Here is a 144,179-nt window from a genome sequence, read left to right as displayed (position 1 = left end):
ACAGTAGACAGCAACAGGTTAATGGGTACTTGTTTCCTATCTGGGCGCCCACGATTTTAATCGCGGGCATCGGGGGTAAAATCGGGGCCATCGCGGGCATCGCGGCCGATAAAAAATCGGGTGCGATGTGCCAGACGCGATGCCCGCGATTTTCCCATAGAGAACAATGTTAAATGGCTCAATTTACCCGCGATGATCGCGATTTACCATAGGAAACAATGTTAAATGGATCAATTTCCCCAAATTATCATAGGGAACAATGGGAAATGGGGCAAAAACACCCCTGAACATAAAAATGTCCCCCCAAAAGTAGTTGACGCCACCCCGCCATCAACGTGAACCCGAAGCGTGGCGAGCGCAGCGAGCCCGCGAGGGGCGGCGGTACGCGTCCTCCGACCTTTTCATGCCCTACTATCCACTAGGGCGTGGAGTGAGAATAGAATAGTGTGGCGAGCCCGAAGCGTGGCGAGCGCAGCGAGCCCCGCGAGGGGACGCGGATACCTTCACAGGTAAACGCGTCCCTTCGCGGGCTTCCCAGGTGTCCGCGTCGCCATGGACACCTGGGAAGCCCGCGAGGGGACGCGTATAACTGTGAAGGTATCCGCGTCCCCTCGCGGGGCTCGCTGCGCTCGCCACGCTTCGGGCTCGGTGGCTCGCTGCGCTCGCCACACTATTCTATTCTCAACTCCACGCCGACGTGGATAGTAGGGCATGAAAAGGTCGGAGGACGCGTACCGCCGCCCCTCGCGGGCTCGCTGCGCTCGCCACGCTTCGGGTTGGCGTGGATCGTGGGGTGGCGTTAAAAATTTGGGGGGACATTTAAGGGTTAATTGTGCCTATTTGGGCTCTGTAGCCCATTTAACATTGATTCCTATGGCCACATCGGGTCCATTGAGGCATTTAACAGTAAAATCGCGTCGGTCGGGCCATTTAACATTGATTCCTATGGGAAATCGGGTGCATCGCGTCGCGGGCATCGCGGGTTCATTTATGGCCGGCCGCGACGCGACCAACGCGATTTCCATGTTTAACATGGGTTTCAATGGGAAATCGCGGGCATCGCGTCGGTCGCGTCGCGGCCAGACATAAATGTACCCGCGATCACCACGACGGGCGCCCAGATAGGAAACAAGTACCGGTTAATGTTCTCAGAGACCACTGGTGTCTACCCAGAGTTACATCTAGTTGCCCTGTTGAACGAGAACGTGATGGCTATGTGGTGTTCATCCTATATACTATCATGGAATGCTACGCTCTATAGAATCCATTGTGGGAATAAAAATAACTTCCACTATCTGTATATTGTGTATGTCTATTTATTATCCGTATTAATGACACACTAATTATTTCAGGGTTTAACTTACTATTATTTTTATTGTAATTAATAATATGTGTTATTTATATGGCACCTGAAGGGTTTCACAGCACCTAACAACATACATAAGCATATACCGTACATAAGCATATGATCAAATAAGGAAGTGGCAACTTACAGTACAAGACAATGGCCATCTTTACATTAGGCAGACGCCTAGGGTGCCGGGGGCATGAGTTTGCCTATCACATAATAAAGCATGTGTACAGGAAGTCATGCTTGTACTTAATGCATGTGGGGGCGGCGGAGTTCAAATAGATAACAAATTGGGGTGTAGTGCTCAATGTGATATAGCAACAAAAACGGGCAACAGAATTCTAGCATGTATTACAATTTTATTAGGAGGGTCATTCCACTGAACACATTGGGTGACATTCAATAGGATGAGAGATTCAGAAAGTGAGAGATTTGGTAAGAAATCTCCAGTTTTTTTAAAGCGGCAATCATTTACACGGCAAAACCAGTTTGATTTTGCAGTGTAAATGATTGCCGCTTTAAAAAAAACTGGAGATTTCTTACCAAATCTCTCACTTTCTGAATCTCTCATCCTATTAAATCTCACCCATTAAGTTCTAACTTAACAGAAAAGCAAAGCTGTTGCCAAGAGCAGCCAATGAGATTCTAACAATCAATTCCTAGAATGTAGTTGATAAATGTTTTCTGGAATCTGACTGGCTTCTGTGGGAAACATTTATTTATTTGCAGTTTCTTATATAGCGCAGCAGATTCCGTTGCGCTTTACAATAGTAGACAGTGATAAAACAAACTGGGTAACAGACAGACTTGGAGGTAGGAGGGCCCTGCTGCAAGCTTACAATCTATTAGGTATATAGGAGGGAAACACAAGGACAGGCATCAGTAATAGCATAGCAGTCCCACCAAGTTATCAGTCCAGAAGGGAAGCTATATAATACATAAGTGCCTCAGAGGGTTATGCGTGTAGAACTTAAATATGATAGGCTTGCCTGAAGAGGTGCGTTTTCAGGGAACGCTTGAAAGTTTGGAGGCTAGTGGAGAGTCTTATTGTGCATGGAAGGGCATTCCATAGGATGGGAGCAGCCCGATGAAAGTCCTGTAATAGTGAATGGGAGCTATTTTTGCATCTTAGAATCTTAGAAGTTTAGATGAATATATCCCCATCTATATACTGTATAGTAAAATGGATGTATGTGTATGTATGTGTGTGTGTGTGTGTGTGTGTGTGTGTGTGTGTGTATGTTCCAGCATAACTCTGAAATGCCTGGAATTACACCAAACTTGGTACACATACAGATGGAGCAGCTCTCAGTGGAACTGCTCCTGGCGATAGAAAATCACCAATCACCACCAAGCACCAGCCGACAAAAGGGTGGAGCACGCGCGCCCGTTCCGTCGGAGCCCTCCACCGCCAGTCTTCGGGAGCTCCCCCTGTCTGCCCCCACTCCCTGCCTGTATCTCTGAAGTGGAGCCGCTCCCCGCCTTGCTGACGGGTACACGCTAGCGTATGAGACGCTTGCGCGTCCCCAACAGATGGAGCTCCTGTCTGCCAGCCTGCGCCAGCGGACAGGTGCTCCATCTGTGTGATTTACAATCTGGCAAAAAATACTATGGGAGTAAGACACTCCTAGTGCACCCATAGGGGTCCCGGGGGGCTAAAAAGGAGTCCGGCCACTACACAAAGTGGGTCAGGCAAACAAGATACCCAGCATAACTCTGGAATGCCTGACACCAAACATACTATATGCTTTACAATATGGAAATACTTACTGTAGGGGTAAGCCACCCCTAGCACCCCCATGGGCTCAAATAGGGGTCCACCCACTGCATAAAGTGGATCAGTGAAGCAAGATATGGCAAAGTTGCATAACACTAACACCCGCAATCACGATGCCGCTGGGATCCCGGGGGCCCAAAAGAGGTTCCGGCCAAAACAAAGTGGGCTAGGGCTGCAAGATATGCCAGAGTTGCATAACATAAAGGACATGGGGTTTAAAAAAAAGAAAAAGCTGTGCTCCGATCCGGGAGCAGGCGCCAGACAGGTGTATGCCGGTCACACCATTGGCATGGCGAGCGGTTACCCTTAAAGAAGGAAAAAGTTCAAGTAATGCTAATTGCACAACCAAACCCGACCAAACGTGGCATCTTATAACTAACAGTCCCTATTTAAACCCTGTAAACAATCCAGTAGGCATTGACCTCACACGTGTAACAAGACCTACAGTACAGCCAGAAACGCCGCACCAAGGAGATTCCATCACAGAGCTGTAATCGGCGATACACTGTCTGGAATGTGAAAGCCCCCAACGTGCCTTTTGTCGCTGAAACTTTATTTTCTCTTAAAGTAAGGCCTGGGAACAAAGCCAGATACCTGCCACCTCATTTAAACTGATCAGCCACTCAGCGTTTAAAAAGAAAAATTCCTGTTAAAATAATGCAACACCATGAAAACAAGTTTTACTTCTTTAAAATAAAAAGCCGTTGCTATGACCACTTTTCCATTTCCTTAACGTTTTTACGGTATATTTTATTCTTTCCATTTCGCTGGCTATGCTGGTGCCAATAGTTACAGCACCTCCGCCAAGTATTCATTAAGAGTTTTTTTGTGTTTTTTTTTTTTTTCTTTTTATATATAACAAACTAGATTTATAGCTGACAAAAAAAATTATTGGCCAAACCTGCGAGAAGTTTTAGCCAAAGAAGAAAATCAGATTTCAAGAAGTTTAAACCTTGCAATTAAAAGTGATGTGATCTTATTTGCTGTCAACATTTGGCAACTCGGGGATGTGTTATTGTGACAGAGTTGGAAGAAGAGATGAAGCCGCGGTCTCCCCCCGATCAGCCTTGGCTTAGGTCTTTGTTTAAAACTTAGACTCAACGTTTGAGTCACCACCAAAGCTAATTTTTTTAAATTAAGAAAAGGTATATACGTATACTGTCAGTTTTTTTTTTTCCTGGGCGGACCTAGGGGAAAAACGGCTGAGCCCAAATCCAAATGCTGGATGTCACTTTGTGGGACATTTAATTAATGCCAAGAGAATGTATATTTGGAAATTGGGTAGATTAGATGCACTTCAGTCTCCGTTGCATACAGATTCAGGGCCTTATTCAGGTTGGCTCGCTAAGCAGTGGTTGTTTGCTGCTTAACGAGCATCTTAATGCCGCCGCGCTGAACGCCCCCCCCCCCCCCAAATCCCTTCACTGCCTTTTGAGGGGATGTGCTTGCTGACATATCCCCTTGCATGCGTTCGCTTGCAGAAGAAATCATTCGATCATTGGCTACCATGAATTTTATTACCTCCGCAGATCATCGGCGAAGGGGTGGGTGCTGATATTGTGTGACGTCAGCCGCCCACCCAGAGAGGTACGCCCGCCTATTCCGCCCCTGACCGCCCCCCCTCCTCCCTTCCCTACCTGGAAATGCCTTGGCTACTGTGATATTTGCCAAAGGCATTCGCGCAGGGGGCCTACATATGCGCAAACACGGCCCCCTATATATATATTTATTCTAAATTAACTGATATAAATAAATAGTGGATATTTAGTTCATGAATTGATCAATGCATTTAAGCCTGCAGCCCCCTTCACGGGATCCCACTTTTCTGCAGGTCTTCCTGTGCTGGGTTAGGGTTGCAGTGGATTGGTTAGGCTGTGTAGGGCCCCAGATGAAGAATTAGATTCGGGATAGCACCCAAAAATGTCCTGGAATGCTGGAGTATCAGAGGTCTGACTCAGAAGAAATGATCACGTGACCGTCTGGATCCAGCAGATGCCGCTGGAGCTGGCTGGAGAGGCTAGTTCTCCACTAAGCCACCAGGATGGGATATCAGAATGTTAGAATGATGGTCAACATCAACATTATTTCTTATATAGCGCACACATATTCTGCAGCGCTGTACAGAGAATATTTGAACATTCACATCAGTCCCTGCCCCAGCGGAGCTTACAATCTATATTCCCTACCATATATACACACACATTCATTCTATGGTTAATTTTTTGGTACTTATGTAGTATCTGGGCTGCCGATTTTTTGATTGTATGCCTTAAGTTAAGGCATACAATCAGATGCGATGCGATGCGATATCGCATCGCATACGACCATGCGATGCGATGCGATGCGATGACCCGATTTTTCCATAGGATTCAATGTTAAAATGGACTGAGTCCATTTTAACATGGAATTCAATGGGAAAAAGGGGTCCTTTTCATACCCCTACTATCCAAGTGGGCATGGAGTTGGATATAAACCTGTGGCGAGCGTAGCGAGCCACCGAGCCCGAAGCGTGGCGAGCGAAGCGAGCCCCGCGAGGGGACGGTATTCTGTGTCCCCTCGCGGGGCTCGCTACGCTCGCCACGCTTCGGTTTATATACAGGTTTATATCCAACTCCATGCCCACTTGGATAGTAGGGGTATGAAAAGGACCCCTTTTCCCATTGAATTCTATGTTAAAATGGACAGAGTCCATTTTAACATTGAATCCTATGGAAAAATCGGGTCCATCGCATCGCATCGCATCGCATCGCATGCGATATGGTCGGGTGCGATGCGATGCGATGGACCCGATTTCAAAATCGGCAGCCCAGTTACTACATAAGTACCAATTTTTTTGTTGGGAGCCAATTGACCTACCAGTATATATTTGGATTGAGGAAACCGGAGTACCCGGAGGAAACCCACGCAAGCACGGGGAGAATATACAAACTCCGCACAGTTGGGGCCATGGTGGGAATAGAACCCATGACCTCAGTGCTGTGAGGCAGTAATACTAACCGTTACACCATCCGAACTGCAATATTCTCATGGTGACATGATAACGATCTACATTTCATTCCCAAACCACCTTCAATAAATAGATTGCTGAATTACTAATAAATAGATTAGGTCTCAAATATCGTAATGTCAACTTTAATGACAACAAGAAATAAAACTTAAATCTGCAATGGGGGTTTCTATTGAAGATGGCATGTTTCCCATAGCAACCAGAGCAGATTATATTTCTTATTTATTGAGCACTTTCTAGAAGAGAATAGATATAGGGCGGGATGCACTAACATCCGCTGCCCCTTTTCGCCTGCCTCCGCATTCTTACTAATCGCATATGCACTAATATATGCGATTAGTAACCAGGGCCGGTGCAAGGCACCGGAGCACCCCAGGCAAGTCGGGGTGGGGGCGCCCCGGTGCCGGGGGGAGGGAGGGTGGTACCTGTGTAAAAAAATTGCTGCCCTGGCGTCCCTGCAGTGCTGGGGCGGTCAGGGGTGTCCGTGCCGTAGGGGTACCTGTGGCGCTGTCATGTGTAGAAAGCTGGCTGCGGCCGGCGGGGTCCCGCGCCGCCGCGCGCATAGCGCTAGTTATTTGCTATTCACTACAGGGACCCCGCCGGCCGCAGCCAGCTTTATACACATGACGGCGCTGCAGGTACCCCTACGGCACGGACACCCCTGACCGCCCCAGCACTGCAGGGACACAGTTCGCTGGGGTGAGGGGCGAACTGCCACCCTCCAGGTGTTAGTAACGCAAGGCACAGCTCCTCCGAAAACAGCTATCCCTTGCGATGCGGTCCCATCCCAGGACTTCCGGTCTGGGACCTGGGAGTTTCTCTGCATGCGCAAGTGCAGAGGGACGGCCCACCCGCAGGGAATGCTGAGAGGGATCCGAGACAGATCTCTCACACAGCACCTGCAAAGAGAAGCCCATAGACTTCTACAGGGTACTGCCAGCAAAAGCTGGCGATACCCAACACAATGCTGACCTGAATACGGAAATGCAGTAAAATCCCTGATAAAGGGGTTTTACCGCATTTTCCCGTTAGTGCATCCTGCCCATAATCTGATTGGTTGCTAGGGGCAACAACATCCCATCTTCAATAGAACTCCCATCTTAGTAAATGTATCCCTATGTGTTTAAGTACCACTAGTGGGGGCATTATGTGTAGGTGGCACTAAAATTCCAGCCTGTAATGGACAGTTAGGAGTTGATTGGCTGGCAGTTTATCACTCTCCTTATTTTATCACATTTTGAGGCTTGATACATCTGGCCCTAGAAGCGAAACTCTCCTCATACGGTGATAAAGAAGTCTCCGGAATGATAAGTCGAACACACCCTTAGATCTCCATAACCTCAGGTTACTACAATTATGCGACAGCTGAGGCTTAATCTCTCTCTACATATTTACAGTCTTTATTAGTCATTCCCAGCTATAAAATGTATACTCGACTACACTCCCTACATGTACATTCTGCCCAGGGGCGGATTGGCATTTTAAACCAGCCCGGGAAATTTCTCAAAGCAGCCCTAATGGGGGTGGGATTTGTGAGGGGGCGTGCTCAGCCAAGGGGGCGGGGCTACTCCCGCCTCATATATCACTCCTTTCCATCCCGGCTGACCACACCCCTTCACCAGATTTCCACACCACAGTTAGGGCTATTTCACACGCTCTGGCTCCTGCCGGGCGGCGAAATCCCATACGGAGAGGAAGCTGCACACAGTAGTTTATCATGGATGGGATGGCCACAGCCTGGCAGCCGTCCCTTCCAGTGGCGGGATCCGGCTGCAACCGTGGCCGTCACGTGTGAATGGACACAATAGTGTCCATTCACAAATACTGTGCTTGGCATGGCTTCCTGGCCGTGCGGGATTTCACCGCCCGGCAGGAGCTGGACCGTGTGAAATAGACCTTATGCTGCAGGCCAGGGTGTATGAAAGATTAAGGTTAGACTTTGGGAGGGGAGGGTAAATGGATAGGGTTAGACCAATGGTTCTCAAACTCGGTCCTCAGGACCCCAAACAGTTCACGTTTTACAGGTCACCTGACAGGTGCACTCATTACTGACTGACACATTTTAAAAGATCCATAGGTGGAGCTAATTATTTCACTTGATTCTGTGAGCAGACCTGCAAAACCTGCACTGCGTGGGGTCCTGAGGACTGACTGTGTGTGTATAGATAGGGTAAGACTCATACTTGCTTACCTGACCCTCTCCATGTGGGAGACAATGTTCTGTCCCTGGGCTTCCCTGATAATGTATGATTGCCATCACCTGTGGGGAGCTAGTTAATTGATAAAAAAGGGGTTTCACCACAGGTGATGACAATCCTACATTACCAGGGAAGCCCAGGAGCAGAGCATTGTGTCCTTCATGGAGAGAGTTAGGTAGGAAAGTATGGTTAGGCTATGGGTGTGTGTGTGTATAGATAGGGTTAGGATACCGGTGTGTGTGTCTGTATCTCGATAGGGTTAGTCTACATGTGTGTGTGTGTGTGTGTGTATAGATAGGGTTAGGCTAGGTGTGTGTGTGTATAGATAGGGTTAGGATACCTGTGTGTATGTGTGTATAGATAGGGTTAGTCTACGTGTGTGTGTGTGTGTGTGTGTGTGTGCATAGATAGGGTTAGGCTATGGGTGTGTGTGTGTGTATAGATAGGGTTAGGATACCGGTGTGTGTGTCTGTATCTCGATAGGGTTAGTCTACATGTGTGTGTGTGTGTGTGTGTGTGTGTATAGATAGGGTTAGGCTAGGTGTGTGTGTGTGTATAGATAGGGTTAGTCTACGTGTGTGTGTGTGTGTGCATAGATAGGGTTAGGCTATGGGTGTGTGTGTGTATAGATAGGGTTAGGATACCTGTGTGTGTGTGTGTGTGTGTGTGTGTATAGATAGGGTTAGTCTACGTGTGTGTGTGTGTGTGTGTGTGTGTGCATAGATAGGGTTAGGCTATGGGTGTGTGTGTGTGTGTGTGTGTGTGTGTATAGATAGGGTTAGGATACCGGTGTGTGTGTCTGTATCTCGATAGGGTTAGTCTACGTGTGTGTGTGTGTGTATAGATAGGGTTAGGCTAGGTGTGTGTGTGTGTGTATAGATAGGGTTAGGATACCTGTGTGTGTGTGTGTGTGTGTGTGTGTGTGTGTATAGATAGGGTTAGTCTACGTGTGTGTGTGTGTGTGTGTGTGTGTGCATAGATAGGGTTAGGCTAGGTGTGTGTGTGTGTATAGATAGGGTTAGGATACCTGTGTGTGTGTGTCGATAGGGTTAGGCTACGTGTGTGTGTGTATAGATAGAGTTACGCTATTGGTGTGTTTATATGGATAAGGTTCGGCTTCATGGTGGTGTGTACTAGCTACTAACCTGGCCTTCTTGTGGATGAAAGGAGCGTTCTTGTTAGGGAGATGCACTGGACCGGATTTACCTCATGTCATCGCACTCTGGCTCTGGATGCCTCCAGAGGTACACACTCTGATACTGTAGGGCAAATAAGCTGTCATTACCTCATGCACAGTGCTTGCCACCTGTATGTAGCTGGGCTGGTAAGTTCTGCTGCTTTAGAACAGGGTTGCCGACTTTGTTATTCTCCTCTCCGGGAGAAGCCCGGAGAGGAGAGATTCAGTAGCCGCTCAGGGGGCGGGGCTTAATCGTGACATCACTAAGCCCCGCCCCCATGCTGTAAAACCAAGGAATTCAGTGATCTCCATGGAGGGGGCGGGGCTAAAATGACGCGATTGTGTCATTTTAGCCCCGCCCCCTCCTCTGAGACCCGGGGATTGCGGCATTTTAATGCCGCAATCCGGGGGACAGCGGGGGTCCCCCCTGAATCCGGGAGGGTTGCCCACCCTTCCGGGGGGCCGGGAGGGAGCCCCGATTTTCGGGAGACTCCCGGAAATTTCGGGAGGGTCGGCAACCCTGCTTTAGAAGCACAGTGTAAACTGACAGTAGTAGCATCATACCACCCCATTAGTCAGTCATACAGCATATGAGAGGCCAGGCAAGCGGGACAGAGCCCCTGGTGAGCACTGCACAGTGCAGCGCAGTAAGTGGAGCAGTTGGTTACTTTCTATCTCCCTGCCCATTTGCTGGGCCCACAAGCAGCAGTGAGTAGAAGTTGCAGAACGCATTGCCCAGCATACAGCACATTCTCACAGTGGCAGAGCTCCCCCTGCATCTCCTGGTACTCACTGGGCTCCCCACTCTGCGGCGTGTAGTGATGATCAGAGCGGGGCGCTGCTAGGGCCATGGTAAGAGCAGCAGCAGCTGTCACGGGGCGGAGGCTGTGCTCAACACGTGATGTGCTGCAGTAACACCCACTCAGGAGAGAGCAAGTAAAAACTTGCTACTACATTACATCATAACTACATTACACAGCAGGGCTACACACATACATTCTGCAGATGATGTACATTCTATGAAAAGGAGGTCTGGCTTGTGAAAAAGGATCCATTCGGATCCCTTTGCTGGAATTTAAAATCTTCATCCGTAGTTTGCGCATGTGCCTAACAGATTAAGCAGTGTTCGTTATCATTGCTACAAACGTAGTGGTGTTAGGGAATGCAGGGACTGATGATTTTTAGATCAGCTGAGCTCTGCGTTGGAGCAATGTTGAATTGCTCCAGTGTTTTAGTTTCTACCATTGTTACTCAGTGCAAGTTAGATACTAAGGGGCCGATTCTGGATCACTCACAGTGATCCATATTAGGGCCCCTGCCCCAATGGCCCCAACTCTGACACTGTGAACGGCCGCCGCTAGTTACATAGACTTGCCGACCAACGAATGATTTCACCCACAGCGGAGATATGCGAGGATATGTGTCTTCGTTACACATCCCCTCGGCAGATTAGAATCAGGCTCTAAAATAGCACTGCTGAGCAACAATGCTTTTTTGAATAGACCAATAGATAAATAGGATTTAAATACCATACAAATAGCACTCCATACTTTAAGTCTACTGATGTTTTACCTTACGTTTAGTTACAAATGTCTGTCACCACTGACATAACCAGTACTTTGTGGGCCCTATACCAAATGTTGAAGGGACCCATGCCCCTTTGCTTCTTCAGAGACCTCTCCACAGAAGTTTAAACACAACTGTACCCCCAATTAAAATGACTGCACTCAGTAGCACAATATTATTCACGTTAAACCAAATAGTATCCCCCTTATTCCCATTACGTCACACAGTATTCAGACACAATGGACCCAATTCAGACCTAATTTTCGTGTGTTCAAACTGAAATCTAAATGGCAGTGTAAAAATAAATTGGCCAGTATGTACCCTGCACAAAAACAAAATAACTCACCCAAATCTAACTCTCTGCACATGTTCCATCTGCCCCACCAGCAGTGCACAAGGTTTTGCCCATTTCAAGAACAAATATGTCCAGCGATCTATACTGTATTAGGCCCAATGCCCACAGTATTAGTGTCACTTATGCATACACAATACTCGCTGTACTAGGCTCACTAAAGCACACGATGCCTACTGTACCAAGGTCGCTTACACACAATACCCGCAGTACTAGTATCGCTCACACACACAATACCCTCAGTACTAGTGTCGCTCACACACACACACAATACCCCCAGTACTAGTGTCGTTTACACACACAATATTCGCAGTACTAGTGTCACTTACACACACAATACCCACAGTACTAGGGTCACTAAAGCACACAATACCCTCAGTACTAATGTCCCTTACACACACAATACCCGCAGTACTAGTGTCACTTACACACAATACCCGCAGTACTAGTGTTGCTAAACCACACAATGCCTGACTAATGTTGCTTAAGCACACAATGCCCACAGCAGTAGTGTGACTTACGCACACAATGCCGCAGTCGCTTACCCACACAATGCCGCAGTCGCTTACCCACACAATGGTACTAGGGTCACTAAAGCACACAATACACACAGTACTAATGTTGCTTAGACTAACAATGCCCGCAGTACTAGGGTCACTTACGCCAACAATGCCTGCAGTATGAGGCATGCTTACAGCCATAATGCACACAGTATGAGGGTCACATACACACACACAATGGTGGAAGTAGTAGTGTTGGTTTCTCACACAATGCCCACAGTATGAAGGTCACTTACAACCACAGTGCCTGCAGTACTAGTAACGCCTGTGCCCACAATGCCCGCAGTACTAGTATTAATTACGCACAAAATTCCCGCAGTACTAGTGTTAATAATGCACACAGTGGTTGGGTCACTTACCAACAAAATGCCCCCAGTGCCAATGTTGCTTACGCACACAATGAACATAGTACTTAGATCACTTACGCCCACAATGCCCACAGTAAGAGTGTCGCTTACCCACACAATGGCTGCAGTACTTGGGCCACTTATGCCAATAATGCCTGCAGTACTAGTGGCACTTACGCATACAGTGTCTGCAGTAATAGTGGCGCTTACCTACACAATGCCCATAGTAGTAGTAGCATCGCTTACCCACACAATGCCCACAATACATAATGCCCACAGTACTAGGGTCGTGTACGCCCACAATGCCCGCAGATCTAGGGTCGCTTACGCCAACAATGCCCGCAGTACCAGTCTCACTTACACCCACATTGCCCACATTACCAGTGTCCATTACACCCACAATGCCCGTAGAACTAGGGTCCCTTACACACACACAATGCCCACATAATAATATACATATAATGCCCACAGACTATAGTACTGCCCCTTAGACACATAATGCCCACAGAAAGAAAGAGACAGGCACAGAAAGAGAGAGAAAGAGATTTTAGAAGGACATAAGCTATTAATTAGAAATGAATGGGAAACTTTCAGCAAAACAAACTTACCCACTCCATGCAGTGGGAGCCACGGACTGGAAGGGGGCGGGGCCTGTTGAGGGGGTGGAGCCTGGCCTTAAGATGTGTGCTGTAGATGTACTTCATGTCTGCACTGCAGCAGTACTACTGGCAGTAGCAGCACCAGGGATCGGCAGGGAGAAGACATGATGATGCTCAGCTGCTGCCTGTCAGTGTGACAGGAGGTTCAGCAGAGCGGATTTGAAGTACGCTGCCTCTGGTGTCTGTTTGGGGGGGGGGGGGAGGGGGAGCGAGATGCTGCTGCTGCCAGCACACACAGTGTGACAGACGCAGGTAGCAGCTGTGGCCAGTAACACTGAGACCAGTAGGAGGCGGAGCTGTGGGCGCACTGGACGGGGATCAGAGGGCGGAGCCGTGAGCCGACACTCACGAGCTCCGCAAAAAGCACCTTGGAAGGAGCTTCGCGCGGCCGGGCTTCCGCAGCAGCCCGACCGACGGCGCCATTTTGGCTTAGGGCAAAATGCTGGAGCCGCGGCCGCTAACTGCTGAGACTGCGGTCCGCGGCCCAGCCAGGGAGGGAGAGTGGCCTGGCCAGCCCAATTCTAATGCTTTATGGTCCGGCCCACCGGGAGATGTCCCGGTTTCCCGGTGGGCCAATCCGCCCCTGAGTAGTTGTCCCCGTTAGCTCTCTGTAACTAGCTGAGCAATGCATTCTGGGCCAAAGAAGCTGTAATCAGCCTTTTCCATTCACCACATGGACTCAGACAGACATACGTCACATGGTCCAGCCTGGTACAGCATTCAATGGTGAGTTTACCATTCAAAACTGTGTCACCATGAACCTACCAGAATGACCGGGAGGCTCCTGCAAATTGTGTCCCCCTCCCGGCCCCACCAGGAAGGTGGGCAAGTCTCCCGCATTGCCCCCGCAGTCCCTGCACCCCCCTACTCCGCAGCATTAAAGTCCTAATTTTGTGTGTCGGGGGTCCAAAAACTATGCAATTGCGCAATTTCAAAATAATGAAACTTCAGATCAATATAGCAATTTCATTTTCATGTCAATGCAACGTCACGCTTATTACATCATCTAATCTGTCATCGCATATATTCGTGATCCCTTTACTGAATAATAAATGCCGTTCTTCAGACATCGTATCAGTATCGATTATTGGAAAGTAAAGGAGGGTTATGCTGTAAGCCTTGAATTTTCCAAGTGCCTTAGCGAGAGACTGAACAACCACACTGCCCATTCCTGGAGAAGGAGGAGGCATGGAAGTAGGTACATACTGTAAGGTTTAAACTCATTGGTAGCTTGCAGAGAAAAATTTAAAGCTATTACTTGCACCTTTTGCTCTGCTTCCAACCTAGGGGTTTATTTATTAAAGTGTGGGTTTAGACATGTAGAGATGTTGCCCCTAACAACCAGATTCTACTAATTTATCTATCACCTTCAGGAAGATAATTCAAATCTCTCCAGTTCTATAAACCCGCATTTTAGTAAATCTACCCATTAGGGTTGGCTCTATAAAGCATCTATTGTATGTATATGTCAGAAATTGCAAATACTGTAAGTTGTGGGTTTAACAATGAGTCCTGGAAGGCAATCCACTTAGTTTTTTACAAATAAAAACTGAAATAGGGAGTTATAAGAAATGTGGGGAAGGGCTTTGCCTGCCAGCACGTGTCTACGCACACTTCTGCAGGGGGCACCTATAGTAAGTAATGCCAAATCTGGCTACAGATTACATACTTTCCCACTGTACTGGAAAATCATAAATTTAAGGTAGAATCTGCTAGTTCATATTAAAATGGGCAAATTCTCTGCATCCCACCAGCTAATCATGAAAGTGGGTGGTAGACAGGTTTCCATTATGTCATTCACTTTGAATCTCCGCACCGAACATTATATAGCTCCACCTCTGTCCCGCCCACACAAAGCCAAGAATACCGGTAAAACATCACAGGAGTTGGGGCCACGATGATGCAACTTACAGCCCTACCAAGCCCACTTGCCTCCTCTCTCTGAACCATAGTTGCCTACCCTCCTGCATTCTGCAGGAGACTCCCTGAAATAACAGCAATCTCCCTCTCTCCCTCATTAGTCTACCAATCTCCCTCATTTCACCTAGTCCACATTACACTGTTACATTTTTGGGGAAAAAAGGAATGAGAGACAGATACATTTACATTGAATCATCAGCAGCATTTCCCAGCACTTTACCAAGTATAGTAACTCTTACTAACTGCTTTGGAGCTCATCTACATTTGGATATAAGTCATTTTAAAAGATTTCGCTCAGATGTAGCAGTACACACCCACAATTCTAGATGCCTCGTTGACAATCTCTTTTCGCAATCTCTCCATATATTGAACTAGACACTCCCTTTGGGTGGAGCATAACACGCCCCCTGTGCAAAATTCTGCTACCAACTATAGTCTCCCTGAAACTCATTTTCAAAAGTAGGCAAGTATGCTCTGAACCTCCCTGATCTAGATTTGACAGAAATAAGATAAATGTCATGCACACATGCATCCTTATGCTTATCTATGTTCCTATAAGAACCTTCAAAACTCAAGAGGTTGCTCAGTTACATTGCTGCAGCTAGCACAAACTTGGGCCTTATTCTGATCAGTGCGGCCGGATCCGATTATGCGGCCAGGACCGTGCGTGCGAAACCCCGCCTTCCATACGGATCGCCAACTCCGTCCGTACGTGGTAAGAAGCTGGCTGAACGGACCGCACGTGTATTTTTTACGGAATACGCCTCCTCCATCTCAGGGAACCTCCCCCATCATTCGATGGTCGCAGACCATCGAATGCAGGACCGAGTGGTCCACCAGCTCCCGCAACCTCAGACCACACAGACATTTTTCCGTGCAAAAGCAGGGATCTGGGCGGGCAGCTGACATCCGGCGATGTCATATGTCCGCCCCCTACACGTGCGTCACGGCCGCATTACCATACGTACGCCCAGCGTTTGCATGGGAACGCCCATAAAACGTGGGGCGTATGCATATGGTAATGAGCCCAAATAGCCCTTCACGCCCCTCTCCACCCCCTGTTCGGAGTGTTCACATATCATGCGGGATTTGGCCGTACGCCCCGCTCGCACATGCGCAGAGACGCCTCTGCACATGCGCAGACACAAAACATCGGCGGGCCGAACGCACGCGGATATATCCGCACCGACCAGAATAAGGGCCTTGGTCACTGCTCTGCAAGAGACCTTAGTGAATTATTTATTTATTTTGTAGTATTGACAGTATTGACTTGTAATGTTTCAGGTGTGCAATGCTAGCATGACTGTGTGGTCTAGAACTCTCTGCACCTGCTTAGCAGTAAAATGTATCTTTGTATATTTATTTACTTGCCTTTATGATAATGCACCTGTTTTCCCTATAAGCTTCTTGTTCAGCTAGTACAGAGAATGCACTTTCTGATTCACATGCATGTCACTTGAATTAAATACTGAAACAATAGTTTTACCTTAAATACAATCCTGTGAAACAAATCCAGATCCTTCATTACAACAGCTGACAGCACCTGTAAAGGATGTACTGAATGGTCCAAAATGGGGTAACTCACTCACAATTGTCTCAGAAGTTCTATTTCTACTGTATAAAATGAGGGTTGAACAAGTTAATGTGACACAGCCTTGGAAAAGTCAGAGAACAAAAGACTAGGCCATAATGATCATCTGAATGCCCCAGAGCCTGGGAGTCCCACTGCGAACAGATTTCTTCACTGAGATCTTTAACCTGGTGGCGTCAGCTGCCTGGCTGAAGATGAGAGGTTCCCCATGGGAAGCTAAGCAACAGCCAGCAAGGAGAAGCAGCTGTACCGAAGAAAAAGAAGCAGAGGTAAAAGTGTGGTGGAAAACTAATAGAAATATATAATGGGTAGATTTGCTTAAAAGGAAAAATTGTGGTGTTGTCTGTAGCACCCAACTATATATTTACATTTTTAAGAAACAACCATCATCTGTACATGCAAGATGACCAAAAACGCTCCCGGGATCAGTGGGTGATCATCGCTAAAGAGGTCTTGCCAGGTACACATCCCCTAGTGCAGAGGTGGCCAACCAATCAGAGACAATGAGCCAAAAGAAGTGTTATGGAAAGACAAAAGAGCCAATAACATGCAAAAAAAGGCATGGCCTTACTCCTACAAGGCTTCACTCCATTTAAATAAGTTGTGGCCTAACTTCTAGCAGCACATTTATGCTATATATATAAACCCATCTTTTGACACCTCAGCATCAAACTAGTAGCACATTTATGCTTTTTATAATTTTTACTTTATACCAGAAGCCCATTTAATGTATTTCTAACACCTTGTGACACATTTATTGTAATCTTAGCAACCAATTTAAGCACTACAAAATGCCAAATGTGACATTAATATATTATTCATGCAGGGCTAAATTGCAGGCTAAGCCTACAGCTAAATTAGACCCATTACTAGAAAGAAGCTGCTCCATTAGGGTGAAGTATTTGAGAGAGCAGCAAAAACACACCCCTGAGGAGCTGAAATAAAGATGGCCACTAAAAGGGTTCTCCCTGGCATCTCCTTTTATAATTTCATACAAGTAAAAGGGCTGGGTTTGACAAGATGTGAAAGTCAAAATCAGCCCTTCTGTCTCACCAGAGAACTCAGCACAATAGAGGGCAGATGGAAGAGCTGACAGCTGCTGTTAACAGAGACCACAGTGATTGTGCACTACTCTGCTGTGTGATGGTTCCCGCACCCACGGCACTGCTGCTTGCTTCCTACAGAGTAGGCAAGCGACTGGAGCCACATCTTATTAAGAAAAGAGCCACATGTGGCTTGAGAGCAACCGGTTGTCCAGTGGAGTAACAATAGCCCCGCAGACCCTGCGGTGGCGGGGAAGCGCTGAGCAAGTGTGGGCGCCGGGGGGGCCTGCGGGTCTATTGTTACCCGCTGCCGTCTGCCGGGACCTGCATCCAGGGGCGTAACAAGAAGGATGTGGGCCCCATAGCAAAATCTTGGAAGGGCCCCCCTCCCCCAATTGTCACTACAATGCCCATTGTGTGTGTGTGTGGGGGGGGGGGAAGAGTGATAGAATAAGAGACAGCGAGTGTTGGGGAGAGAGAAAGGGGGAGAGGGCTTTATGGAGAATGAGAAGGAAAGAGAGAAAGGGAGGAGGCAAGTAGGAGTGAGTGTGTCAGCGCGGAGATGGGGGAGAGACTCCGAGAGAGAATATCAGTGAGAGCAAGAGAGGGGGTCAGCGAGAGACAGAGGGAGAGATAGAGGGTGAAACGGGGCTAAAGATAGGATGGGCGTCAGGGAGAGAGTCTGAGACTGTGCTAGGTAGAGGGGTGGGGTTGGGGGGAGACCATCGGGGAGAGTTAGGGCTATAGAGAGGGTGTGTGGTGGGGGTTTGGGAGCACAGGTAAAGATAGGGGTTGGAGTATGCTAGAGAGAGGGAGAGAGAGGGGGTGCATGGGGAAAGAAGTGGGGAGAAGAGAGGATAAAGTCTATGGGCAGAGAGAGATAAAGAGAGAGATAAAGAGGTGAGACAGAGGGTTGAGAGAAGGAGCAGTGGCAGGGGGAAAGAGAGCAGGGGAGAGAGAGCAGGAGAGCCCCCAGCCCCCCCCCCTATAGATGGTGCGGTGTGCTTCCGTGTACCTCCCCAAATCCCCCCCTTCCCTCCCCCTCCAAGAGGAAAGGTGGCACTGTATACCTCGGCAGCACTGGGTTCCACTCACCAGTGCCAGGATACCACTGGGTCTCTGGACCGCATGGCCGGGTCCCCGCACCTCAGGTCTCCAGACAGAGCACTGCTGGTTTTTCACATCGCTGCGCCGGGTTTTCACTGCACGCACACTGTCGCGCCGGGTCTCCTGTCATCAGCCCCGGGAGCAGGACAGGTCAGACAGCACACTTGTATTTTGCGCTGTCTGGCTTGTCACTAGAGAGTGACGTTGAGCCACAAGAGAGAGGCAGGACCGCCTCCCCAGCGCTACGCTGCATCTGTTACGCTGATTGTCCCTTCATATTCCATTTCTATGTGGAAAGGACGGTAACTGGGGGCACGGGACAACAGCACTATTTTAAAGAATTGACAGGGTGCAGGGGATTGCTACAGTAGCTTGGTCTCGGGCCCCCCAACCCGCCGGGCCCCATAGCAACTGCATCCCCTGCACCCTCTATTGTTACGCCACTGCCTGCATCTGTCTGCGGTCATAGCTTTCCCGGCTCCTGCTGCTAATAAAAAATGTGACCCTCACAAAATGGCTGCCCCATACAGCAGACCGTTTTTGAGGATGCTAGAGGAGGCGGCGGCCTCCTCTAGCATCCCTAAAAGCTGTCTGCTTTATGGGGGCAGCCATTTTGTAAGTGTCACTCCTTTTCACTAGCAGCAGGAGCCAGGAGAGCCAGGACCGCTGACAGACAGGTCCGGCATGATGTAGGGGGGGGGGGGTGTTAACCCTACTTGGGGAGGAGTGTTAACCCTACTTTGGGTGCTGACAAAATTTTTGTTACACCACTGCGGTTGGCCTAGTGCTGGGGTAGCCAACTCCAGTCCTCGAGCGCTACCAACAGTTAATGTTTTGCAGATCTCCTCACAGAATCACAAGTGAAGTAATTAGCTCCACCCGTGGATCTTTAAAAATGTTTCAGCTAGTAATGAGTGCAGCTGTGCAGCAGCTAGGTTGTCTTGGAAATGTGAACTGTTGGTAGCTCTCGAGGACCGTGGTTGGCTACCACCGGCCTAGTGCGTCCCCAGCATAACTCTCATGATGCTGTCCTTTACAGTTACTGTATTTCTCGGAACAATTCTTTCCCAACAATGGCAACATAATTATAGTTTGATTCTGACAAAAATGTACAGTAAATAGTAAAGCACGGCTAGGAGGAAAAGGAAAGTAATTCGTTATTTTTAGTCATAAATACATAGAATAGTCTTTTCCCACAACTTAGCTCAGGGATGCCAAATACTATTTTACCATAGGGACACATTTTGGGAACATAGCCATTGTTGTTACACTGTAGTGCAATCAAGTTCATATTCAGTGGAAGAACATCTGTGGCTAATAAAATTTACCATTTGCATTTAAATAGAAGGGATGATTGTCATTTGCATTTGCAAAGCTGTGTTTTCCCTGTCATTTTCATAGTGACACCTGTTTTATTACTGAGCACTAGAACTGTTTTTGTGCACTAAATTATACATATAGTAACAGTGGCGTAAGTTTGTCCCAGTTGCACAGAGGCAAGATGAATATTGGTCCCCCCAATGGATTTAAACTGGCAGTGGTGGAGAGGTGCCCCCTTGAAAGCAGGAGCCCGGCGGCAGATGACTCCATTGCCTCCCAGAGTTCTGCCTCTGTATAGTAAGCCCCGCACCCTCTAGCCAGCTGGCTCTACCTCCGATATTATTAATGATATCGGCGTTAATCCCGGGCAAACAATATTGGGCCTAATTCAAACCTGATCGCACAGCAGCAAATTTGCAGCAGCCAACAATCAGGCAAATGCTGCCCACTATAATGAAATCCTGCCTTGCGAATGAATAGGCTCGCTGTGCGAATGGAAGTTTATGGCTGCAAATCTATTTGCAACTGAGTGTCCAAAATCATTCTTAAGCCGCTCATCATCTAATGATTTATCCACTGGTCACCACTGATCACAGGCTCTGAGTAGCCCTGGACTTGCTCGGTAGCTGCAATGAAGTCATCCTGATTCACCCGCTCCCTCCCTGCTTCGTGCCTTGTTGAAGACATAGTCAACATTGAGCATGCAGCAGAGATGAAGAAGCAAATCACTTAAGGCCCATATACACTGGGGGATTTTGAGCTGAAAGCTGCTCAAACTTGTTTTTTTGAGTGGCTTTCAGCTCATCGCCGGGAAAGCCGTTCATCTGCTGGTATTATCAGCAAATGAGCAGCTTTGTGGCATTGTAAGCTCCACTGGGGCAGGGACTGATGTGAGTGTTTAAATATTCTCTGTAAAGTGCTGTGGAATATGTGTGCGCTATATAAGAAACTGTTAATAAATAAATAGTGCTGAGGTTTGGAAAGCTGTCCGCCCCCTGCTGACAGCGCGGGGAAGTGGGTAAAGCTTCTCAGTGTGTGCGGCCCGGCGGTGAACGTTGATGCGCACTCCAGCATCATTGCTGGGAAAGCTGTACATCTGCTGGTATTACCAGCAGATGAGCAGCTTTGTGGACGGCTTTCCATAGCGCTGCGCCAGGCAGGGGAGAAAGCTGCTCAGTGTGTGTGCGCTGGGGGTGTGCCAGATGGAAACCATCAGTGGTTTCATTTCAAGAATGTTAACTATTAAATGTTAACCCTCCAATATCCATTTTTCGCCCCCAATTTAAGTTTGGGTGAAGGCTTGTCATGGCGAGAGTCTTCAGAAGAGATGCAGGGGACAGCTATTATACATTGAGCCCTGTTTATTGGACATGCAAGTTCCAGAATTGTGCATACTGTATGCAAGAATCATTTCTCTTGGAGTTGTGAAGACCTTTTTTGCTACAAAAATGTCCAAAGGTCCAGCAGAGCATCAGTCATACGGACAGCAAGCCCGAAAAGTGCTGCACCAAACAATTGCGGATAAATACAGGGCTACTCTTTGTGACACCTTATAAATAGAAGAAATTAAAAATAATAAATGTGAAATACAAACTGAACTGCTCGTTCAACATTTTTGTTTTTGTTTTTGTCTATTTAAAAATTCCCATTGTTTTAATATGTATCAAGCCTTTTGTGCACCTGGCCAAACTCAGTATTTCATGTAAATATTTTGGAGATTAATGATTAAACCGCGGGGAATAGTCCATTATCCAGTGGTTATTTTGGACACTGTAACAATGTTCCTGGATACTTTTCCATCTGGACTGAGCTGGCTCTTGACCAGACTTTTGTACGGAGGATGCATGCAACAAATACTTTACAAATGACAAGGTCATGCAAAGTCCTTTATATGGTGACAGACCTGTCAATATTCCATTTTGTTAAAAATGTACAAAATATTATTTACAGTTTCTTATATAGCGCAGCAGATTCCGTTGTGCTTTACAATTGTAGACAGACATACAGTAGGCGAATCTAGAATTATGGTAATGGATGGTCCCAGATCTAGACATAATAGCAGGGGGACCTTTGTGTGGCGTAGCCGTGCGGCAAAAAGGGGACGTGGCCTCATGGGAAGGAGGTGTGGCATCAAAAAAAGGGGTGTGGTATTACACTTTAGACCATACACAGTAATGCCCATTACACATTTTAGCAAATTCCGTAATACCCATTACACATAAAGCCACACACCGTAATGCCAATTACACATAAGGCCACACACCATAATGCCCATTACACATTGTGCCACACATCATGATGCCCATTACATACTATATAACAAACTGTAATGCCCATTACATATTTGCCACATAAGTGCTGCTTACCTACGTGCTCATTGCTAGGGGGTTCTTGCTTGATGGCACCATAGTACCCATTACACATGATGCCACACACCATAGTACCAATTACACATGATGCCGCACACCATAGTACCCATTACACATGATGCCGCACACCATAGTACCCATTACACATGATGCTGCACACATAATGTCCCTTACACATGATGCTGCACACATAATGCCCCTTACACATGATGCTGCACACATAATGCCCCTTCCACATGATGCTGCACACCGTAATGCCCCTTACACATTAAGCCACACATTATGCGTAATTCCCCCACATACCACCACTTGTAGCGTCCCTTAAGCAATGCCCCCAAAAGTGCCACAAACTGTACATTTTTATATGAGCCTTCACTGCTGCTGCAGGGAGAGATGGAGAGCGGTGCAGCTGCTTCCATGGGGAGAGGAGCAGAGCGCAACGCAGAGCACGCTCCCACTCCCCTCCTGGTGTCCCCTCTAGCCGAGTGGACATTTGAAATATTGTGCGCGCTGTTGTTGTGCGTGACGTCGGGGGAGCACACCGGGCGCCAGCACCACATGATTAAAGGGGGGGGGGGGCGGGCTGAGGTGAAAGCGGGGAGGAGAATTGGAGCGGAAGCTGCAGGGGAGACAGTCATTGACAGCTGGGCAGAGAGCAGGAGGCTGCCCGGCTGTATTCAGAGCACTGCAGGTCACGGCTGTTTGAAATAATGGTACTCTTTACCTAGCACGGCGCCCATCGCGGTCATCGCGGGCATTGAATGCACTAAAAAAATCGGGTGCGACTCGACCGACGCGATGCCCGCGATTTCCCATAGGGACCAATGTTAAATTTCTCAATTGACCCGATTTTTCTGTTCAATGCCTCAATTGACACGATTTTTCCATAGGAATCAATGTTAAATGGCCCACAGAGGCCAAATAGCCACCCTGAAGTGTGAAATGGCCCCCACAATTGTTAACGCCACCCCACAATCAACGTGAACCCGAAGCGTGGCGAGCGCAGCGATCCCGCGAGGGGCGGCGGTACACGTCCTACGACCTTTTCATACCCCCACTATCCACGTCGGCGTGGAGTTGAGAATAGAATAGTGTGGCGAGCCCGAAGCGTGGCGAGCGCAGCGAGCCCCGCGAGGGGACGAGGATACCTGTGAAGCCTGCGAAGGGACGCGTTTACCTGTGAAGGTATCCGCGTGCACTCACCACGCTTCGGGCTCGGTGGCTCGCTGCGCTCGCCACACTATTCTATTCTCAACTCCATGCTGACGTGGATAGTGGGGGTATGAAAAGGTCGTAGGACGCGTACCGCCGCCCCTCGCGGGCTCGCTGCGCTCGCCACGCTTCGGGTTGACGTTGATCGTGGGGTGGCGTTAACAATTGTGGGGGCCATTTCACACTTCAGGGTGCCTATTTGGCCTCTGTGGGCCATTTAACATTGTTTCCTATGGAAAAATCGTGTCAATTGAGGCATTGAACAGTAAAATCGGGTCAATTGAGAAATTTAACATTGGTCCCTATGGGAAATCGCGGGCATCACGTCGGTCGCGTCGCACCCGATTTTTAGTGCATTCAATGGCCGCGATGCCCGCGATTTTTTTACCTGCGATGCCCACGATCAAAATCGTGGGTGCCGTGCTAGGTAAAGAGTACAAAATAATACCCCTTTCACAACAGAAAATGCAGGGATTTACCCGGGAATATGGTCCCAGGATGCATTTTCTGGTGTGAGGGGGAGAGACAATAACTCCCCTCTCCCTACCCCCCCTTTAACCAACCAGCTATATCTTCGGAACCAACTGACCCATTTACATGAGACCAGTATCATATTGAAGATTTTTTGAGTTGGCTTCGAATGATTTTGGTCCCGTGAAACTGGGCTGTTTGGTTTCTGAGAAATCTGCCCTCAAAGAACATAAACAGTCATGAAATTACATTTAAGAAATGAAAAAAAGTTTAACCTCAATATCCCTGGAACCAATTATCCCATATGGATCCAGCCTGGTACCAGATTGAAGGCCCAACGATTTGGATTTAACTGAGATCAACCTCGAGCTTCAGTGATGCCGAAGGGGGAACTGGCAGCCGTTGAACTGGGTGGGGGTCGGAATTAGCGGGTCCCATGTTATCCTATAGGGAAAACGTTCCAGCTTTGCCTGGCAGTATCTCCGGTTCCCAGGGGGCTGTGCACCCCCGGACCACCCCCTAGATTCGCCAAGACAGAGATAAAACAAACTGGGTAACAACAGACAGACTTGGAGGTAGGAAGGCCCTGCTGCAAGCTTACAATCTATAGGGATATAGGAGGGAAACGCAAGGACAGGCACCAGTAATAGCATAGCAGTCCCACCAAGTTACAAGTCCAGAAGGGAAGCTATATAATACATAAGTGCCTCAGAGCATTATGCGTATGGAACTTAAATATGATAGGCTTGCCTGAAGATGTGAGTTTTCAGGGAACGCTTGAAAGTTTGGAGGCTAGTATAGAGTCTTCACTAAATAGTGATATTTTTTTTTTAGTGCGTTCGAATTCGGTCCCATCCCCGGTCGGGGTTTGCTCATGCACATGAGGAGGGAGGGCCGGGGGCGGACAGGGTGAAATTTGTGCTGGAGCAGGGGAAGAACTATGGAATGATTTCTCTCCCCTTTGGCCGCTTGCAAGGGGATGTGGTCACGTACATTTCCTCACATGTTACCAAGGGGATTATGTGGCAGGGGTGTTCAGCCGAGCAGCAGGCAGCATTAACGACCGTTGCTTAGCAAACGGTACTGATTTAGGCCCTTAGAGAGGAGCAGAGACCATGTGCCGTCTTCATCCAAGCTCCCTCCTCTCTAGCAGGCAGAGGCAGTGAGCACCAAAGTGGCATCAGTGATAGTAACTCTAACCCATACTTGCCTACTCTTCCGAAACAGCCGCAAAATTGTGGTACCCTCCCAGGGGAAATCCCTGCACCCCCCCCCCCCATACTGAATGGCACTATGGTGTCCCTGTTGCGCAATGACTGTGATAGCGGCAATGATGCTATAGTGTATGCCACGCCCCCTGTACAGTCTTCTCATGTGGGCCCCACCCCTGCCCTGCCTCCTATTTGTGTCACACCCACCGGCCCCACCCACTGCTTTGAAAATGCTGTGAAATATGTGTTTTCTATATTCAGAACTATTAATAAATTCTATTTTTAATGTTTTCATGTGGCAAATATGTTTTTCTGCATATAGACATAGTGTATTTCCATTGCCCATGCTGATTATTAATGTTATTGTTTATTTTTGAGCGAGGCGACAGGTGGCGCTGCCCTGTTCCCTAAGCTGCAAGTATACGCAGCCTAGCATACAGATCTGAATCAGGCCCATCATTTCAGCAATACCATTTTTCAGCTTAACTTTGACATCACAATCCAATGCAATGCCATGTGCCATACTGCGTTTGTAAATTGTCTGTTCCTGCAATTTATTCTGCTGTGTGGTATCATTGGGGACAGAACTGCGGACAGATCAGGTCAAACTCCATCGGCATATCCTGCAGCATATCACACTCATTGTACTTGTGAATCCATCCTCCGAATATAATGTGTGATGTTTTTGTTATACTAACAGTACATACATGTTATTAAAATAACAACAGCGTACAAATGCCTGATACAAATGCCTGATATTGTCATATAGCCAGTATTATTTTAGCCAGCTCACTGTGCAGCCTAAGTGATTTTTGGGTGTGGACTACATTCTAGTCTCCTTAGCTTATTACGGGTGCACTCACTGCATTTTAGTGCTGTTTAGCTCACACTGTATATGTGAGTGTAGAAGCTGCATCCTCATCATTAAAAGCTAACGCTGCAGTGGAATTCAAGTGCTGTGCACGATAATGGGCATCAGGTGGCACCTGCTTGAGCAATTCAAGTGTTGTTCCATTCAGATGCGCAAGCCACCAGTGCTGTCATGTTGTTCCTTCATTTTGACAGTCCAGTAAGCCATAACCTATTTAAATAGTAAGTGTACGTGGTGGAGCAAGGTGGCCTCCTCCATAGAGACTTCCTGAATTTCAGGAGACTCGGCAGCAGGACATACTTGCCTACTTTTGAAAACGAGTTTCAGGGAGATTATAGTTGGTAGCAGAATTTTGCACAGGGGGCGTGTTATGCTCCACCCAAAGGGCGTGTCTAGTTCAATATATGGAGAGATTGCGAAAAGAGATTGTCAATGAGGCATCTAGAATTGTGGGTGTGCACTGCTACATCTGAGCGAAATCTTTTAAAATTACTTATATCCAAATGTACATGAGCTCCAAAGCAGTCAGTAAGAGATACTATACTTGGTAAAGTGCTGGGAAATGCTGCTGATGATTCAATGTAAATGTATCTATCTCTCATTCCTTTTTTCCCCAAAAATGTAACAGTGTAATGTGGACTAGGTGAAATGAGGGAGATTGGTAGACTAATGAGGGAGAGAGGGAGATTGCTGCTATTTCAGGGAGTCTCCTGCAGAATGCAGGAGGTTAGGCAACTATGCAGCAGGATCGCATGCGATATACTGTACACATGCGATCCTTTTGCATGTAATATATTGTATGCAATCCCAATCACCGCTGCCAGGAGACTGCCCGTGTCAGAGGTCGGATGTGCAAGCAAGTCTGATCTCCGACTCCGATCTGATGCGCAGGGAACCGTGCATTGGACCAGATGTCAGACGCATCCAATTTCGCCACTTTTTACTTAATTTCTCGCCACGATCCATTAGAGGTGTATGGCCATCTTAAGAAATAATTTTTTTAAACTATGTTTTAGATACAACGTAATATATAGTCAAAAGGAAGAATTACTATATAAACTTGTTACAGTACTGAAAAACGATGACAGTTTGGATCCCGTTGAGCATTATCTGCCAATACTGCTATGGTTGGCTGTATTCTAAAATATATGCTACATCCCTTGTGCTTATAAATCCACCAGATAAAAGAGAACGCCTTGTTTTTGTCTTTCTGAATGTTTTAATATGCAGCTATAGGTTATTCAAGGTCATATCCAACCAGTCCCCACCTGGATGATTGTGTCCTATTGTGACCTCAGCGTATGGGAAGCTATGGGAAGTATGTGAGAAGAGAGAGAGAGCTCTACAGCTCCAGATAATAACCTTGTGTTATTTGGCATGTCTTACTACTGTTTGGCCGGCTTTTACACCAACCTTATCAACAGGAGTTGCTCCTGTCCGGTTCTGAATACAGTCAAATGCTCATGGGATGAATTATAAAAACATTGTGCAAAGAAAGGTTCACTGTGTTCCCCTTTATATCTGTTACATCACAAACTAAAGTAAATATGGCCAGATATTTCTCACACAGGATGTTTATAGGTGTTTCCTGTTGTAATCCACCCAGAATATGATATACCCTATGGATATAATAAAACGAAGTATGGAGGATGTGTTTTATTGCCATTTGCTTATTGTTTAGATCATTTAAGCTATGCTATCTTAGTGCATGCTTTAAAAAAACGTAGGAAATTTGAAATGAGCATGTATGGGTGTGACTGTTCTGGAACACTACTGTCGCAGTCAGACGTCATGCACTCAAAGTATTATTGGGATAGTCAAAGTAATACTGGGATATTTTAGAAACTGCTTGTACTTTATTTATATGTTATGTAAAAGCATTATATATATATATATATATATATATATATATATATACACACTGCTGAAAAAAATAAAAGGGAACACTTATACAACACGATGTAACTCCAAGCCAATCCCACTTCTGTGAATTCAAAATGTCCACTTAGGAAGAAAACTGATTGACAATCAATTTTGCATGCTGTTGTCCAAATGGAATAGACAACAGGTGGAAACTATAGGCAATTAGCAAGACACCCCCAATAAAGGAGTTGTACTGCAGGTGGTGACCACAGACCACTTCTCAGCTCCTATGCTTTCTGGCTGATGTTTTGGTCACTTTTGAAAGCTGGCGGTGCTTTCACTCTAGTGGTAGCATGAGACGGAGTCTACAGCCCACACAAGTGGCTCAGGTAGAGCAGCTCATCCAGGATGGCACATCAATGCGAGCTGTGGCAAGAAGGTTTGCTGTGTCTGTCAGCGTAGTGTCCAGAGCATGGAGGCGCTACCAGGAGACAGGCCAGTACATGAAGAGATGTGGAGGAGGCCATAGGAGGGCAACAACCCAGCAGCAGGACCGCTACCTCCACCTTTTGCAAGGTGGAACATGAGGAGCTCTGCAAGAGCCCTGCAAAATGACCTCCAGCAGGCCACAAATGTGCATGTGTCTACTCAAACGGTCAGAAACAGACTCCATGAGGGTGGTATAAGGGCCCAACGTCCACAGGTGGGGGTTGTGCTTACAGCCCAACATCGTTTAGGACGTTTGGCATTTTCCAGAGAACACCAAGATTGGCAAATTCGCCACTGGCGCCCTGTGCTCCTCACAGATGAAAGCAGGTTCACACTGAGCACATGTGACAGATGTGACAGAGTCTGGAGACGCCAAGGAGAACATTCTGCTGCCTGCAATATCCTCCAGCATGACCGGTTTGGAAGTGGGTCAGTAATGGTGTGGGGTGGCATTTCTTTGGGGGGCCGCACAGCCCTCCATGTGCTTGCCAAAGGTAGCCTGACTGCCATAATGACCGAGATGAGATCCTCAGACCCCTTGTGAGACCATATGCTGGTGCGGTTGTCTCTGGGTTCCTCCTAATGCAAGACAATGCTAGACCTCATGTGGCTGGAGTGTGTCAGCAGTTCCTGCAAGACGAAGGCATTGATGTTATGGACTGGCCCACCCGTTCTCCAGACCTGAATCCAATTGAGCACATCTGGGACATTATGTCTCGCTCCATCCACCAACGCCACGCTGCACCACAAACTGTCCAGGAGTTGGCAGATGCTTTAGTCCAGGTCTGGGAGGACATCCCTCAGGAGACCATCTGCCACCTCATCAGGAGCAGGCATTGTAGGGAGGTCATACAGGCACGTGGAGGCCACTCACACTACTGAGCCTCATTTTGACTTGTTTTAAGGACATTACATCAAAGTTGGATCAGCCTGTAGTGTGTTTTTCCACTTTCATTTTGAGTGTGACTCCAAATCCAGACCTCCATGAGTTAATACATTTGATTTCCATTGATCATTTTTGTGTGATTTTGTTGTCAGCACATTAAACTATGTAAAGAACAAAGTATTTAATAACAATATGTCATTCATTCAGATCTAGGATGTGTTATGTTAGTGTTCCCTTTATTTTTTTGAGCAATATATATATATATATATATATATATATATATATATATACATATATATATATATATATATATATATATATATATGGATAATTGAAAGACTGCGCTTAGCTGTTAGTCCCTCAGGGTGCCAGTATAGAAAGTCCCTTATATGTCACGAAGGGATGGGGTACACCAAAGTCCAGTTTTCTAAGGACCTGCAGACTCTTCTTTCTCTGGAGGCACAATGCTCTGGAATCCACAGAGCCAAAAGATATCTAGAAATGGGCAGAAAGAAGGCGCTTCATGGTGTAATATTTCAAAGTATGAAATTTATTAAAAATATATTCCCGGATGTAGGCAAGATAAGACTCGTACCACATATAAAAACACTGTGGACTGGGTACCACAAGGCATGGGTTTTAAAACCAATGGCATAGGCTGCTCACACTGTACCAGGACCAGGACCTTGCTTGGACTCAAACGCCGCAGGGCTGGATTGCAGGGAAGCGCAGAGATTCACAGCACGTCGGGGACACCGGTGACCAGGGCAGCTGGAGCGTCGTAAGCCACGCCCTGACGCGTTTCGTCACTAGTGGACTTCGTCAGAGGGCGTGGCTACGACGTGCGCTCGTACTGTTTATATAGGGATGATCCCGTCATAGAGAGCGGGTAAATTAAAGGTAATGAGAATCAACTGCAAAGAGGCGAGTGGGTGGCATACGCGTGGTGACGTTAGACGCAAGGGGGAGGTATCTACACCACCATCGTACCATACTACAGGACGAGGAGAGTACAGGGCGGCAGCGTCATAGCATGACGCGCAACTGTAGCGTGATAGGCCTATCGGCATCACATGAAAAGAACGGATGCGTCAGCGTCATAGCATGACGCGTAGCTGTTGCGTGATAGGTCGGTAGGCATCACATGATAGAAGGGTAAGCGCCCCATAGGGCAATGCTGCTGACAGCTCGGTGTAAGCATAAGAGGCAATGTACAATTATTAAAGTGGTACGTTGCCATAACTACAATGTAAACAATGGGGAGCGTAACCTGACAGCCGGCATCTAATCCCCGCTGTCCATTGAAATCAAAGTGCACTACGTACATAGTGAGCTATAATATTAAAAATGGCTGTGACTAATGGATATATACATACCCTCCAACATGACCCATTCCATTAGGTACAAAATGCTCTGTTACTGGACTTCCCTGCCAGTGGCAGTTACAGATGTGAGCCTGCAGCACAGTCCAATATTCAAAAAGGGGAGCCACACCAGCTGCCATCCCAAACATCACTGAGAGTTGATGTGACCCCCCCTCTTTGAATATTGGACTGTGCTGTAGGCTCACATCTGTAACTGTCACTGGCAGGGAAGTCCAGTAACAGAGCATTTTGTACCTAATGGAATGGGTCATGTTGGAGGGTATGTATATAAAGAATGTATATATAACACTCATTGTACGGCTTACAGGGCTACAGAGAGCCCTGTTGCCATAGTGACAGCCTGTCCACTGACATGCGTCAAATGCGAGCTATAAACCTATAGGTAGCTTTTAAATGAAAACCTGATAATAATATTATTAAATTGGAAACCAGGCAATACAGGTAGCAAAACCAGCCATGAAAAATATATAAATAAATATAAAAAAATATATATATATATATGTAAAGGAAAAAAGGGGGGGGAGGAAAAAAGATTGTGTATATGAACACATTTAATACGTTAGGGGACAAATAGAGAAAAAAAATTTTTTGTTTACATTGTAGTTATGGCAACGTACCACTTTAATAATTGTACATTGCCTCTTATGCTTACACCGAGCTGTCAGCAGCATTGCCCTATGGGGCGCTTACCCTTCTATCATGTGATGCCTACCGACCTATCACGCAACAGCTACGCGTCATGCTATGACGCTGACGCATCCGTTCTTTTCATGTGATGCCGATAGGCCTATCACGCTACAGTTGCGCGTCATGCTATGACGCTGCCGCCCTGTACTCTCCTCGTCCTGTAGTATGGTACGATGGTGGTGTAGATACCTCCCCCTTGCGTCTAACGTCACCACGCGTATGCCACCCACTCGCCTCTTTGCAGTTGATTCTCATTACCTTTAATTTACCCGCTCTCTATGACGGGATCATCCCTATATAAACAGTACGAGCGCACGTCGTAGCCACGCCCTCTGACGAAGTCCACTAGTGACGAAACGCGTCAGGGCGTGGCTTACGACGCTCCAGCTGCCCTGGTCACCGGTGTCCCCGACGTGCTGTGAATCTCTGCGCTTCCCTGCAATCCAGCCCTGCGGCGTTTGAGTCCAAGCAAGGTCCTGGTACAGTGTGAGCAGCCTATGCCATTGGTTTTAAAACCCATGCCTTGTGGTACCCAGTCCACAGTGTTTTTATATGTGGTACGAGTCTTATCTTGCCTACATCCGGGAATATATTTTTAATAAATTTCATACTTTGAAATATTACACCATGAAGCGCCTTCTTTCTGCCCATTTCTAGATATATATATATATATATATATATATATATATATATATATATATATATATAAAATAACAACAGGTAACCCCGGCACTCTTACAGTCTCTGTTGTTTTGCAAGTGGTGAATTGCTTGGGTGCCTTCCCCAGACCGCATTGTAGAAATAACGGAGACACTCACAAGTCTTGTCAGCAGAGTAATGAAGCTGTCTTTAATCCAACATGTTTCGGGGATAAATCCCCGTCATCAGGGAGCAAAGAACAATTCCAAATGAACAGAATATATAGCAGTGAGGAAAACACAGGACACACCTCCACCAGTCAGTGTGCAATTAGCGTCAGGTGTCAACACCTGTGACTGCACAATTGACACCTGACGCTAATTGCACACTGACTGGTGGAGGTGTGTCCTGTGTTTTCCTCGCTGCTATATATTCTGTTCATTTGGAATTGTTCTTTGCTCCCTGATGACAGGGATTTATCCCCGAAACATGTTGGATTAAAGACAGCTTCATTACTCTGCTGACAACACCCGTGAGTGTCTCCGCTATTTCTACAAATATATATATATATATATATATATATATATATATATATATATATATACACATATATACATATATATATATATATATACACACACACACACACACACGCCTTACATGTTACTGTGACATTTTTATTTCTTACTTTGACCCTTCCAAATAATATTTCTGGAGTTTGTAGATTATTTAGGGCTACTCTCTTGTTACTATTTACAGTGTACCACAATGGACAAATGGGTGTGGTTTGATATAGCCCAATATATAATATAATTAATTAAACAGAATACAGCCTGACAAAGGCACAGGCAGTAGCGCCACATTATAGGAACAAGCGGGACAATTCATAGGTATACTCTATCTTCCTTATTTCAGTTTCTTAATAACCGTCAGCAATTTTTTTATTCTACTATTTTATTGTTTATTGTTAAGCATTACTGATCAAATCTGCTATTTTTAATTAATTGAGCAATTTATACAATAAAACAATGTTTCTATACTAATGTGATACACAATTGATCTGAATTAAGGTTATTTATCTATATTTTTTAGCGCAAAACTGGCCTTGGCATCATAGGGGAGGTAGTGGTTGTTGGGGGGGGGGGGGGGGGTGAGGAGGGGAGAGGGGGTGTAATGCCTGCCCTGCACCTCTAGAAATTTTTTGGAGATTATAGCGGCACAATTGGTCATATTTCATGAATCAGACTGGTTTGCTAGGTTCTGTATACTCGCAGCCTACCAAACAGGTCAGTGCCATCCCACCATTGGGCATAGCACCCCAAAGATCTCATCTATGATCTGTGGGAGGGCATAGTCTGGAGTACACACTGCCAATATATCTCCAGATCAATCAATCTGCAGATATATCTCTAGGTGGATCAGGCAGCATGTTCTGCATACACGCTGGTCAATCAGTCATGACGGATGTCACAACTGGCTGGGTTCATTTACATGTGCCCGCCAGTTGCGCTGTCAGTCCCCATTGGCTTGTGCTGTGGGTAACCGATATATTGTGCAGTGTGTATACAGTTGATCTATCTGCCACGCTATACATCCAAGGCAATATGTATGTGAATGATGTCGTTCACAGATATATTGCTGGTACACACTGGCTGACGGGCCAACCATGTATCATCCAGTAGGTACACAGCATAAGGGATATGCATGATTTCGTTGTTTAAATATGACAAACTGTGCCAACACCATTTAGGTGAGTACCTGGCAGTAATGGTTCTTTATCTTGCAGCAGAAATACTCCGCCTTTACCACACTGACTGTCTGCTTGCTTGTTTGCTGCATAACTCCTATACATTCCATTTTAGCCAATGAAATTATTGTGCAGTTTGCAAATGTCCATGATACACCTGTGTGATGAAACCCTCCAACCACACTTGCCTATTCCTAAATGCAGACTCCCAGGAGACGACCTCATATGCTGGTTCCTACTCACTCCCTCATGACCAATGGGATCATTACGCACCTTCTACTTGAGACTCCTACAGCAGGATCGCCCAGTGATGTAAATCATAGATGTGTGCATGCCACATGAAATGCCATAATCCAAATGGCATGATAAACTATACTCTTCATATCAGCTTACCATCACATTCTCATACATGGTGTTTTTTTTTTTTTTTTTTAAATCTATCTTAAATCCAGTAAGTTTTGTTGCAGGAAGGAAAGTTTCCATAAAAATGTCACAGGTCGCGCAGCTTTCCTTGTGGGAAAACAAGATCTGCAACATCTGGTAGTTTTCCTCTTTCACCAAAGTGCCTTTTCCTGATCCATAAATTAGGGACAATGAGCATCTGTGACATGTAAGAGGCAAATTACAAGTGTTCTACTACATGGAATTCGCAATCCAGTGCCAGGAAACTGGGAACAGGGAACAGGAAAAGGCGGTGGCACCCGGAATATACACACGTGCCGCACAACGGACATCTAGGCGCATAAAAATGATTATACACCATAAAGTATCATTTTTCTTAGATTTAAAGTATATGGCACCACAAAAGGTTTTTCAGCAACATACTTTGGTATAAGACATCCAGCTAAATGCAGAAGTGCCCAGTGGTATAGAGAATAACATATATACATAGAGCAGTACGGACGGTGTAATGTTTAGCATTACTGCATCATGGGTTCGATTCCCACCATTGCTGTAACTGTGCGGAGTTTGTATATTCTCCCTGTACTTGCGTGGGTTTCCTCCGGGTACTCTGGTTTCCTCCCACAATCCAAAAATATACTGGTAGGCTAATTGGCGCCCAACAAATTAACCCTAGAATGTCTGTGTGTGCGTGGACATGTGGTAGGGAATCTAGATTGTAAGCATATATGAATATGTATGCGCTATATAGGAAACTGTTAATAAATAATAAATAGAGACTACAGGTGGCAGAGGGTCTGTCTCATCAGAACTCATAGACAGGATATATAGGGGGTCACTGCGAGGGTGGGAGGAAGACAGCTGGGGTGTGCAGATTACCACAGACGTGCAATTAGTTATAAGGGCATGACCAGTCTCATTGGGCATGGGAGGGGGTTCCTGAGGTCAGTAGCAGCACAGAATTGGCGACGGTGAGAGTGAAAGGAGATAATCAGGGAAGTGTCAGCTTTTGACAGAGCTGAGGGGCAGATTTATTTAATCTTGATAAAGTGTCTGGGTTTTATCACCGGCCAATCAACTCCTACCTGTCATTTTTCAAACCATGCCTGTTACTTCACAGTTAAGAGCTGATTGGCCAGACACTTTATCACTTCACCAAGCTTAAATAAATCTGCCCCTCAGGGCCTTATTATGAGTCCGAGGTAGGGTGTGGGGTGAGAGTGGTTGAACATTAGTTCTGAGTGGGACAGGGAGCCAGTGAAGTGACTGAGGGGTACATTTAGTAAGATGGGACTTCGATTGAAGATTACATGTTACCCATAGCAACCAAGCTACTAATATATAATATACTAGCTGATCCGCCCAGCGTTGCCCGGGAAAACCTTGTTTTTTTTTCATTTCCAAAATTTTGTCTTATGCTCCATTAAAGGCTCAAGATTGTAATTTATTAAAACCTCCACCATAATGTTAGAATGTGTTTGCGTTGATACTCAATGCCAGCAATGAAATCAGGTGTGGTGTTGTTTGAAACACACCACTCCTGACTTGATAGCTGGTGTGTGTTGATGAATTCCACATCCACTCCTGAGATTTAGCACCTATGATGCATTTATTTTTGTGTGTTTGTGTGGGTTGTACTGTTTTTGTGTGTTGTAGTGTATGTGGGTGTGTGGTGTGGTGTGGTGTATGGTATCTGTCCAATGTGTAAGTGTGTGAGGTGCGTTACGTATAAATATGTGTGTGCAATGGTCAAAGTGGCAATTTAAGTGGGGGTATGGGAAATTGAAGGCTGAAGTTATGTGCACACTCCAGAAAAAGAGGGTGCCGCCACTGAAAAGGGTGCATGTCCTTCAGTGTAGTGTACCATGCTGTATGCTCCTTATACACATTATGCAAAACAGTAGTAGACCCCCCCCCTTACACTTGCCCCTTAAATATTATGCGACGCGGAAAGAGCCAAAATTCCCCTTATGCGACACAGAATGAGCAAAAAATGTATGCCACCTGGGTTGAGCCAAAATTCACATTATGCCACATGGTGGGGTGGGACAGAGATGGCGGGGTGACTCAGGGACATGCACCTCTATGTCACAATACATGTCACATTCATCCCACCTGCTACCTGTCTCATTCATCTGACCCGGCTCCTGTTTACATCAATAGGGGAAGCCCAACCTCCGGACCGCAGCATCCTGTGATCAGTATGGAGGTTGGACGGGGATCACACACATCCTCCGCTGCTGTCTGCTGTACTCTGCAGACAGCAGCAGAGTCAGGGAGGAGGTGAATGGATGTCTGTGTGCTGCATCCATTCACCTCGCAGACAGGGGCTGGAGGGGTGCACGGGGGTTGGGCTTGCCCCCAGTGCGATGATCGGCGGTCCTGGCGGGGGTGATCGCAGTCCCAGCGCTTGCAGATGATGTCATCTTCAACCGCCACCTCTGTCTACACTGTAGGTAGGCACCACAGTGTAAAAGGTGCAAATCCCAGATACAACCTGGCTTGGATGCATGTAGGGTTACAAACTCATCCCTTTAATCCGGAACACATATTACACAGGTTCTGTGGCTGATTAAAACCAGGTGAAATGGATCCTTGAAGCCAGCCAGCCTTGAAGTCAGATTCACCTGGTTTTAATCAGCCACAGAACCTGTGTAATTAATATGTGTCCCGGAATAAAGGGATGAGTTGGTAACATTAGATTCATGTTCCAAATGCCATGTCGGATCTGGGATTTTTGGTGTAAAAGAGGTATAAGTGTGTGCGTTTTACTGCTTGTGGGGTGTGTGGGTGTATCTGTCCAATGTGTAAGTGTGTGAGGTGTGCTACATATACATACGTGTGTGTGTGTGTGTGTGTGTGTGTGTGTGTGTGTGCGCGTATATGGTGTACAATGTGTACGTGTGTGATGTGTGGGCTATGTATTTCCCCAATAATTTGCAATTGTTGAAAGCCTTTACCATAATGTTAGAAATGTGTTTGCATTCATTCTCAATGATAGCTTTGTCTTCGGTTCCCAGATCGACCTTTTTTCCCAGATCAATTAATGCAAATTGAACCTTGGTGTTTTTTACATTTCTAATGAAATGACCCAAAAACGGCTTCAAGGTGCCCACCACCAGGTCCAGAGGTACCTTTTTGCCGAATTTGGCGTCTGAGTGCCACGGTGTGCCCGCAATGCAACAGACACGCACACTCTTCAACTTATTATATAGATATATAACACACACACACACACACACACACACACATCTATTGTATCACATTCTTCTTACAATCTGGAATTTCCCGTGCAGACACTTTACACAGTGACGTGTGAATGATGGCTGACACAAAACCCCTCACATAGAATTCTACCAGCTCTGTACCGTTGTGTACCTACAGGTCCCAGCACGCCTCACTTCCCACACAGACAGTACTACATCTCAGCCAGGGGGTGAGGATTTATTTGGGATATACACAGCAGGTTCAGGTTAGGCACACTACTGCTTTCATGCATCATTTTACAGAATTGTGGAGTTCATCTGATTAAGGAATAAAAACACAGAGTCAGAGTAGTGTAGCTGAGCGATGCTCATTGAACTGAGCTGTTTTCCGGTTTCAGCCTAATTGCTTGACTGAAATTCAAGCCTTCACCTTGTCATACATGCGGACACACTTCACGTCTCCCATGGTGCATGTCTGGAATGGAAAGAAGAACTAGGTTAGAAAACAGTCACGGTAGAATGGTTGAGTTCATTGTAAATTTATCAAAAATTCTCAGTCTCCTGCCAAATCCCTGACCATGTGCTATATGAGCAGTGCAATAGCCGGATCCTCCCTTACCATGAGTGTAAGCATTCCCCATGTGCACCATAGTGAGACAGACCTTGATGACCTTTGCACTTGGCCAATGCTCATTTGAGCAGTGCCTCTCTGGGTCTCCATTGTAACTGTAACATACAGTATGGCCAATGTGGCTGCTGTGCCACGATCAAGGTCCTAGTCACATTCCAAAACCTGCCCATTAATCCTCCTCTTTATGCAAACACAAAGGGCCTTATTTTGGTTCACTCCTTCTGGCAAAATTCTTCTTAGATGGACAAAACCCATGTGCAGAGAGGGGGGGGGGGGGGGCAGATGTAAAATGTGAAGAGAATTACAGTTGTGTTTAGAATTTGACGGCAGATAAGAACCATTTGGCCCATCTAGTCTGCCCCTCTTTTTACCATTCAGGTAATCTCAACCCTTTTTAATCCTTATTTCGTTGTAAGGATATTCATATGCCTATCCCCAAGCATGTTTAAACTGTTCTACTGTCTTAGCCTCTACCACCTCTGATGGGACATACACTTTGGTGTGCACAGTAAGGTCTTCATAGACTTCTCATGCAAGCACAGTAGCAAAGAGAAAACCCCTCATATGTGCAAACATCAGGACTGCGGCCACCTCTGAACATAGACCCCATAAGAGGAATACAGTATATAGGGCCATAATAAAAACAGCTAGTAGAGATCCTTGATAACCACAAGCACATTGTAATAACTACGCAAGTGCAGAAAAAAAAAAAAAAAAAGAAGGGAAGTGTCTAGACAAGGTTACACAATACCACCAAACCCTTCTGCACAACTATGATATTTATTTAACCTCATGTTTCAGACAGGAGCTACAGACAAGCCAATCAACTAACTGCATGCTATAGCTGTTCCAATCCATAGCATAGAATGCAATGTAGTCACAGTGCTAGAAACAGGGGCGTATTTAGCATCTTCTGGGCTCCATAGCAAAATCTTTGAAATCAGCCTCCCCAATTGTCACTACATTGCCCCTCAGGGTGGCAGAAAAAAAAAAAAAAAAAAGATGGACTGCATGTACCAGCATGCCTTGCCATAGATTTAGCATTCCCTAATAGCAAAACTGTGGCAGGGCATGATGGGACTTGTAGTTTCACAACAGCTGGAGGACTGCATTCTGGACATAACAGATCTAAGGTTTTGCTCTTTATAAAATAGGTTCCTTAAAAATATAGCACTACAAAAAGCACTCTGACCAGTCACATGCACCAGTATGTGTACAAAGGACTGGGTCAGAGGATGGGGAGATGTTCAGAGCCATTATCAGCTGTCAAAGCTATTTTTTGTAGGTAAAAGTAATGATCACTGCCCAACAATGGCTACAATAGTATTTGTCAACAATACTTTCTCTAGTCCCATTGACACAGTCATGGCTTTTATCCAACATAAATGCCCACCGCTATTGGCAATCTACACCTCAATCAACCCATCACCCGCTCAGAGATGCAGTCTTTATGGGCGTCACAGGAGTGCTACAGTAAGAGCCAAGTGTATATGGGTCCGTCCTAGGTCGGGGCTCCCATCCTCGGCCCCGGAGATGAGTGCGTGGCGTTGGGAGGACGGAGGAAGGAGGGGGACAGAGTGCGCTGAGGATTTCCCTATATACCGGGGATGAGAAGAGCAGCGGACCGGCTGTGGGACCTGACGCGACGGAGCTCCCTCGCGGCGGCGCAGGCATCGGCTGCTCATATCGGAGCAGCCCTGCAGACACAGGACCTGCCTGCTCGCCGGCTGGGGAGGCGCTGAGGAGGGGAAGAATGTGGTGCTCGCTGGAGGAGAAGCTGCCAGAGAGGCCGGGCCGCACTGCAACCACGAAGAGGACGCAGTGACACCCGGCCAGTGGAAGCCAACACTGCAGCCTCCAGCATCACCATCGGCCCAGGGGGACCACTGGAGGAGGAAGATCATCTACAGATCCCCCTCTACATGGATGCGAGTGTCCTGGTGGGCTCGGTGCAGGTCAGGCCGGTGAGGAGGACCCCGAGCACTCTCTTCCCTGCAGGCCCACCCCTGGCCCGCTGCCTCACCTAGGTGGGCCCCTGCCCTGGTAGTCTCACCAGCAGTAGCCACCCTTCCCTGCAGGCTTAGCCTTGGCTCCCTGTCCCATTCTCTGGCCTACTGCAGGCCCAGCCTTGACCCCCCTGTCTCACACCCTGGCCTACTGCTCAGCCGCGGCCCCCCAACAAAGGCCCCCGGACTCATTGGAAAGGGTCAGGCCCCAGCCGCTGACCCCCATCACCAGCAGATGCGGGAGCCCAACTCCAGCCACAGGCCTCACTGTCTCTCCCCAGGCCTCAGTGACTCCCCCCCCCCCTCCCCCTCCCCCACCACCACTGCAAATGGCGCCGCAAATGGCTGCCTAGGATCTGTGCACTCAACCATTTATAACCTTGTGTCCCCTGTGTGATAACTGTACTGTCTAAGCTATCTCTGCCATAACTGCAATGTATTTGCTCATACTGTTACCTACCTGGCTGCTGCAACGACCAGTGGCGCCGCTGATAGCTGCCTAGGCGCTGTGCAGCTTGGCGGGTATTTGTTCCCTATGTGATAACTGTACTGTCCCTGCTTATATTGTTACCTACCGGCTGCTGCAACGACCAGTGGCGCCGCTGATGGCTGCCTAGGCGCTGTGCAGCTCGGCGGGCATGTGTTTCCTGCATATAATGTCTCATTTTAATGTATGTAATGTCCCCCCCCCCCCCTCCCTGGTTGATCCTGCACTGTAAAATCCACAAAAAATTCCTAGTGTGCGCAAGCATACATGGCCAATAAAGTTGATTCTATTCTATTCGTTTCCATAAGCACAGACAGATTACTTTGCATACCTCCCAACTTTCAGGTGTTGTAAGGAGGTACAACGGCGAGCGCCCGAAATTAGACCCCCATTTAGACGCTGTGGGGGCATGGCAGAGAGTGAACTCCCAACTCCCCCCACACCACCACCACTTGACATTGCCGGAGCATCCCCGCATTATTCGGGACAGATTGGAGGTATGCTTTGTAGCTGCAATCATGGCACATGTGACTACTCTTCGCAATGCATGCCTGCCAACTTCTGGGACCTTTCTGCCAGGGGATCCTAACGGGAAGATCAGAGTGGCAAGGACAGATGACATGAGTCTCATGGCAAGGCATAACACTGCAGGGAGTTGGTAAATTGCAATACAATTCACTGCAAAACCAATACCTGGTGAAGTGGGAGGGTTCCCAGTGCACCCTGGAGTCAAAAATAACTCACTGAAGACTGGACTAATAGAAGTAGGTGCCCAAGTCTGCAGAGGGGGACTAGCCAATAAACCCTCCCAGAGGCCTGCAGTACAAACTTCTACGGTCCTTACACATGGGGCAAATTTTGTATTAGACAGTCAATGCTATCCAATTAAAGAAACCACAAATAAAAAAAATAAAAAGTTAGGATATATTTGATTGTGCAGCCTCTTTAATTAAAAAAGTAGCTATATTGAAATAAGACTGTCCACTCTAAATAAAAAAACCATACCCCCCCCCCCCCCCCCCCCAAAAAAATAAAATAAAAAAAATAAAGGAAATAAAGGGTTTCCTTGGATTTGAATTACTCGGTGTCTGAAAAATACACTTGTGCAATTTCAAGCAAATAATTTTCAAGATGGACATTCCCTTATTACTGAGTAAATAAGACTGTGCCACCAGGTCAGGGGAGGCTCCAGAGGGGGGCTGCAGAAGTTCAAAATTCAAATGGAGGAGCCACACCCACCACCATTCCAAAATAACTTGCTGGCAAATGGTGTTTCTCTAGAGCAGGCATTCCCAACCACGGTCCTCAAGGCACACCAACAGTGCAGGTTTTGTAGATATCCAGGCTTGAGCACAAGTGACTTAATTAGTATCTGAGGGATTCTGATTAAACCATCTGTGCTGAAGCCTGGATATCACTATAACCTGCACTGTTGGTGTGTCTTGAGGACCGTGGTTGGGAAAGCCTGCTCTAGAGTGTTTCTCTCCTGCGTGAACTGTGTTACAGACCCACCTCTCTGGAGCAGTCACTGCACCAGATGCTTTTTATTAAATGGGTCACATTGAGGCTTAATACAAAACATTAGTCTTTTAGGTCAGCACCAGAAAGGGGGGGGGGGGGGGGGAGAATGCAGAAAAAAAAAAGTTGTAATGTGACACTAGCTACGCACAAGCTGGAGTTTATTTTTCTTGCATAAGTTGCACTTCAGTTTATGCCCCATCACGGGTATGGTAGAAATGATAGATTGACATCTTTAAGTGGTCAACATACTCAGATAGACCTTTTGCTTGTGTCGACCTTCTTTAAATGTTGGCATGAGTTTCATTTTGTGTGTCTATGTCGACATGGACACCGTTCAAGTGTACTGCGTCCCCTCACTGTGCTCGGCACACTATTCTATTCTCACTCTATGTCCACTTGGATGCTAAAGAATGAACCAAGTCATTCTAAAACACCGGAAAAAAAAAAATATGAAACTAGTGTCAACCATGTCTATGTCAACCTTGAGTATGTCAACCATTAACGGTCGACCTAGAGCCAATTATGAGTCCGGATACACCCCCCCCCCCCCCCATCACAACGTTTTGTGAAACGGTTTTTCTGCCTACACCAGTGGTCAGGGAACTCGGTCCTCATTACCCCACACAGTGCATGTTTTGCTGGTAACCCAGCAGGTGCACAGGAGTACTAATTACACAGACACATTTTATAAGGTCCGCAGGTGGAGTTAATTATTTCACTTGTGATTCTGTGAGGAGACCTGCAAAACATGCATTGCGTGGGGTAATGAGGACAGAGTTCCCTGACCACTGGCCTACACTGTACAACTCCTATTATCTCAAATACGTATATGATAAGCCTACTGACACCATCAGGCACAACAGTCCATTGTAGGATTTGGAATATAACCGGTCCAGTCCCACAATTTTTAATATATGTTGGGGGGGGGGAATCCAAATCCAAAACTTACCACCACCAGCTGCCCATTCTTCAGTTCCCTTTTGATAGTGGTCTCTTTGCCATCCCATTTCTGTACCTGCGTTAGTACTCCATCAGCACACGTTATAATAGTCTGCCAAACAAAAAATTGAAACCACTCAGTTCTTGTATTCTCATTTCTATAAATGAATGATTGAGGAGAGCAAACAAAATGAAAAAAGGAAACCATTCCCAAAGTCGGTCCTTAATGCATCCTTACAGTCCAGATTTGAAGGGTCTCCATACTTTAATCATATTGACTTAAGTAAGAATTAAAACCAGCTGTGCTCATGCATGATATCCTGAAAACCTGGACTGTTAGGGTGCCTTGATGACAGAATTTTGGAGCCACTGGATTTAGGAATCCATGTGCCATATCGGTGATTAAGACTGTAAATTTAAGAGGAAGATCCAGGTTGGTTGCCCTTTTGTTCCATGGGAAGTTTTAGTCATCCATGAACTCTTGACAGGTTCAACTTTCCACCTGACACAGTCTTTGGAGAGGGTCACACGTGGTTGGTGCCTGAGATCTAGAGCAGGAGTTTTGAATCACGGCGCCCTAGAGTATATGAATTCTTTCATGACACCCCTAGGCCAAAAATTTCTTAGAGAAAATTTTGAAAAAAATTTTAAAAATAGATAAAAAGTAAATGGTGCTTAAGTTATACATATGAGGGCACCCCCCCTGCAAGTCTCCGAAGCCACGGCACACAGTTTGGGAACTACTTGTCTAGAGCCAGAAAAGATCCTGTTTAAGACCCCAGGGTACCACTTCTGCCTCTTCAGTGGGGTGTTCTCTAAACACATTCACTTTCCCTTTTAGAAGTTTAAGTAAAACCATTTGTAATCGGATGTAGTTAAAGTGTTGTATCGAAACTGTGGTGCCTATTGGCAGCTAGTAAATTTTTCTGCTGATGGGCACAATAGCCAGAGAAAGGCTGGAGTTTGGGTGCACCAACCAGGACTTTAAAATGGTTTGGCCCTTGTACTTGGCTCAACATTATCTACACGGTGCTGAATTGTTTTTTTAACATTGAAAATAAGATTAGATGGGAATAACGAATGACTGAGCTTGCAAATATACAACTGTATTCCCCTCAGTGTTGGCACCACAGTGCTGATACAGTAGTTATGGAATTGTTAAATTGGCATCAGGCAATAGTATCAGAATTAGGTGGTGGGCAGAACGATTATACCACCTCCAATTATTTTAAGTTAATTATACCAAATTAGATTTTGAAAACTAGACTGGCAGTTATATGTTTAAAATTGTACTGGTCTCTAATGAAGGATATATGGCATTAAGCTCGGGTCACATCTTCACATTGGGCCTTATTCTAGTTCACTCTTAGAGGCAAATTCCTTTTCAAATGGACGAAACCATGTGCACTGCAGGTGGGGCAGATGTAACATGTGCAGAGAATTAGATTGAACTAGAATAAGGCCCATTGTGAACAAGCCAACCCTGGCAAATTGTGGGTCCAAGCTCAATATCCAGGGACACTGCCGCCTATCCCAATACATATTAGGCTATTTAACACACACACTTATAGTAACTCCCTTTCTTGCTTTTTTCAAGCAAATTAACTGGTGCGCATCCTAAATGTGTTTGTGCGCAACACACATTTATAATCCGTTTGAGCCCCAGGACCCTACAAGAATATATATATACATACATACATACATACACACACACACACACACACACACACACATATACACACACACACACACACCCAATTGGTAGGTTACATTCTGCATTGATTACCTAACGCTTACACAGCTTTAATTTCTGGGGGACTGTGGGGTGCCGCTGCACTCTCTGCCTTCGCCAGCCAGCAGGGTTTGACCAACAGGAGATCCCCTATAACTGCACTTTATTTCCCTCATCCCTGACCCATTTTTTCCCCTGCACGCTCCCCACTAGTTCACTGTTTTAGTTAACACAGGTGGACGACTGACTATGCAATTTTCCCTTGAACTCCCCAGAGCCCAAAACCACCGATATCTACACTATCTATACAATACATTGTACAATTTCTAGTCAAATGTGAGCTGCCTGCCCAGCCTATTTGTTTTCTGATACCATAGTAAAAGGGCAGACTCGATGGGCCAAGTGGTTGTTATCTGCCATCAAAATCCATTTCCGTGTTTACTTCCAAAATAAAGTTTAAAAAAAAAATCACAACAGAATTGCATGTGAGTAACTGGTAGCAATGGAATCACCCCCTAGTAATAGTGACTTGATTCATGATGAAGGTATTTGCTCACCATAGTAAAACCAGAAACAATGAAAGTTTATCATGCATACAGGGGGTAAGTTATGTGAGGCCAGCCTGCCCACCTCACCTTTGTTTTCCTGTTATCTGCTGTGGTTTCATCAAATTCCTCTCCAAGTCTGAACTTCATCTCTGTAGTTTTCAAGGTACTTTCTGTTTTTAGGCAAATTTCATCCCCATTTCTAGAAATGATCACATTTGGCTTGGCCATAGCACCAGCCTTCCTTGTGGCAAAGCCAACTCCTGAAAGAGGAGAGAACAGGAACAGACTGGTGAGGAATGCAAAGGGCTGGAGGTGTTAGATACATCCCTGACCACAGTGCCAGGTACAGCGGATGGGATGAGGGAACAGACTGATCTCTCGGGTACACCGCAGAATGCACTCAGAATGGCAAAAAACACACACCACTTAATTTGTCTACCTCACAGAATAAAAAAAAAAAAAAGATATACAGAACAGGTTACATAAAGTGTATTTTAACATAACCCACATTACATTACATTTAGTATACAGTAACTATTCTTCTAGAACATTGTAAAGCACAACAGAATCATCTGGTACTTCACTTGGAAAGGTTTATAGATGAAGTTTAAAGTTGCTTGTATTACAGAAGCTTAATAGGGCATGGAGAACACTTACTACTAGTTTAGGTATGCAGTGGCTCTCCTACTGGTGTGGAACTACAAGCACCAGCATGCACTTAAAGCCAGGTCTGGGGCTGGATGCTTGGGCTTAAGTTTTTCAGGATACAGATTTATCTATATACTGTATAAAGGGGAATTGGTGCTGGGATTTTTTAGCGCTATAATCTCATACACCCATAGACCACAGGTCTCTGTAAAATACACAGGGTAGACTTGAAGGGGTCTTGTTTTTGGGCTTCCCAAAGAACTTTTGTTACATTTCTGTATATAAAGTACATGAGGGTTTCCTTATTTCTTGAAACGTTGTAATATCAAAATGTAACAAAAACTGTTGCTTAGTAAGATTGGTGAGCTAAAATATGTAATTTGGGAAATATTTAAAAAACATTTGTATTATTGAATGGAATGTACAGTATGGACTGGGATGCGCTTTTACGCACAACAGTGAGCGCAGGTGGGGAACAGAACGCAAACTTACCCAGACTCTGCATGTACTCATCGAATCCCTGGCTGTCACACAGCTTCCAGGTGCCGACGAACTGATCCACCATGATGGGTTATATGGGTGTGAGGCGGAATGAAGAGAGTGCTGGAGGCAGCGCAGGGCTCAGGGAGTCCTTATAAAGTGTCCCGAGAGAGCCAGTGTGGAGGGGGCGAGGTCAGTGGGGCAGTCCGTCCCCCCTCCCAAATCACTGTGATTGTAAGCTCAGGACCAGCTCAGCTGTTTCTGCAGAGCCCTGGCTGGGGGCCAGAGATGAGATGGCTCATTTTGGGTACAGAGGGATGCTTCCCGTGTAACACATGGCAGCAATAGTGATTAGCTCAGCCTGGGCAGAGGTGCATCTGATTAGGTGGTCACATTTACCTGGCTGGGACCTGAGGAATGTTCCAGTGCACACTGACAGCACCAGCTCTCTTCCATGCAGCTAATAAGGCACTTCTACAAGTTTCACTGCACAATACTTTATTGTGTTCCCCAAAAGTGCATGATGTCCCACTCTTCTAGAACTGATGTTAGCTATGTTAAAGAATTGCTAGAGTACCTGTATATCATACAGCTGGGGTCAGAGCTTTAACTCAGTTCCCAAAATACACTTCACAATCAGCAGCTCTCAGTGAGTCAGAGTCAGACACTTTAAACCATGTCAAAGTTATATGGTAAAAATGTGTGTGAAAGTACAGGGTGCATACAAGGGATGCAGTCATCATGCTGGGGTGTAGATCATAGGCACAAGGTCAACATAACAAAAGGGCTCCTACCGTGGGGTATGGATCATTGGACAGACAGCAACTTGGTCACTAAGCATTAGGTCGACACCACTAGGTTGACATGACTGAAAGTAGACATGCATTAGGTCGACATGACTGAAGATCGACAGTCAAAATGTCGACATGGGGTTTTTCACTTTTTCCCCGTATGTCGACACAGTCAACATGGACACTGAAACGTAGCCCCGCGGTCCCTCGCATTATTCGCTGTGCACGCCATGCTTTGGGCACCATGCCTCGCTACGCTTGGCACACTATTTTATTCTTCCACCACACCAGGGGCGGATTTAGGGAGGAGGGCGCCCCTAGGCACAACAATAATGTTTACTAAGTAGGACAGTTTATAGGGGCAGTATCTGCATGTCCTATACATTTACACTCTATTTAAGATGGAATATAGTACAGTACAGTGGATATTTTGCAGTTATTGGTACATTTTGGGCTGACAGTACTATCACAGGCATCCAAGTGCCGCCCTCAAACATGTGCCGCCCCTAGGCCGGTGCCTCACGTGCCTAATGGGAAATTCGGCTCTGCACCACACCCTAGTGGATGGCAGGGCATGAAATAACACCTGTCGGCACATGTCGGCTCAAAAAAAAGTGAAAAACCCCCATGTTGACCTTCCCCATGTCGACCCAATGCGACCCTGACGAAGTCCAGCGTGACGAAACGCGTTGAGGGTGTTCCTGTCTTACGTGAACCGGTGGTCTGATCCCGCAGTGAAGCCAAGCAGATATCCACGCTGCCTCACAAGCTTCTGATACCGTCTTTGGGGAATCCGAGTGTACCGAAATCCTTTGGACGCTGGTGACAAATATGCTGTTTTCTTTTAACCTATGTGTACGTGAGCTTTTATGAACTAGTAAAAATTGTCATATTTTATACTCGCGCGCCTCCTCCCATTCCTTTTTTCACACATATATATATATATATATATATATATATATATACATACAGGGGCGTCAACAGCAGTGTAGACCCCTGGGCATAGCAATGTATTGGGGCACCTACCGATCCTCCAGCGGTAGGCGTGGGGGAAGCTTTGATGTCCCCCGGGTTGTAGGGGGTATTATATCAACCGCTCAGCATGTAGGGCCTGGATCAGTAATTTCCACTAATTACCCCTTTACTGAACAGATGGTGGGAGAAGGGGGCATTGGGCTGAATGAAGGGGCCCTGATACATAACTTCCAGGGTGGTAGAGGATGTTTAATATGCAGAGGAGGGGTTTATAGTGGAGTGGGCTTATTATTCATAATTTTCTGGTGGGAGGACAGCTTGCTTGACTGCAGATATCTCCAGTTCCCAGAAATAGATTTCTTAGATTTTAATGGAATTAAAAACTAGTGGATCCCACCTACCAAATGGTACTGGGGTCTAGGGGATCAAAGTTCAGGAGGCAGAGCAATCTGCCAATGAGAATATATAACTACATACCAGGTGTGTGGAGCTGGAGCAGTAACCAGCTGCTGGAAGGCTGATATCTCTGGTTCTGGGAACAGTAGAGACAAGGTACTAGTGTCTGTCAAAGCGGGAGTGTCCCAGCTTTTGAAATATACCGTCAGAAAAATTCTAAGCTAGACAGAACCTAAAATATCTGACTGGGAAGAGCAATTAACAGACCTGGATGGGGCCCACTGCTTTGAAGTCAGATATCTCCGGTTCCCAAGGGCCGATTTCTAAAATTCTTGTACCCATGGAAAGAGGGGACCCTAAGCTTTAAGCCCCCCCTGCGTGCGCTACTGCTTGGGAGTGGTCCTCCAGAGGTTCTGCACTGGCCCCTGATATATTTACCGGAAGAATAAAAGGCTTGCAGGACACAACACGCTACTAATTTAATTGGCCCCATAATGTCGACATTGTTAAAATCTGACAAATGATATGTCTTTCCAATCTGGCTGGTTGCAATGAAAATCTGGAAATTTCTGGGAACAAATTACAATCAACCGTTAGCTCCTAAATGCTGGAAAATGGACATACATTTATTTAACCAATTTGTCTGTAGGCCCAATTTTTGTCTGTTTTCCATGTTTAGGATCAAATGGTCAATTGTCATTTGCTCCCAAAATTTTCTTTCCAACCAGCCAGATTGGAAAAATAATCTTCTAGTGTGTATGGGCCTTTAAGCTGCAGAGGGAGTGTTAGGGATGGCACACTCACTGGAATATATAGTACAGATAATTACTAAGTTATTTTTGTCTCTTAACACCAATCTGACAGAACATTACAGAACATGTTTCACTGGGGTGTAAGGGGTTGGAATCGTTTGGTCTACAGCAACTAGGTCGACAAGCATAGGGTCGACACCACTAGTTCGACAGGCAGCAAAGTCGACATGGATCTAGGTCAAAATGGGACAAGGTCGACATGGGACAAGGTCGACGTGGGTGTAGGTCGACACACGCATTAGGTCGACACAAGCATTAGGTCGACATGGGGTATTTCACAGTTTTTTTACCCGAATGTCAACAATGTCGACATGAACACAGTTTGAAGTGCACTGCATCCCCTCACAATGCTTCGGGCAGGGTTCCTCGATACGCTCAGCACACTATTTTATTCTCCCACCACCCCCTAGTGGATGGTAGGGCATGAAATACCACCTGTCTGCACATGTCAGCTCAAAAAACTGTGAAAATCCCCATGTCGACCTTTTGACTGTCGCCCTAGCCCATGTCGACCTAATGCTTGTGTCAACCTAATGACCTGTCGACCTTGACCATGCCGACCTAAATCCATGTTCACCTTGCTGCCTGTCGACCTAGTGGTGTTGACCCAATGCTTGTCGACCTAGTTACTGTAGACCCAATGACCGTATCCCAGTGCAAGTGCTACCACAAAACCTTATAAATAGAATTTTCCATGCAAAAGCTGTTGAGGCTTATTAATATCTCACTTTATTTCTATCTCAAACAGGGTGTGACACCCATTCACGCCACCAAAAGGTCACACATGGTTTTGCAGACATTAGGCCACGCCCCCTTTCACAATGCTGCACTAGGTGTCACTACACGTAGTGACAGTAACACAAATAATACAGATTCCTGCTCCTGAGGTGTGAGCTGGAACCCATGCTTGCCAGTGCTTCCAGGCAGGGGCGGGTTAAGTGAGGAGGTGGTCTTTGTGTAGCCTCCTCCAGCTGGGCCCTCTCTGCCGGGAGCAGCGCAGTGTGTAGTACGGTCTGAGCACTGGAGCACTCAAACTCCACTGAGCATGTACAAATCCACGGAAAAATGGCCACTGCTCCATTTTTACGGTGATTTTGGCATGCTCCGGAGGATAAATATAAAAATATGGGGCCCTTGTGCACCGCGCACACTGCACCCATATGCATAAATCACTGCTTCCAGGGCAGGCCACAGGCTTAGCATAGCGGGGGCTGGAAAAGTCAGTCAAGGCTGACTTTTCTTAGAGAACAGTGGAGAAATCATTTCACAGTGAGCGACCATTAAATGATTTGGCAGGGCGGTGTCTGAATCACCCCCCAAAACTGTTGTTTCCAATTGTTGTTTTTTTCCAGAATATAAGATGCACATTTTGAGCGATTAAGATGCTCGGCGACCAAATCACCATGGACCAAGCAATTTGATAGGAGCTGTTTGGCACAACTGAAGCCACAGTGTATAGCTATTAAAAATAAAATAAACAAGTATATATCTATATATAGAAAGAGCGCAAGAGACACTGAAAAATATCACCGTATAAAAATACTATTTTATTTAAGCTTCCTTAAACACAGATATTATATTTAATAAAAAAATACATTGTACATTAAACCCACAGATAATTTAATAAACATAAAAATATATAAAAAATGACTGTGTCCCTTTGCCAATTTCTGCCAATATTTATTTTCCAGAGAAAACTGATAATGTGGATTTCAATAGCCAGGTTAATGGTGTTATTTCAGATGATCATATCCACAGAGTTCAAATGTTTTCAATTGATATTGTTTAAATAGCAAGTCCAGATATAACCAGATGTTTTGAGGGTCAATTGGACCGTAATTCTGGCATACACATAGATATCAGTAGTCAGTATTATGGTTGAAATATGGAGGCACCTGTATTATTCTCACTTTTAGCCTTTGGTTTATACACTGTCAGTACAGGTAGTGTGGAGACAGGCAAACACGCACTTTCACAGTTACCTTCCTGGATTTATATGCCGTATAGTTCCTCAACCTGACCACAGCATGGAGACCTGCTCGCTGTGTCAGGGAGCCGACCGCCGGATGACGGACGCTGCAGGGAAATGGATGTTGCGGCAGTTAGAGGGTATAGCTACCTCAGCTTCCAGCAGGTGATTGGCAGCTTGTGCCGTGCTCCGCTTTGTAGCATATGTGTGTCTTGCAGTCTTTTGCAGTCTCTGTCACTTTAAAGAGGGTTCCTTTGGCGCAGTGAGATACAGGCAGGCAAGGACAAGGGCATCACAGGCAGGGAGAGCTCTTGACTAGTTTCTCCGTCGTACTAATCTGACGGTTTCCTCTTCTGAGGAAACCGTCAGATTAGTACGACGGAGAAACTAGTCAAGAGCTCTCCCTGCCTGTGATGCCCTTGTCCTTGCCTGCCTGTATCTCACTGCGCCAAAGGAACCCTCTTTAAAGTGACAGAGACTGCAAAAGACTGCAAGACACACATATGCTACAAAGCGGAGCACGGCACAAGCTGCCAATCACCTGCTGGAAGCTGAGGTAGCTATACCCTCTAACTGCCGCAACATCCATTTCCCTGCAGCGTCCGTCATCCGGCGGTCGGCTCCCTGACACAGCGAGCAGGTCTCCATGCTGTGGTCAGGTTGAGGAACTATACGGCATATAAATCCAGGAAGGTAACTGTGAAAGTGCGTGTTTGCCTGTCTCCACACTACCTGTACTGACAGTGTATAAACCAAAGGCTAAAAGTGAGAATAATACAGGTGCCTCCATATTTCAACCATAATACTGACTACTGATATCTATGTGTATGCCAGAATTACGGTCCAATTGACCCTCAAAACATCTGGTTATATCTGGACTTGCTATTTAAACAATATCAATTGAAAACATTTGAACTCTGTGGATATGATCATCTGAAATAACACCATTAACCTGGCTATTGAAATCCACATTATCAGTTTTCTCTGGAAAATAAATATTGGCAGAAATTGGCAAAGGGACACAGTCATTTTTTATATATTTTTATGTTTATTAAATTATCTGTGGGTTTAATGTACAATGTATTTTTTTATTAAATATAATATCTGTGTTTAAGGAAGCTTAAATAAAATAGTATTTTTATACAGTGATATTTTTCAGTGTCTCTTGCGCTCTTTCTATATATAGATATATACTTGTTTATTTGGTTTAACTTTATTAAGGATTACAGAGAGCCTTAATTGAGAGCAGCAAGTCACACTTCTTGACAAACTACACCAGTTGATTGCTAAATTCAAACTAGCTGTGCGCCCGATCATTTGGCCTCTTTTTCTACCCCCCTCAAGTTTGTTCCTGGTACCGTGTGTCTAAACTTATCACACGTGCCCCAGAGACTTCTGGGGAGGGTGATTAGAGGACCAGAGTTTTGTTGTGATTGTGTTAGCTATTAAAAATGGCAGCTGGCAGCTGGGGGAAGCAGAAAACATTATGTGGTGAGGCACAGATAATATTAACCTATAATAACGTTTATTCATTCCTTTTGTATTAAGACTATGACCGCCTCGCTGTCCTGTCATCTGGCTACTGCGGAGTCCCAGAAGCTAGTATGGGACAATATTGTGGAGAGTCCGGTTGATTGAGGCAAATGGCAATGTCATAATGGCCCTTTTAAGTGCTCTGCACTCTCTCCTCCGACCAGCGACTTCCCCTGCCTCTTCTCCCGGCAGTGTGACATTTTCATCAGCGACCGTCTCTGGTCGCTGATGAAAACGGGACACTGAGCAATATGATTGCTGAGCAATATATGGCCAGCGATCATATTGCTCAGTGTGTACAGCGCCTAAGAATGGGGAGATAATGTTTGAGAGCCTCAACTGCAAAGACAGCCATTATCAGTTGGTGACAGACACACACAACACTAATGGGGTATAATAGCCGGGGCGTCACAAGCCTTGGTGTTGCTGGGTGTGGTTGGAAAACTTCATGCATGTGCCATAGACATGCTCCGCTAAAAATGAGGCAAGGTTTTATGGGTGTGGCTTCATGGGATGTGGCATGGCTTCACGGGCCAGAGTGTGGCCTTGCAGCCTGGCATCCGTTATTGTCTCTCTGGGGTTCCCAGAAATGCTGGCTGCCACTACTCTGTGACAGGAGCCAAGTGCTGCATGTAATGTTTTAGTTCAGCAGCCAGCACCTGCCACTGAAGAGGACTGGCATGTTGGTGACACCCGGGAACAGTCCACACCTTGGTAGTGACACCACTGGATAAGGACACATATATATCCACACATTTTACTTTACAGAGACAAATAAATCTATGAGAAATACTTTCCAGTAAGCAAGAGTTCATGCAGAGAGCAAGTGACCACAGAAAAGAGCCCACCCTCCCAGCAATGACACGCCACTTGTGTTTATTTGGAGTAGATTAAGAAGAAACGCATTCTCCATCAATTTATCGATATGGCCTATGTCTTACAACCCTTGCTAAGGTTTTGATAGCCAGAAAATTGCTAGCCCCTGAGTCACCCTCTATTCATCACTGGAGAGCTTTAGTAAATTAGTCATCCGGACACGAAAAATTTGTATATAAATCCAGAGAATCACTACAAAATTCTTAAAAAATATGGGATAGATGGAACTTGTCACCAATGGGAATGAGAGCATCTAACATAAATGTATAAATTAGAAACGAACAAGGAAACAATAGAGAGCAAGATTTGATACATTTATTTATATATTCACCTACGTATATATATATTTGTTTTATCTTTTTTTTCTATTCTATTCTTTGAAATGCTGCCACGAAATTAAAAAAAACACACACTTAAATGAATTCCACTTTATTTAATTTTTTCCTATTTAGTATACAATAGATACTCACTAAGATACAAGAAAATCACTAAAGTTTTTTATTTTTTATTTCTTCTTTTATAAAAGTTGTAAATTGGATATAAATTATAAAGAAGGTAAATACTCCACAGAGAGGAAGAAAAAAAGGCACTGTATATGCACTTTAGATTAATTTAGAACATCACATGCATAATATTGTACATGAAATAACGTAAGCAATTCATATTTATATTACTATCCAATGGATGTATGTAATGAATGTTATTATTATTATTTATTGTTAAGTGTTAAATGTAATTTTTTCTATGTAAAATCTAAGAAAGAATACACAATTTAAAAAAAAAGTGACCACAGAAAAGATTGCTCATTATATTTTGGTATTTTATTTTTCCTTTTTTATTACCATTTATAATTTTTTTGTACATAGCATAATGTATTTTACACTTATTATGTAAGTAGTTTACTAAAGTTGCTTCTGGATTTCCCACTAGGCCAATGAGGCATGTGCCTATGGGTGGCACCTGATGGGGGCGGCGCAACAGTTACTGTTTTTGCATCTCCGCTGCCTCCCATGGCATCTTATTTGCTCTTCACCTGGTGGGCTGCTTATAAGCTCTTTTGTATGGCCATCCATCCAAGACTTTCAACTCTTTTGCGTGGCTGTTGTCCTGGAGGAGGTGGCGGCCAAACATGCAAAAGAGCTTAAATGTGTCTCCCCTCAGGTGAAGAATAAAGAAGTGGAAGTGCCAGGAGAGGAGGCAGGTCTCCCCATGTCGGGGAGGGGCGGGCAATAATGTTGTGCCTAGGGGTGGCCTGACCCATAAATCCACCACTGGCTTCCAGGCCCCCAAATTAAATAATTGTCCATCCTAGACCTTTATCAAAAAATATTTCATTTTGTATCACGATCTGTTAAGGGGAGACTAAAGGGGCATTCACACGGTGCAATCTGAACTTCCAATTTGAATATAGTCAAAGTCAATGTGTATACAGTTTGTAATGCCGATGCATTGCAAGAAGAAATAGACTGTGTAGGCAAGCCAATTTCAAAGCAAAATGGGGTTTTGCCAGTTGCACTGGATTGGAAAAATAATTAATGTGTGATATGACCCCCTTATCCGTCTAACAATTAACGATATGGTAGTGTGGTAGTGGTGTGCTACCACTTGACAATAAGCATACAGTATTTTGAAGAAGAAAAAGATTGAAGTGTGGTGCACCAGAGAAATGATGGTTCTGGGCTCCAGGGAGTTTAAGGGAAATCATATAGTCAAAATCTCACCGTGAATCGCACCTTAGCCAATCAAATTTTATATATTATCTTCTAAAATGTGCTAGATAAATGATAAGTAGAATCTGATTGGTTGATAAGGGCATCATCTCTACTAAAAATCGTGCACTTTAATAAATATACCCCTAATACTTTCTCTGGCTTATGTTGCAGATCAGGTCAATCCATTCGATCTTGTCTGCATCAGAACACAGGATCACAGGTGGGGCACATGGGTGTGAATGATTTGTGGTGTATGATTGATTTGTGGTAGTTTTTGGCTGAGATGCATCAAACAAATAGTACAGAAGTCTATGGGCTTCATTTCGCGTCCCCCGCCGCACCGAACCTCACCACCCACGCCTTCCTCTCTCACCTGCTCTCCAGACAGCCTCTTGCTGAGCTTCCTGGACCCAGTGACCTCCTCCTCCCTGGCAGCAGAACTTCCCATTCCCGATGCAGGGAGGAGTAGCCCGGAAGTCACTTCAGCCGTCTGCAGCAGGAGGCTCCTTGACGTAGTAGGTGAGAGGGATTCGCAGGGACCCTCTCACCCGATGCCGGAGGCTTCGCAAAGGGCATCTCTTTTCACAAGAGTACTTTTGATACTTATCGCATATGATAGTAAATATGTGATTAGTATCAATCCGATGTGTGGCGGTATGTAACGCAGTTGCTTAAAACATCCTGCCCAATTAGGGTGGCTAATTCCGGGATTGGGATCGGCGGGATCCCTGGATTTGGCCCTAAAAAGTCCGGGATTTCAATCCCAGGATTGGAGTAACCAATCCCGGGATTTCGGGATTAGACTGTGCATGCGCAGTCTAATGCCGGGCAGTGTCTGAGCACTCCTTTAGACGATGTTCGGCTGTTCCTGACCCCAGGGTGTGGCCTGCGCAGCATGACGGTCACGCTGCGCAGGCCACACCACCAACTCTGCTGTCACCCTTTCTCCTGCCCACCCCTTCTCCTGGCTGCCTGCCCCCCACCTCTTCTCCTGCGCCTGCCCCTTCACCTGTGCCCGCCCGCGTCTTCACCTGCGCCTGCCTGCTTCTTCTGCTGAGGAGGAGGTACACGCGCCTGGAGGCACCGTGCACCTCCGAACCCACTCCACTCCCGGCCGCCCGCCTGCCAATGTAAGTAAATGTGTGGGTCGGCCGGTGTGGGGGTGGTTATGGGTCACACGCCTGTGAACTAGGGGTTGAAAAAATGCCCCGGGATTGGCATCCCTATGCCCAATATCTCATACTGTAACGGGGGGGGGGTCAGCCAATGATGAAATAATTGACTGGTCACTCGAGATGTGTCTACAGTGTTTAACTAAAACCATGGCCATCGGAGACTGTGGGCGGGATGTACTAAAGGAAAAATGCGGTAAAACCCCGTTTTACCGCATTTTCCTATGTATCATCACCGGTTCGCCCCGTTTTCGCTGGCCAGAGGCCGTCCGCGCGCCGCCCCCCCTCCCGTCCTCCTTTAACCTCCTCCTCCACCTGGTGTCACAGCCGGCAGGACATCCGGCTTCAGGGGGGAGGAGGAGACGCAGGGGGACGCTGGCAGCCGCCGGGAGGTGACGGAGACCCCCGCAGCCAACATCACAGGTATCGCGGGGGTCTCCGTTACCGCAGCCCGATGCTGGCCGCATATGTTAGTACATATGCGGTAGCATCGTGGCGGCTGCCGTGCGAAGGGCGGCGATGTATGTTGATACATCCCGCCCTGTGAGTATTGTTTTTGTTGGTGATTGCTGCAACCACATAATATCCTGATTGCACAGTACCATCCTGATATTCCTGAATAAACTGCTGCAAAGTGGTTCAGGAAAACCTGTGTGCCATCAACTGTTACTGTGCTCGTCATAAGTTGTATTGTACTTATTGGATGTAATGAGAGCCAAGTTAGGTCCAATTTAGTGAAATGTCCAATTTTTACACAAATAAACTAACATTTTACAGTCGGACAATGTAATAGCATCCAAGATCACTAAAGTCAGAAGCTTTCAGCTCCGAATACGTGCGGCTGGTAAAACGTTGGATCCAGATGTTTTGCACATGATAAACATACAACTTGGCCAATGTAATGGGAGCCGAATTTATAACTCATACACAAAACAGCTCTATAAAGTCAGACATATTTAGAGCTGGTTTGTTTGAGTTTTAATCAGCAATGTTTAAATGAACTTACAAGTACACAATTAGAGGACATTAGTAACAAATAAACATTTAAAAAACATTGTAGGAATAATATTATATACTAATAGTGTGTGCCGCTTATTATATAGGACACACACAGTGGCGTAACTATGGCTCCGCAGACCCCGCGGTGGCTTGGGGGAGCCAGCATCGACGGGGTCTGAAGGTAGCACAGTGAATAAGGAGGTCTCCGCAGCTGCAAATCTATGAAGCTGAGAGCCTGACAGAGCATCCGCTGGCAGGCTGGTGGAGCAGCTCCGCCTCCTCTGAGTCGCCTACCCTGTGAGTGTCAGACGCTGTATTTCACATGTCGGGGGGCTGCCAGCAAGTCGGGGGGGGGGGGGGGTGGGAGCATCTATAATAAGTTGGGGGGGGGGCATGTGTGTGTAGAGTCCATAATAAGTTATGGTGGTGTATGTGCTTCAATAAATGATGCTGTTATGCTGACAGTTTTTTATTATCATGTGAAACAGGTTTATGTGTCAGCTGTGTGTATATATACTATGTGTGTGAGTGTGTGTGTGTTGAAAGTGTGTATATATCCTATGTGTGTGTGAGTGAGTGTGTGTCAGCAGTGTGTATGTATACTATGTGTGTCAGCAGTGTGTGTATGTATACTATGTGTGTGTCGGCAGTGTGTATACTATGTGTGTCTGTGTCAGCTGTCTATCTCTCTATATAGGAAAAAAACATTTGGTATCCCAATTACACACTGAGTGAAACATAACTACATATTAATCAGATAACACAGAGATCTTGGTTGCATATATCTGCAGATATAGGGCTAAGCCCCCAGGCCGTACGTCAAGGCATCTCTGTCACTGGGGGTCCCTAATACTGGGTATGGGTCTGGGGTGTGGCCCCCCAACATGCCGACACAGGCTGAGTACTCCAGGGCAGCACACAAATGAAAATTAGTAGGGGTTAATAAGAAGCACATAGGTGCTATGTAGGGAAGTGAAGGTGTGATTAAAATACAAAATATATACAATGTGATAGGAAAAAATAAGTGTTAATAAAGTGTTAGGGTGTGCTAACCTGGAGCAGACCAGCCCTACCAACACAGGAGGCACCACACTCCCAAACCCATCCCATTAGCAGTAACATATATGTCTGGGCTTAATAGCCCAGTGTAAGGCCACATGATAATGGCATATAACAACATCTGATTGAGCAGCTTACCAACAAAAGTGTTGTGCAGTTGAGAGGCATAGATGGGTCAGCATTAGGAGGGATTGCTGACACCTGAGTGCCATTGGGGAAGCCAGGGGTAGCTCCAGGTAAGCTGGCTCTCAGATGTTGTTATGGTACAAAAAACCCTCATGATAACCCTGCTTTTGCCTCTTAGCTGGCACCCACCTGTTCCGCACACTTGGTGGGTGTCTGCGTATAGCTGAGTGTGATGTACATACGTACATTCTTGTGATGTCTGCCTAGGGGTGTGGAGGGGAGTGCTGGGGGGGGGGGGATGAATTTGCCAGTACACACGCTCCTAATGTGAACAAAAAGAACAGAGGTGTGTTTAGGAGGAGCCCTTTGCCATCTTTTTGTAGAAAAGAAAATGTATATACTAATGTTTGGGGGGCACCAGAGACTATTTGGTTTGGGGGGGGCAAAATTTCAAGTTACACTACTAGACACACACCCCATAACTGGTACCCCATCACTGTCAATGCGTCAGGGGTGTTAAATGTTTTAGCAGTCCCCAATGCTTACAGAGGGGATGTGGTTTAGGGTGTATGGATATGCTACATCAGGTGATCTCGCTATATTGTGGTACATGGTTACTTTATAACCCCATTGGTGCCCATGGCAAACGTCCATAAAAGGCAGATTGGTTGCAGCTGTAATTCTGTACTTTAAATTCTATATACTCTACACAAACAGGACTATTCTGTTGGTTGAACCAAAATTCATGAGGACACTGCCAAGTAATTAACAACTAGTGACATTAGTAAGGTACTTTGGGCATATTTCATGTTTGTAAGAAATGCCCATTGTTCATGATTATCGGCAGACTACTCGTGTGCCAAGGTGACCCTGCAATCCCTCCCGTAATGAGGATTCCATGGAAGCATGATTGACAGGAACTGACCATATGGAGGTGTATATGGAGAGTGGTTGCAAAAATAAAGGTGTGTGAAGGCCATTTTCGGGGTGTGTATCTGCAGTCAGCTGCAAACCTGCACATGCAAGAATATGGCTACTGTGTCGGTACTTGTGTATTATCGCGGCGCCCATCGCATTGCATACCATAAGGCATGCGATATCGCGCAATGGCATACAATTTTAAAATTGTATATGGCATACAATGCGATGGGATGCGATTAAAAATTGTATAAGCACCCTAATGGACCTTTGAAAAAGTTGTTTGAATACAACAAAACGCGTCGGCTTTACCCACTGTTGGACTCTGGACTCCACACACTTTTCCACTTGAACCAGCTCCTTATACCATCTGATTGGACTCCCCGCATTCAAATCCTATCATTATTCTGGACTTTACCATAAGGGATACCATCGTCTGCTCAACTTTTGGAGACCCACCTGGTTACTCTCAGGATTACCTGCTTACCATCTTCCAGGCAAATTTCATGGGACTTCAGCAGTATATTGGACACCCTGTTACCAGTCAAACGGATTACAAATCAAAGGGGTAATATGTCTTCAATCATTCAAAGGGAGCATAACTAGGAACAAGTGGAAGTTTCTTATTTCCAGTGTCCGCAGATATTTAACTATTGTTTTATATAAGTGTTTTTTACTGTGAGTATATGCTGTTTATTAAATATCCTTTTAAAATTTATGTGATACCCAGTTGATCTATGTGTGAAATTTTATAGCGCTCCACCACTTTCTTCTTTTCACGATTCGGTGTAGTGAATACCCGGTTCCCTGCTGGCTCTCCCGGGGGGCAGCCTGTGCTGCCTGGCTCCCGGGGAGCCCACCTCCCCCCCACAAACGTTCTGGGGCAGGCAGGGAGACTTCCATCTCCCTGCCTGCCGCCATCCTCACGCTCCCTGCGGCATCGCTGCAGGAGTTAAAATTCGCCAGTCAGGGGCAGTGAGCCCCTGACTCGTTGAATACTGGAGCCGGCGAGGCTTCCGGAACGCGGCGGGCAGTGGTGAATGTTCAGCGAATCCTAAACAGGATTCGCTGCACATCATCAAAAATTCTCATTGAATACTGCCCAAAGTGTCTATACATGTTTTTGACACTCTATGGGCCTTATTCTGGTTGATTCTTTCACACGCACATTCACACGCGGCCATGCGAATGGCACGCACAAAGGCACACCCATAACACATGCAAACCTGTTTGTTCGCAGGGACAACCAAAGGGGAGTGGACTGAAAGTGCACGCACACTTAACTGTTCGTACGCACATTGGCGTGTTCGCAAGCCCATCCATTGTGTGTGTGCGAACAGGCTCTGTGGGTAATCTCATTTCCAACTGTAACAATACGCTCGCAGGTCACATTTCCAAACCATTCATTAATGAGATGATTTGCCTCATTCCATTGTGTTTATTGGAAATAATTGAACAATTGTCTTACCATTAACAATGAGCATGTTAGCTTTATTACCTGGTTGATGTCTGTGTTTGTTTATGTTCCAAAACTTTCCTTTATTGTCTTTACTTTTATTATTTGCTAAACGTGAAATCAATACCAAAAGATAAAATGTGTTTTTCCCTTTAATGTTGTTTGTAATGTTCAATGTTTTCACAGCAGTTTTGTTAATCGATGTAATAATGTGTGTCTATATATAATAAAGGTGCCCATACACGTTGCGATAACAGCGTGCAATGTGACGCGTTATCGGGCGGATCGCATCGCAACACATGCGTTTTGCATGTGATTTGCATGCGATGCGATCCGCGGGCAGTACAAAAAGTATGTGCAGCAGATACTTTTTGTACTGTGCAATGCGATGCCCGCGGCGCATTGCAGGCTTTTCATCGCAACGTGTATGGGGACTTTAAGATGAGCTTTGTAGGATAATGACATAATGGTTTATCAAATTTTAAGAGCAGTAAACACATAAAATTTAAACGAACCACATTGACGAATGTTGACATTGAGTTGCATAACTAAATAATGTCCTGGACCCATACAAACGCCCACATCACGCCTAATTTTGTACTGCTCGTTCCCAAGTGTATTTCTGTTGTTGCTTGCATGTATGGGTGAACAAACCTGCATATGCGCACTGCGGACGGTACGCATGCGTACTAAGCATACACATGCGCTCATTGCGAATTCACATCAGGTGGAGTGCACCAGAATAAGGCCCTATATTTCTTCTCTTCAGTTCCTCTCCAGCACTGTTTTCATAGTCATATACAGTATATTGCACTGATTTGAAGAACTATTTAATTTCTGGGGGGTTTTTTTTCTAAGAAAACAGATGAACTTTATATTTTGGCACAACCTTGGCTGTGGCCCCAGAGACAAGGAAGTGTGGGCTGATTGTTACGTCTTTCCTGCATGAGTTACTAATACATAGCAGCATTGTAGATGACCTTTCACTTTGGGATATGGTCACTGGGTCTACGAGCATTAAGTCAACAAGCATTAGGTCGACACCACTAGGTCGACATGACTGAAGGTCAACATGCAGGAATTTCGACATGACTGAAGGTCAACATGGGTTAGGTCGACAGGGTCATTAGGTCAACACAAGCATTAGGTCAACATGAGGAATTCAGTCAAAAGGTTGGCATGGGGTTGTTGTTTTTTTGGATCCTACATGTGCCGACAGGCGGTATTTCATGCCCTATCATCCACTAGGGCGTGGCAAGAGAATAAAATAGTGTACTTGTTTCCTAGCACGGCCACCACGATTTCTATTGTGGTGATCGTGTCGGAAAAAATCTTGTCGGTCGCGTCGGGTGCATACCAAAACGCACACGACGCGACCGACGCGATGTACCCGATTTCTGCATAGGCTTCAATGTTAAAATAATTTAACATTGAAGCCTATGGAGAAATCGGGTACATCGTGTCCATAGGCTTCAATGTTAAATTTTTTTAACATTGAAACTGAGTCCATTTAACATAGTAAAAAATGGTAAAAGGGCCAATATGGGCCATTTCTCATTGGGTATGGCCCCGTCATGTGTGTAAAAAATAATGGCCCCCCATTGTGGCCGCCACCCCCACGATTGACGCGAGGGGCGGCGGTGCGCGTCCTCCGACCTTTTCATTCCCCTACTATCCACGTCAGCGTGGAGTTGAGAATAGATTAGTGTGGCGAGCCCCGCGAGGGGACGCTGATACCTTCACAGATCCCTGCGTCCCCTCGCGGGCTTCACAGGTATCAGCGTCGGTGGCTCGCTGCGCTCGCCACACTAATCTATTCTCAACTCCACGCCGACGTGGATAGTAGGGGAATGAAAAGGTCGGAGGACGCGCACCGCCGCCCCTCGCGGGCTTGCTGCGCTCGCCACACTTCGGGTTCGCGTCAATCGTGGGGGTGGCGGCCACAATGGGGGGCCATTATTTTTTACACACATGACGGGGCCATAGCCAATGAGAAATGGCCGTTATTCGGCCTTTTCCCATTTTTTACTATGTTAAATGGACTCAGTTTCAATGTTAAAATAATTTAACATTGAAGCCTATGGACAAATCGGGTCCATCACATAGGCTTCAATGTTAAATATTTTAACATTGAAGCCTATGGGGAAATCGTGGGCATCGCGTCGGTCACGGCCGTGATAAGAAACAAGTACCTAAAATAGTGTGCCGAGCATAGCGAGCGCAGCGAGCCATAAGAGGGGACGTGGTGCTACCTGTCCATGTCGACTGTTTTGACATTTGGGACAAAAACCTTGAAAAACCCCATGTCGATCTTTTGACCGCCAACCTTCCCCATGTCGACCTAATGCTTGTGTCGACCTAATGACCCTCTCGACTTAACCCATGTCGACCTTCAGTCATGTCAACCTTCCTGCATGTCGACCTTCAGTCATGCCGAGCTTCCAGTATGTTGACCTTCAGTCATGTTGACCTAGTGGTGTCAACCTAATGCTTATCGGCCTAGTTGCTGTCTATCATATGATCCATAGCCTTTGCTACTGCCGTCATTGGCCTTTTACTGTTGTTTTTTCTGTGTGAAACGTCTGTTGCCATCTTGTGGTCAGACACGAATTTCCAGCTGAGCAGCTGGCTCTGTGTATTAGTCACCACTGGCCACTAGAAATGTCACTCTGCATAGTTCTAGTCACTTACAAATAAAAGCTTCTGCGTGTGCCACTTCTACCACAGAGTGATGTCCCGGTCTATAGTGTACTCAGGGGCAATGCAATTCTTCATTGAGGACAGATAACTGCTCCCAAATGAGACATAATAACGCACAGGACTTTTGGATAAGTGCTATGAGCGCCAACTAAGAGATCATTTACACTATCCTGCCTCAGTTTTCCAAAATGATGATAATGACAATGATGATGACGATGACGATGATGATACTTCTTCCCACTAGCATTCCAGAAAGACCTACATTCCCTTAAAATAAATACAGAATGCAATGAAGCAAGTTACGCCCAGTGAGCCTAACACATGCTTGTACACGATGGGTGGATGTTCACTAAATGCAGTGATTATCAGCAGACGTGTGTGGGGGGGGGGGGGGGGGGGTGCCGCCCCATCTTAGTAAATAAACCCCGGTAGATCTGTCAAACGGAACCAATTATCAGGAACCACAGGCTAATGATGCCAGCAGCTAAGAGCAATTATTACCTTATTATAGCTCTGCGTGGATGTTTGCTAGATACTGTGGCGCATGTTCCCTTGTCTCCCGCGTACCAACCGAATCGTGTTGCATCATCATTCACAGAATGCAAAGCCCCAGGGACCTGTCTCATCATAAAGAGGTTTCCTGGGTTTCTGTGTCCACAGTAATGGATCTAGTGTTGTCTAGGGAATATTCATAAGAAACATCGAAGAAACACATCCAGTATGAGAGAGGATCTAGAAGCAGCTGGATAGATTATGTATCTGGAATAAAGGCATTATGCAGGGTTCCTGACTTTTGATATTACAATGTTGGGAGGTATGCAGCGTCGCAACTTGAAATCTTACCCCCAGCAAAAAAAGTCTCTAGCTCCCCTCCTAACATTAATTACAACAATATCCACAGCTATATGCAAGCATTGTGCAGCAGTGGCCCTGGTGCAGCAGAATTGTACGGACCTGCAGGGCACAAGGCAGCCCTGGCCCAGCCCATCATTTCCCTACCTTTCCCTATCTCCAAGTGCCAATGGTTACAGTCTCCTGTGTGCTGCAGTGGCTGGCCGTGGCAGCCGCTCCATCTCTGCTGCTTTCAGCAGGTACAAAAGGGTTGCAGGGATGCCAGGAGGGGGAGTTTATGTAGCGGTTTCTCCTGGCAGCCTGGTGGCATCTGAGCTCCCAGTGGCACCGGCAGCCAGTGAGCAGCCGACGGGGAGCGGGTGGAGCAGGTGGCCGGAAGCAAGTGAGCTATTGGCAATAGCAGTCAGGGGACAAGCTGTGTAATCTCATAAGGTGGCAGGCACAGCACCCTGTGCAGTTGCAAAGCTTGTCCACCTGTAGAAACAGCACTGGATGGGGGGCAGTAGGTTCTTTACTTGGTAGCTGGGCTGTCAGCGCTGCCACTTTCACTGAGCTGCTCATCACTGCATGGCAGCTCGGGGTATTTTCAGCTGTGCCCCGAAGACTCCACTATCACTGGCTCCCTCAAGCCACAGCGGGGTCTGCAGCAACCATTGTTATGCCACTGGATGTATGCCCTAGACTAGTATCAGCATTTGTTTTAAAGGCAGCACTATTCCCAAAGTTTCTTAAAGATAAATTAAAAGAAATGTATTAAATTAAGTAAATTGTGCTTACCTGTCACCCTTAGATTCAGTTATATGGTGGTGTACAGAGATGTGGTTCTAATTGCCCACATGTTTTTTTAATGGCAGCCACCAGCACTGGTTTTGCCCATCACTTTGACCATAAATAATTTGTTTTCATGCTGGACAACCAACCAAAGTCACCCCACCTTGTGGCATCACACGGTGCAAAGTCATACAGTTTTGGAACCATTGTAATAGAGCATACACATGGGGGGTTATTCTGATTGAATCGCCCCCTCACACATTCGCACGGGGGAGCGATGTTTTTAATCTGCACATCGCCAATCTGTTCGCACGGGACAGTGTGGGCAGGGGGCATGGGACGGCAGGCCCAGGTGCAGCCCATAGGAATGTACCCATGAAAACGCTGGTCATTCCCATGGGATTGCAGGTGCGAGGAGGTGGGCCGGAGATGTCACATGACATCAGCTGCCCACCCTGTCTTCGGCGGAATAGCCGCAAATATAAGTCAGTCTCCACTATATTTGCGTGGCCTGAAAAATCATTGGGGGGGGGGGGGGGGGGCGCGTTCTTCCTGGCAGGGGGCGGCATTAGTTGGCTCTCAGAGCAGTGAAATATGTGCATAGGCAAAACCCTGCTCAGCACAGATCGCGCAGCGCACTTTGTGGTTGCATCACACTGTGTGCAGCGATGTGCGCTGAGCAATCTGTGCTTAAGCACCTCACTTTAGCACGGAACTGCAATCACCTTGTATATGTACAGGGCTTCATATTCATCGGGAAAGAGAAAAAGGGAGCGAGCTGGACTCAGGAGAACAAGCTGATTCCCATCCATGTCATAGATAACAATCAGTATTTATATGTATATGGAAGGATTAATGACCTGACCAGATTGCAGAACAGTAAAACTCACAACTGTGAAGAGGATGCAAGGAAGCTGCATCCGTAACATGTTTCTTCTTGCTACAAACCATCAAGCGAGAGGAGGAAAGACACCGCAACAGGATTAAAGCTCATTACTGGCAGCAGGAGAAAACTTTAAAGCCAACAATAAAATTGCCAGTGCAGCAGCTCCGTGCTATTATATACTGTATACTGTATGGCAACACTGATGTGTCATATGTGGCTTTCATGCCGCCAGAGAATGTACATGTGATGTTCAGCTTGTAAACATGAACACTGTATAATTATCTGAGTTATTGGTGTTTTCTTAGGTAACAATTATCGGTACTTGCTTCCTAGCACGGCGCCAGCGATAAAAATTGTATCCATCGGGACCCCCCGAAATCGCGTCGATCGCATCGCATACAACCAAATTGCATGCGATGCGATCGATGTGATTTTTACATTGGAATCAATGTAAAATGGTCCCTGAGACACGATTTTACATTGGCCCCAATGTTAAATGGCCCCCAGACCCCAATTTTTATTGTTTCCCAACCCTGATGGGTGAAATGTCCCCCCATTGTTAACGCCACCCCACGATCAACGCCAACCTGAAGCGTGGCGAGCGCAGCGAGCCCGCGAGGGGCAGCGGTACGCGTCCTCCAACCTTTTCATACCCCCACTATCCACGTGGGCGTGGAGCTGATTTTATATAGTGTGGCGAGCGCAGCGAGCCACCGAGCCCGAAGCGTGGCGAGCACAGCGACCCCCGCGAGGGGACGCGCATTACTTCACAGGTATTACGCGCCCCCTCGCGGGGCACGCTGCGCTCGCCACACTATATAAAATCAACTCCACGCCAACTTGGATAGTGGGGGTATGAAAAGGTCGGAGGACGCGTACCGCTGCCCCTCGCGGCTCGCTGCACTCACCACGCTTCGGGTTGCCGTTCATCGTGGGGTGGCGTTAACAATGGGGGGGGGGGGCATTTGGCATGTAAAATACCCATAAGGGTGGGTATACAATGAAAAATCTGGCCCATTTAACATTGTTCCCTATGTAAAATCGCATCCATCGCATCGGTCGCATCGCATGCCTTAACTTAAGGCATGCGATGGACGCGATTTTTTAATTGTCGGGGAAAAGGTTAAAAATAGCCCTAAAATCAGGTTGGTATGCGATCACCTACGATGGGCGCCTTGCTAGGAAACAAGTACCCTATTATCATTATTATTATTTTTTTGCTGAACCAGACCCAACACCCTGCACCAAGTATCTTATCAGAATGTACTTCATACAACTTAAGGGGTGATTCTGGTTGGCTCACTAAGCAGCATAAATTAAAATTAGCTGTTTAGCAAACCGTCTAATGTCACCTGCCGGGTGAGCGAATGCCCACCCTCCGCAGCCGTACGTACATTCCCAGCACATTGTGAATGGAGGTATTGCAAAATTATTCAATGGTCGTCATCAAATGATTGTGCCACCCATTTGCAAATTTAAGTCAGTCTAGATATTTGCGAGCGTCTGGGATGCAGACAGGGTAGGTTTTGATGTCCTGTAATGTCAGTCTCCTGCCCCCAGTGGGCTGCTGCCTGCCTGCGTTCGCTGGGGGCACCCAGCATTTTCCTGGGTGCAACCCCATTTTTGTGGGAGCGCCCAGGAAATGCAGGGCATCCCCATGCGAAAGCCCCCTGCCCGTCTCCACTTCCCCCCACCCCTTGTGTGAATGCCTCGGCGACTTTGTAAGTTGCCGAACTCGTCCTCACAGCAGACCCAAACATTGGTCCCCAGTGCGAATATGCCGGGGGCCGAATTAACTATAATCACCCCCTTACTTCCGTGGACTGTTTGAGATGCTCAGGAATTCTGTGTCGCTCTCCTCCAAATCCATCACAGGTCCTGCCCATCTAGGCCTTGATAACATCATTTACTTTGAATTGTGTCATTTATTCCACACACTTCCTGCACAGTTGGGGTAATTCAGGTGTGGTTGGAGTATACTGTATGCAGCAAAGTACCAAAGAGGCATGTCACACCATTGCAGGGGAAGGAAGAGCATGGGGGAACAGAGATAGAATTGTTCGCACAGATTATTGATCCTATCTTTAATACTAAAAGTCCATTCCTATAATGTTTGTTACTCATTGTTCATAGATTCTATTAGGTAACATAGCGTGTGCAAGGAGATGCTCCCAGGAATATTTAGTATGCCATGGTGCTGTACTTCAGCCTGAATTTATTGTTCCTAGGTCCTCAGCATTCTTGGTAGATATGGCTGTTACATTATCTGCTAGGTTGGTATAGCCTGTGCCATTCTCACAGGAGGCATCATCCTTCTCCACAAGTGACATTGACATTTATAGCAAAGTGTTTGATCTTTCAAACCAACACTAACGAAGTATACAGATGGGAGAACAATTGGACTAAAGTCAATGCCACAGAGCGGTCGTTTCCAATTTTGATCTTATTTTAGATTTTTAAATTATTACAATTTGTATTAAAAAACAAAACAAAGCTCAGTTCTATGTGTTCCGCCTTGTGGTGCCTACGCTTATTCCATGAAGTCATATGAAGTAGCACTTGGCTTTATTTATACCATGGCCAAGTACAGGAAACCTCTCCTCTACTCACCGCTCAAGAGGAAAATCTAATTATCTAGAGGAAATGGTTCCTTAGTATGATGAAGATGGACTATTCTATTGTGTATCATAACATGTCTAGGAAATCCAACACAATGCACAATATAATAACATCCGATATAAATGCGGAAAGCACAACAACATCTATTTTATTTGTTTCACTGCCATGGGTTGTGGGTGCTTTACACTTGTGCCAACCTCTCGCTCAGTGTCACTGAAGCTGTATGTGGAAAATACCTGATGTCCAGCCAGCTCCACACATACACAGCACAGCACAGCCAACATATTGGCATGTACATTATGGGCCTGACAAGCTGGAGTCAGCTTAGGCATCTGTGTACCACTGCAAGCCCTTCCCCTGAACATCTGTGAGTATTATCGTGTCACTACGGAGTAGGTCCGGCCAGTCGGGATCCCGACAGTCGGACCTCTATACCACACCCGTTTCCCTGCCACCACACAGTCACCACCCAGATACATCCACATCGTGTGTGCATCTGAAATTACTACGGCAGCTCTGTGTGAATGTAATGGGATAGTGTGCATAGTGGGACTTCAAAGAATGGAAAAAAAGGTTCTATCTACTCAGTCAGAATGCATGTGTTCAATGTACCAATGACAGCATCACGACTGCCGTCAAAACACCAGCATTGAAACATCGAATGGTTCAGGATACAGAAGCCAGAATTCCGAAGCACCGCGAAGGGTGAGTATGTGGGCCGGGGTAGCGTGTGGTCAGGGAGGGGTAAGTTACGTTTAGTGGGGGGATTTAGGGTTATGCTTCGGGGAAGGGAAGGTTCGGATTAGGCTGCAAGGAGGTGGGGTTTGACTTACGCACTTAGAAGGGGGGTTAGGGTCAGGCTGCAGGGAGGGGGGTTTAGGTGGCAGGGAGGAGGAGTTAGGGTTAGGCTGCTAGAATTAAGGGTTAGAGGGGGCAGGGGGAGGGTAAGTATACATACCTGAACCATCTCGGGTTCTCCTCCTTTTGGATGCCGGATTCAGTAATCCTTACTTAACCAAGGCCACAGAAAGAAGTTGACAATTAAATATAAACCATAGTCTTAAACAGAGATGTTCAGGTTCAGATTTACCTAGGTCTCAAAATGGGATCTTATTGGCTATCGGCTGTCCCATCTTTTGGCTTCAAAACATGTGACAGTCAGATAGCCAATAAGATCCCGTTTTGAGATCCGGGTAAATTCAAACTTGCACATCTCTAGTTTTACGCAAGTCACAGTATTATTGATGTCATCATTACCCTTACCTGATAAGGTACTACAAAATATCTCACATCCAATGGTTCTGTGACAAATCTAGAGATCAGATAACATGTCTGACACCATGAGTTACAAATGAGATGGGCTAACAAATGGATAGGATATGTCAAAAGTGTGGGATAAAATACTTTGCTTGGTGGAATTAAATAATTTGGCCTTAGGCACTACTCCAGTGACCGGTGAGAAATGCAGGTCTGATGATGGAACAATGAGCTACTGAGCCTGGTGGTATAAGTCATGCCATATCTACTAGTATGCACTGCGTTCTAGAGATGCTTGAATATATTATATCAGGGAAGAGCATGTAACAAAAAGAAATTCTAAGAAAAAAAGAGCAGATTTAACAAAGAGTGATATTCCAAATGATAAATGGTGCCCCAGCCAATCAGCTCCTGTCATATGTTTGAAAAATGAAAGTTAGGAGCTGATTGGCTGGATCACCATTTGTCATTCATAACAAATTCTAACAATAATCTCACTCATTGTTAAATCTACCCCATATTATAATATCCCATAATATATGTAATGACATAGCTCCCCCCTTGCCAAATGCAAAGCACCCAAGAATGTGGGTTTGGCAGCAATATCTCCAAGTGATGATTAATGTTTTGGTACTTGCGTACTTTCACGGCTCCCACGATGCATCGTGCAGGGAAAAATCGCATCGCATCACACACTGTGCGCTCGCCACACTTTCTATTCTCAACTCCACGCCGACGTGGATAGTGGGGGTATGATAGTGGGGGTCGCCCCTCGTGGGCTCGCTGCGCTCGCCACGCTTCGGGTTGGCGTTGATAGTGGGGGTGGTACAGTGTGAAAAATGACATTTGGGGTGCATTTTACATGATGTCAACTCATGTCCATAATTTCTGTGAAAAATGACATCGCATCGCATCAGATCGCATGCAATCTCATGCGATCGCATGCGATGTGATCGCATGCGATTTTAGCAAAAATGCAAAAAACCACGGGAAAATCGCATCGCATGCCATCGCATGCCATCGCATGCCACTACATATGGCATGCAATGGCATGCGATGGGAGCCGTGAAAGTACACAAGTACCAATGTTTTACTATGTAGCCTGATATAACAAATCTCACCTAGTAACTAGACTGAGATTCATGTTTTCTGCAATTGATATATTCATCCTGCTTTTTATACCTACCTTAAGCACCTGATCCCACCGTAGTACAATGATAAAGCAACAGATTCCACCATCCAACCAGAAACAACCAAGGAGCTAATTCATGTTTCATATGTCTAGCCACATCATACTGTATGGTTTCATGTTTCATATGTCTAGCCACATCATACTGTATGGTTTCATGTTTCATATGTCTAGCCACATCATACTGTATGGTTTCATGTTTCATATGTCTAGCCACATCATACTGTATGGTTTCATGTTTCATATGTCTAGCCACATCATACTGTATGGTCATCTCATTAAGCACACCGCATGTGCAGTCTAATGCCGGGTTGCGTTTGAGCAGGTCTCAGACGTTGCCCGGCTTCTCCCGTCCCCGGCTGTGTGGCGCAGCGTGCCATGGTCAGAGGTCACAGTGCGCAGGTCGCACAGCCGCACCGCCCGCCTGACTCCCATCTGCCCAGCTCCCAGCTACACTGCCGGCCTGGGTCCCGCAAAGCCTCTCTGGCTCCCACACTGGCTTCCTGGCTCCCGCACTGACCGCCCGCCTGGCTCCCACCCACTCAGCTCCCACACCATTTTTTTTAATTAGAAAGGCCAATCTCAGGATCCCGGGAATCCCAGGATTGAGGATTTTTCAAACCCAAATCACGGAATTTAAAAAATTCCCCCGGGATTGACTTCCCTAGTACCAGCCCTATCCGTGGTGCAAGAGATAAATCTGAAATAACAGACCTTTGCATCCGTTCATTTGCTATATTAAATACTGGTGGTATAGTAATTTCACTGTCACAATAAATTAATATTATTGTCGTTAAGTGGAGCATGAAGTCTTTCACCTCCTCACGTGTGTCTCCTAACTGCACCTTAAATTATGGTACAGTATCTCCTCTTACACACCTCAGCTCTGCCACCAAAGTCCCAGTTATCCTCAAGCTTGTACATGTGGGGTTATTCTGGTGGATTCACAAGGCTTACAATATAGGTGGGAGTCGGCACTGGTAAACTTAAATTATCTTTAGTAACAATTATACGCGTACAGTATATTGTACCAACATATTTACTAGTTTAACAGTAATAACATTTAAACCCCTCGTGTCCCCTGGTACCTGTCCTGCCCCCCCTCCACCCGTACTTGCCAGCTGGTACCCTCGCTTCCCCCTCCCCTGCCCTGGTACCCCCTCCCCCCCTGCCCTGGTACCTGGTACCCCCCCTGCCCTGGAAGCTTGCAGCTGGTACCTTGCATCCGGGCAGCGGGGCAGCATGGTAGGCAGCGGGCATAGTCGGCAGGCCCCAGACTGATTGCTGAAAGCATCATGCAGGATTAGGCTGGTGCACAGACAGGGGGGGCACTGGGGATCCAGGCAGCGCGTCAGTGCTCAGGAGGAGGACGTGGAGGAAGGTCCATTAGGAGATTGTCATTTCATCGGCGGGGGTCCCTGCCGCAAATGGGAAATAGCGGAGCCGTTCATTAAATGTGTGCATATTTAATTAGCGTCTCATTAGATATGCGCATATTTAATGAACGGCTCCGCTATTTCCCATTTGCGGCAGGGACCCCCGCCGATGAAATGACAATCTCCTAATGGACCTTCCTCCACGTCCTCCTCCATAGCACTGACGCTCTACCCGGATCCCCAGTGCCCCTGCTGTCTGTGCACCAGCCTCCTCCTGCATGATGCTTTCAGCAATAAGTCTGGGACCTGCCGACTATGCCCGCTGCCTACCATGCTGCCCGGATGCAAGGTACCAGCTGCAAGGTACCAGGGGAGGGGGGACAAGCTACCAGGGCAGAGGGGAGGGGGTACCAGGGCAGGGGGGAGGGGGTACCAGGGCAGGGGGGGGGGAGCAAGGGTACCAGCTGGCAGGTATGGGGGGAGGTAGTGGGGGCAGGACAGGTACCAGGGGAGGGGGAAGACTAGTGTAGGATCTTAAATACCGTTTAAGAGGCATTCCCACTGCCTAAAAAACGGCTTTGAAACGTGTAGGACTCTGCTTTTTAAACGTGTTGAAATACCGGTTATCTTTAACCGGTAAATCAACTCTGGCGCTTTCCCACTGCAGCCTTAAATGTTTAGAAAGGGGAAAAAAACGGCAATATACCGTTTAAGACCTGCAGTGGGAAAGGGGCATGAGTAACCAGTGTAGCAAAAATTGCAACAAATGTACAGATGTTGATACATTTACAGCTCAAGTCGTAATGTATCCAAAGGAGCAAAGCAAAGCAAAGCACACAAGGTTTGTCAATTCCCAATATGACAGGATTGGTAGTATGTATTTCAGATTGATAGCTTGAAATTGGGCTATCAAATAAATAAAAAACGCGTCACCGTGATCAAGCTAAATGCGAAACACGTGTCTAGACTCCTCTAACAATCCCCCACTCTGATCTGGATGCGGTAACTGTCAAATTCAAATACTTTGTCTCAATCAATCAACCAACCAACCACATATATGCATGTATCACATGGATTGCATGCATTATTTCTGAATAATATTATCCCGTGGGTGTATTCTGGTACTCAGCAGCATCAGTACTGATACCAGATACACTACTCCAATTTGGAGACTTGGGTACATTTCTTACCCATATTTCTCTTTTCACCCCCCTCAGATGGTGCTTCGTGAAACCCTATTACTCTCAATTACCATTCGATGTCCATGACACATGATGAATAGTAGAAGGGGGTTCAACGTTACCCATTTCTTTACTCACACCTCTATTTATGTTGCTCTCTCATTTGCTACACTATCCCCAATCTCTTTGCAATACCGCATGGCAACAGAGGGGTAGGTGCTATCTGTGGCAAACAGCAGAAGCAAAGTTAAGTCTTCTGGGGCCTTATTTTGGTTCATTCTTTCTGACAAAATCCTTCTTAGATGGGCAAAACCATGTGCACTGCAGGTGGGGCAGATGTAACATGTGCAAAGAGAATTAGATTTGGGTGGGGTTTTACTTCAAAGTGAGATCTATATTGCAGTGTAAAAATAAAGCAGTCAGTATTTTCCCTGCACAGAAACAAAATTACTCACCCAAATCTAATTCTCTCTGCACATGTTACATCTGCCCCCCCTGAAGTGCACATGGTTTTGTCCATCTAAGAAGAATTTTGTCAGAAAGAATGAACCAAAATAAGGCCCCTTGTGACCTAGGTGTGCGCTCATCTAATGGTGGAATTACTGCCATACATCACTGGTACGCCTGATTCCCATTACGAACTCAGAAGCTAAGCAGTGATTGGCCGGGCAACTACTTGTATGGGTGAGCGACAGGGAATACCCGGAGCTGTAATATACCAGACAGCAGAAACACTGATATCTGGTTAAAAGGAGCAATCTATTTCTTGCTACCATATCACTTTCTCTTATGCTTTTCTCACATTTAAATCATTGATTGGGACTACACCGCAGTAATTGTATATGCAGGGGATTTCATGTCATGCTTCAAAATATCCCTATTTGAACGGAAAACATTTTCGAATTTGTTCGTTAACTCAATTAGTTGAACGAGATTATTTCACATAGTAAATTTACTCTGATCATTTTCGCTACTAAAAATTTTTTTTGTGACCACGCTTTGTACGTTTATACTTTATTCATTGTGCATTATTGTGTTTTTTCTTGTTACACGTACTGATATTTTAGCATAGATTTTCACTAGAAGTTATATCTTAATTCATAATAAACAATTCCTTTTCATTATATAAGTGTGCCCCAAAAACCTTTTGTTGTTCTCCCTTTGTCACCCTTGTGACTAAAAATTTGATTCAAAAGGTTGCAAACTCACAGCCTTGCGAGTCCACCAAACACCGCCTGGCGAATGCTGACCTCTGCCTTCCCCCCGCAGTGTGTGTTCCCGCGCACAGGCTGCGAATGGATATTTAACATAAACATCCATTTTTATGCTGCGGGGAACACCCACATCATTCCATGGTCGCCGACCGTTGAAAGATGTGGTGCGCGCACTTATATAAAAGTTTGCGTGCACACAGGGACGGAAATGGGCAGGCAGAAGACATCCGGTGAAGCCAGCTGCCCGCCCCATGCACCTGCATCATGGCCTCATTACGATGAGACCGCCCAGCATTCCCATGAGAACACTGTGTGTTCCCATATGGTAATGGTCTGCCCGGCGCCCCTTGCCCCTCTCCTCCCCCCCCCCCACCCACTGTGTGTTCCCATATGGTAATGGACTACCCGGCGCCCCATGCCCCTCTCCTACCCCCCCCCCCCCCACCCACTGTGTGTTCCCATATGGTAATGGACTGCCCGGCGCCCCATGCCCCTCTCCTACCGCCCCACCCCACCCACTGTGTGGGTTGCGTGCACCCTGACGAACAGAATGCACATGCACAGAAATGCGCATGCGCACTAAGAAATCATCGGTCTCCATGCAAGCGCAGGCTAGCTGCGAACAGACCTGAATAAGATCCATGGTCTCACTCATTTATATGAGCTTATCTAGTCCTCAATAACTAGCTCTGAGTAGTTAAGAGAATTCTGTCCGCTTACAAAGATCTGCATTATCTTGACAGACATGTAATCAGAGAAGTATCCCAGATTGGCTGGGCTCGACATCAGTCCTTCTGCCAAGCCAGTCGCTCATCCCCAAGCTAATCCTTATTAGACATAGCCCACACTAGTGCATGGCCTTGGCCAGATTAGGGCCTGTGGGCCCCTGTCTCCCTGCCTATAATCCGGCCCTGTGCCCAGTTTAAACAGACATTATATGATAATAAAAAAATAAGCCAATACACAATGATTAGAGAACATAAGCTTTAATTTGTAAACAGAGCAGAGCACAGATGTCACCCATAACATGTCACAAATAAACTCTTTATACAAACTTTCGGGTGGAGAGACTGTGTTTTGCTCATTGGAATGCCCTTACATCATGTCCAAGCGCCACACTGAAGGTTTCATTTTCTATTGAAGATCCGAACACATTTTATATCTCCGTACGATAAGGTCTAAAAGTAAATCATTATGAAGGTTAAATACAGAAACTAGGAACAAATGAAAAATGGAAAACATTAATAACTTTTTAACCTGTAACAACTGCGGTATTTATCTTAAAATACCCCTTCCAGACATACTGTACTCCAAAATCCCAGGTTTCTGCACATGAACGCGTATTATTCCGTGGATTTTGGTATGTCTGAAAGGGTCAACCCGGGTGTTAAAACCCGGGTCTACGACACTTCTTTTTACCTGGGTTGTGGACCCGGGATTTTCGACCCGGATTGACCCTTTCAGACATTAGAGAAACCCGGGTTTTTCAGCAAATTACCAGGTAGAACTGCTTCAAAAAAGATTTGCTAAAAATGCCAGCGTCGCTCACATTTGTTATATAAATTAAAAAGTGCTGTATATTTCCTATACAAGCTAAACATTACAGGTCATTATGATGAATAAAAATGTTTGCTTGCCAATTTTCACACTTATTTTGACAAATTCACTTGGCACTCAAAGGGTTAAGAAACCAGAGTACAGGGAGGAAACCCTTAGAAGAACATGCAAACTCCACACAATTAGGGCAATTGTGGGAAGAACCAGGCTAGCCAGTTAGCACACTCATCATTTTTGGTTTTGCATCACACGCTGGCTGCACATTCATGGAATAGCATGGAATAGGTACGGAGCCTAATGATATAGAGCTGAGCATCACTATCCCTAGGTAGTCTTAGCCCTATGTGTGTTCAGTCTGTAGCTCCAAGACCATTAGGTGTACCTGTGAGACTATAGAGGTCACTCCTGGCTGGGAAAGTGGATGCAGGTCTTCCTAAGAGGGATGAGATAAGCTGCCTGGGCCCTTCCAGAGGCTGGGGCCCGGAACAGCTGTACCCACAGCACCCCCTATTGGCGGCCCTGCATGGCACACAGCAGCTTGTGCAGACTTGATTCAGTGTAGGACCGTGCAGTGTTAAGCTGAGCCTTAACCATGTCATACAGCATCATTATGTTGGAAAGGTTGAGGTGGAACATCTGTATGACCTTGTCAGTCGTCATTCACAATGTCAACTCAGTCATTATGTTGACACTGGCAGAATGTCTACTTGTACATGTCAATAGTGTACAGCTGATTTTATCTCTAACCCTATACTTACCCTAACTGCAGCCTATACCTAAGGTTATGCCTAGCCCAACCACAGAGTAACCCTAACACTAAAATGTACCGCAGGCATTCCACATTAGGCTGGTGTAAGCTGATTTCCTCAGTACAAGCTACTTACAGTTATCATGCGGCCATCTTTTACTTCGCGTGTTATCACATTCTCTTTACCATCCACGATCTGCAATTGCTTTAAAACTCCATTTTCAAAAGACACAATGCTCTGTAACATGCAAGAAAAAAAACATAGTGCATGTAAGGTTATTTGTACATAAAGACAGTTTCTACAGAAAAGCTTGGGCACTGTAGCGTTGTTGCAGGAATTCAGATGTCATGTGGCCTGCTACTGGGGCACTGCAATACAAAAGGCTCTGCAGGCAATCTCTAACCCCCACCGGCTTACTGAAGCCCCCCCAAGTGATCAGGCTGTAGTTATTCTGTATCAGCCATACTTGCCTACCCTCCCAGAATCAGTGGCGTGCAGTGAGGTCAGCGGCTGGTGAGGCATCTGACCAGGCACCCACACCCCCCCTCTGCACCCGCAGCGAATAAGCGGGTCGAGCTCCCGCACCGGCGAGGTCAGCCCCCCCCCCTTATTATTTACGCGTCTCTGTGGTTAGAAGGCATTATATTTATTAAAACTGGGCAGGAGGGCTTGTGGGTGGTCTGGGGGAATCATAGTGGGCAAACTTTTAAGTCTCGGATGGGTACACTAATATATCCCCAGTCACAGCACTAAACCTTCAGGCTGTCAGCTGTGTGCGCGCATACAGTATGACTTAGCAGCAGTGGCACAGACACACAACAACGCGCCCAGGACCCAGCGTGATGGTTTAGCAGGCCCAGCCATCACGTAAAAGTTAATTGCCTGGGCGGCTGAGTGCATGGACGAGCGGCCCGGCAGCTAAGCCTGACAGTGACAGCCGGATGCAGTCAATGTCAGTGCTGAATCTGCTGCCCAGGGCCCAATCACATCGGCTTCAGTGACAGGGGCGTGCTTTCATATTGGCTGAAAGCATGCCCCTGTCACTGAGGCACGTGTAAAGGTGCCGCTTTAGCTAGATTTTTTAATGGGCTTTTACAGCCCTCTGCTTGTCCCCGCCCCCTGCCCCCCTGCTTTCAGCTATTTGAAATGTGTATCGGGAGGCACCGCTTTTGGTGCCTCCAAAAGCAATTTAAAACATGATGCAAAATTTCAAATGATTAGATTCATATAAAGAAGATACATATGACACAGAGAGGGAAATTTACTAAAGGAAATTTGTAAAAAAAAAGGTGTATTTGTATCCAGAAATACACTTATTTTTGACTTTGTGCTATCAATATGAATACGAATTGCCGTATTTTCGGGATAGTAAAAGTCAAAAATAAGTGTATTTCTGGATACAAATACACCTATTTTTTTTACAAATTTCCTTTAGTAAATTTCCCCCAGAATGTGTCATAAGTATCTTCTTTGTATTATTTTAATCACTAATGATAGGGGAGGCACTGCCTCCCCTGCCTCCCCTGACTGCACGTCCCTGCCCAGAATGGTGGGGAGGCTCCTGAAAATTACTTCCGGACGCCCGGAAAGGTGAGTGAATCACTTATTTGTGGCCCACACCCCGCTGTGCAATGGCTGTAATACCGAAATTGCGCTGCGGTGATTGGGGGGGGGGGGGAAGATAATGTGATTGCAATTGACACGCCTCCACTCAGGCTCCTTTGGTGAGCCCCGCCCCCTACATCCTCAAGCTGGCTGTCTTAAAGTCAGCAAAAATGGATTCAGCCATGATGGACTGATCAAGTACTGTATGGTGGCTACAAATCTCTAGTTACATCCCTGCCGGGGCAGCTGCAGCTTTCCCATTACTGGAACATAAAATTCCATAGCAAAGCATTTTGATTCTACATTCAGTCAAGGACTACACGATCAGAGATCTTTACATCTTCAATACCTACTTATTGTTTTCCTTTCTGTTGCCAGCCCTTGGGTAGCCAGTTGGTCACTGGAAGTAGACAAGACTCACATCTCTCTCAACTATCCCGATTTTCAGGGGATGATTTTTTGTCTGTCACGTGTCCCACCCGCAATTTCAGAATAGTTTAATCATAGTTTAAATACATACAAAAAATTATAAAATATAAAGTATATAATAACCCCTAAGAGAGAGACCAAAATGTAAACAAAATAAGTGATAGGAGAAAGAAACAATAAAATAAATCACAGGAGACAGCATCTGACACTTGGCCTGATATATGTAATAGGTCTGACTGCTGAAGATGAACATTCTCGCTAGTCCCAATCTACATCTGGCAGGGAGCTGGACAGCTGCGTTCCCTATTTTATCTATTTATATATATAAAGTTCCCTTGATGAGCATATTTAATATTTCGATTATTTGAAAAGTAAACTAAAATAACATTTGCTAAACAGTACGCAATGGGACCAACATCAGTCACGCCCCCATGACAATTTCTGTTCCCGCAATTCTCGGCCTTGGCGTCCTCACCTTAACATTTCTGCCGTCTGCAGTAGTTTCTTCAAAATTGGTGTTTAATTTAAATGAAAGCTCTTGTGTCTTAAATGTGCTCACTGTTTTAATACACCAGGTGTCTCCATTTACAGAGATAGTCACATCAGGCTTTATCCCCAGAGCGGCTTTCCGGGCGACAAAACCCACTCCTGCAAAAAGAGTAAAAGAGTAAAAAATTAATCTTTAATAGAGTAATCATGTATAACTTAAGTGCACAGTCTGAAACCTGACCTAGAAGAGAGAGTAGACCATGGGTCTTCAACCTGTGGCCCTCCAGATGTTGTGAAACTACATATTCCAACATGCATTGCCACATTTTTTTCCTATAAGAGCATGCCAAAACTGTCAGGGCATGCTGGGACATGTAGTTCCACAACATCTGGGGGGGCGGGCACAGGTTGAAGACCTGTGGAGTAGACCATCAAGCAGTGTGGCCCATCTGCATTTCCCTTGGGCCCCTGTGGCAGAAGGTATATCTGCAACAGGACCTGAGGGAGAGGAAGCAGGGGCCTCTACTAATCAGCCAATTGATGCCATGATATTAACTAAAACTTGTTGAGTAAAAATGTAAGATTCTTGCTCTTAACCCTTTGAGTGGTGGGTTTTTCTGGGGCAGGACAAACCTACCAGGGCAGGTTTGTCCTGCAACAGAAATGCTCACCACAGAACTTAAGGGCAGCCGCTGCCTTCTGCAGCAGCCCATGCTCCCCTGGGGCTGCTGCCGGCTTCGGCTGCTCGAGAGTACTCTGGCGCGCTCTGGCATTTCTGTGTTCGGGCGCCCGAACTTCAGAGCGCTCCTGAGCAGCCCTAAACTTTACCAAGGAAAGGTGGCAGGGGACCCTTCTGCAGCACAGCTCAGCCTGGAAAATTTCTTGGCATACCACCGAAGTGGTTAATAAGGCCAAGGACTAAGCATTAAAGAGAGCTTCAGTAAATTAGAAGAGGCGACAAATTGCTGCATGTACATGGGGACCCTTACACAATTTTTCTGTGGGGCCTAGAAAAGTTATGTACTAGGATGCCTTCCTTTGGCGCCGCGTGATAGGGGGATGCGAATGGATGACAGAAAGATGTAAAAAGTGACTAGGAGTCTTAGGGGTAAATTAAAAGTGATGTTGTCCATAGCAACCAATCAGATTCTGTCTATTATTTCTCTATTGCATCCTAGAAAATTATAGACAAAATCTGATTGGTTGCTATTGGCAACATCATCTCTTTTCATTTTTAGAAGCTTTAGTAAAGTTACTCCTAAGTGGTTAGTCCACCTTAAGCTGGTCTACCAGCATTTGTACATTTCTTGGGGAGGTCTGACACCCCTCCCAAGTACAGCAGGTTTGACAGCTGACTCATGAACTGTGGAGGGACAGGACTCGAGTGTTGACCGGACCGACTCCGGAGGGTAGCGGTGAGTATAGTGCACACCCCTGGTTGAGCCCTGGCATTGGGTCACAGCAGCAGAGAGGAAGGAGTTCTTGCCAGATCTGTCTGACCAGGATGCAGGTGGGAACGTCCCCTACAGAGGAAAAGCTTAAAGATATATTTCCTGAAGTGGGCCCTGTGGGAAGTTTCAGGTTTCTGTGGATTCTCATGAGTTGGATTCTTCTCCCTCCCACATTAGAAGAACGTGGAAAAGATACCTTGATGAGTGTCGTTGACTGTGATTCACTGTGAGCACCGTGAGCAGGTGTAACACAGTATGGGCAGGTTGCTGGAAGTGGTTGCATGCAGAGACACCAAATAGCTCACATTGGAGGCCATGATCAAATGGAGCGGAGCACCTAGCATAGGGCTGGTGAAAGTGTCATTGGTGCAAGCTATGGTGGTGTCTAAACACACACAATCCATTATTGCAGCATTTGTAGACACAACAGTGGACGTCTCAGTCCTTGCATCTTTGGAAGCACTGATGTACACCAGGGATGCTCCAGCTAGCAATAGCAGACAATAGGAGCCGTGAAGCTGCGGGAGAATGGCAACCCCAAGACACGCAGCCTCCCACAGCAACAATGGTTAGGTGCACCTACAGTAGTGCAATATGACCCATGACTCAGCAGGCCAATAAATCATGTGAAAAGTGACGTTTCGAATGTGATTTAGCTCTGATTCCAATCCGATGCGTGGTTCCATGCGCAACAGATCAGACCCGGAGATTTTCACAACTTCCACAAGGATCCGTTGTGTCCTGCAGCCATGACTTGTATTACATACAATACATCATATGCAAAAGGAACACCAACCATACCAGTTGCTAAAGTACTGCATGCGCGGCTGCATGCGATACCTCGCACAAGTGTAGAGAACACATCTGCATGCAAGAGAGCCATAATATTCCAGAGGGGCAGGTATAAATGACTTAGTTATGATGATGACATTTCAACACTCATAAATATTTTTCTTAATTACTATGGTTGCATTTTACCAGTTAATTAAAAAAAAATATTTGTGGACATATGACAGACATTTGTTTCCACTGCAGTAGAGAGGTTTTAGATGATTCATCGATGCTGATAAATAGCATACTGCTTGTGACGGTGATGAGAGTTTACTAATGAATCTGCTTTATACTGGTGCAGATAAACACACAACAAAACAACACCTGTATCTCCAACTGCCAGAACTAATCATACAGTAAATGGGGTAGATGTATTAAGCAGTGATAAGGGAGGAGAGGTCAGCCAACTGCTCTGTCTAATTTTTTTTTCCACAAACTAATTTTAATTGGTTGCAAAGTAAAAAAAAATGAGCATACAAGTACATAACAATGGTTACAGTGTGTCATACAAATCTATTTTATGAGCCAATCAATGAATCACTCGTTTAGCAAAAAGGAGAAGGAAAAATAACATTAATAAATGCAGGGGGGGACACAGTAGGGAACAAAAAGCTAACAGGGCATGAAAATAGAGGAAGGAGAAGGTAGGGGGGTTCGTCTTCGTGGTATTAGGGTGTTTAGGCAGACGTTCATGCCATATATGTGTTATAGAGGGAAGATTCTTCGAAGGTGAGCCATGTCACCCAGGTGGGGGTGAACCTAGAGGGTGACACTTGCGAGGTAGAAGTGGGGTCGTCCATAGTCATATAGAAGTCAACTCTCTGTATCCAACGGGATATAGGTGGTTGTGTGGAGGTCCTTCAAAAGCAAGGGATGGTAGCCCTAGCAGCATTTACTAAATGTCGTAATAGTGAGTTTTTGTACTGTGAAAAGTGGCATATCCATCAGGCTGAGGAGCCAAAATTCAGGAGTCTCCGCAACTGGGTATCCAGTGAGCTCATAAGAAATTTTGTGGACCTGTTGCCAAAAACCAGTCAGTAAATTACATTGCCACCATATATGGAGAGGAGTGCCCCTTGATTGTTTGTGTCGGCAGCATAGAGCCGAAACAGATGGAAACATTCGGTGTACTTGCTCAGGGCAACAATACCATCTGGACATTATTGGGTTTCTAATACTTGGATGGGAGAACTGACAGATGTGTACTGAAATATACGGGACCATTGGTATTTTGAGAGTTCATTCTAATGGAAGCAGTATGAAATCCCGGCAGTCGGGATCCCGGTGTTCAAAATCTCGACGCCGGAATCCCGACCGCCGAAATCCCGACAAGGGGGGGACGTGGATCGCCCTCCCTTGCGGGCTCGCTGTGCTCGCCACGCAGCGGGCCCGGTGCCTCGCTACGCTTGGCAAACTAATTTATTCTCCCTCCAGGGGTGTCGTGGACACCCCAGGAGGAAGAAAATGTGAGGATATAGGCGATCGGGATTCCAGGGTCGGGATTCTGAACGCCGGGATCCCGACCGCCGGGATTTTAACTGCATCCCATTCTGAGGGTCTCTATGCCAGTCTATAATGAAAGTGGGGGCTGGGAGGGGAAGGCTGGTCAAACAAAGTTGGTATAGCTGTGAGATCAGGTGTCTGGGTGTGGGATTAGCTAGGCATGTTTTCAAAGGGGGTTAGTGTCCATCCTATAGTATGCGGTGGTGAAGAAGTAATGAAATGTCTTAGTTGTAGGTACTCCCAAAAGCAACTAGGGGGAAGGTCATAAGTCAGTTCGGTAAAGGAACGAAGACCAGTGGGACTTATAAGGTGTTACCAGCCTTGGCCCATACAGAGAGAGAAGATTGAGAGAGTGAATTAGGAGGTAAGTCCGGGTGGAATAATAAAGGCATGGGTAAAGAGAGTTTTGAGCTAAAGGTTGGTAGATGTTTATGTATTTTCCAACAGCACAGAGTTGGGTCTAATGCTAGGTGTTTGAGGTGTGGGAATTTTAGGAGCCATGGATGTATGTGAGAGCAGATGTTGGTAGTGGTGACAGCGATCGGTGGCCATTGTTTACCGGCAGGGTAACGTGACATTTCAATAATCATTGAGAGATGTGTTGCATGATAATAACTAGTAAAGGGCCTTATTCTAGTTTACTCTTAGAGGCAAATTCCTTCTCAAATGGAAAAAACCATGTGCACTGCAGGTGGGGCAGATATAACATATGCAGAGAGAGTTAGATTTGGGTGTGGGTTTTCTTCAAAATGAGATCTATATTGCAGTATAAAAATAAAGCAGTCAGTATTTTCCCTGCATAGAAACAAAATAACTCACCCAAATCTAATTCTCTCTGCACCTGATACATCTGTCCCCCTGCAGTGCACATGGTTTGTCCATCTGAGAAGGAATTTGCCTCTAAGAGTGAACTAGAATAAGGCCTAAAGTGTGGGAGTTGTAGAACCCCCTCTTCATGTCTTCTAATTAGAATTGATTTAGCCAGCCTATGGCCTGTCGTGCCCCAAACAAATCAACCCACTGTGGCCTGGAGCTCCCTGAAAAAAGCAACAGGTATGGCCAGTGGTGGGATTCAAAAAAATTAACAACAGGTTCTGTGTCCTAATGACCAGGTACGTTTCTAGAGGCGGAAAAGCCGTGCAGTTGCCCGGGGCGCCGCACGGCTTGTTCGCCTCTGTTGAACAGCCGGGGCGCCTGCCAGCTCCCCCCACGTCGCTGCCCCCCCTTCCGCCGCCTCTCCCCATCCGCCGCCCCAGCCAGAACAGATGATTACGTTTGGAGGGGCATAGCGCGTCTCTCCTTCCCCTCGCTGTGTCACTGGGCTGTTAGCCAATCACAGCTCGCGGGCCGGCAGCCAATCAGGAGCCAGCCCGCGAGGTATGATTGGCTGACAGCCCAGTCTGGGACATAGTGAAGGGGAAGGAGCGATGCGCTATGCGCTCCCCTCCCCTCCCCTGGGATCTGAAGCAGCAACAGCGGCCGCCGGGGAACTGGAGGGGGACTCGGAGACCCGGACTCTGCTCTCCCCAGCAGCAACAACGGTGAGTTGTGCTGCTGCTGGGATATTATATTCTGGCACTGTGGGGGCATATGTGTGGCACTGTGGGGGCATATTTGGCACTGTGGGGGCAAATGTGGGGCACTGTGGGGGCATATTTGGCACTGTGGGGGCATATTTGGCACTGTGGGGGCATATGTGTGGCAGTGTGGGGGCATATTTGGCACTGTGGGGGCATATGTGTGGCACTGTAGGGGCATATGTGTGGCACTGTGGGGGCATATGTGTGGCACTGTAGGGGCATATGTGTGGCACTGTCAGGGCATATCTGTGGCACTGTGGGGGCATATCTGTGGCACTGTGGGGCATATCTGTGGCACTGTGGGGGCATATTTGGCACTGTGGGGGCATATATGTGTGACACTGTGGGGGCATAGCTGTCACTGTTGGGGCATATATGTGTGGTACTGTGGGGGCATATATGTGGCACTGTGGGGGCATATGTGTGGCACTGTGGGGGCATATGTGTGGCACTGTAGGGGCATATCTGTGGCACTGTGGGGGCATATCTGTGGCATTGTGGGGGCATATTTGGCACTGTGGGGGCATATATGTGTGGCACTGTGGGGGCATAGCTGTCACTGTGGGGGTATATATGTGTGGCACTGTGGGGGCATATGTGTGGCACTGTGGGGGCATATCTGCCACTGTGGGGGCATATATGTATGGCACTGTGGGGGCATATCTCCCACTGTGGGGGCATATTAGTAAACGGCATCAGTAGTGCGACAGCGGCGCATTGGGCATAATGTGTAATAGGCATTACATTGTGGGGAGTATTGTGTAATTGCCATCATGGTGTGCGGCGTAATATGTCATTGTCATCACAGTGTGCAGCGTAATATGTAAATGTCATCACAGTGTGCTGCGTAATGTGTAATTGTCATCACAGTGTGGGGTCTAATGGGCATCATGGTGTGCGGCGTAATGTCTAATTGTCATCACGGTGTGCGACATAATGTGTAATTGTCATCACGGTGTGCGACATAATGTGTAATTGTCATCACGGTGTGCGGTGTTATGTGTAATTGGCATCACGGATAAATAGTGTAAAATGATTTAAGTAGCCTGTCATTGTTTAGCCTTGATCTGTGAGGCGTACTAGGTCACTGTGTGGGCCTTTATTTTTTTATGTCACTGTGTGGCCTTCAGCCAGCCAACTTAAGTGCGGGAGGACAATGACAATTCCTGCGGTAACCAATGTTGGGACATGCAGGTTGCAAAAGTGAGATGTAAGGTAATTGTTTTTCCTGCTAGACCACGCTCTTATTTTAAGCCAATCATCCTTTTAAAATAAACCACGCCCCCTATTTCGGCGCGCTATTTCGTGTTATGTATTGGGGGGGGGGGGGGGGCGCATTTCTATTTCTTTGCCCTGGGAGCTAAACTGTCTAGAAACGGCCCTGCTAATGACCCCATTTTAAGTATACCAAAGGATATACCAAAAGGTAGTTTGATAATTCATGCATGAAATACTCAAATAAGAACAATAAGAGGTACACAAAACTAGTTTGTTGCATATTATTCACAAGCCATAATGCCTGTTACACAGTACTCTGCAACCTGTAATGCCTATACATATTATGTCACACACCGTAATGCGGAATCTGCTGCGTTGTATAAAAAACTTGAAATAAATAAATTACACATAAAGCCACACGCTGTAATGCCAATTACAAATAAGGCAACACACTGTAATGCCCAGTATACATTGTGCTACACATCGTAATGCCCAACACTCACAGGCAAAGCAGGGATACAGCAGAATTCGCGGTGCTTGATGGGTAAATAATGCTTCATAGATGGGGCTATGCAGTAACCCTTTATGTTCAAAGTATCTGAAAAGTTTATTTAATATTATTTCCCACAAGTAAAAAGGCTCCACCGGAAGTTGGCACTAGTAGGGGTCTTAATGTTAGGCTGCGGGGGTGGGAGAGGTTAGGGTAAGGCTGTGAGGAGGGAAAGGTTAGGGTTAGGCACCTACAAGGGGGTTAGGGACAGGCTGTGGGGCGGTGGGGGCTAACCTGTATACTAATAAATAACCAATCACACACCCATGGGACACTTACTGGCCCTGTACTGCATATACCTGACACATGCATAGTCCTATATCTTAAAATTCTTTGGTTTCTTTTTTCTGTGAGTAACGGCTGCTCACAATCACATTTGTAATTACCTTGAGTACTAACAATAGATATACATAGTCTTTTTTAATTAAGCGCCAGGAACCAGATCGAGGAGATCTTCTGGCTAATGCCATTAGTTCCCCCGATCCTCCAAACCTTCTTATAATAGAAAAATAAATAAATAATGTAAAAAAAAAAATGTTGTGGGGGTCCCCCCATGGGCATGAACAGCCCCGGGCTCTCTGAGCCAGTCCTGGTTTCTCGAATACCAGGTGAAAAATAAAGGTCCCCCTATATCAGTGATGGCTAACTTTGACACTCCAGCTGTTGTTGAACTACACATCCCAGCATGCCCTGCTAACGTTTTACTATTTGGCCATGCCAAAACTGATGCAGGGCATGCTGGGATGTGGAGTTCAACAACAGCTGGAGTGTCAAGGTTAGCCATCACTGCCCTATATTCAAGAAACCAGCACTAAGCTCTTGGCCGGTCCTAGTTTCCAAAATACGGGGGACAAAGTGAGTGGGGGTCCCCCATATTTTGTGGACCAGCACCAGGCTCCACCAGCAGGGGGTGTAATGCCATAGCCAGAGAACACGCTTGGCCAAAGCATTACCCACCCTTACACCCTTACTAGTCAGCCCAGGCCAGGAGTTTTGGGGGGAGATGCCCCCCCCCCAAATAAAGGGGTCCCCCCTCTCCAGGGTAACCCAGGCCTGGGCTGAAGCCCTGGACTATCCCCTGCACCCCTGGGCGGTGGGTGCAGGGTTAATAGCAGGTGGGGGGGGGGGTTGGGTTCTCTGGCATCCTCAGGGCGGGTTCCCTGGAATCTTCAGTCACTCAGAAGGCCCTACTCATCTGCCCACACCACACATGCGCAAATGCACTCCACTCGTGGGCAGATTCAGAAGGGCGAGAGTGCACATTTAACTAAATCACTCAGAAAATGCCTGAATGTCGCCCCATGTGTAGGGCCCATTAGAGACTTGCTATAAATATCCAATCTTTATAGATCTTTATAGAGCAATTTGAACAGTTTCCTTTTACTTGCTATAAAATGAGCTGTGCACATACAGATAAGAAATACCCACACAGAGGTGATAAGGTAAATGAAAGGTTCCTTTATCTGCTCATGCAATACAATAGTTCTTACACTCTGAGAACACAGTATATAGCAGCTGCTCCGGTCACCCAGGGTTTTCCCTCTGCATCTCCGTTTAGATCGATGTACTACAGAACTAATAGCTCCTTGAGAAAGGTCCCCTTGTGCGGGATCGAAACGTCGGGGCACGTTCTATGAATACCTGTGAATTTATCCGTTTGACATCCTGTGAAAATTGAATAAAAACCAGTTCTTTGGATTTTACCAAATTTGTTTGGGACTTATATTTATTAGAGTGCTGGACATTCTACACCAGTATACTGTAGGTGTAGATACACCCCGGACTATGGGGTTTATTCTAGTTCATTCTTTCTGACAAAATCCTTCTTAGATGGACAAAACCAGGGCCCTTATTCTAATCGGCTCGGTACGGCCCGCGTGCGGCCGTACCGCCGATGTTTTTGTTCTGCACATGCGCAGAGGTCATTCTGCGCATGTGCAGCCCCCTTCGCCGCAGACGGATTTCGTCCGCCGCAAAGGGGGCGTATAGGGGCGTGAGGGGCTTCAGCCCCTCATTTCCCTATGTGTACGCCCCGCGTTTCATGGGCGTTCCCATGCAAACGCGGGGCGTATGCATGGTAATGAGGGCATGACGCCCTCATTACCATGACATGGGGGCGGAAAGCTGACGTCGCCGGATGTCAGCTTTCAGCCCCCTTTCAAGCTCCCACACGGACGATTGTCCGTGTGGTCTGAGCTTGCGGGAGCTGCCGCGGCGTGCGGGCCTGCCTTCGATGGTCGTCGACCATCGAAGGCAGGGGGCAGCTCCCACCATGGTGGAGGCGTAGCCTCCACCATTTTTGTGCGGATCGCCAGCCGTCCGTGTATGGACGGCCGTGGCGATCCGTCGGGTGGGCGGCCCTTGGTTTGTGCGGTCGGAGCCCCGTGTGCGGCTCTGACCGCACCAACCAGAATAAGGGCCCATGTGCACTGCAGGGGGGCAGATGTAACATGTGCAGATAGAATTAGATTTGGGGGAGTTATTTTGTTTCTGTGCAGGGAAAATACTGACTGCATGATTTTACACTGCAATATAGATCTCACTTTGAAGAAAAACCCCACCCAAATCTAATTCTCTCTGCACATGTTACATCTGCCCCACCCGCAGTGCACATGGTTTTGTCCATCTAAGAAGGATTTTGTCAGAAAGAATGAACTAGAATAACCCCCTATAATTGGAAATACGCTCATCGCGCATCTCCTTTGTCTGGCACCCCGCGATACCTCAATTCAAGTGCGAGTGCGGTCTACACGTGGAACTATATATATATATATATAGTGAATCCAGAGACCCGGCACTCCGACCCCTCCGTGGGGTAACTTGCTCAGTTGCCAATCTGCATAGGTAGTGAGCCTAATATACAATGTAGCGTGGGTAAGCAAAGGCACTCTGAGGCTTGGACAAGGTGCAAATACGGTGAATATTTAATGAACACTTGTCCTGAAGAAGGGGTGAAATTCCCCGAAACATGTAGACAAGTGTTCATTAAATATTCACCGTATTTGCAACTTGTCCAAGCCTCGGAGTGCCTCTGCTTACCCACGCTACATTGTATATATGGGATGCAGTTACAATCCCGGCGGTCGGGATCCCGGCGTTCAGAATCCCGACGCCGGAATCCCGACCGCCGAAATGCCGACACATTCTCCCTCCGTGGGTGTCCACGACACCCCAGGAGGGAGAATAAATTAGTGTGCCGATCCACGTCCCCCCCTTGTCGGCATTTCGGCATGTCGGGATTCTGAATGCCGGGATCCCGACCGCCGGGATTCAATACTGAATCCGTATATATATATATATAATCTTTCCAAGAGATCGGCACTCGTACTCCAGTAAGTGTATAATGCTCCGGGTGCCCTCCTGGATAGACCAATCAAGGATACACGCACTGTTGGCGGCACTCACGGAAATAAATACAAACGCAAGGGTTTAGCTTAACGTTTCAATTCTATTACGAATTTTCATCAGAAGCACCATATGACAAATAACAAAAAGTTTAAATACCTTCACCCACACCTCAACGTTACGTGCAGACGCCGAATCCAGGTTCCCGCTTCCGCCCTCGTACAGCCGGGCGCAGTGTCGCATCACCGGTGAGTCACAGGCGTCAGCTGGTTGCCTGGATACCGATGTCATCTAGAAAGGAGAACAAAGTGTACGTGTTACAACATGATACTTAGTATATATTAATAAATTTTGTACAACACGGCTCTGGAGATCTCTAATGATTCATAAGTTATAAATAGCAATTAAGGTTTAACTGTTCATTCAGTCCGTGTGGACTGACTGTGTCCAACCTATAGATCCACCGTGCCTCCCTCTGTAACAGGGCTCTGGCACGATCACCACCTCTGATGCTTGGTGGAACGCTATCTATTATTTTGTATCTGACAGTAGATTCACCATGTTTCATCATTTTAAAATGTCTGGCTACGGGTTGTTCTGTATCTCTCCCACCCAGAGCTAAATGAATGGCACTTCTGTGCTGTCCCATTCTTTCTTTGAATTTGCAGGTGGTCTTGCCCACATATGCAAGACCACACGGGCATTTTAAAATGTAAATGACATATGATGAATTGCAGGTATAGATTTCATTAATTTTGTACACTTTGCCAGATCTTGGATGAGTAAATGTATCTCCTGTTTCCAGGAAATTGCAGGTTGTGCAACCTAAGCAACGGTAGTTGCCCGGTTTTTTTGTAAGGAAATGTGGCTTTTGTTCCGTTTTTAATTTTACTGGGTTAGTATTAACCACCCAGTCTCGGATATTTTTGCCGCGTTTATAACATGGTATCAATACATTTTCCTTTAATAAGGGCAAGTCAAGGTCTGTATTGATGATGGGCCACATTCTCTTTGCTGTACCTGTGATTTTTTTACTGGCAGTAGAATACTGTGTAACAAAAATTGTACTATTACTCAGGTTTTTTTTGGGTTTGGTGGCTAATAAATGCCCTTTAGGGATGTTTTTAACTCTCGCTACTGCATTAGAAACTGTGTTAGAGGAATATCCCCGATCTAAGAATCTTTTCGACATTTTGTCAAGTTGTGCAGATTCCTCCTCTTCAGTATTACATATCCTGCGAACTCTACACATTTGGGAGAATGGTAATGCTTCCTTTAAAGAATCAGGATGAAAACTTGAAGCCAATAATAAAGAATTGCAGTCAGTTGGTTTACTAAATAATGTGGTAGCTATTTGTCCACCATCCAATGTCACTTTAACATCCAAAAATGCGATGCTGGTGTCATTAACATCGTAAGTGAATTTGATGTTTTCGTCCTGGGTATTGATATTGTCCATAATGTTCGTGAACTCGGTCGCTGTGCCTCTCCACACGACAAAAATATCGTCGATAAAGCGTTTATAAAAAATGCATTTAGTGGCAAAGTCAGGGTTTCCAAAAAATATGTCTTGTTCCAACTGGAACATAAAGCCATTCGCGTACGTGGGTGCGACACACGCACCCATTGCACACCCACGCACTTGAATGAAAAAATCATTTTGAAAAATGAAATAGTTCCTGGTGAGGATCAACTGTAATAACTGCAATAAAAGTTCCACCCTGGGTCCTTTGTAGCTTTCATTATCCTGTAGAAGGCATTTCATTGCTTGTATACCACGGTCATGTGGTATGCTTGTATACAAGCTCACCACATCGATGGTGCAAAGTTGGTAATCGCCATCTGTCAGATTTAGCTTGTTCAACTCATTCAGAAACATTGTTGTGTCCTGTAAATAAGTACTTTGTGCCTGTATCACAGGCTGCAGAAATGTATCTAAGTATTTTGCTACATCATAAAGGAATGAACCTCGACCCGATACTATCGGTCTCCCCGGTGGCTTTGATGGATTTTTATGCAGTTTTGGAATTAAGTATAGTACAGGAATCATCGGAGTTCTATTCACCAAGGACAAGTACTCTTTCTTTGAAATATGACCTTTGTCCATTGCTTCCTTCAGAATGTTATCCAATTCTGATACAAATTGAGCGGTAGGGTCGCTAGGTAATTTGCGATAAATCGAAATGTCACTCAATTGTGAATGTGCCTCTTCCACATTCATCATATGTCATTTACATTTTAAAATGCCCGTGTGGTCTTGCATATGTGGGCAAGACCACCTGCATATTCAAAGAAAGAATGGGACAGCACAGAAGTGCCATTCATTTAGCTCTGGGTGGGAGAGATACAGAACAACCCGTAGCCAGACATTTTAAAATGATGAAACATGGTGAATCTACTGTCAGATACAAAATAATAGATAGCGTTCCACCAAGCATCAGAGGTGGTGATCGTGCCAGAGCCCTGTTACAGAGGGAGGCACGGTGGATCTATAGGTTGGACACAGTCAGTCCACACGGACTGAATGAACAGTTAAACCTTAATTGCTATTTATAACTTATGAATCATTAGAGATCTCCAGAGCCGTGTTGTACAAAATTTATTAATATATACTAAGTATCATGTTGTAACACGTACACTTTGTTCTCCTTTCTAGATGACATCGGTATCCAGGCAACCAGCTGACGCCTGTGACGTCACCGGTGATGCGACACTGCGCCCGGCTGTACGAGGGCGGAAGCGGGAACCTGGATTCGGCGTCTGCACGTAACGTTGAGGTGTGGGTGAAGGTATTTAAACTTTTTGTTATTTGTCATATGGTGCTTCTGATGAAAATTCGTAATAGAATTGAAACGTTAAGCTAAACCCTTGCGTTTGTATTTATTTCCGTGAGTGCCGCCAACAGTGCGTGTATATATATATATATATATATATATATATATATATATATATATATGGAAGAAAGGGTTTTTGACTCTGAGTTGCGCTGGGTTGTGTGTGCAGCACCACCAAAATTCCTCCTGTTAGTGAGGAACAGTGTAGTAATCAAAAAGGTGGGGGGTGATTGGGGTGCGCTACCTAGCAGAGAATCTGTACCTCCCAATACAATATTTCAATTTCAAAACAAAATACACATTTCTGAATTAGTGTTCTTGTATTTGAGGATGTTCCCAATGAATAGGCTCAGTCCATTTCTGGGTAAATAGTTCTTTTATTGGTGTAGAAACCCGACGCGTTTCGTCTATAAGACTTCATCAGGGGTAAGAACCATTGGGTGAATGGATTTGGTGTAGCTGGTCCTATTGGAAATTTCTGCTGATCACAGCTGATGCAATAAAATAAATATCACCAAGTACTTCTCAATGGGGCTCGATTAAATGGAAATTTCTGAGTTGAAAGTTTAGTATTGGTTCTTGCTAGGAACAATATCAGGACGTTCTCTCTGTGGAAACCTCCTCGATCTGCATTCTGAATGCAGATCGAGGAGGTTTCCACAGAGAGAACGTCCTGAGTTGTGATGGATTATTCATGGGGTGGAATATGCTGCTACCTGCAGAAATATCACATATAAAAAGTATAAATGTTGTGTCAACCAAAAATAGCACTAAGCCCAGGGGGCGTAGCGAGGGCGGAGCCAGCGGATCACGAGCACCGGGCGCCAGAAGATCAGAGGGCGCCGGAGCCGTGCCTGCACCGCCAGCTCTCCCTACAGCCCTGCACCGCCAGCCCTGCATGTTCCCCCGCCCTCTTCAGGCTGCCTGCTCCTGTGCCCGCTCCTGGTTCTCCGCTGTACCGAGGGTCAGAGTTTAATAAAAACTGTGGGGTGGGGTGAGGAGGCGCAGCGCTACTATGGACGATGTGCGCTGCTGGTCCCCTTCTCTCCCCTCCGTTGATTGGCAGTGGCATTGCTGGTTCTCCTCCCAGCTCCCTTACTACCTCTGCCGCTGGATTGGCTCCTCTGCTTCCTGCTGCTGCCATTTACCCTCCTCATGGCCCGCTGGCTGTATCCTTGGAGCACAAGGTTTTGAGAAGGCACGGGGGGGGGAACAAGGGGGCAGGCATGGAGAAAGGAGCAGGCATGGAGGGACAATGGGGGTTGTAAGGAGCAGGCACAGTGGGCACAGGGAAGGCATCAGACACAGGGAACACATGGTAAGGAGCAGGCACAGGGGACACAGCATAGGCATCAGGCACAGGGTAAGGAGCAGGCACAGGGGGTATGGGGGAAGGAGCAGGCACAGGGGACACAGGGTAAGGAGCAGGCACAGGGGACACAGGGTAAGGAGCAGGCACAGAGGACTCAGAGTAGGCATCAGGCATGGGGGTAAGGAGCAGGCACAGGGGGCGGGCATGAAACATGCCCTTGCTCCGGGCACCATGGCACCTCACTACACCACTGACTAAGCCATGATCCCACTCATCTGCTCTAGGGGCCTCATTCATGTTTGAAAAAAGTCAGGTATGAGCTGATTGGCTGGACGTTTATCTCTCCTTATCACCCTTTCATTTATCTCTTGTTAAGGCTTCATACATCTGCCCCAAAATGCTCTCTACCTGAACTTCACTCTTTATATATGACTGACGTCACCCGTGTTGAACTATTTACTTTATAATAAGGGAATTTCCACACAGGTGATTGCAATCATGAAATGAAAGGGAAGTCCAGGTAGAGAGGATTTGTTTCCTCATGGAATGGGTCATGTTGGAAGATATGGATTAATTTATGTATATTAGATTTAAACTAATAGTTTAATAACGGCTGGGTACTGTTTATAGCCTCACCTAATTCAAAGACAATTATTTTATAAATCACAAAGAGAAATATTGTCACAAGTAAAAAGAATAGCAGACTCTGTACTACCTACACACTGGGACAGTAATCAGGAGAGCTAGTGATGTCACCATGCTCAGACCACTGGACCCCCTGACAGAGGGGGGTATGGGGTACAGTATCTCCTGTGTTCCATCCCCCCCCCCCCCCTTAATCTGGCTAAGCTTCCCCTAACCCTCCTAGGCATATTTATGTTAGGTGTCAGCATTGTGAGTGGTGTTAGCATTCTTTGACCAGTGTTGGGATCCCTCTGCCAGCATCTGGAACGCCGATATGCAAGTAGGCATGCATATACAATCACAGATACAGATACAGCCCTCTTTTACTACTTCATGCTAAGCAGTGGCTTACAACCTTTTATTATTAGGATGTTTGTGTGCTGTTCTGTTGTGCACTGCATGTAGGTGGTGCTGACTGTATCTACAAAGGTCTTAGCAATATTATGTAAGGAAAAGGAGGATTAATGGTAAATTAAGGAAATGATGGTGGGGTAGAAGGAGGAATAATATTTCAGGACCACATAAGAGCACGAAAGGGGGAGGGCTTAACACTACACTAGTGTATGCCGATTCCCAGGCGCCCGATTCACAAAGAGCTGGCAAATCATTTGAATTAAGTATAGTCTGGTGGTGGTGACAATGATGATAATGATAAGGAGGAAGAGCATAAAATCCAGGCATACAGATAAAGAGTGGGTGCATTATAGTAATACAGTGATACATATAAGTCTGCATATACAGTAAGTAATTTACAGTACTTCGGCCCGATTTGTGTTCTGCTCTGCATCAGTCCCTTTATATTCGGGGCAGTGATCTGCATTTTTAACTGAAAAAAACTGTCGCTATAGAACTCACTGAACTCTATGGTAACCATGACACTGAACTCTATGGTAACCATGACCTCTATACTTACTAGAGAACAGGATGAACCTGAAATACTAAAGGCTGCATTTAGACTCATCCTAACCTTTACATAGCACAGAGGTAATATTTACTATATAGTTCAGTGCCCTCCATAATGTCAGGGGCGTTTGCTGCAAAAATGACTCATTTTTTCTAGATGCCATACCTTCTAAGAACACACACGTTCATGCCCCATAAGATAATTGGAATGCATTCCCTCATTGGCTTCTTTAAAAAGTGGGTACTTGTTTCCTAGCACGGCCCCCCTTGTCGGTATTTCAGAGGTCGGGATTCCGCCGTTGGTATTTCGACCGCTGGGATTTCGTACTGAATCCATTGAAAACCTAAATCATTCAGAAATTCTCTATACAATCGGAACACAGGGGTGAATTTATGAAGCTTGGAGAAGTGTTATCTATCCCCATAAAGAACGTTATGAGCAAGGTGATAATGGTTCAGCCAATCAGCTACAATGGGGGACATTTACCAAAATGGATCCGTAGAAAAAAAGTGTATTCGTAGGGAGAAATACACCTTTTTTTTACGAATTTGTATTTTCGGGATTTACTCTCCCGAAAATACAACAATTCGTAGTCCTAGGGATGGAACATTCGTATTTGTATTTACAAATACGAATGTCTACACCATCGATAGGATACGACAGGAATCACCATTCAAAAGAATGGTGGTTCCTGATTTACTAAGCAGCCGTATAGAAAATACGGCTGCTTTTGCCCACGAAAATACGGCAGAAAAATAGAACACCATTTTCCTGTCGTATTTGCGTTTTAGCCTGCACGGATCAGTCAGATCCGTGCAAGCTGCAGTGTACAAATAAATAAAAATAAACAAAATAAATGGAAAAACGGCATGGGGTCCCCCCAACAGCCGAAACCAGCACCAGGCTGACGGAGCCTGGAGCCGGTAATTGAAAATCAGGGAACCCGACAAATAGGGGTTCCCTGATTTTTAACAACCAGCCCCAGGCACCTGCTCTGGGGCTGGTTCCCAAAATACGGGGGACAAAATGACTGGGGGTCCCCCGTATTTTAAGAACCAGCCCCAGGCAAAACCAGCCAGCAGGGTAATGCCACAGCCGGAGGGAGACTTTTTATGCAAGTCCCCCCGGCCAAAGCATTAACCCTACCGACCAGTCAGCCTGGCCAGGGGCCCTGGGGGAGTGGGGACCCCCCCAATATAGGGGTCCCCCCCTCCAGGACTTACCTGACCAGGCTGAAGCCTGGTACTGTCCCCGATGCCCCTGGGCGGTGGGCATCGGGCTGATTATGGTGTAAAAAAAAAGATAAAACTATTGTTTTTTACTGTGGCACTACAAGTGCCAGCAAGCCTCCCCAGCAAGCTAGGACTTGGAGAACCACAAGTCCCAGCCTGCTGGGCATTAAAGGGCCCGCTGGCACTTGTAGTTCCACAGTTAAAAAAATAGTACACAAAACACACTGACACACATTTTAAATAAAAATTTAATACACACATTACAAACACACTGATACTTACCTATCTTGATCCCGTCGGTAGGTCGCTGGCTCCGGTGTCGGCGGCTCCGTTGTCAGCGGCTCCAGTGTCGGCGGCTCCGGGGTCGGGGTCCTGTCTGAAGAAAATCCATGTTGGACCTGTGGAAGTAAATCCTACTCACCAGGTCCTCCATGGATGGTCTTCTGTCTTCTCTCTTCTTTTCCAGGACTTATTTCTTTATGTTGTTTCTTCTGTCTTCTTCTTTCTTCAAGCTGCCGGCTGCCGGGACTTTCAGAGCTGGAAAGATGTTGCCTCCTCGACGTCTGGACTAAGAATGAATTCTAGCCAATCAGGAGCCGACTTTACTGGCTCCTGATTGGCCGCTAGGCGGCTCCTGATTGGCTAGAATTCATTCTTAGTCCAGACGTCGAGGAGGCAACATCTCTCCAGCTCTGAAAGTGTGAAAGTGTGAAAGTGTAATACACCCATGGATACCGGACTCCCATTGGCCACTGATGTGATGACACACAGGAGTGACTCACGGAGCGGCCGGTTACCATGGCTACTCACTAGAGATTTTCACCCTGCAGACACGTCAGGGACGCACCTGCGTCATGACGTTTGCGCATCAACACACACCTACAGATATCAGACTCCTATTGGCCACTGATGTGGTGACACATAGGAGTCATGCATAGAGACATCAGCAGTGGGCGTTACACTTGATGGGGATTGGATACTAGCTTGGAACCATGTTTTTTGGCGCTAAAATAAGCAGCGCTGTGATTGGCCCCACCAATACACATCTAGTACTTAAACCCTCACAAGTCTTCAGGCAGGTTGGCCCTGAGGAAGCTTAACTGCGAAGCGCGTGCCGGCTAGCGGTGCGCAGGCAGTTCTGATTTGCTGTTTTATTATTTTTCATATTATGCATTTTGATTTATGTGTTAGCAGTGTACGTAGACTCCATAGTCCTTATCAGGACTTCTACCCACTGATGTGCTAATTATAGAGTCACCCCTACTGGGTCTCTATCATCTGATATAGAGATAATCTCTTGGTGGTACACATGCCTATACGGCAGCTACTTGGCGATTAATTACCCCAGAGCTATCTCCATCTAATATTACTAGCCGATTTTTCACTGACTCAGTTGGTGTCGAGATCTCTCCAAAATTTGTATGGAGTAGATACACTTTCTTGAGTCAGTGTTATTACAGCTACAGAAGTGCCTGTGATTAGTATAAACACAGCATTAATATAGCATATAGCACATCGTGCTGAGAATTAGGTAGTGGGAGCCATTCTTGTACAGGGTACTTACCCGGATTCTGTCAGTATAATCACACTCCATTATCATCTGTGACAGTAATCTGGTGGAATCTACCCGCCGCACTGCCTTTCCCACGCACTATTATACCAGACTAAATAAAGATTGTCAGCAAACACCTGCCTGCCACCCCCAATTTTATGTGTGTATCCCTACCCTGTCTTTGTTATATGGTTTTAAAAATTTTCGCAGCCTTTTATGAATAAACAATTAAAAGTTATATTTTAAGAGTCATACTCTTTTTAGGTGCACCTAACAAAAAGGACATCCTTTTCTCTCCTTTTTCTACATGTCCATTAATTATGTCCTTAGGTAGCACACCCCGTTGATACGTATCCTATATTGTTACATAGGGGTCCTCTTTATACTTAATCTTGTGCGATCACCCCACAACCCTCCCTCTTCCTTACCAGGTTGAGTATCCAACCAGAAGAATTTTGGATAATGGATTATTCCATATTTCAGAATATTTTTATATTTCAATGATGTATCTTGAGGTATCTTGTATTTATGTTGTACAAACACATCAAACACACACAAATATATTTTATGGTACTTGTGTAGTTTCACGGCGCCAGCATGGCCCCGTGCTACTTCCGGGTTCTACGCTCGCCACAAACTATGTTAAACAAAGTAACTTAACTCCATGCCAACATGGATAGTTCATACCTCCACTATCCATGTTGGCATGGAGTTGATTTTAAAAAGCGTGGCGAGCGTAGCGACCCACTGAGCCCGCAGCGTGGGCGAGCGAAGCGCGTGAAACTACACAAGTACCTATTTTATTTGTGCATAAAACAAGGTTACATGAAACACAGCTTGTGTACTATCTCAGATACTGCTTTTAAAGGGCAAGCTATTATTTTCTTGCACATATATAGTGCCAGTTATATATTATGTCCTCAGTAGTGCTGTTACAGATGACCCCAGTAGTGCTTTTAGAAAAAAAATTCTCACTTCCTTGAATGTATGGTTTTTACCATTAAGCCCCACCCACATGCAGATCACATGCAGAGCGCACAGGTTTTTTACCTTGCGATCCCGATGCATGCTCCCGAGACAGCAAAAATCGAAACCCAGATAGACTGGGCAACAATGACTATATAGTGCAAATCTAAAGCAGATAGCATGAATTGTATGTAAATAGCACATAAGTTAGCAAAGATTGTATAGCAAGTCGAATAGCAAAGGAATCTCACCGTGTGTACACACCTTTAGGGCCAGATGCACTAAGCTTCAAAAGTGATAACATAGAGAATGATAAACAACCAACCAATCAGCTCCTGCCTGACATTTTTTCAAACTCAGCCTGTAACATGACAGGCAGGAGCTGATTGGCTGGCTGTTTATTACTCTCCATTTTATCACTTTTGAAGCATAGTGCCTCTGGCCCATAATATTTGCTCCCATTCAGGACAATCTATGAGCTGCACCCACTCTGTGGAATGCCATTCAATGCACAATAAGACTCTCCTTCAGTCTCCAAACCTTCAAAGTGTTTACCATAAACTCACCTTTATCAATATCCAGACCCGCCGACATAACCTTTTAAGCTATCCTACTCACGTAATCCCTCTATACAGTCCACACGTAACTTCACATATTTTGTCATTATTCATTTCACATACTCCATTGTGTAATACAGTGGCGTAAATTCATCCCAGTTGCCCGGAGGCAAGATGAATATTGGTGCCCTCCCCCCCCCCCCCCCCCCCCCCCAACACACACGTTATTTAAAATATATATATAGTCTGTTATGAATATATATATATATATATATATATAGATAGGGAGAGAGACAGAGAGAGAGAGAGAAAGAACATATATATATATATATTTCAGAACTCAGCCAAAGAAGCATATTTGATTGCTTTCAATTAATGGATTTAAACTGGCAGTGGTGGAGAGGTGCCCCCTTGAGAGCTGGAGCGCGGCGGCAGATGACTCCATTGCCTCCCAGAGTTCTGCCTCTGGTTCTGCCTCTGCCTCTGGTTTCTCACCCCCAGAATGGGGGTGAGAAAATGAGTCACCCAACAGCATGAACTGGCATGCCGTACATGTACATTTAAAGCAGCCAGGATGGAGTTGGTTCATTGGATGTCGGGTTATATGTAATATTCGTTTTGACTAAAAAGTCTTTTAAATTGCGGCCTCTGGAATGGCAAGGCATTGAACCGAGCTGGTTAAACCAACTCCGTCCTGGCTGCTTTAAATGTACATGTACGGCATGCCAGTTCATGCTGACGGGTGACTCATTTTCTCACCCCCCATTCTGGTAAAGTGTTCAAGCTTAAATATCATTTTACCTGTACTTCATCTTTCATTGTCTACCAGTTAATCTGCCCCTGCAGTCTCAGCGATATCGGCAAGACCGAGAGAAAATGCAAAGAACGTATTGCACTCCATAGAAGTGCCAATCGGGCAGCTCTTGCTAGCGGCAAAGCTGACCAGCCGGTAGCTCGGCACTTTCTAGAGTGTCGACACCCGCTTAACAGTCTACGCTTTAGAATCATTGACTGCATCCCCCCTTCCATCAGAGGTGGTAACTGCCCCCTCCAACTTCTACGCTGTGAATCACGGTGGATCCACCGTTTAAACGTGGTTTCACCCAATGGTTTAAATGAGCAGATCTCATATTCAGTGTTCAGAATATGTCTTTCTGCTATACATGCTTCTTGTTTAAATCGCTTAATTTATGCATGTATCTCTGTAGGAAAGTTGCCATGGTGATGGATTGTACACTGTCTTTTCACTGACGCATCTGACAGGTGACGTCAGCAATGCCGGCGGAAAGGGCGGGTGTTTGGTCCCGTTTTTCTGTCTATAAAGGTATGTTTGGTTTTTATACTTGTTGTAACCTGATGAAAAATTACTAAATTTGAAACGTTGTTATAGCCCTGGCTACTGTCGTTTATATTATACCAAGCTAAGAGTGCCTCACCTCCCGTCTCGATAGCTACCTGTTTGTGACGGCACCAGCTGCAGTTTACCCAGTCGTTTGGAGTGCCTGACCTCTCGTTCTCTCTCTCTCTCTCTATATATATATATATATATATATATATATATATATAGAGAGATATATATATAGAGAGATATATATATATATATATATGCTGCTGTGTGCGGTCCGGCACTCTCCCTTACAGACAAATGCCCCGGTGCCTTCCAGGCAGAGAAGATAACAACAGGCAAAGAATAGGCGGCACTCCGAGGACTTCTTTCAGAAATTTGTATTTGGTAACGAGACACGTCGTTACCAAAATATACAAATTTCTGAAAGAAGTCCTCGGAGTGCCGCCTATTCTTTGCCTGTTGTTATATATATATATAGATATATATATATCTATATATATATATATAGATATATATATATATATATATATATCCTGCTCAGGTGCCTCCTCAAGCCATACTTGACTACCTGACCCTCTACTTCAGGGAGAAAATGCTCTGTTCCTGGACTTCCCAGGTAATGTATGATTGCCATCATCTGTGTGGAGCTAGGTAAAGGTGTTTCACCACAGGTGATGGTAATCATATATTACCAGGGAAGTCCAGGAACAGAGCATTTTCTCCTGCATGGAGAGGGTCAGGTAGGCAAGTATGCCTCATTCTGTAAGGTAGCTGTACATATAGAGGCGATGGAGTGGCGCTCAGAGACACAACATGTGGTGAAAGAATTTGTTGTTTATTCCTCCAACATGTTTCGAGCCTGTCAGCTCGTCATCAGGGACAACATGATAAAAACTGTGCATACATTTATACCATCAACCCTCACAAAGACATCCCCCTAATTAAGTAACATACCGTACACCTGGACAGTCCGAGTGGCAGGTGTACGGTATGTTACTTAATTGGGGGGATGTCTCGCCGCTCTATATATATATATCACTACTGTAACTGCTTACCAAATGCTTCCAGGTATTTATTGAAGACCTCATTGTTGCTCTCAGACAAACTCCAAGTCCCAATCAGTTCTGTGGACATGACGGCAGCTGTTTGTACTACAGTGAGGTGCACAGGAGAAGCAGAGTGTGAGTGGGATTCCTCAGAGAATCTGCCTTTTAAACACCTGCAGGGCTGAGCTCTGGGGATCTTGTTTCAGTACTATGACTATAGAAAACCTCCCTTTGCCCTCATACTGATTCAGCACTTCTGCTCTGAGATAATAGACACTGCAAACTGTTGTTCAAACAAAACATCCCAGAGTGCATTTCACTCTACACTCGGCCTATTCTGACAACAGCATTTATTAATGATGTGGTATCTTATTTACATCTATAGTTTATGTGCATTATCCAGTAGCAGTTATATGAAATAGTGTATCTTTAAGAATCCAGCATGGGACCAGGTAGTAACAAGAGAAGGGTAATAGTAGTAATGAAGTGTCATTGTAAAGCTGACCATACACTAGTGCAATTTGGGCCCTTTTCACCCAATTCCGATGCACCCGAAATCGGATGGAAGTGTAAAATTGCGGTGTATTATATGGAATCCTGCCTCCTGGGTAGCTGCCGGGGGATCAATGGAAATCTTATACAAGTTCTACTTTCCAAGAAGTCGCCTAAAGGCCCCCATAAATTAGTCCGACTTGTCCTAAGGACAAGTTGGACCTGATTTCCCCCTGCAGCTCCCCGGGAGGGGGACACACAATTAGGCACTGATGTGCCAAGTTTTGCAAATGATACATCGCATGCGATGTATCATTTGCAACTCCCGGGGAGCTACAAGGTGGAGGGAGCAGGGGGGCAAGGGACATCCAGGTGGCGGGTGGAGGATGCTGCGAGGTGGCTGGGGGGCGCTGCTAGTAGCCCAGAGGCAGCGGACGCTGCGGGGGGCACAGGCGGCAGTAACGTAGAGGCAGGCAGGGGGAGCCGGGAGCTGTCAGCGCTGGAGAAAAAAAAAGCCCATACAATGAATGGGCGGCCTGTGATTGGCTGTGCGCTTTCTCAGCCAGTCAGCAATTGGCTGAGAGAGCGCTCAGCCAAGCACAGGCCGCCCATTCATTGTATGGGCTTTTTTTTTTCTCCAGCGCTGACAGCTCCCGGCTCCCCCTGCCTGCCTCCACGTTACTGCCGCCTGTGTCCCCCGCAGTGTCCGCTGCCTCTGTGCTACTAGAAGCCCCCGCCCCCCCCCCCCTGCTCCCTCCACCGGACGGAGCATTGACAGCTCCCTGCTCCAGCTCCCCCTGCCCATCTCCCTCACCAGCATCCGCCGCCTGTGTCCCCTGCCCGGCTGCACATAAGATTTAGCAAATCTTATGTGCAGCCGGTCCGACCTCCTGACTCTGACCCGATGCGCACGGGACCGCGCATTGGGTCGGACCGGGTGTCTATACCTGCGATTTGGCCCGATTTCACTGCCCGATCCATCTGAATCGGGTGAAATCGGGACCAAACCGCATAGTGTATGGGGGCCTTTAGTCTATGGGGCCTTCACAGTGTCATTGTCTACGTTTTGCAAACAGAGAAAGAAAATACACTATTCCGCACAGGTGTAGTTCATTTGTCCACTATCCATAATATATAGGAACCCCTGGTATTTTATTACCTCTATTTGTCACCTAGTGATATATATGATAGGGGGCTATCATGGACATCAATTATAAATCAAAAATATAAACTTATTTGGTTAAAAATCATTAATTTGTTCATTATTAAAACAGTCAGTGGAAGAAGAAAGATTGATGTAAGTGAGTAAAGTACAGAAATTGTGTTTAAAACTAAGCCGCACCATTCACATGCGGGACAGACTATAGAATTCCGTAACTTTTATGTGGCGGTCTACCCTGCTATTTGTATTGATTTGTTTTCATGATTTTCATTAAATAAACTGTTCGGATATCCTATCTCAATCTCTTGTATTCTGTATAATCAAATCCACCAGTTTACAGAGAAAGTGATACTGCTAGGCACACAGTATAGTTTTTTTATTTTGTATCCATCTCAAGAAAAGTGGCAAAAAAAAGTATCAATTTCAGAGATTTGGTTGTGCATAAGAAGAATACACTTGTGGTTCATTTTATTCATAGATGGTCATAGTTAAGTGTAATTGAGTGGGTTTCATTACTTTGTAGGCAGTTAGGATGTATATATATATATATATATATATATATATATATATATATATATACAGACCAATAATCCAATCGCGCTAAATACAGAAAGAATTATACTATTGGCAGCCTTACCACAATGTCCCTAGAGGGTTAGGGGACAAATACAACAATCTAAACACACACTTGTGGTATGGCGCCTAAATTGTGTTAGTTTCAAGTCCATAAATAGTGTTTATCCAAATAGACATTCAATGAAACTGCTGTTATTCTCCAGATATTGTTTTATTGTTTCTTAGAAGTTCACAGGAAACAGGTAAAAAACTCCCAACGCGTTTCGTCTAGCAAGACTTCATCAGGGGAATACAATATACATCGTTCTGAGTGTGTGTTTATTTATTAACACGTAGATAAAAGATTTTTAAGGTGCTTTGGTCACCTAAGTGCATGAGACCATTAAAAATAATTGAAGACTACTTGTCTTCCCCAGTGGTATAATATCCAACAAAATCCCAAGAGAAGGTGTGGCGAATTCTCCTTTGCACTTGGGCTGGAATTATCGTCTCTCTCTGGTGTGTCCTACTTCAACTGGGGAAGGCAGCTGCCTTCCCCAGTTGAAGTAGGACACACCAGAGAGAGACGATAATTCCAGCCCAAGTGCAAAGGAGAATTCGCCACACCTTCTCTTGGGATTTTGTTGGATATTATACCACTGGGGAAGACAAGTAGTCTTCAATTATTTTTAATGGTCTCATACACTTAGGTGACCAAAGCACCTTAAAAATCTTTTATCTACGTGTTAATAAATAAACACACACTCAGAACGATGTATATTGTATTCCCCTGATGAAGTCTTGCTAGACGAAACGCGTTGGGAGTTTTTTACCTGTTTCCTGTGAACTTCTAAGAAACAATAAAACAATATCTGGAGAATAACAGCAGTTTCATTGAATGTCTATTTGGATAAACACCATTTATGGACTTGAAACTAACACAATTTAGGCGCCATACCACAAGTGTGTGTTTAGATATATATATATATATATATATATATATATATACATATATATAGCTTGGAGTTGGTCAGCACTCACTTACCATGTTGCAGTAGCCTGGGGTCGCACATCAGTGGTTCCTTGTTAGGGACACAAATACAGTTCAATAAGAAAAAACTTTTTCACTTAATTCAGCAGGATATTTATTCCATAGATAGAATACTCATCATTAGTCCACCATAGGTCAGGTCGACGTTTTGGCCACAGAACAGGGCATTAATCATGACCACACCAAACAGGACAGACTAACAGATCCCTATCTGCAGGTACCTCCTCTTAAGGACACATCAGTCCAGAGCCGTCCCTAGCCTGAATGACGCCCTAGGCAAGATTTTGGCTGGTGTCCCCTAGCAGCACCACTAGTTCTGCCTCTGACCCTGCTCCCCTTTCCCAGCACCATCAACCCTCATCACAGCAGTCATCATTTTGGTGCTCCTACCCACAATATTTTAAATAGAAACAGTGCACACATTTGGTGCGCAGACCAAACAGGGGTGTGTTCTTGCTGGGAAGGGGCATGGCCACACAATAGTACCCCCATTCAAATTATGCCACAAAGTAGTGCAACTTTATTCACATTATATCATGCGATGGTGTCCCTTATTCATGTTACATCACACAGTAGTACCACTTTACCTTATATACATTACTCCTCACATTATTCACATTATACCCTTAGAAGAAAATCCTCAGAAAATATTGTATTTTAAGCACCTCAATGGCCACCCTGCAACCCAGCAGAAAGCAGTGTGTGCTGGGCAGAGGAGAAGAGCTGCTGCTGTCACTGGGCCCTTCCATCAGACTTTGGCCTGGGTAATTTGTACCCCTTACCCCTTTCTCTCGGCTTCCCTGACAATACCACACAGTAATGCCCCTTACACATGACACACATTATTAATGTCCTTATAAACATAATGCCCCTTACACATTATGCCAACCTTTATTAATGCCCTTCATACACATAATGACACATATAATGGCCCTTACACATATGTTGCACATTATTAATGCCCTTATACACATGACACACATAATGCCCATTCCACATATGTTGCCCATTATTAATGCCCTTAAACACATGACACACATAATGCCTGTTACACATATGTTGCACATTATTAATGCATTTATACATGACACACATAATGCCCCTTACACTTGGATACCCATACTCCTTGCCTCAATAGGCCATGCAGCTCCTGGCCAGTTCTGCTAACATTGCGTGCCTTTTTTTGCTGAAAATTCATCTTATTTGCATTGTTGTGACCAGCACACACAAGGAGCTTCCAATGATTAATATGATATGCGGCATGCCTATATTCTGTGTGCGACCAGGCTGTACCTGAATACGGAATGCTACAGTATGTTACAGTGATTTCCATGAATACACTATTTCATATGCAGATACAGCCTCACTCAGACAGAATATAGGCATGCTGCATATCATTTTAATAAGCAGAAGCTGCTGGTGCCCCTAGGCATTCCAAATGCCCTAGGCAATTGCCTAGTTTGCCTATGGCCAGCTCTGCATCAGTCACTCCCACTGACCAACAGCCTTTCACCAAAGCGTAAACCCCTTTTGATCAAATATGCCATAACTATACCATAATTAAATGTGAGATTACCACACCAACTCACATAAGTAAATGGACACTTCCGAAAACATGTCCAGACTCAGCCGCATGCCATCAACCATCGCTGGGCGGGCTGTCCGGACTGTCACTTCCGGCATGACAATGTATTTATTGCTCAATAAACAGAATATTATACATATAATTACCTTATATATCTTATTTAATCAGTTAATAAATCCATAGGTATAATGATGATGATAATGTATATTCCGCCTCAGACAGATAGACAGACTGACAGACAGACAGACAGACAGACAGATAGACAGTGCTATATATAAGTATTTATTTTGCTTATCATTTATAAAAATTTTATTAATAAAAAGTCAATGAATACATATAAAGTACAATTACAATTTTCTTGTAGACTTAAATTCAAAAGAAATATTAAGAGCATTCTGTTAGATACAGCATCAAAAGCTTCTAAAGCTTTTTAGAAATATAACAGCTTGTTTTTTCTTTTTTCTTTTTTAAATATTATATTCATATTATCTTCATTCATAGCAGATAGACAATTCATTAAATTTTTAATTAAAATTATATTAAGATGAAAAGAATAGTAAAGGAATGGAATGGAAAGAAGGGGGAACCAACCCAGCTGATGCTTGAGAGAAGAGGAAATAAAGGAGACGAAGAGAAAGAAAAACAAATATTTATAAACTATATATATTTGTATATATATAATTTTAATGAAATGCTTGAGGAATATTGAAATATGAACTCCATGGGTTCCAGACTTTAATACATTTAGCTGAAGAACCATTTAAAATGCTAGTTATATACTCCATTGAACAAACATGCCATATTTTATTAATTATCTTATTCAAAGTTGGCAGTTCTGACGATTTCCAATGACTAGCAATACAAGTTCTAGTCGCAAGAACTATATGCATGAATAATTTATTCTGAGCATGATTGGCCTCTTGGATGTTCATGGAAAGGAGAAAAGATCCAGCTTTCAAAGGGACCTGAATTCCTAAAATTGAGCTAATTACACATTAATTTCTTTCCAAAGTGGAATTAATACTGGACAATTCCACCATTTATGAAGAAATGTGCCTTCCATACATTTACATCTCCAACAAATAGAGGAACATTCAGAATTCATTTTGTTAAGTTTAACTGGGACATAGTACATTCTGTATAATAATTTGTATGCATTTTCTTTTAGTTTTACACATATTGAGCTAGAAGAAACATTGGTACTTATGTAATATCTGGACTCCCGTTTCTCTTATGAGACCGCGTCCCCTCGCGGGGCTCGCTGCGCTCACCACGCTTCGGGCACGGTGGCTCGCTGCGCTCGCCACACTATATAAAATCAACTCCATGCGTAGTTGGATAGTAGGGGTATGAAAAAATGGGGTGCATTTAACATGGGAGCCCAGATAATACATAAGTACCGAAACATTTTTGTGAATTTCTGACCATTACTCATCGTCTAAAGGTTCTCCCAGGTCTTTTTCCCATGCCAATTCATGTAAATCTCTTGTATTTGAACCTTGTTTTAATAATAAAGGATATAATGTTGATATACTGTAAGGCCCTTAGTGTTTGTTCTGCAATAAACTAAATTTTCAATTGGAGTCATGTTTCTAGCAGTGATTTGTTGTTTTGTCGATAAATGAAAGTATCTTATCTGGAGATATTGAAAAAATATTTATGAGGAATTGAATGTAGAGTTTCAATATCCACAAAACTTGGAAAAATAGTATTTTTAGAAATATCATTAAGAAATCGAATTCCACTCTTCCACCAACACTCATAAGATTTTGTCTTAGTTCCTGGTTGAAAGCTGGGATTAATGGACAAGGCAGTGGAGCAATGTTGTATTGTCTATTACATACTGTATATCTAAATTAAAAGAAATTATCGGGTGATTTTTAAGAGTTTTTGGTCGTGTTCTTTTGGGCAACCATAGCAATGAAGAAATAGAGTGTTTATTTTGCTTATCCTTACAGTGCATGCAGGTCACAGCTGATATTACTCTGAAAGTATATTTTATCTGTCCTCGCAGTATGTACACTTTTCATATTTGCATCTCTCGGCCGTTATTGCTCCAGGTAGAAGTTTAGATGACCCTCACAGTGGGGCAGATGTATTAACATGCACGTAACGTTTTGAAATGATCAGGTTCTGCTTCTAATGCGATATCGTGGAGAAGCGGGTACCTGTAATCACTCTGATGTATCATGCAGCCCATTGCCGATAAAGAGAGACGTTATGTCCTCAGTCCGTGGCTCTCCTTATCGGCACCCACATTGGTACTGTGCATGCGCCGGCACTCTGCTCTACCCCGGCCGGCTCTCTGGGCATGCATGAGATCTCGCTAGTGTCGCAAGATTTATTGCGTGGCCTGGAGCCGCCAGCAGGAACAGCATTACTGTGAGGAGAGGACAACGCCAGCCCAAACACAGCGGCTTTTACAGACAAAGTACTATATGCCTGACAGGCATTCATACATCGCCCGCCCACCAACACCAGTGAAGCTTTAAGGCAGGGGTGGGGAACCTCAGGCCCTGGGGCCGTATGCGGCCCCCGTAGCCGGTGTGAGTGGCCCTCCTACCCTTTGCCAGGAGTCAAGTACAGGGGAATTCTCGCAAGAAGTTGGTAGTTCTTGCGAGATTCCTTTTAATTAACAGCAGCCGGAGACTGCCAGTCCTATTCAGTGGCAGCCGCCAGAGCGTCAAACGGCTGCAGCAGTACAATACTGTATGTTAGAGAAATTTTTACATATGGCCCCCGAAGGATTTTTTCCCCATACAAACGGCCCTTGGCACAAAAAAGGTTCCTCACCCCTGCTTTAAGGGGACAGCCATGGCTGGCTCTAGCATTAGGAAGCTATAGGCAGCGGCCTAGGGGCTCCAGGATCTGGGGGGTGCTTATTGCAGCTTATTGTATTGGGATCGCGATGTGGCCAAAGTGTGGCATGCTACACTCATTTGTATCACTATAGGGTCCCATGCTCCTATGACGGTTATTGTATATTAGATCTGCGTCTCTCATCCACACTCATTACTTGCTTCCACTTCCACTTGCAGGATTTTTGTCGGGCAGCACCCACCTTATGGAATGCCCTACCACCCACACTAGACTCTCCTCTAGCCTCAAACTTTCCAATGTTCCCTGAAAACTCACCTCTTCAGGCAAGCCTATCATATTCAGGACCCCCACACAACCTCCAGTAGCATTCATATCTAATTGCATCCCATCAGGACTGTCTAGTAATCTGGTGGGACTGCCATGCTATGGAATTCTATCCTTATGTACAGTATCCCTCCTTTTATCCCTATACTGCTGTAAGCTTGCGAGCAGGGCCCTCCTACTTGTCAGTTTGTATCTAACCAGTTTGTTTAATCACTGTTATTTCCAATTGTAAAGTGCAACGGAATCTGCTGCGCTATATAAGAAACTGTAAATAAATAATAAATAAACCGGTCTACAGTCATATGGTCGACCACTAATGGTCGACAGTTAAAAAGGTCAACAGGGTCCAAAGGTCAACAGTGAAAAGGTCAACATGGTCCAAAGGTCGACAGTGAAGAGGTTGACGGGGTCAAAAGGTCGACATTGAAAATGCTGACATTGTCGACATTCTAAAGGTCAACATGGAAACCGTCGACATGAGTATTTCATGTTTTTTGTGTCTATGTTGATATAGTGTATTGCGTACCCTGGCATAGCTCGCTAAGCTCGCCATGCTTCATGCTCGGTGCCTCCCTGCGCTCGGCACACTATTATATTCTCCCTCCACACCATAGTAGATGGTAGGGCATGAAATACCGCCTGTTGGCACGTCGGCTTAAAATTTTGCTAAAAATGCATGTCGACCTTTTTCACATTTTTATTATCGACCTTTTGACCCTGTCAACCTTTTGAATGTCGACCAATAGTAGTAGACCTTATGACTTTCGACCTAGAGTCAAGCTATCATGAGTCCGGATACCCCTATGACTATTTAAGACGCTATCTTCAAATTTTCACCTGAGGTCATATTGGTGTGTCAGTGGTGGGAGCGGTAAGCTGAACTTTTGCCCAGGGTTCCAAAAACCTTGCACCGGCACTGGGGACATTAGCGCTAAGTGGTAAGCGGTGGGCTGCCCCTAGCGTTTATTAACTGCTCACTTAACCCATCCATTATTTCAGCATATGCACTTAACACTGGTTCTTACATCCCCCTCCCCAGGATGTGCAGAGATGGGGAACCTTCGGCCCTCCAGCTGTTGTTGAACTACACATCCCAGCATGCCCTGCAACAGTTCTGCTATTTTTCACGTGCACGCGCACTATCCCGGGACTAGGGTATGTCTGAAAGGCTCTACCCGGGATTTTAGTCTTCTAAAATCCCGGGTCCTGCGCACCTGCAGTGGACCAGGGATTTTTAAAAACCCGGGTTTGAACCCAGTCTAAAATCCCGGGTAGTATGTCTGAAAGGGGTATTATTGAGTGCGGACATTCAACCATTGCTGGAGTTGTCTGCTTTAAGTGTAATGCTGATATAACCTGCCTTCTCCACATGTTAAATCTGCGATAGCATTGATTTGGACAAGATTACATACTGTATATCAATATTGTCGGTAAAGGTCCAACGTACATTTCACGGATGACTCTGACTTTATCCCATCTAGTCTGCGCTCCCTCCACTCATGTGGTGCCACCTAATCCTTAGCTTGTATAACCAATCATTTGAACCTTATTTCTAAGTATACCCCACCAGGCATCAGTAATAGGTAATAGAGATATTCTTCATATGCTCTAATACATTATCCCTGCCACAGGTGTGGAATCGGGAGTGCCAAGGATCACAGGTGTGGAATTGTGAGTGCCACGGAACACAGGTGACTCCCGATACATTGCAGTACACATCAGACACCCTATCGCATGTGGTCCTCTGCAGGGGGCCCATCTTTGCTGTGTAAGTAATATGTTTTACATACATTTATCACCATCAGCTGCTAAATAGGGGCCCTTACAAACTTTTGCTATGGGGCCTAGGAATATCTAGGTACACCTCTGCATGGAGACACTCAAAGTTTACGTAACATTGGGGCAGATGTATTAAGCTTTAACAAGAGATAAATGCAAGAGTGATAAAGAGAGATAAACGTCCAGCCAATCAGCTCCTTACTGACTTATTTCGAACACAGCCTGTAACATGGCAGTTAGCAGGAGATTGGCTGGACGTTTATCTCTCCTTATCACCCTTGCATTTATCTCTTGTTAAGGCTTAATACATCTGCCCCATTGCCCCTTCTGTTAACACCCAATTCAGGGGCGTGTTGACTGAGAAGATGGCCCATATGTAGCCTCCTAAATCTAGGCCCCTCCTCTCTGCCGGTAGCCGCTCAGCACAGGGCTAGAGGGTTCGGACTCTAATGCGTATGTGCAGATCTCTGAATAAATGGCAGCCATTTTCCAACCTAGACTCCTGTCCACCTTGAGCCATGACGACCTAGACACCTGTCGACCTTCCTGTATGTGGACCCAATGACTGTTGACCATCATTAGGTCGACCAACCATCTGTATCCCTTTGTACGGAAGCTGGTCAAATAGGACAGGGCCACCGAAAGCGCCGCTGAGCCCAGAGAAAAGAGCGCACCCAATGAAGGGCATGGCCAACAGGAGGGGGTGTGGCCACAGCCCTGTAAAAAAAAATCATTGTAGCAGGGGGTGCGGGTTGGGTACGGGCAGCCAACCAGGGAGAGAGAGAACAGGCTGCTGTCTCTCTCCCCACTCAGCACATAGCACTGAGCAGCATGTGCTGAGCGGGAGAGAGAGGCTGTGCTGCAGCAGCAGCCTGTCCTCTCTACACACTGCAAAGCTCCATGCAACAGGGAGGGGGGAACGGGACCCGGGCTCAGGTAAAAAAAATACCCGCTCCCCCTCTCGACAGCATTGAGACAGGATGGCTCTATGTCTGATTTACTCATACAGATTATCTGCTATCCAAATTATTCTGAAAACTATAGTTTCCGGAATGTACATGTACTTTTTTTTCTACTAAAAGCACTACTGCGGACATCTGTAGCTGGCACTACTGGGACATGATCTGTAACTGGCACTACTGGGGACATCTGTAACTGGCACTACTGGGACATGATCTGTAACTGGCACTACTGGGACATGATCTGTAACTGGCACTACTGGGGTGATATGTAACTGGCACTACTCAGGACATCTGTAACTGGCACTACTGGTGGCATCTGTAACTGGCACTACTGGGGACATGATATGTAACTGGCACTACTGGGGACATCTGTAACTGGCACTACTGGGGACATGATATGTAACTGGCACTACTGGCGGCATCTGTAACTGGCACTATTGGCGGCATCTGTAACTGGCTCTATATATGTGCAAGAAAATTGCTTAGCATTCAAATTGAGTGTTTGAGATAGTACACAAACCTTGTTTCATGCAAAATAAAATATATTTGTATATATTTCAAGTGTTTATACAACACAAATGCATTTTGTGTTCACACATGGCTCCCATCTTCTAGATAACTCATTGAAATCTAAAAATATTCCAAAATATGGAATAATCCATAATTCAAAATGCTTCTGGTCCCGAGCATGTTGTATAAGGGATACTCAACCTCTATAATGTGTATTGTATTCCTATGTATTAAACACACCCATATAACCTGAGGCTATTCTGGGGGTATAAATAGAGCTACCCAGAATGAGGGAAGAGTCTCTGCTCTTAGGCTAAGAAGTGATATTCTGTCAGTGGCGGGAATCATGTGGAATTGGCCTGATTTATATATTAGCAGTTTCTTATATAGCGCACACATATTCTGCAGCGTTTTACATAGAATATTCGAACATTTACATCAGTCCCTGCCCCAGTGGAGCTTACACTTCTCTACCACATGTACACGCACACACAGACATTCTAGGGTTAATTTGTTGGGAGCCAATTAGCCTACCAGTATATTTTTGGATTGTGGGAGGAAACCAGAGTACCCGGAGGAAACCCATGCAAGTTTGGGAAGAATATACAAACTCCGCACAGTTAGGGCCATGGTGGGGATCAATCCCATGACCTCAGCGCTGTGAGGTAGTAATGCTAAACATTACACCATCCGTACTGCCCAATGGGCATATGAATGGCATGTGGGTGGATCTAATGTGCATTATAAGTGGTTTGTAAGTATGTCTGAGGGCATCTGGGAAATCAGATTCTCCAAACACTTCCCAACTTTCAATTCCTTCACAAATAAATCCTTACCGTGCCCTTTGTCTTTAAGGTATCTTGGTGCATACACAATGTGACAGACAAATTGATTGGATCCATAAATATTGGATTTGCATGCACCTCTGAATATGGCCGAAAAAACAGGGGAGGGGGGTGATACAAAAAAAATATGAACTTTCACCTAGCTATACGTAGGAAAAAATCTATACTGGGTAAAAGATCACTGTGGGTTACTATCTTTTAACCATTACAAAACATGTAAATATTGTAAAGAGTTGAAGATATTTTCAGATTCTGGTAATATCAAGAACAAAAACTAACAAATCTTGAACTTCTATGAAGTTTAATTATTAGTATGAAAAATACGAGCTGGAATGTTGTTGTGACCTACAGTGATATTAGATACTAAAACATGTATGAAACAGAAAAAAATCTTGGTCACAATATTTCTACAAATATCATGCAGAATTATCTCTTTCCTATAGCATTGTTGGGTGCCAGTTGATATCATGAACCTAATATACAGTATATTGTAATTTTGTACCATTATATTCCCCTTTCTCCTGTTTCTACAATCCAATGGCCTTGGTCTCTGTGATCTTTTCAGGAAGGTGGTAAATGTGTGCACGCGCCAGCACTGGTGGTGGCAGCATAGTTTTTCTATCAATGTCTTTAATCAGCATCTAGGGCCAACAGAGGAAGTCGCTGACCACACAGGCACACACACTAGATGTGCCAATGTGTGGGTACACACTAGATGTGCCAGTGTGCGGGTACACACTAGACTGTGTGAGGCCACGCATCAGGATTGAATCCATCTAAACACTGTTTGATTCAGGGTAATTTTCAATTCGATTTGGACTACATAGATTGAATATTGGACTACAATAATTATTTCCCATAGCCTGGATTTGATTACATAAATAATGGTGACCGATCCACCAAACAGGAAGAATATCTTGTGCATTGTGTGGGATGAACAAAAGGGAACTGTATGTTCTCACTGTGCTTGTGTGAGTTTCCTCTGGGTACTCCAGGTTGCTTCCACAATACAAAAATATACTGGTAGGGGAAATTGGCTTCCCACAAATTAACGCTAGAATTAAGGTGTGTGCACACGGTAGGGAATATAGACTGTAAGCTCCACTGGGGCAGGGACCAGGGCCGGATTTGTGCCTAGGCCCGTGAGGCACCGGCCTCAGGGCGGCACCAATTAAGGGCGGCAGGCAGGCTGACATTCTGTTAAATGGCACAGTGGGTGGGCAGCAGCGAGTGATGAGCGCCGCCGCTGTAGACATGAATTATCATATGTAAGCGGCAGCGCCGCTCGTCACCTGCCACTGCCCACCCACTCTGCCATGCACATTACATCACCGCTTATTGGCTGGGTCCGACGGTCCCCCTGCGTGTCCAGAATTGGCTCAGGCTCACTGCTGCTGGCTCCCACCCATTGGCTACTCTACACACACACAGTCTATTGGCTGCTGTGTATCCAGCAGCTGAGCGGCGCGCAGATCCTCCCTGCGCTCAGTCAGTCACAGTGTGTGAGCCGGAGAGAGACTGACGGAGACACTGTGCTAATCACTGTACTAATATGTGCCTCCCTCCCGCCGGGTCCTTCGTACAGTGAGCAGTCCAGAGTGCTTAAAAAAAATATTAAGGTGGGCTTCAGTTACATTTTTATGAAATATATATAAATAACAATGTATATACATATATGATTAAATTAAAATAGGTGGAGGGGGGGGGGGGGGGGCACAAAAATGTTGTGCCTAGGGGCGGCCTGACCCCTAAATTCGCCCCTGGCAGGGACTGCTGTGAATGTTCAAATATTCTCTGTAAAGCACTACACTATAAAAATAACTGGTAATAAATACACAGCTGTTAGGACCACCTCAATGTTAGTGCAAAGATGCACAGCACTAACTAGTCATATGCATCTTGAATCCCCCTCAACACTGTCACAGAAAATATTTTTTATTAGTGTGGTTGATAGCTTGTTCTATTGTTGTTCCTGACCTCTGTGTTGATGCAGTGAGCCCAGTTGCACTCCATTCAGGAGACACATAAGCCGCCGCATATGCAGGGCCATTTCTAGGGCACAGACATTGCTGCAGATATATTAAGCATGGCGTGGAGATAAGTAGGTGATAATGCATCAGCTATGTTTGAAAAAGGACAGTTGGTAGTTGATTGGCTGGTGCAGTATCACCTTCGACATTCTCTTCACTATATAAAAATACTACTGAAAATGTCCCTCCTAGGAGAAAGTTAAGAGTGCCTATGAGTAGGCGCTGTGGTAGAATTGTAAGGGCAGTATTACCATATTGTGGGGCAGATTTATTAAGCTTGGAGAAGATAAACTGGAGCTAAAGCAGAGAAAAGGTAAAAGGAGATAAGCACCAGCCAATCAACTCCCAACTGTCTCTTTCAAACACAGTTGATTGGCTGGTGCTTTATCTCCTTTTACCTTTTCTCCTCTTTATCTCCAGTTTATCTCTTCTCCAATAAATCTGCCCCTAAGTGTATTAACATAAGTGTAAAAGGGTACTATGGGGGGGGGGGGGGGGGGGGGTACAGGCATGTGCTGAGAGACTCATCACAGGTAGGGAAACCAATGACAGGGCATTTTTCTCAATCCCAGAATTCAGGATATAAAAAAAAAAAAAAAACACCCCTCGGATCCCGGGATTGGCTTACCTAATAAAAACCCCACCCCAGCATATTTACTTACATGTGTGGTGCGGCCGGGCTGGCTGGTTGACCCGGGACAGGCCCAAGACAGATGCAGATGAAGCAACCAGGGAGGGGTGGACTTGTGCCCAGGAAGGAGGTGGATGAAGCAGCCAGGGCAGGCTCAAGACTAAGAAGGGCTGTGCAGCCAGGGCAGTGTGACCTCTAACTTAGTCACACTGCACTGCCAGGGATGGGAGAAGCCTAGCAGCATCTAAGCACCTGCTCAGATACTGCCCTGCATTAGACTGCACAGTCAAATCCCAGCATTTTGGGGGCCAAATCCTAGGATCCTGCGATTGGCCACCCTTATCACAAGGTAGTGTATTAGTTTTCAAAGCAAGATCTTTAAGCGGGCTTACTAGTAAAATTATATAAAGGCACAAAACTTGTGCAAGCAACTAATGTTTTTTCCCGGTACCAAAAAGTAATTAATGTGTGAAATAAATTATGTTTAGGTCAAAAGTAATGGCACAGAACTGCTGGAAATCCTGCAGGTCAATGTCAACTAAAGGTGCCCAAACACACACAATTTTTGGGCCGATTCCGATAAATCAGCCGATATATCGTCCAATGTTTACCTATAATCGGTCTAAAAATCAGCCGATATGCGCTCCCGTGGATCTTTCATGCTGCACAAAAGATCCATAGGAATGCATACGGGATCTTAAGAAAAATCTTTGGTAAAGATGTGCGCTTGCCTGAAAGCTTTTGTCCAGGACGGACAAAAGCTTTCAAGGCTAATTTATGCGCACATCTTACGATCGCAGATCTTTCTAGTGTGTGGGCACCTTAAAACTTCACACAATGGATCTTAAAAATCCAGCTTGCCAAAATAGCCCTAGGCATTTGACTATAACTAGGGCCTGCTCCTCTAAGCTAGTTTAAAAGAGGTGTAAAGCCCCAGTGCTTACACAAGGTCCGATTACCGCTCCTGCAGGTAGTTAACAGCCCATCATCTGTCCATGCATAAATGAAGCAGATAGTTGACAGAATACAGCATTGTCTTAGCTGCCAATCAAGTGCGTACGCCACACTGAATCTGGACCAATTACACAATGAATTCTGGTATGGGCAGTATCCATGTACTATTCCTGGCACACCAGCTGCCAGATGGGGCACAGAGATGCTTATGTGCCACATTCTCAGCAATAAAAGCTACCGTGTCCACCAGATACCTGCTGGTGCCAACACAGAATGGTCCCATCTGTAACTCTGCAAGCAATGCAGCATCCAAGGACAGCACCAGACCACCTACTAGGACTGGGGTAGCCAACCCTAATCCTCAAGAGCTACCAACAGTGCATGTTTTGCAGGTCTCCTCACAGAATCACAAGTGAGCCAATTAGCTCCATCTGTGGATCTTTTAAAATGTGTCAGTGATTAATGAGTGCAGCAACTAGGTTGTCTGGAAAATGTGAACTGTGGGTAGCTCTCGAGTGCTAGGGTTGGCTACCACTGTACTAGGATAACCATCTGAACACCATATGCCACTGAGCATTACCCAATGGTGTTGGTGCATCAGCTAGTTATGGCTATGCAGTTTATTCTTGGCATGGACCAAATAGATTTATTCTTGTTTATCCAGAGATTGAACCTCAGTTTTGCTGTTAGTTATATCAGGACATGTTAGTTGGCTTACTGTAAATAAAGACGTCACAACAGGATTGGAGAAAAACTTTTATTTGCATACATGGCACTAAATGACCTCACAATTAACTTGTCAAGTCTTTACAAGCCAGCGTCAGGCTCATTGAACTGAGCCTGCATGTCACAGTAAGGTCTACGTAGGTTTTATTTTTTTTTGTAGGTCCGAACGCATTTCACATCTCCAATTGTGCAAGTCTAGAAAGAGAAATGGGAGTTAAATATATAATGCAACAGTATATGTTTCTGTATAAAAATGATACATATATTTTAGTATAAGCTTTACATTTATCATGACCTGAACCAAAAGAAGAAAGTCATTCCTTTAAAGCAAGGTGTTAGTCCCAGCCCACATAATGCAGTTTAATGAATGGGCCCTTGCGTCTTCACTTAGAGGCAAGATCAGGTTTTAGCCCCGTTTAAAGTTTTATGGCCACTACTTGTGGCAATAGGAAAATCTGTACTCTCCACATGCATGATGAAACACACAGGGATAGGCGTCCAACATGAACACTTACGTAGGATTTGTTTTGTGGAACCCATGGCAGCCTACTTTGCAAGTGAGCTCCTCCCAGTAAGTAGCGAGTCAGTCTCCAGAATGGTAAGAGCAGGCATGTCAAAACTATGGCCCTCCAGCTGTTGTGAAACTACAAGTCCCATCATGCCTTGCCACAGTTTTAGGGAATGCTAAGACTATGGCGAGGCATGCTGGGATGTGTAGTTTTACAACAGCTGGAGGGCCACAGTTTGGACATGTCTGGGTCAGTGTGACACGACAGCATCTGAGGGGGTCCCCTCAGACACTAACTCCAGACATGCTTACACCCAAGTGCTAGAGCACACAATTTGTTTTTGAAACCTCAACCACGGATAGATGACTGCCACACTGAAAGGTCTATGAAGCTTGAAATTTTTCAATACAAACCCTAGAAAAGTCCCGTCCACCATGTGTACATTGGCCATGGTTCTGCCAATCACCCGTCTAACTAGCATTACCGCCACTACAGACTATTTAGGCATCTAAGCATAGTGGACCATACCATTTGCTCCTATACACAATCAGATTTGCATTTCAAGCAACTAGTTGGAAAGTTTGTCTAGTGTATGGCCAGCGCAAAATGTTCCTGAACCAATGCTTGGAGGCAAAAAAAAGGTCTTAAACTGTACAGTTGCCTATTATTGCGCAAGTCCCATGATGAGACTTCAACAGGTTATCCAATTGATAGATCTAGTGACTAGCTACAGTCAATACGAGTTTAATGGTTCTCATTTTTGGTCTTTTACCATTCACATGGATGGATTATGAACAGTAAAATGTGCAGAGAGCAGTGCGGGTCCGCACTACACCAATTAGTGGTCCATGTGCTCAGGTGTTGAAATGGACCAATCCTAATTCTGAACTCCAAAAAAAAACAGACCAGAAACATTATGAGCAAATAAAAGCAAAACAGACATGTACAGTAGGCTTGTTCATATACTGTAGAAGTCTAGCTCCCAGGAATTTAATGGTTTGTCCCTTTTACAGGAGTGGAATACAGCCGCTTCATTAGATCATGTACTTTGTGAGATATAGATACAGTGAGTGAGTGAGTGAGTGAGTGAGTGAGTCCAGCACTCTAAACAAAAGGGGATATTGGGTGGTGCCTTCCCCCAATATATGTATAGTTTAAAAAAAAAAAAAACCAACAACCTCAAAACAAAATGATAATGTGGGGTCATCATGTGAAGGTGACAATTTTGCGGCTTACATCCCTTCATCAGGACAGCCAACATTGGTGAGTAAAACATGGCAAATGCCAAAGAGTAAAATCCACAGAGTAAAATCCACAATGCAGACATTTAGTTACGGTCTCCTTGTCGACAGCGGCAATACTATAGTTTGTGTATTTAACTACCCCGATCTAGCACCAGATTGTGTTTGTCAACAGGCTACTTACAGTTATCATGCTGTCACCTTTCACTTCTCGTGTTATTAGAGACTCTTTTCCATTCCTGTAGTTGTTTTAACACACCATTTTCACATGTTATAGTGGTCTGTAAATTGCAGAAAGAAGTCAATGCAAGCCAGAGGTAACAGGTGATCTCATCATACAGCACCAATACAGAAGAGACTACATGGATTTGACAAGTTAAGGTGCCCATACATGCTGCAATTATCACATGCATTTTGGGCTATATTGCATGCAATCGGGACCTAGTTCCAAAAGTATGTGCAGTGATGGGATGCCCGCATCGCACAGTAAGAACATACTGTGTATGGGAACCTTTAGAGCTATAATGGCTATCCGTGAACCTATAATGGTTATCAAGTGAACCATTTTCTTTCACATGTCTTGGGTACATTTGTTACCAGTTATGATCTTTGCACCCAGTCAAGCCCTGTGCCAGCCTACTAGTTGTAGTAATAACTTGTTAGTCCTCAGAGCTGGCTCCAGGTATGCTCCATAGGAGCGGCCGCGCTGGGCGCTAATCCTTAATGGGTGTGCTGGAGCAGAACTAAAGCAGTCTGATAGCTGGGCAGAGAGTGGTGGGCTGCTCAGCTGTCAAAGTGGGTCCGCGGCTATTTGAAATCTCATGCCGGGTCTCCAGTCGATAGGAGCAGCAGTGGTGGCTCGATTGGCTGCCAGACCACAAGCTCCTATTGGCTGGAGAGACTCTGTGCGAGATTTCAAACAGCCACTGACCCAGCCTGAGGACAGCTGGGTAGCCCACCACTCTGCCTGGCTTCAGTTCTGCCAGGCGGTTTGTTCAATGTGCCTGTCGATGCTGGCTCCCCCGTGACAAGGAGCATGTAAACCCCCTTAGCAGTGTGTGAAGTCCCTGGAATTGGGGGAGGGCACATAATGTGCGATTTGGCCATAGGGCAAACAGGTGTGCAGCTAGTCAAAATGGCCTTGCCGCCACTGTTTATATTGCCTGGAGATAGTGAGGCTGTACATAACTATTGCCCGCAGTGCACACATGGTGCAACCTTCAATGTTATTTTAACTATCTAGTCAAAGCCGCACTATGTACACATGGCTTTACTATCACTTTCTGTAGCTTCGTGCATCTGGCACACTGCCTTGATAACACCAATTGTTTTATGCAGTATTTTACCTTAACTTTCCTGCCATCTGCAGTGGTTTCATCAAATTCTTTGTCCAACTGAAAACCAAGATCTGTGTTCTTAAATGTGCTTATTGTTTTCAGCGTCCATTTATCACCATCTTTAGTGATGGACACATCCGGCTTCAGTGCAGCACCAGCTTTCCTTATGACAAGAGACACATCTGGAAGAGAAGGTACAGTAAAGCATCCATGAAGTACTGTAAGCGCTGTATATAGGTTTTTGCTGTTATACCGATTAGTATAAGGTTATAATTAAGCAAAGACAAAAATGTATTGTGTTCTTGCTTTTGACATACCATCAGAAGGAAAGAGCACCGTATCCCTACCCTCTGCACAGGGAAGTACAGCTCAAATTGTGCCGTCACCAACAATTACATAGTGGGGCTAAGCAAAGACTGAAACAAGGCAAAATATATAATTTTTCTTTTAGAAATTACTGAATACACAGGGGAAGGATCACACACACAGCACCAGGTCACCAGCTAATAGGAGCTTGCAGCCCAGCAGCCAATTAGGAGTGGCAATGGTGGCTCCTGATTGGCAGCTGGGCCACGCAAGCTCCTATTGGCTGGGGACCTGGAGTGAAATTTCAAATAGCCATGGTCCCACTCTAAAGACAGCCCGCCAGGCAGCCCACCGCACTCTGCCCGGCTGTCAACCTGTTTCAGTGCTGCTGGGGACCTGCTCTCATCTCCTAGTGCCAGTCCCTCCCTCTCTGGGGTAGTCAGTGGCTGGGTCACCTGACTTAGACAATGTCCCATACCACCAGCTACTGTAGTCCTGATTCTAACAGCATCAAACATGGGCAAATGTAGGATTGGAAGGGGCAAGAGATAGATACATAAAGAGCCTCTGTCAAGAGTCCCCAAATCGGGATGCTGGGGTTTGTCATTTGACTGCCAGCATCTCAAATTTTCCAGAGTGAGATCTCATGAAATTCACCCTTAGTATTTCATTGTTACAGCTCAGACTAGGAACATATCTATAATGGGTGCACACAGAACCCAGGGTCTGTGTGCCTCACCATACACTCATGGTAAGTATGTTGGACAACTATAAATCAATATAGTTTATTTCTCAGCAATGCTACGATCCTTCCCCTGTAGCCCCATAATGCCCGTTTATGTTGTGTTCCTTTAAAGTGGATTAGGAGGATGAGGAGATTAGACACCATCAGCCCTCATTGTAGTGAAGTCTTCCTTTCAGGAAAAAAAAGTCAGACCTTTGGAAAAAGGGCCACAGTGTGGTGCATATCCACCCACCATTTTGGTGGTCAGATAGAGCAGTGGGATCTTTAGCTCTCAAAAAGGCTCCAATTGAGCCTTTGCAGCTAGCTGATCTTGAGTTCCTATTGGAAGCTGGTCTAGCTCATGGATATTACCTCAGACAGTTTCCAAGTGAAGTGCTTGGTCTTTGCCTTTTCTAGTCTTCACAACTATAGAGCCGTTCTATTTATGGTTCCTTCATTCCAGTCAAGCTTTGTTTTGGCTTTCCACTTAAACCAGGATATGGTTTCAAACTGTCATTTTTAAAAGACTCCCCATGAGAGGTATTATGTAACTTTGCTAGATATAGTCCTAGCTCTGAAGATTTACTTGGACAAAACACTTATCCGTTGGTTTGTTTACCAAACACCAGGGCTATTTTTCAGCCGGAACACCGTTCCTGAAGCTCAAATTAAAAATGACGTCATCAGGAATGGCGTTCCGGAACCTGCTCCAGGCCGCCCAGCACCCGCATCGCCTGCCCGCTCTCCGCACCCCTGCCCGCTAATTAAGAAATTCAGGAGACTCGAGAGACTGCAACATTCACCTGTCACGCTGGACCGCTAGCCAATGGACGCTTGCGGTCCAGCAGCCAATCAACTGGTGGCTACTTGACCGCGAGTGCCTATTGGCCAGCGGTCCAGCGGGAGATATGAATGGTGCATGGAGCAGCACAGTGCTGGGGCCCGCCGAATGATGGATTTGCGCAGCGGAGAGGGGGGCTGGGGAGCAGTGAGGCCGCTGCTGCCGAAATACAGTTCGCTCCCCGTGCAATATATCAGTCAGCAGCAGCCCCGCTCAGCCTCCCCTCCTCCCACCCGCTGTCCGCCTCTTCCTGCGCTGTCCCGCCTCCTCCTCAGCACCATCTACATGTGCCGGGGATGTCAGCAGCCGAGATGACTTCCATAGCTACGCCACTCTGTAGCTAGCTGGGCAGGAAGGTATTGAGGGGGTTGGCCAGAGTGGAGCTAAGGCTGGCCTCCATTCCTCCCAGCTCACACATGCATTTACCCTGCGCAACCCCTCTACTCCCACCTCCCGGATTGCCCATATTCCTGAGCGGCACTGAAAGGTCACTGCTGGTATTATCCAGAGAAGAGCAGTCCCTTCCCTCTCACAGCTCTCGCCACTACAGCTCTCCCCAAACCCCCTTCCCCGCTAACCAGCTCTCCCAAACAATGTTCTAGTCCTGCACCCTTCGTCCCCTATACCCTGCTCCCTCTTGTCCATAGAACAAGGCATGTCTTCTTTGGCCCCTTGCCTGGCTCCTTCTACCAACCTGCCATGTTGTCTCCCAGAGGACCAAGTGCAGCAGTCCTTTCATCCATTAGACAGGAGCTCATGGTAAGTTCCTATGGAGGGGGTTCTGAAGTGTTTAAATGTTGTGATGAATGAATTTTAGTGTAGTGATTTAGAGGGCCATAGCGTAGTGATGTAGTGTGGTGTAGACGTAGTATAGTGTGGCATGCAGGGGGATGTAGCGTAGTGATAAAGTGCAGCGTGATGTAGCGTAGTGATGTAGTGCGGTGTAGACGTAGTGTAGTGTGGCATGCTGGGGGATGTAGCGTAGTGATATAATGCAGCATGTAGGGCGATGTAGCATATTGATGTAGTGCGGCGTGTAGGTGGATGTAGCGTAGAGATGTAGTGTGTGGCGTGTAGGGGGATGTAGTGTAGTGATATAGTCAGGGCTATTTTTCAGCCGGAACACCGTTCCTGAAGCTCAAATAAAAAATGACGTCATCAGGAACGGCGTTCCGGAACCTGCTCCAGGCCGCCCAGAGCGGGAGTGCATGTATGTATGAGAGCGAGAGTGCATGTATGTATGAGAGCGAGAGTGCATGTATGTATGAGAGCGAGAGTGCATGTATGTATGAGAGCGAGAGTGCATGTATGTATGAGAGCGAGAGTGCATGTAGGTATGAATGAGATCGGGAGTGTATGAATGATAGCGGCAGTGTATGTATGAATGAGGCGGGAGTTATGTATGAATGAGATCGGGAGTGCATGTATGTATGAGAGCGAGAGTGCATGTATGTATGAGAGCGAGAGTGCATGTATGTATGAGAGCGGGAGTGCATGTATGTATGAGAGCGGGAGTGCATGTATGTATGAGAGCGAGAGTGCATGTATGTATGAGAGCGAGAGTGCATGTATGTATGAGAGCGGGAGTGTATGTAGGTATGAATGAGATCAGGAGTGTATGAATGATAGCGGCAGTGTATGTATGAATGAGGCGGGAGTGTATATATGTATGAATGAGAGCAGCTATGTATGTACAGTATGTATAAGAGCGACCATGTATGTATGTATGTATGTATGAATGAGAGCGCCTATTAAGTGTAAGGAGGGGCCCTTAAAAATGTTGCTATGAGGCCCAAAAAGTTCTAGTTATGCCCCTGACAGGTACCCCACACTGCTGCTAATGACTGGTACATGCTGCTTACTGCCATTGCTTATTAAGGAACCCCGTGGATTGGATGGAGGAGGCCCAGCACCACGGATCACAAGAAAAAGCCCGACACCGCAGAGAGGAGGTTGAGGCTCTGCACCAGGGGACTACAGACAAGAGGCCCGGCGCACCAGTGTGGGAGGAGGAGGAGGCCCAATGCTGAAGAGAGGGAGAGCTGCCTGAGGTACACTCGCCACTTTGATTGAGGGGGAAGGATTAGGAGGCGCAAAGTAATTTCTGTAACTTTCAAACACCTGCCTACTTCTGCTCTTCCTCCTCTCCCCCTATACCACCCTTCTCTCTCTCTCTCTCTCATCTCCCCCCTATTTTTATGTCTCTCACCCCCTCTTTCTCTCACACCATCCCCGTCCCCTCTCTCTGCCCATTTCTCTCCCCTCTCTCTCTTCCACTCACCTCCTCTCTCCCACTATCCCCTCACTCTTTGGGCCTCACTCACTCACTCTTCCCTCTCACTGTCCCCATCTCCTGTACCCTCCGTCCACCTTCCCTAGCTCCCTCTGTCTCTCCCTGTAGCCACCTTTGTCTCTTTGTCTCTGTCTCTCCCCTTTACCCACTGCATCACCATCTACCTCTCCACTGTGCTACTATCTCCCTTATTTTCCTCTCTCTCCTCCTGTCACTCTGCCTTTCCAAGACATCACCCTCTGCCTCTCTAAATCATCTGTTCACTGTTACCCACTGTCTCTTCTATGTATAATGGCCATCATGGTGTGTTGTATATGTATAATGGCCATCTCGGTGTGGGCCATATGTATAATGGGCATCTGTGTGTGGCATATGTATAATGGGCATCTGTGTGTGGCATATGTATAATGGGCATCTGTGTGTGGCATATGTATAATGGGCATCTGTGTGTGGCATATGTATAATGGGCATCTGTGTGTGGCATATGTATAATGGGCATCTGTGTGTGGCATATGTATAATGGGCATCTGTGTGGGCCATATGTATATGGGCATCTGTGTGTGGGCCATATGTATATGGGCATCTGTGTGTGGCATATGTATAATAAGCGTAGAGTGAGGAATTATGGCTTTCTTTTTTCTTCTTCTTTTTTTATGTAATGCCCCGCCCCTTTTGTAGCTCCTCCCACATCACCGCCCACTTTCTGCCCCCACCCACAGTTCCTGAACCTATTTTTCTACAAAAATAGCACTGCCAAACACATAAGCACTTTTGGCCATCAGATCAGGAGTCTGCACATTCCCCTAGGGTGGGGCTTCAGCAGAACAGATCTGAATAAAGCTACCTGGTCCTCTGTTCACATATTTGTTTGGTACTTGTTTCCTAGCACGGCCACAATCGCGGGCCTTAACTTTAAAGGCACACTATGCCTGCGATTTCCTTTGAAAAAAGCAGTACTCGGGTACATCGCGTCGGTCGTGTGCCTTAAGAAGGCACACGACGCGATGCCCCCGATTTGTACATAGGCTTCAATGTTAAATTATTTTAACATTGAAACTGAGTCCATTTAACATAGGGGAAAAAAAAAAAAAGGAAAAAAAAAAAAAAGGAAAAAAAAAAAAAGGAAAAAAAAAAAAAAGGAAAAAAAAAAAAATGGGAAAAGGCCGAATAAGGGCCATTTCTCATTGGGTATGGCCCCATCATGTGTGTAAAAAATAATGGCCCCCCATTGTGACCGCCACCCCCACAATTGACGCGAACCCGAAGCGTGGCAAGCGCAGCGAGCCCGCGAGGGGCGGCGGTGCGCGTCCTCCGACCTTTTCATTCCCCTACTATCCACGTCGGCGTGGAGTTGAGAATAGATTAGTGTGGAGAGCGCGAAGCGTGGCGAGCCCCGCGAGGGGATGCTGATACCTGTGAAGCCCGCGAGGGGATGCAGGGAACTGTGAAGGTATCAGCGTCCCCTCGCCACACTAATCTATTCTCAACTCCACGCCGACGTGGATAGTAGGGGAATGAAAAGGTCGGAGGACGCGCACCACCGCCGCTCGCCATGCTTCGGGTTCACGTCAATCGTGGGCCATTTTTTTTTTTTACACACATGACGGGGCCATACCCAATGAGAAATGGCCCATTTGTTTCAATATTAAAATAATTTAACATTGAAGCCTATGGACACGATGGACCCGATTTCTCCATAGGCTTCAATGTTAAATTATTTAAACATTGAAGCCTATGGAGAAAATAGGGTACATCGCGTTGTGTGCGTTTTGGTATGCACCCGACGCGACCGACACCATTACCACGATAGAAATCGTGGTGGCCGTGCTAGGAAACAAGTACCGTTTGTTTTTGCCTCCAGTAATGCCCACATTCGGGCATAAAGGTCTCTAGGCAGCCCAGTTATGCCAACCACTGGGGAAGGGTCTGTTTAACATCCTATGGTTTAGTGTCACACCAGCCCTGCTGAAGAGGCAAATGGATTTTTGAGGGTCTATTTACCAAGAAGTTCTGTAGCACACTGCATACCATACATTACACACAGTTGCAATGTTTGACCATCCCCCCCCCCCCCCCCCCAGTGGCAAACGCAGGATTTTCAGAAGGGGGTTTCCAGAGGGGCGGAGCAAAGTACGGAGTTGGACACTTATGTGACCCAGTATATGCCTGGTCAGTTAAAGTATTATAGATAGGCCAAATGTATATAAATAATAATAATAATAATAATAATCACACACATATATATATATATATATATATATATATATATATATATATATATATATATATATATATATATATATATATATATATATATATATATAGTCCACAGAGGATCCGGCACAGCCACTTATAAGTTCAACTCCGGCGGGTGCCCACACAGCAAAAACACGCTATTTATAGTCCACAGAGGTGTCGCACTCCAGCCCGTTTTAAAAGCTTTTTATTGCAAACAACGGTGACACAGCAACGTTTCAATACATTCGTCTAGCCTGACGATAATACTTGAATGTATTGAAACGTTGCTGTGTCACCGTTGTTTGCAATAAAAAGCTTTTAAAACGGGCTGGAGTGCGACACCTCTGTGGACTATATATATATATATATATATATATATATATATATATATATATATATATATATATATATATATATATATATATATATATATATATATATATACATACACACACACATACATACATAACAGCAGTGTAGACCCCTGGGCATAGCAATGTATTGGGGCCCCTACCGATCCACCAGCGGTAGGGGTGGGGGAAGCTTTGATGTCCCGCGGGTGGTAGGGGGTATTATATCAACCGCTCAGCATGTAGGGCCTGGATCAGTAATTTCCACTAATTATCCCTTTACTGAACAGATGGTGGGAGAAGAGGGCATTAGGCTGAATGAAGGGGCTCTGATACATAACTTCCATGGTGGTAGAGGATGTTTAATATGCAGAGGAGGGATGTATAGTGGAGTGGGCTTATTATTCATAATTATCTGGTGGGAGGACAGCTTGCTTGACTGCAGATATCTCCAGTTCCCAGAAATATATTTCTTAGATTTTAATGGAATTAAAAACTAGAGGATCCCACCTACCAAATGGTACTGGGGACTAGGGGATCAGAGTTCAGGAGGCAGAGCAATCTGCCAACAAGTATATAAAACTACATACCAGGTGTGTGGAGCTGGAGCAGTAACCAGCTGCTGGAAGGCTGATATCTCTGGTTCTGGGAACAGTAGAGACAAGCTGCTAGTGTCCATCAAAGGGGGAGAGTCCCAGCTTTTGGAGTATACCCTCAGAAAAACTCTAACTCAGACAGAACCTGAAATATCTGACTGGGAAGAGCAATTAACAGGCTTGGAAGGGGACCACTGTTTTGAAGTCAGATATCTCCGCTTCCCAAGGGCCGATTTTAAAAATTCTTGTACCCATGGAAAGAGGGGACCCTCAGCTTTCAGCCTAAGGCCCTTAGACTCCTGGGGGGGTTTCTGGGTACTCAGAAACCCCCCCTGCGTGCGCTACTGCCCCCCCCCCCTATATCTATTGTTTGAGTATCTAAAATTGAGGTTTCAAAATCCCTTGCAGTTTTCATCCAATTCAAATTTTCTAAACTTCCACTTTGACCATCTGGGCAGATTTTAAGAACCAGCAATATCACAATGTTTGTGCACAGATGTTATCAAATTGATGTACTAATTAAATCTGATTAGTCATGGATATTCTTAAGCCCTGAACTGAAGTTACCTTAATGACAGATTTGAGAAGTGCTGCTCTAGTAAAACAAGATTTACTGAAAATACCTGCATCTGATGCCAGACTTTGAGTTAACAGATTGCATATGTGACTGACTTACCATACATCCCAACATTGAGAGTCCCAAGCACAATGTCTGAAAAGGGCGAGTGGTGCGGCTTTGCATGAGTGACTCGATTGCGTGCCTGTCACACTTGCTGTCATCGTTTGGCATGCCGAGCACTTGTGTGCATTTACACAGCATCTATTCACTGCTGCTCTTCCATCACAGGACACGGCTGTCCACCGGGGGGCGGCATGCTTTGCCTTTAAACACTTTGTGTCCCTTAAAATAAGCTACAGTTCTATGCAGTTTTACACTGTAGCTTACGAATACCCCTTTTACACCAAAAGGTAACAGCATTTGGTACACTGATCAAAGCCAGGTTGGATGTGGGATTTGAACTGCGGTGCCTAATCACAGTGTAAACTGGGCAGCGCTCGGAGACGACATCTCCAAGTGCCAGGACCACCGAACACCGTTCTGGGGGCAAGCCCTGCCCCCATGGTGAATGGATGCCACACAAGGCATCCATTCACCTTTTCCCTGTCTCTGCAGAGGAGGCTGTGTACGCCCCCCTGCCCACCCTCCATGTTGACCACAGGACGCTGCGGTCCGGAGGTTAGCCTTCCCCCATTGCTATAAACAGGATGACCTGGCGTACCCATTTACACTGCCCTATACCCAGGTCAGACCTGTGTAGAAGTCCGGTGAAAAGTGACACTGGTTAACCCCTTTTACACCGCCGCTGACCCGGGTTCAGGAGGGGGAAAACCCTGGGGTTTTTTGCGGCAAAAAAAAAAGGGGGGGGGGGTATTAATGGAGACAGAAGGTCAACAGATGAGCATCAGTAAGCTGTAGTGTCACCCTGCCAGTTCCAATCAACATAAAGGAAACCCACAGCCAATAAGACACTTTAAGCTGTATTATTTAATTAGACAACTCCACTGCGACTCACTTTATAGGGCAAATAGCTTTCATTAACACAACAGTGCGCCTTGTTAAAACTAAGATGACAATCATTGATTGTGACAATGTATGGTGTGAAACCAATCTGCAAGGTAACCATTGGAGCACAAAAAGTCACCCTGCTTTAGTGTGCAATGAACGGCGGGCCAATCATAGCACGATGACAGGTCTTCACAGATGTTAGGAAGTAGAGTTACGCAAAGGGTTTCAACACCTTTGAAGAAAATTTGGTCGCGCCATAATATAATGGATGGCAGGAAACCATCTAGTTCTCCCATATTGATTGTAGTAGTTACTATTGGTCATAGACCCATCAATGATTTCAAAGTCAATGGCAGCAGAGATTCCAGAGATGGGGCTGAAGCTAGTTGAAGATCAAAATAATGGAGCCACGCCTACTGTCAGTTTGGAATGGCAGTTGCTGTGCCTCCTCTATTTAAATTTTGAACTGTGCGGCAGCCCCTCCTCTAGAGCCACCTCCAGTCAATAGCCATCCCTAGCATGCAACACTTGAGGTGGGGTAGATTTAAAATGGGTAGGGGGATTTACATTTGTGATGACAAGCCATAGCTGCCTACCCTCCTGCATGAGACTCCCTGAAATAGCAGCACCACTCAATGTAACTCAAAGAGTTACATTGAATTATCGGCACCATTTCCCAGCACTTTACCAAGTATAGTAGCTCTTACTAACTGCTTTGGGGCTCATCTACATGTGGATAGAAGTCATTTTAAAAGATTCCTCTCGGATGTAGCAGGACACGCCCACGCTTCTAGTTGCCGCATTCACAATCTCTCCATATATGGATCTAGACATGCCCTTTGGGTGGAGTATGACACTCCACCTCCTCAATGGGGTGCGATGCAAAATTTTTACTACCAATTATAATCTCCCTGAAACTAGTTTTCAAAAGTAGGCAAGTATGTGACAAGCACCAGTTGAAATCTAAATTAAAGCATAGAAATAAAGCTGGTCAGTATTTGTGGGCTACATGAGAAGCCAGTGGCAATTTTTTTTTTTTTTTTTTTATATATATAAATACAGCAAACCACCATGTGTCAGAAATCTATTGGGATGACTAGGAATCAAGTGATAATGCTAATAGAATCTCATCATATTAGTTTTGCCCCTTCTCCATTGAACCATGAATTGCCCTGCATGCAAAAAAAAAACCTGCATCATAGCATTGTTTGTCCAAGTGTATGGTTATGTGGTGCCCCAAGGGTTAATACCCGGGACGTTAGGGGTTAACAGATCCCCGCAGTTTCGCGCCCAAAACGAGTAGGACGGGCAGGAGGAGGAGACAAGTGGGCAAGTGAAGATAGAGAGGACGGAGGAGAAGGACTCACGTGGGTGCTGAACGGCGTGGAGGAAGAAGGGAACAGGGCGTGCATGCCGAGCGGAGAGGAGAGAGACGACCCGGCAGTCGGAAGGCGAGCGTGAGGAGACCCGGTGACGTCCAGCGCAGAGCAGCAGCACCCGAGCCAGGAAGCGGCGACTCCAACACCGGCCGCGTCATCCAGCAGAGACGCCGCGTGACGGAGGCCAGACGCCCGCAGAGGAGAAGTGGACGCGACCGCGCCAATTAGTCTCCAGCCAGCGACGGGTCAGCCGGTGGAGCCGCTGAGTGTGGCAACGCTGCGCCTGCAGTGCCCACACTAGTGCGCTCCCGGCGAAGAGGACAGGACCCAGCAAACATCCCCGCGTCCAGAGGAGGAAAGCCGCCATTCGCGACGGGCAGGAGCCTGCACCAGTAACCAGTCAGCCAGGTACTCTGTCCCAGCCCCGTTCCCACGCATCAGCCAGGCCCCAGGACCCAGTCAGCCAGGTACGCTGCCCCAGCCCTGTCTCCACACAGCCGGCCAGGTACACTGCCCAACTCTGCCCTCAGCCAGCAGTCAGGATCCAGCCATCAGGCCTGAGAGCCTTTCCCTTGTTGGGCCACCACTATTTCGGAGGATCCCCGTGAGCCCTAGGGATTTGGATAGGGGACTGGATAAGGAGGGCACTGTAGGAGGACCCCAGCAGCCCTGCAACCCCCTTAGGGATTGACTCATACAGGAGTAATATATATATATATATATATATATATATATATATATATATATATATATATATATATATATATATATATATTCCGCCCATTGCCCAGCGCCTTATCACTGAACAGCCGCATTCTGTCAGGGACAGCTTGTGCCCTCCCTAGAGACTGCTCCCCAGGTCCCCCCCAGGACCATTCTGCCATTAGCGACCCACCTTGGATCTTATTATTGTGGACCCCAGCGCGCTAGGGACACTCTTCAGCAGCCAATTGTGTGGGGTGTACTGACTAAATCTTACTGTGGACATTATTGTATTGCTAATTGTTATATTTGTCAGGTACTGTGTTAAATGTTACATGTGTCAGGTTTATGTGTGCCATTGAAGATATAGCTTTGCAGAGGGAGCTACTGTGTTGACAGTATCGGTGTAGGGTAGTGACCCGGTGGTAATAGTTAAGCGAGGGTGTTTGACCCGTAGTGAGCTGCACGGTACTTGGAACACAGTAGGTGCCCCAGGCACGTTAGTCGAGGAAGTTAGCATCCTCTGAGTTATTGGTATTGTCAACACTGCCGGTCAGGTTGGAATCAGTGAATTGTTGAATTAACCCTTGAAAGTTAATTTATTGTTTACCGTGTCAACACTAAGTTGATTGGTTACTGCGTCAACACGAAATTGATTGTGTACTGTGTCAAATATTGTGCCTTATCCTTGTTCTACCGTTTCATTGAGGGGGTCAGTGGCCAGCGGTCGACCTTGCCCCAAGAATAAACCCGAGTTACTTTACCAAGCTGTGTCCCTTTCATTGAAGTACAATCTCCTGCCTAACGGACCGTGGAAAGCCGGAAGAACCTGAATTACCTCGAAGACACAAGGTAAGTGGAGAAACCCCCTCTTCGCCCTCCGATCACCACAGATTATTTTGGCGTCACACAGAACAGGATCCGGGTACATCAAGAGAGCGGCAACTTGGTGAAAGATGGAGCAACCACAGGGCGGAGACGTGGTGCAACAGGCAAACCCGCAAAACCAAGAGCAACAGGAGGCCCAAGACATAACACCGCCTGCGGCCATAACCCTGCCATACTATTTCGGGGCCCCGTGGCTCCCGACCTACAGCGGAGATGACGATCAGCTGCCAAAAACCTCGTTCGAAGACTTCAAGCACAACCTCGAATCCACATATCGGATGTACCGGCCTAGCGAGCAACAGAAAGTGGAAATCCTCATGGGACAACTAACGGGGTCGGCACGCAGAGAAGTGGCTTCATGGCCGTTGGCAGAAAGAAAAAGTGCCCCGGACATGCTGAAGAAAATCTTCACCACATTTGAAACCACAACCATCCCTGAGCTCAAGATGAAGTTGTATGCTCGCAAACAGCGGCCAAATGAGTCTCTACGGGACTATGCCCTGAGTCTGCAGGAAACACTAAAGGCCATCATGGCAGTGGACCCGCAGGAAGTGCGGAATGCGGACGACGCCCTAACGATCCAATTCGTCGAAGGAGCATCCCAAGAAAACGTTAGGATCCAACTGCGACTGCTGATGTCTCAAATGCCGGGCAAGACCTTCCGCGACTTTAAGACGGCTGCCCTCGCCATTGTCAGCAACCCCAAAGGAAGGGAGGAGGAATACCCGGAACTGATTGGCTTCAGGGAAGGGGCGAAATCAACAGGAGCCACCGCCAGCGGTACAGAAAAGGCGAAACAACCTCACGACTTGGCGGTACAGGGTGGCCAACAGCCCGACAAGGACGCGATGCAGACACTCCAGAAACAGATGGAGGGGTTAGCCGTAGGAATGGCAGAGATGGAGGGAAATGCGCCGAATGGCGAACTCGCCGGCACCGAACCAGTCGGAGCCAAGATGGAGAACAGAAAGGCAAAGACCGTCTCGGAATAGGTGGGAACCACCCCGAGAGTACGGGCGGCGACCCTCCGATCAGTTCGACAGCCAAGGGCGCCCGATATGCCGCCGATGCCAAGAGGCCGGGCATACAGAAAGGTATTGCGGACAGGAGGAACATTTAAACTCCAACACCCCGAGGTCGAGGGCCGGACCTCGGGGCGAACCCAGGGAATAGAAACAGACCCAAAGAAGTGGCGACCCAACTTCATCGGACAGTGCCCAATCGTGTCTGTGACGATCGAAGGGGTGGAGATCCCGGCCATGCTGGACACCGGTTCACAGATCACCACGATACAGCTATCAACTCTTCGACAGCACTGGGATGAAAGCCAGGTCGTCCTACCCCCCCCCCCCCCCGTCATGGCTACAGCTCATAGCCAGTAATGGTCTGGCCATACCCTGCGTAGGCTACTGGGAGACAGACATCAGAATTGGAAATACGCTACTGCCTAAACAGGGATGCCTGGTCACGGCCGTGGAAGGAGACGAGTTCGCCCCCATCATCCTCGGGATGAATGTACTACATAGGTGCCCTGATGAGCTAGTGAACACGCTGAAGGCTGAGCTTACTAGGGGCGCGACGGCAAGGGACCAAGCCTTACAGAAGACTATTAAGGTGTTGCAGGGGCATCAACGGTTCGTGCCCAAGACGGGCGAAGTTGGTAAGGTCCGGTTGACGGACGGGAAGCCAGTGAAGCTCCAACCGAACTCGGAGACAATCCTATGGGGCAAGGCTCGGTGCGGGCCCAACGGGTGCGACTACGATGCACTGGTCGAAGCAGGGCCGATCCCGGCCCGGAGTGATGTCGTCGTGGCAAGTGCTCTTGTAACTGTAAAAGGGGGCCGTGTCACCATCAGAGTGCTAAAACCCCACAGCCGGGTGGTGAAGATCTATCGCAACCAACCTCTGGCGACGCTACGGTGGACCACCTTCCAAGACGTGGTACCCCCACTGTCCGTGGGCCAACAGAACAGCGTGCAAGCCGACCCAGACCAACCGCCCACTTGGTGGAAGGGTATCCAGGTGGGGGACGCCAGTACGCCCCCCGAAGAAAGAGAAGGGGTATTGGACGTAGTGCGAGAACAGGCCGCCGCATTCAGCAAACACCCGTCTGATATAGGTGTTGTAAGAGACATCTGTCATCGCATACCGACAGGGGGAGCTCATCCAGTGAAGGAACGGCATCGACCAGTGGCACCAGCCCTCTACCAACCGGTGCGCCAGATGTTGGAAGAGATGAAGTCCAGTGGGGTGATCCAAGAAAGCCATAGCCCGTGGGCGGCCCCGATGGTCCTAGTTCGTAAGAAGGATGGTCAACTGCGCTTCTGCGTGGATTATAGAAGGCTCAACAGTGTCACCCACAAAGACGCCTATCCACTCCCCCGAATAGAGGAGTCCCTGGCAGCCCTCAAAACCGCTAAGTATTTTTCCACACTGGACCTGACCAGCGGCTACTGGCAGGTCCGAGTGGCGGAAGAAGACAAGGAGAAGACGGCCTTTGTGACCCCCATGGGCCTCTACGAGTTCAACAGGATGCCGTTCGGTCTATGCAATGCTCCTGCAACCTTCCAGCGAGTGATGGAGCATTGCCTGGGCCACATGAACTTCGAGATCGTCTTGTTGTACTTGGACGACATCATCATATTCTCCGAGTCCTACAATGGACACCTCCAGCATCTGAGGAAGGTCTTCCAACAACTCACCAAGTTCGGCCTCAAGTTGAAGCCAGAAAAATGCCACCTTTTGAAGCCAGAGGTCAAGTACCTGGGCCATGTGGTGAACGCCGAGGGGGTCACCCCTGACCCGGAGAAAATCAGAGCGGTACTGGAATGGCCCATACCCCAGACGGTGAAGGACATCCGGCGGTTCCTGGGGTTTGCGGGGTACTACAGGCGGTTCGTCCAAGATTTCGCAAGATTGGCCGGCCCGTTGGCTGAAGTGCTCCGTGGGGTCCCGAAGGAGGGATACCACAAGAAGATCCCCATATGGACCGACACCCGCCAACAGGCTTTCGATAGTCTCAAGCAGGCCCTGATTACGGCCCCACTGCTGGCGTACCCCGACTACAGCCTCCCGTTCCGGCTCTACACGGACGCCAGCAAACAAGGCCTGGACGCCAGCAAACAAGGCCTGGAAGCGATCCTGGCCCAGAGGCTAGGAGGCCAAGAAAGGGTCATCGCCTATGCCAGTCGCAGCCTCCGACCCACCGAAAGGAACGATGCCAACTACAGCGCCTTTAAGTTGGAGTTCTTGGCGTTGGTGTGGGCGGTGACCGAAAAGTTCCGAGACTACCTGGCAGCTACCCCGTTTGTAGCCGTCACCGACTGTAACCCCTTGGCCCATCAAGCCACCGCCCGCCTCGGCGCCCTGGAGCAAAGGTGGGCCTCTCGGCTGGCAAATTACAACTATCAGATAGAGTACCGCAGCGGGCGCAGTAACGCCAACGCCGACGCCCTGTCCCGACTGCCGGCCACGGAGGAGGGGGAAGAAGAAGTGGACCCGAGGGAGACGGTGGAGCTGCCCCACTTCCCGGCACGGTCATCCCAGGTTGGTCGACAGCGGGCCAAGGCAACCACCATTGAACCCACCGCCCGTAGTGACGGCGAAGATTGGGCCCGATGGCAACGGGAGTGTCCACACATTCAACGAGTCAAGAAACACCTGTCGGAGCAGTATGACCCTTCGTCGGATGAAAGGGACCAGGCCCCCGTCGAGTTCCAGCAGTTGTGGCGGCAGCGGGACCGCCTGGTGGTGCGGGACGGACTAGTCTATCGCAAATGCATTGACCCAAGGACCCACTTGGCTCGAGAACAACTCCTCCTGCCCCGAGCCGCCATTGACACTGTCCTACGGGCGTATCATGATGAGTCGGGGCACTTCGGGAGCAAGAAAACGGAAGCCACCCTGCGAAGTCGCTTTCACTGGCACAACCTGCGCCACGATGCCGAAACATGGTGTAAAAACTGCCTGGTCTGCGCGGGCCGGAGGCCAGCCACTACCACGGAGAGGGCACCCCTGCATCCCATACAAACCGGTAGCCCCTTGGAATTAGTGTCGCTCGACCACGTGAAGATGGAGCCCAGCCCCATGGGATATACCTACGCCCTGACCATAGTGGACCACTACACTAAGTTCGCGGTGGCAGTGCCAGTAAAGGACCTAACCGCCCGCACACCGGCCGAAATCTTCTGGAGGGCATTCGTTCGACCCTATGGGTTTCCACAGAAAATCCTGTCCGATCAAGGCCCGGCCTTCGAATCTCAGCTTTTCAAAGAACTTTGCGCTTACTACGGGTGCAACAAACTACGCACTACACCGTACCACCCCCAAGGGAACGGCGCCTGCGAACGTATGAACCAGACACTCATCCATATGCTCCGCGCCCTACCCCCGAATCAACGAGCCCTACCCCCGAATCAACGACCAGAGTGGCCCCGATTGTTGGCCGAACTGACCTTCCTTTATAACAACACGTGTCACACCTCGACAGGGTACACACCCTATTACCTGCTGTTCGGAAGGCCCGGGAGGCTACCAGCCGATATGCAACTCGACCTCCCTAATACCGAACCCCCAGTGGTGCCCCAGACCTCATGGGTGTACGAGCATCAGGACCGAATGAAAGAAGCTAGCCGAATTGTTCAACAACAGCGGGAGAACCTACACGATCGACAAAGGAGAGACTACGACCGAAACGCCCAGGCTTGTCCGTTGCCAGTGGGAAGCGTCATCCTTAAGAGGAACAACCGGCCCAGAAGTAAACTTGATCCCAAGTGGGAGTCGGACCCCTATGTGGTCATAACCGAACCCCGGTCGACGATAGCCGTGTACCAGATTTCGCGACTGGATGGTACCCATCCACACTGGGTCCATCGAAACCAGATCAAGCTCCGACCAAGACCGGAACCGGGATCAGAAATTACCGCAACGGATGACTGGGACGAAGAGCCCGATGGCGAAGAAACCTTCGTGCCTCCGTTGCCCACTGACCCTCTTGAGCTGCTAATGGCGGTCGGCTGGCCAGTTGCGCCACCGTCAGTCCACTATAGACAGCCAGTTGAAGTGCCCGTACCTTGTGCAGCTGTGGAAGTGGTCCCCGAGCCTGAGCTAAGGCGCTCCGAAAGGAGCACTCGGGGTACACTTCCCCGGCGATACCAGGATTAGATCTTTTTCTGCAACCTACTGTGTGTATATACTGTAGTCCGAAAAACACTGTTATTGTTACTGTTTTGGATGCATCTTAAGAATAAGGACAGATGTTTGTTATGTTACGATGCGCGGGGACACGCATCCAAAAAAGCGAGGGTGAATGTGGTGCCCCAAGGGTTAATACCCGGGACGTTAGGGGTTAACAGATCCCCGCAGTTTCGCGCCCAAAACGAGTAGGACGGCAGGAGGAGGAGACAAGTGGGCAAGTGAAGATAAAGAGAGGACGGAGGAGAAGGACTCACGTGGGTGCTGAACGGCGTGGAGGAAGAAGGGAACAGGGCGTGCATGCCGAGCGGAGAGGAGAGAGACGACCCGGCAGTCGGAAGGCGAGCGTGAGGAGACCCGGTGACGTCCAGCGCAGAGCAGCAGCACCCGAGCCAGGAAGCGGCGACTCCAACACCGGCCGCGTCATCCAGCAGAGACGCCGCGTGACGGAGGCCAGACGCCCGCAGAGGAGAAGTGGACGCGACCGCGCCAATTAGTCTCCAGCCAGCGACGGGTCAGCCGGTGGAGCCGCTGAGTGTGGCAACGCTGCGCCTGCAGTGCCCACACTAGTGCGCTCCCGGCGAAGAGGACAGGACCCAGCAAACATCCCCGCGTCCAGAGGAGGAAAGCCGCCATTCGCGACGGGCAGGAGCCTGCACCAGTAACCAGTCAGCCAGGTACTCTGTCCCAGCCCCGTTCCCACGCATCAGCCAGGCCCCAGGACCCAGTCAGCCAGGTACGCTGCCCCAGCCCTGTCTCCACACAGCCGGCCAGGTACACTGCCCAACTCTGCCCTCAGGATCCAGCCATCAGGCCTGAGAGCCTTTCCCTTGTTGGGCCACCACTATTTCGGAGGATCCCCGTGAGCCCTAGGGATTTGGATAGGGGACTGGATAAGGAGGGCACTGTAGGAGGACCCCAGCAGCCCTGCAACCCCCTTAGGGATTGACTCATACAGGAATATATATATATATATATATATATATATATATATATATATATATATATATATATATATATATATATATATATATTCCGCCCATTGCCCAGCGCCTTATCACTGAACAGCCGCATTCTGTCAGGGACAGCTTGTGCCCTCCCTAGAGACTGCTCCCCAGGTCCCCCCCAGGACCATTCTGCCATTAGCGACCCACCTTGGATCTTATTATTGTGGACCCCAGCGCGCTAGGGACACTCTTCAGCAGCCAATTGTGTGGGGTGTACTGACTAAATCTTACTGTGGACATTATTGTATTGCTAATTGTTATATTTGTCAGGTACTGTGTTAAATGTTACATGTGTCAGGTTTATGTGTGCCATTGAAGATATAGCTTTGCAGAGGGAGCTACTGTGTTGACAGTATCGGTGTAGGGTAGTGACCCGGTGGTAATAGTTAAGCGAGGGTGTTTGACCCGTAGTGAGCTGCACGGTACTTGGAACACAGTAGGTGCCCCAGGCACGTTAGTCGAGGAAGTTAGCATCCTCTGAGTTATTGGTATTGTCAACACTGCCGGTCAGGTTGGAATCAGTGAATTGTTGAATTAACCCTTGAAAGTTAATTTATTGTTTACCGTGTCAACACTAAGTTGATTGGTTACTGCGTCAACACGAAATTGATTGTGTACTGTGTCAAATATTGTGCCTTATCCTTGTTCTACCGTTTCATTGAGGGGGTCAGTGGCCAGCGGTCGACCTTGCCCCAAGAATAAACCCGAGTTACTTTACCAAGCTGTGTCCCTTTCATTGAAGTACAATCTCCTGCCTAACGGACCGTGGAAAGCCGGAAGAACCTGAATTACCTCGAAGACACAAGGTAAGTGGAGAAACCCCCTCTTCGCCCTCCGATCACCACAGTTACACTTACATAGTTTGCTCCCAACTTCATATGACCCTCTCCAGGAGGGACACAATGCTCTGTTCCTGGACTTCCCTCTTAATGTATGATTGCCAACACCTGTGTTGAACAGGTTAATTGCTGAGAATGGTGCTTCAAAACAGGTGTTGGCAATCATACATTAAGAGGGAAGTCCGGGAACAGAGCATTGTGTCCCTCCTGGAGAGGGTCATGTTGGGACGTATGCAACTTATGCTGGCCACACATCAGACCAACTTTCCTCCAACTGGTTGGATGGAATAAAAGCCTGATACTTGATAGGAGCAAAAACGTAATTTGTAATTAAGTCACTTGTTTGCCAAATCGGAAAATGGACAACAACTGTCACTCAGACAATGTACTGTACTTGGACCCATTTGATTTAAACAATTTCACTGATGCGGCTTTCAGATCGCAAAACTGACTTTGACCAGGTATTTTAAAACTTTTCTAAAAACAGGTCTCCCAGCTAAAACCCCTTTCACTCCCAGCTAAAACCCCTTTCACACCGCATATCTTTAAACGGTATTTCAATGCAGTTTTTGTTCCTTCACAACACTGAACCCGGTTTAACCCATAGAAAACAGTGGATAAACACACACACACACACACTTCATCGTGCTAGAAGAACGCATGCATATCATTTGTTTTATTTTAAGTGGAGGTTTAAAGTGCTGTTTTAGATGCAGCTCCAGCTCTGCCTGAGAGAACACATTCAAGCACCCAGTTACCACCACGCTTCTTGCAGCAGCTGGCACTCAGGAAACACTTTGTACTAGCCCAGGCACTACACATGTACAGTTTTAATAAAGCCGCAATACACTGCAAGGCTGGCACTGTGTAGGGAGACTCATCTCAGGTATAGAGACTAGAAGACTAAATGGTTCATTTAAAACTATTTTTTAGGTGCAACAAAAATTGTGGGGTTTGAAGACCACTTTTAATAAATATATCCCATAAAAATAGATCTCAATAGTTCACTTACCACAGGCCTCCATATATTTCTCAAAGTTTTCCTTATCAGGATCTTCCAATTTCCAGGTACCCAACAATGCATCACACATGGTAGCTGTAGTTTGGAGACAGGCAGCACAAACAGGAAAGGCAGGAACACAATGAGCAGAACATCTGAAGAAATCTGGCTTTTTAAATCGTGGCAGGGCTGAGGTTCAGTGATGTCATTACTTGTAAGGATTCAGTTCAGCTGTGAGAAACCTCCCTCTGCTGTAGCGCTGTATCAGCACTTGTCTTCTGGAACATGAGACTATCCCTCCTTAACTGTGTTTAAACAAGAAATGTCTTGTTCTTACCTCCCCTTTCTCAACATATACTTCACCCCACACCCACTCATAGAACTGTCCTGACAATCATCTTCATCAATTATTCCTTATTCACTTTCACTGCAAAGACTGGTTTTCACAGCACTGCCAGCATCTTAATAATGAATTAACCAAGTGTTTTCCAAACAGTCCTCACAGCATCCTATGCTGGTTACACACCTAAAGATTTATCTGTCCAATCTGTCTGATGGGAACAAAAATCTGGTAATGTGTGAGAGCATATGAGAACTATTTGCTCTCGAATGAAAAACTGACAAAAGTGGTTGTTCGGATATGTTTTTAAATCAGATTTAAGCAATTTGGGGGAAATTTACTAAGATGGGAGTTCATTTAACATGGGAATCTATCTGTTATCTTGTAGAAGGTGCTAAGAAATAAATTCCCACAGCAACATCCTAGGTGAGATGTAATAGGGTGCAATTTTTTTTAGACCGCTAAAACAAAATTGCACCATATCACACATGTAAAATTTTAAAAAATTGACACATGTAATAGGGTGCAAATTTTTAGAAAAAGTCAGAAATCGCATGCAAAATGTGCAATTTTTTAGACAGGTGCGATGCTTTAGCGATGGGAGTGTGCGGATTTGTGTAGACCTTTAAAAAAAAGCATACCCCCCCCCCCCCCCCCCCCCAAGCATAACCATCCCCAGGCTCATTGAGCCGGTCCTGGTTTCCCAAATATGGGGAAAAATTGTGGGGATCCCACGTATTTAGGAAACAAGTATCAGTCTCTTGGACTGGTCCCAGTTAAAAAAATATGGGGGACAAAAAAACTGGGGTCCCCTATATTTTGGAACCAGCACTGGGCTCCAACAGCAAATATATATATCATCAGATCGGGAAGTGTACACACTGTCTGATCCTTCCTGTCTTTACATGCACCCATCCAGTTGAGCTGTCAATCACCAATGGCTGTTGTGTGGGTGTATGGGCAGTTGTCGGAACACCTGTGCACACAGCACGATGCAACATGATAAATCTGTGTATGACACCGTTCACAGTTTCATACCTCCCAACTGTCACGATTTTAGAGGGACAGTCCCGATTTTCGGGTCCTGTCCCGCTGTCCCACCCGCGGCAGGCATTGTCCCGCTGCGGGGGGTGGCAGTTGGGAGACCCCCCAATCTAGTAGAATAGACGCGAGTGTCCCTATTTCTTCAGGTCAAAAGTTGGGAGGTATGCAGTTTGGTGCCCGGTACAACAAATATGTTGTGTGTTAACATTCACCTGTGCATATCATCTCAGCCTGCACTGCAGCAAGCAATGCTGCTGGACTCTGAGTGGTACCAGACAGGAGCCACCCGTCTCCTATTGCAGATGTTAGCAGGTCTCCTGGTATAGAGACAATTAACTCATTCTTGCCTACCTGAGCTTCTCCATGCGGGAGA

At 46.2% G+C, this 144,179-nt stretch overlaps 2 protein-coding genes across 4 annotated transcripts; both read right to left on the bottom strand.

Moving 5' to 3' along the window:
- Positions 1–37,637: 37,637 nt before the first annotated feature.
- Positions 37,638–46,575, bottom strand: LOC146080264 (myelin P2 protein-like). Its single transcript, XM_083187332.1, has 4 exons — positions 46,418–46,575; positions 45,365–45,537; positions 43,008–43,109; positions 37,638–37,888 (listed from the first exon to the last, which is right to left on the bottom strand). Exons 1-4 carry the CDS (start codon positions 46,488–46,490, stop codon positions 37,832–37,834), a joined length of 405 nt encoding a protein of 134 aa, XP_083043458.1. The 5' UTR covers positions 46,491–46,575; the 3' UTR covers positions 37,638–37,831.
- A 29,639-nt stretch (positions 46,576–76,214) lies between these two features.
- Positions 76,215–142,655, bottom strand: LOC146080263 (fatty acid-binding protein, heart-like). Of its 3 annotated transcripts, XM_083187331.1 has the most exons (5): positions 142,435–142,655; positions 122,509–122,681; positions 121,390–121,443; positions 77,686–77,745; positions 76,215–76,422 (listed from the first exon to the last, which is right to left on the bottom strand). In XM_083187331.1, exons 1-5 carry the CDS (start codon positions 142,511–142,513, stop codon positions 76,372–76,374), a joined length of 417 nt encoding a protein of 138 aa, XP_083043457.1. In that variant the 5' UTR covers positions 142,514–142,655; the 3' UTR covers positions 76,215–76,371. The 3 variants fall into 3 exon arrangements, with proteins under 3 accessions (XP_083043457.1, XP_083043455.1, XP_083043456.1); XM_083187329.1 differs by lacking the exons at positions 121,390–121,443; positions 122,509–122,681; positions 142,435–142,655 and adding exons at positions 80,060–80,232; positions 102,996–103,230 and having other exon boundaries at positions 77,686–77,787; XM_083187330.1 differs by lacking the exons at positions 76,215–76,422; positions 77,686–77,745 and adding an exon at positions 119,430–119,607 and having other exon boundaries at positions 121,347–121,443; positions 142,435–142,594.
- Between the last annotated feature and the right edge of the window lie 1,524 nt (positions 142,656–144,179).

This window comes from Crinia signifera, chromosome 5 (genome assembly GCF_055691185.1).
Source record: "Crinia signifera chromosome 5, ASM5569118v1, whole genome shotgun sequence".
Lineage (NCBI taxonomy): Eukaryota > Metazoa > Chordata > Amphibia > Anura > Myobatrachidae > Crinia > Crinia signifera.
The sequence above is the reverse complement of the archived record's forward strand: the minus strand, read 5'-3'. Positions and strand labels throughout refer to the sequence as shown.

What these genes read in the sequence shown, in the direction of transcription:
- LOC146080263 (XM_083187331.1), bottom strand. Translation starts at nt 142,513, where the DNA reads ATGTGTGATGCATTGTTGGGTACCTGGAAATTGGAAGATCCTGATAAG. An exon ending in GAAATATATGGAGGCCTGTG is followed by an intron (nt 122,682 to 142,434) that starts GTAAGTGAACTA and finishes CTTCTCTTCCAG; the next exon opens with ATGTGTCTCTTGTCATAAGG. An exon ending in CAGATGGCAGGAAAGTTAAG is followed by an intron (nt 121,444 to 122,508) that starts GTAAAATACTGC and finishes TGCAATTTACAG; the next exon opens with ACCACTATAACATGTGAAAA.
- LOC146080264 (XM_083187332.1), bottom strand. Translation starts at nt 46,490, where the DNA reads ATGGTGGATCAGTTCGTCGGCACCTGGAAGCTGTGTGACAGCCAGGGA. An exon ending in TGAGTACATGCAGAGTCTGG is followed by an intron (nt 45,538 to 46,417) that starts GTAAGTTTGCGT and finishes CTCCTCTTTCAG; the next exon opens with GAGTTGGCTTTGCCACAAGG. An exon ending in AGAATGGGCAGCTGGTGGTG is followed by an intron (nt 37,889 to 43,007) that starts GTAAGTTTTGGA and finishes TTTCCATTCCAG; the next exon opens with ACATGCACCATGGGAGACGT.